A 144,179-nucleotide genomic window follows, 5' to 3' on the forward strand; every position below is an offset into this window, starting at 1 on the left:
GGCAGTAGAATGGCCTTACTGAAGAGCTCAGTGACTTTAAACGTGGCACCGTCATAGGATGCCACCTTTCCAACAAGTCAGTTCATCAAATTTCTGCCCTGCTAGAGCTGCCCCGGTCAACTGTAAGTGCTGTTATTGTGAAGTGGAGCAACAACGGCTCAGCCACACAAGCTCACAGAACGGGACCGCCGAGTGCTGAAGCCCGTAAAAATGGTCTGTTTTTGGTTGCAATACTCACCACCGAGTTCCAAACTGCCTCTGGAAGCAACAAGCCTAAGATCACCATACGCAATGCCAAGCGTCGGCTGGAGTGTTGTAAATTTCACCACCATTGGACTCTGGAGCAGTGGAAACACGTTCTCTGGAGTGATGGATCACGCTTCACCATCTGGCAGTCCAATGGACATATCTGGGTTTGGCTTATGCCAGGAGAACGCTACCTACCCGAATGCATAGTTCCAACTGTAAAGTTTGATGGAGCAGGAATAATGGTCTGGGGCTGTTTTTCATGGTTCAAACTAGGCCCCTTGGTTCCAGTGAAGGGAAATCTTAACACTACAACATACAATTACATTCTAGACGATTCTGTGCTTCCAACTTTGTGGCAACAGTTTGGGGAAGGCCCTTTCCTGTTTCAGCATGACAATGCCCCCGTGCACAAAGCGAGGTGCATACAGAAAGGGTTTGTCGAGATCGGTGTGGAAGAACTTGACTGGTTTGCGCAGAGCCCTGACCTCAACCCCATCAAACACCTTTGGGATGAATTGGAACGCCGGCCTCAAGCCAGGCCTAATCGCCCAACATCAGTGCCCAACCTCATCAATGCTGTTGTGGCAGAACGGAAGCATGTCCCCAAAGCAATGTTCCAACATCTAGTGGAAAGCCTTCCCAGAAGAGTGGAGGCTGTTGTAGTAGCAAAGGGGTGACCAACTCCATATTAATGCCCATGATTCTGGAATGAGACGTTCAACAAGCAGGTGTCCACATACTTTTGGTCATGGAGTGTGTCACTTGGTGCCTCTTTGGTCAGCATGTTTGCTTGCCTGCCAACCAAACGTCAGCAAGAACATCATGCAGAAACGACCTTCCCATCCTCTCTTCTCCTCCTTACACCATGCACCTCTGATAGGCTTTTGTGTTTCTGTAATGGACAGGTGTCTGTTTACACTCTTAGAAAAAAGGGTTCCACAACGGTTCTTCAGCTGTCCCCATAGGAGAACCGTTTTTGGTTCCAGGTTTGGTTCGGGTTCCATGTAGAACCCTCTGTGGAAAGGGTTCTATATTGAACCCAAAAGGGTTCTACCTAAAACCAAAAGGGTTCTACCTGGAACCAAAAAGGGTTCTCCCATGGGGACAGCCGGAAGAACCCTTTTAGGTTCTAGATAGTACATTTTGTCGTAAGAGTGTATCTGTGTAGTAATTATCTTTCTCATGTGATATTTAATTTCACCGAGGAGGTTAACAGATAGAAAAACGAGTGAAGTGTTCACGTGGGTCGTAGACAGTGGCGTGTGTGTGTGCGCGCGTGTGTGTATATGTGGACGGTCGATTGATTGGAAGGGCGCTGCTGAGGTGTGTATTGATGTCATGCTAAAGTCCATGTGGCAGTTAGTGATTCACTGTGTGTGTGGTGTGTGTGTGTGTGTGTGACACTGTCACTGCGCCCCCCCCTCCCCCTCCTCCCCCAGTGAGTTTATGGCACCATGCCTATGCATGCCAGTTGATGGAAAAGTACCAGTTAGAGACAGGGAGTGTGTTAGGTCTGGTGGGGCCAGACAGTGTTTTCTCTGTCCCAGGCAGGCGGCCTCCCTCCCTCCCTCCCCCAGCCCAGACACATCTCCCATCGACAGATTATCGGAAATGTCTGGCCCTGCTTCACTGCTTCAGCTAGAATCCTCATTCCCCCTGGGGCCAACTAACACTAACTGTCCATGCATGGGACAGAGAACACACACACAGATGGAGACAGAGATACACTCTTACACACAGAAATACACACAAAAAAAATATGAAAATGTATGCACTCACTACTGTAAGTCACTCTCGATATGAGTGTCTGCTAAATGACTAAAACGTAAATGTAAAATGTACACACATATTACACACGGACGGAGAAACGCGCACACATGGACACACACACGCATACGAATGCATACACACATGGACACACACCCAGGCTTTAACCACTCAATAATCTCTGCACCTTTCCGGAATCCCTTTCCAACGACCTGAGCCCTCCTCTTCTCTCGCTCGTTTCGCCCCATTCTTTTCCCAAGCTCAGAAAAATGTGATTGTTTTCCCGAGTGAGCCAGTGTTTTCCCGAGGAATCCAGGGAAGCGGGTGAGGGGGAATTACCGAAGGGATTAGGGGGATAGGGGGTTGGCAGAGGGGGGCGCGCCACAGGGACGGATGCCAGTCGCCTCTCTCTGTGCCACATACAAACTGTTGCCAAACTGGACGGGCAAACTGGGCTGGCGTCCTGGCGGTGACCAGAAATCACATTAGTGCCGTCTGTGTGGTTAGGGGTTGTGTTGTCTGTGTTTTTCCTGACCAAGACCCCGTCCACTCTGGTCAAAACATTGGGATGTGGTAGTAAGTTAAGAGGTTATGGTTGTGTAGACTGCCTGACCAAGACCCTTTGAGGTTGACGTGTTTTGAAGCTACTTACTCTGTCTGACCAATGCCCATTGATGTTAAAGTTGACCTATTGATGTGAATTACAGAACAAGTGTTGTGAAGCATAAAGTATACAGGCATCTAAACAGTGTATGGGTGTAATAGGAATTGCCAGGACTGTAAATGGGGAAATGTAAGATCACTAAAGTTGCATATATTTGCATATATGCATATATTTATATAGTATTATACAGGGCGCATTTGGAAAAGAGACCTAGGTCTCAATAACATAAAGGTCAAAAAAGGTTAAAAAAAACAATATTAATAATATTTAGTTTAGCGTGATTAAACAATGTTTAGCATATTCATATAAATCATGTGTATTACATTGGGGTGACAGGTAGCCTAGTGGTTAGAGCGTTGGGCCTGTAACCGAAAGGTTGCTAGATCAAATCCCCAAGCTGACAAGGTAAAAATATGTTGTTCTGCCCCTGAACAAGGCAGTTGACCCACTATGCTTAGGCTGTCATTGTAAATAAGAATTTGTTCTTAACTGACTTGCCTACTTAAGTAAAGGTTAAATGGAAAATATACAGTTTATTAGGTACACCCATCTAGTACTGGGTCAGCCTCCAGAACAGCCTGAATTCTTCAGGGAATGGAATTGTTGCTCAATTGGTATCAAGGGACCTAACGTGTTCCAGGAAACCATTACACCGCCTGTACCATTGACACTAGACAGGATGGAGCCATAGACTCATGCTGCTTTTGCCAAATCCTGACTCTGCCATCAGCATGACACAACCCGTTGTGGTCGTCTGCTGCAATAGCCCATCCGTGACAATGACAGTCGAGTTGTGGGTTCCAAGATGCCATTCTGCACACCACTGTTGTACTGTGCCGTTATTTGCCTGTTTGTGGCCCCGCTGTTACTGTAGCTTGCACCATTCTTGCCTGTCTCCTTCGACTTCTCTCATCAACAAGCTGTTTTCGCCCAAATGACTGCCGCTGACTGGATGTTTTTTGTTTGTCGCACCATTCTCGGTAAACCCTAGAAAGACACTGTTGTGCGTGAAAAGCCCAGGAGGCCGTCCATTTCTGAGATTCTGGAACCGGCGCGCCTGGCAACGACGATCATACCACTGTCACTTAAGGTCACTTGTTTTGCCCATTCTGACGTTCAATCGAACGATAACTGAATGCGTCTATGCCTGTCTGCCTGCTTCATATAGAAAGCCACGGCCACACGACTCTGCTACGGTCTGTAGGAGCGAACCATTTTCGTGAACGAGGTGTTGTACCTAATAAACTGGCCATCGAGTGTATAAATATGCTAAACATTGTGTTATTCACACTAAACTACATTCCCCCATTAAATTGGGTATTTGTCATCTTTCTTTTTGAAGGAATCTTTGCGTACCTAGCAGCTTTGGAGAAATGCTGGATGTGAGTTCTGCAGCATATTTCCCTTCTGTCGAACCTGCTGTTCAGTATTTCTCCTTAAAGGCCCAATGCAGCTATTTTATAGCAATATCAAATTATTTTTGGGTAACAATTAAGTACCTTACTATAATAGTTTTCCATTAAAATTGTCAAAAAGAAACACAAATCGCTTTTTAGCGATTTTATTGGCCTATTAACTAATTTATCACCTGATGATGTCATCAGGCAAGCCGAAACTCCACCCATGCAAAACCTGCGGATTAGAAGGTCATGTGTAGATTGTATTTTCAACCAGCAACAATCAGGATATAACACAGATAAAAATGTGTCACACTTTTACAGTGTAAATTTCATAAGCTGTTGTACAATATGATACAAAACAGAATTTTGACTGCACTGGCCCTTTAAGATTGGATGTTATTTATCTATTTATCTCTAGAGTATATACTGTAGCTTTACTTTACTGGAGTTAAATCAGATCACATTCTCAATTACAGCAACGGATGTGCTTCCTGTCCATTTGCTTTATAGGCCTGCTCCTGGTCCCTAATCAGATTTTTGCACTCTCTCGCCCTTTCTCTTTCTCCCTCTTCCTGATCTCTATTGATCTCTCTCCCTCACTCCCTCCTCTCATTCTCTTTATATCAATCTATCTCCCTCCAATCCCTTCTCTCTCACTCCTTCACTATTTCTACCCGATCTCTTCATTTATCTATTCCTCTCTCTCTTATTTGACCTTTTCCACCCTTCTCTCTCACTCTCCTACTCACCTCCATCTTCTTCTCTTCCTCTCTACTTTCTCCAATATTCTTTCCTCTCCTCTATTCCCCCCTTTCTCACTCCCTTCTTCTGGCCTTCCTCCCTCTCCATCCCATCTCTCCCCCTCCATCCCTTCTTCCTGTCGCCAGCTGTAAAGATGAAGATTGAGAACAGCCTGCCCCGCCCCCAGCTCCCCGAGAACCCTCCCCAGACGGGCCTCCAGTTCACCGTGGCGACAGAGGAGGACTTTGAAGAGATCATGGCGATGAGCCAGGACATCTATGGAGGGCTGGACTACCTGCCGACCCGCTACACCGCCTGGCTGTCCGAGTCCAACCGCACCGTCATACTGGCCCGCAAGCAGGGCAAAGTGGTGAGAAAAGGTTATAAAGTGTGTCATAAGCATGTTGTAGCATGTTTATAAAGATGTTATTAAGGTGTTGTAAGAGTGTTAGGAATGCTACCAGGCCTGGCAACAGGAGACCAACTGTACCGTTGTACTGGAGTGCAAACAGGGCAAAGTGGTGAGAAAAGGCTATAAACGGTATTATAAGCTGTCATAAGGGTAATATAAACATGTCATAGCTTGTTTATAAGGGGGTTATTCAGCTGTAAAAAGGTCTGTATTAGGAACTACCAGTACCTGCCCACGTGCTACACCGCCTGGCTGTTCGAGACCAACCACACTGTCATACTGATGCTTGCAAACAAACAGGGCAAAGTGGTGTGAGGAGTTACAAGAGTCTTCAAGGGTGATACCATAGAAATAGAATCCCTGGAGGTTAGGAGTGGCCTACTTTGGAACCATTGAGAGTTACAGTTGAAGTCAGAAGTTTACATACACTTAGGTTGGAGTCATTAAAACTTGTTTTTCAACCACTCCACAAATGTCTTGTTAACAAACTATAGTTTTGGCAAGTCGGTTAGGACATCTACTTTGTGCATGACACAAGTAATTTTTCCAACAATTGTTTACAGACAGATTATTTCACTTATAATTCACTGTATCACAATTCCAGTGGGTCAGAAGTTTACATACACTAAGTTGACTGTGCCTTTAAACAGCTTGGAAAATTCCAGAAAACGATGTCATTGCTTTACAAGCTTCTGATAGGCTAATTGACATCATTTGAGTCAATTGGAGGTGTACCTGTGGATGTATTTCAAGGCCTACCTTCAAACTCAGTGCCTCTTTTCTTGACATCATGGGAAAATCAAAAGAAATCAGCCAAGACCTCAGAAAAAAAATTGTTGACCTCCACAAGTCTGGTTCATCCTTGGGAGCAATTTCCAAACGCCTGAAGGTACCACGTTCATCTGTACAAACAATAGTACGCAAGTATAAACACTATGGGACCACGCAGCAGTCATACCGCTCAGGAAGGAGACGCGTTCTGTCTCCTAGAGATAAACGTACTTTGGTGCGAAAAGTGCAAATCAGGAGGACCTTGTGAAGGACCTTGTGAAGATGCTGGAGGAAACAGGTACTAAAGTATTTATATCCACAGTAAAACGAGTCAGTAAAACATAATCTGAAAGGCCGCTCAGCAAGGAAGAAGCCACTGCTCCAAAACTGCCATAAAAAAGCCAGACTACGGTTTGCAACTGCACATGGGGACAAAGATCGTACTTTTTGGAGAAATTTCCTCTGGTCTGATGAAACAAAAATAGGACTGTTTGGCCATAATGACCATTGTTATGTTTGGAGGAAAAAAGGGGAGGCTTGTAAGCCGAAGAGCACCATCCCAACCGTGAAGCACGGGGGTGTCAGCATCATGTTGTGGGGGTGCTTTGCTGCAGGAGGGACTGGTGCACTTCACAAAATAGATGGCATCATGTGGGAAGGAAAATTATTTGGTTCACAAAGGAAATGTGGGCAGAACAAAGCCCTGACCTCAATCCTATAGAAAATTTGTGGGCAGAACTGAAAAAGCGTGTGTGAGCAAGGAGGCCTGCAAACCTGACTCAGTTACACCAGCTCTGTCAGGAGGAATGGGCCAAAATTCACCCAACTTATTGTGGGAAGCTTGTGGAAGGCTACCCAAAATGTTTGACCCAAGTTAAACAATTTAAAGGCAATGCTACCAAATACTAATTGAGTGTATGTAAACTTCTGACCCAATGGGAATGTGATGAAAGAAATAAAAGCTGAAATAAATCATTCTCTCTACTATTATTCTGACATTTCACATTCTTAAAATAAAGTGGTTATCCTAACTTACCTAAAACAGGGTATTTTTACTAGGGTTAAATGTCAGGAATTGTGAAACTGAGTTTAAATGTATTTGGCTAAGGTGTATGTAAACCTCAGACTTCAACTGTATATTACCTAGAAATAACAAGAGAATTACAGATAATGTTCACACAAAGTGTATCTCTTCAGCTGTTCATAATCTCCCTCCGTCTTTCTCTCCCCCTCTCCTTTCTTCCCCATCCCCTTCTCCTTTATCTCTCCGTTCCTCCCCTCTCCCCCCCACCAGATTGCCCTGGAGTCAGTGTGTGTGATAGATGACGGTGACACCATGCTGGTGGAGGGGTTACGTGTGGCCCCCCAGGAGAGGGGGAAGGGCGTGGCAGGGGTGCTTCTGCGGTTCTGCTCTCAGCTGGTCAAGTCCAAGTGGCCTGAGGTGAAGGTGACCAGGCTGACCCGCGACGACCAGCTGGGGCCCAAGGATTTTCAGAAGTACCGCCTCATCACCAAACAGGTAGGTATTGGTTAATTGGTTAATTTGTTGCTTGCCTGATTGGTTAATTGATTGATTCGTATTGTAAGCCTTCCAAATTTCCAACATTTTCGTCCTATTTCTGACTAGAAACCATTATAACTCTAGTCCACTTGTGTCAGGAAATCATGTTCTACCAAAATGACAGATTTCCCCTTTCACAACAGTCTATTAACCAACCATACAACCTTCTCTTTACCCTACGTCCTTTCACCACCGCCTCTCTCCGAAAGGGCATCCTGCTAGTTCGCTTCAATGCCGAAGACCTCAAGCTCCGGCTCTCCGAACTGGGGCTGCATGTGACCCTCCCTCCCTCCTCTGAGGGTACCCCCCAGGGTTCTGACACCCCCCTGGTTCCCCCGGTCCTTCTGGACCTCAACGAGGCCCACCAGATGTTCCTCAACTCTGGCCTGATGTCCGACGTACTCCCTAACGCTACCATCGTCCAGGACTGGCAGCCGTTCAAGCCCCTACCCAGCAACATGGCCATTCTTCTGAAGAAGGTAAAATGTTATATCATAATGAGGACCTCTATGGAAACAAGTTGGTTGACTTTATCGTGTTTAGGGTTGCAAAATTCCTGTAACTTTCCCAAAATTCCCAGGTTTCCCAGAAATCTCGGTTGGAAGACTCTCGGAATAAGGAGAAAATAAGCATCTGTAAAACTTGGGAAAGTTACCCTAATTTTGAAACCCAAAAGTTTTTAAAATCCTTGATTATTTTCAATGTATTGCTCTACTCCCATGGCTGAAGCAACTCTATACGTATTTCACATTTCTCAAATAAAATGAATTCATTCATTCATTCAAGGACATCGACTGGATGGTGGACGACCGTGACGTCCCCGCCGTGGCCAGCCTCTGCACCCACCCCTTCCGGGTGCCTGGAGGTCCTTACCGAGTTGGTGACGACACGTACTACCTCAACATCGACGTGTTCGGTAAGGACATAGGCCTGGTGCTCCAGCAGTTCCTGAGTCACCTCCGGCGCCACACAGCCACCCTGAAGGGGTACGTCATGTGTCAGATGTTTCTGGATCCTCCCATGTGGAAACCCATGGTCGAATTCTGTTGCCAGACACTGAAGGTGGAGCTGGTTAAGGAATATACAGAGCAGTGCGTGGTCGAGTCGGATGTCATGTAGCTGGCAGAAGAGGAAGGAGGAAGAGGAAGAGGAGAAACAATATGAAGGAAAAAACAGGAAAAGTTGACAAATTCAGAAAATGTTTCAGAGACCCAACGAATGAACAAACCACATTCTCTTTAGAAAATGAAATGGAAAAGTTCCCTAAGAAACTTCGGAACGATTAGCAACAAACTCCCTAAGCAAGTCTATAGTGAAACAACTTAGAAGCAGCATTAGATTTGCAATATGTTTGATATTAATACTACCGCTAACAAAAAATATTTTAGGAAAAAAGGCAGTTATTCGAAATACCTTTGACAAATTAGTTTCAATTAATTTCTCCGTCTTTTACCATTCAGTCATCGCAGAAATCGAACTCTTAACAACAGGAGTAACTTTATGCTAACGTTACTCCTTTAAAAAAAATCGAAAATGCAAGCTAGTTTAGGGTATGTCATACCGTTTAATCCTTTTTTTTGTTGTAAATATAAAGTATAAATATGTACACATTCTGAATTGCAAATAAGTCTGCACAACTCTTGAGGCACTTTATTAAATCATATGAGCTGTTGTGCTAACGTGCAAGTGATGAAGTGAGGAATAGAGGAGTTGGTTTACTTTTAGAGATAACTGATTTTAACTGATTCAGAACGCATCACTCCCATCCATAGTAATGGTAGAAATCCTTTTTGGACTTATTCTATCTAACACCAAACCAATGCCCAAATACTGTTGAACAAACAATAGCCCTTCAGTGAATCTTACCTAGCATTTGCACGCTTATAATTCACACTAAATGGCTGAAACGCAACAACTAGAAACACACTTAGCTCATAACACTAAAACCTGGCCAGTTAACTTTTAAAACTATTTAGTTGTCTTCGTTGTTTTTTTTAACAGTCACTCAGTTGTTTTGTTTTTAAGCACTTGACCATATTGCTAATTTATTGCTACTTTTCCACATGTACTTGAATGCATCAGTAGTATGTAAAGAGGTAATATATTAACAAGCAGAAGCTTTCTGGAGGCTTTCCTATAACAATGTGCAATCTAAGCTCACTCTATAGTAGATTGCTAACAGTGTGAAGAAGGTAGATGTACTACACAGTATTCCGCAAAGACTCAAACAATTGAACTAATATAGTTGAGATTGACTTAACATTAACAACATTGTTCAGTAGCTAGAGAAATATTTCAACGGTAAACGTCGCCATCACAAATATTATCTGACAACCTTTGTAAAGGTTGAATTCTAGTCCCTCGTGGTGGTTGAAAACATCAACATAGATACTACAGTCACTCTAAGACACTTCATATCCACTCTACGAAGCTCCATAGCCACCCTAAGAAGCTTCATAAGCTTTGGCACGTGGTAAGAGCTCAGCAAATCTCAAAGGCCTCATAACCACTCTACAAAGCTTCATAGCCACTCTACTAAGCTTTATAAGCTTTTGGCTCTTTGCTCTTGGACGTTCCCTTTAAGAAGTGATGCTTTTGACATGACGTAGCACTGAACGAGCCTACATTGCAACCCCCAAATTGAGACTGAAGCCATCTAAAACCACTACAGAAGAGATACTGGCCATTCTATGGACTCTCCAACCTGCCCTCGTTGTAAAAGGGACCTTGTTGTAAGGGATGAATTGGACGGCGGAAGAGAATATCTTTTTTTTATTTTTTTGGTACACTGACCCTTGTCTGGACACCCCATCTGTCATCCTCCTGTCTTTCCGAGACGAAAGGTCACACATGCACTCACACATGATGAATGAAGGATTGGACTGGATTGATATCGGACGATAGATGGACAAGATGCCTGGAGAAAGTGGAATGAAGAATGAAGCAAATGTCATACCGGAGTCCATATTCGTCAAAGCAAAACAGAAACAACAAAACAATACTTTGTAAAGGCTGATGATGATTTTCTCAGTTCTTTGAGAAGCACTTCCTATTTTTTTCACCCATTGAAGAAGCAAAGCTGGACTGACCCCCCTTTTTTGCTGCAGCTAGTCGTGAGGAAGAGGAAGATAAAGATTTTAGCAACATGAATCCAGTGGTGAAGAGAAGAAGAGAAGTAGTACACAAGCAATCCTACATAGATGTATTTTTAACAAGATTGTCATTCACATTCTAACCCATTTACATCTACCAATTCATACACTCCACTCCCACCCGGCTCTAAAGTCTTACCCCTACCCCACATACGAAACCCCACATGAAACCCCCCAGACAAATCATTTCTGAGAAATTCTCCATGATATGGGAAGGTAGAGCTTTTCCTCACAATCAAGAACAACCCCTCTCGCATTCTCTCGTTCCTCATGAATAGATTCAAGACCAATTAAAAGCCACTGAGTTTAAAACATCATTATGTAGATTATCGTCAACTCTTGGCTGGTCAAAGGTAAGGGGCCCTGGTTGTACTGTCATATCCATGCTGGCCATCTGGTGTATGTAAATGGTCTTGGAGAGCCTGCTTTCCTGCTGCTAGTGTGTGAACAGAGGACCAGATGACGAGGGTTTTACTATTCATGAAACTTAAGTAAAACGTTATTAACCTAATATGAACATTACTTGGCTTCTCGTTCATGAAACCTATTCCGAAAATTGCCTAGTTAATTGTGGCATCGTAGGCTACACAAGTGAGTAATACATTTCCGTTGGTGTTGGACATTCATGAATAGAGATCCGTGTATTTACAGGAAAGTCAGTGAGATGGGAGCAGAGGAGCTAATTTGTCTCTCTGATAAGACAGAATAGTATATCCCTGTTTGACATTTTGAAAATGATCCTCTTTTCTCTCCAGTCCAGTCCACACCCCATATCTGAGTTTGTCTGTCTGTCAGTCTGTCTGCACAACTGGCAAATGGAAAGCAGTTCTACTGTTCCTTCCTGGTCTCCGTAATAACGGAGCTCTCAGTTCTTAAAAGCATCCGAGTGTCAGTGAGCAGTGTGATATAGCTATCTTATAATAACACAGTGTCATGGTGGTTTGACGGTGGTGGACGTTGCATGGTCTCAGATAGACAGTGTTGTATTGTGTACCCAATATACCCTGCAAAGTCCACAGACCCACTGATCCAATGGCTTTCCAAGACCATATGGCTAAATTGGATACCACAGCACGGCCCAAGGATACGACAGGGAGGATGTATTTGGTTGGAGGGTGAACACGCTAGGTAAACTTACCATATCTGATATGATACACATGCACACACACACGCACGCACACACACACACATACACGCATCAAGTCCACACAAAAGGACATTTCACCTTCCCAAAAACTACCCCTCAGCCCCATCACACCCATGCAATCTATTGCCCAAATGCCCACTTACCCCCACAACAACATGTCCTAATCTATGTTGTATCTACTACCACAGGGACAAGGTTGTTGTCATACGAACTGCCTCAGTGCCCAACATACCCACCCAGGAAAGACTGTCTATACCCATGTTCTCCATCTTCACTTAGACTATACAAACGGTTGTCTGGTGAATTGGAGGTTTGTCTGTGTTGTCTAGTATATTTATATATATTTGACCTACAGATATGTGCACAGTATTTCAGAGGGATGTGGGATTCAGTAGGTATATTCTGTCTTGGTACTTATTTGATTATTTGTAAAGGTATGTTGGGTTGTGTGTTTGAGGGAAAGCTCGAAGGGCAACGTTTGGTAGAGATCCAAAGAGATTGGATTGGTTCTAGACTGCTTCAAAATGAATTTGTCTACCATCAGATAATTCCGATTGATCAAAAGACTCTATAGCAGATAGTCCAAACACTCCGATTTATCCTTGCACTCAGAGATGTTCTCTAGAGAAGTACAAGTCATCCACTGTTCTGAAACATTCTAAACAAACTCTCTGCCCTCCCTTGTCCCCAAGAGCACACAAACACAGCAAAGAGAATGAATGGTTTTTAACCAACAGCTTTGGAAATAGATATGGTCTATCTTTTAGGGTTTCCTAAAGCACTGTGTATGTGACAGACATGCACTTTACATGTGAAAGCTACTGTATGGATATGTACTAAACCAAGAGGAGGGTACTTCATACTCTAACCATCCCTGATAGCGCTGGTTTGATTTGGTTTTTTTTTATACAATGAGGTTACTGTTACTGTGCTACCACCGAGTCGGATCTCGGGCTAATGATGGTAAAGTAAGCATTTTGTTCAGCCGATTCATTCGCCCTCTGCCGCAGTGATTCTGTTGGGGAGGGCAGCAGGGCAGCGAATGAAACGGGGGTCTGTTCAAAATGATTGATGGAGTGTTGGGAATGGAATGGAAAGATGAACGGAACACTCGATAGTGTTCTAATGTGTTCTGTCTCGCTGCCATCGTCGTCAACGGCGATGTTAATCAGCCATGGTTACAATCGCCACGGTTACGCGACTCAGAGCAAAGATAAGATCTCCGTTGTGAATTAATTCTTTCTCGTTATGAATCTGATTGGATGCTTAATTGGTTGATTAAACATAATAATCATACATACTCATTATTGATCACATTTGATGTACAAACAGTGCTTTGATTTACAATTCTGGTGACTGTCGATGGCTGGTTATCATCTTGCTATGGGTTTGTGTTCTCCAATTGTACAAATTGTTAATCTTGTCTGAGATTCTTTCATTTTTTACAATTATTTTATCTTATACTAATTATTTCCTCTTATCTACCCTGTATTTTTCCACCATCCCATTTTTTTCATTTTAATTCCTCACCCATGTTCACATTGTTCTTAAAACCGCTCAACATTTAATCTCTTTAAATCTAGATTTGGTCTTTTTGAACGCAGAGACGGTTATTATTGAAAGCCTGAGCTGTCATGAATTAGATATAGCAGAGACATGTTACAGTTGTTAGCATTTTGTCTGACAGGGAGCATGAAAGGTGCCATGGGATGTGTTTCAAACACAGGGAAGATTGTATTGTCTCAAACTTGTAGTGGTAACATTGCTTGGTCCCAGATCTGTATGCGTTTCAACCATCTCCTCTGTCTTTGATAGTCAGAGAAAGTTGATTAAAACACATACTGATCTGGGACCAGTCTAGTGGCTAGTGGTAGCTATGCTCGGTGGTGGAGAAGGAGAGAGTAAAACGAACCCCTCATCCTTCATTTAGGAAATGGCTTTTCACTTCTTTTTTTGGGGGGGCCTGGTCGCAAAGACAGACGAGGGAGGGAGAGATGGAGGGAGGTCATAGAGGATATGGGGTTGAGGGAAGGAGAGGTCAGGGAGAGCAGGAGAGTAGGAGGGGAAGGAGGGATGGTGTGGGGGTTGTGGAAGAGGAGATTAGAGTAGAGTAACAGGAGTCGCTCTCTCTCTCTATTATTGCATTACCACTTTGGTAATTAAAGGTCATAAGAGGTTGGAAAAACCAGGGGAGGATGGTTACAGTAGGAACTGTAGACTACTGTACCCCAGGCACCCTGAAAACATTCTGTGAAGCTTTGTAGCCACACTAAGACGCTTTATAACCACTCTATGAAGTTCCATACTGTAGAGTCTCAGCTTTTACCCTCAGGCAAAAACGTGGGGGGAGACAGAGATAGCAACAGAGAGGAAGAGGAAGAGGTGAATGACAACCGAGGACGAGGCCGGTCAAACTATTTATACATACTACCATTGATATGTATCCACACTATGTGTCCTTGTAGACACTACAACAGGGCTCTCCAACCCGGTTCCTGAAGAGCTATCCTCATGTAGGTTTTCGCTCCAACCCCAGTTGTAACTAACCTGATTCGGCTTATCAACCAGTGATTAGAATCAGGTGCGCTATTTTAGGGTTGGAGTGAAAACCCACAGGACGGTAGCTCTCCAGGAACAGGTCTACAGCCTGTGTCTCATTGGCTGTGTTGTGAGTGATAGATTGTCTTTTCTGGTCACCAGTTATTTTGACTGGGTTACATTTTTCACACAACCAGTGTTGTCTTTACATCTGCTCTCCAGGGTAACTAGAGAACCAGGAAGTCAAGTGAGCGCTCTATGCTGTTCTGTATGCAGAGGCTCTGTCCGGAAGGACACTCTATTCCCTACATAGTGCACTAATTTTGACCAGAGCCCTTATCAAAATGGGCCGCCCCCTTTTGATGGCCCTCGGATCAATTCAGTTGGGATCTCAACTTACTGTTGCAAGTTAGAATAGTAGAATACACAAGGTTCTCTGCTCTGCTGGCCAGTATTTATCTCCGCTCATACACAAGTAATAAAGGGCTAGTGTACTAATTTGATGGAGAAAATGTATTTTAATATTTTAATATATAAAAATAAAAATGTGATTTATCATGGGGTGTTGAAGTACCCTTAGCACCCCTACTTCCCGCGGCTATGCAAACATTTCTCTCCATCCTATAGCAAAATGTGTAGAATTGCAGGAAATGAGTTATAAAATTGGTAAATCTCTCTGCCCCATAGGAAAATGTGGAGAATTGTAGAAAACTTGCTTTAAAACTGCTACATTTTCTCTACACCCCATGGCAAAATGTGTAAAATTGCACAGAAGTACCACTAAAGATTCTAAAATGTTCTCTCAGCTGGCAAGAGGGGGGCTGTTAAAATAATTTGCTGCCAATGTGATGGGGGGTATGCACATATGGGTACGCAGACCCGCGAGTAACTGTGGTCCCTCATGATGAGTTCAGATTTTTTGTGTCCCCACCTCCACCCAAGTTGCCCATCCCTGATATAGGGAATAGGGCTCTGGTCTACAGTAGTGCACTATATAGGGAATAGGGTGCCGGTTCAGACACACGGTCAGGGTTTCCTTTCAAAACTAAAATACATTTAATCCCCTATGGGGAGGTGAGAACCAGCAAGGTTTGTATTTATATATATATATATAGACTAACTCCATATGAGATGGAGTTGAAGGCCCATCGCCTGCTGATGGCAGGATAAATGATACTGTAAGGGGCCCTAAACACACACATACAAACATATACACACACACACACACACACACACACACACACACACACACACACACACACACACACACACACACACACACACACACACACACACACACACACACACACACACACACACACACACAAACACACACACTTTACATGCGTCGACGTGAACACAGGCAGGAGTGTCTATTCCTCTCCTAAACTGCTTACTGCTTACCCAGCGACACTGAAGAGGCTACGCGACAGTTAGCTAGAGTTTCAACCAGACTTTCTCCCCGTGTGTGTGCGTGCGTGCATGCCTGCGTGTGTGCGTAATCTGTCGATGTGTCACAGTGTCTGGTTGCACGGGGAGAGAGACAGAGACCCTTTTCAGTCAAATAGGGCAATGGTCTCCTTACCAAACCACCTGATCCGCTACTGTCTCAGCGGGTTGTGAATGGAAAGACTCCTCCTCCGTCCTAATTGGCACCCTATTTCCTCTGCAGTACACTACTTTTGACCAGGGCCCATAGGGATCTGATCAAAAGTAGTGCACTATGTAGGGAATATGGTTCCATTTGGGATAATACCTCTGTAAAGAGAGAACAGGAGAAGGGGAAGAAGAGGAGAAGGGGGGAGAGGTTAGGAAAGAGAGATGTGTAGGGTTCTTCGGGACGCTTATCTCGAGTTATCTGGAGTTTGGAAGGGGAGAAGAGGGAACGGGGGGAGAGGTTAGGAAGAGAGAGAGTTTTTCAGATGCTTGTCGTGGGTTTTGGAGAGAGGCAGACGGATACCTACTATCTACTTTTATGGCTGTTGGAAGCTGCTGCTGGTGGATGTGGTTTTGGCTCAATGCGTGAAGCTCTGGATGTTGGAATGGACTCTGTGTAGAGGTTATAATGACAGGATAATGGTCATTAATGGGTAAATTATAGCTAGGCTTGGAATGGATTCAGACAGTGCTGCCATTGATATCGAGTAGCCAAGAGTAGCGTAGTTGTACACAGACATGCACATGTAATACACACATGTAACATATGTAATACACACACAAGCACATGTAACACACACATGTAACATGTCAAATTGATCATAATCCCATTTTTCTATATTTTCGAAATGAATGAAAGCACCTACCCATAATGCATGTTTGATCATCGCCCTGTCCTGGGAAAGTGGTTATACATTGTTTTGTTTTCCTTTGTTTTTTGTTTTTTCATCCCTCCTTCTTTACGTTTATTTCTCTTTCTCTGAACCCTAAAAGAGTCTTAAATCTCCTTATTCAACTAAAAGTTCATTTAAGACAAATCTTAATCTAAGTCAAAGACAGAAATGCAGGGCAAGTTTGTGTCAAAATGTTGTCCAAACCTGTGAAAAGTAATTAAGAAGAGAAGCGCAAATGAAAGCTTAATGTCTGCAAATTATAAATTAAACTAAAACGGTCATTAAAACAAAACACTTTCAACTGAAACCACAAGCAGAACTAAGAGGTTTCAAGTCTTTTCCTCTTCATTTCCTTTCCGAGGGGGAGATAAAAGAAAATGATATAATGTGACTACTTGACCATACTGCCCCATGCCAATGTCTCTTCGAACTGTGAACAATTACTGTATTGTGCTTTTGTGCATTTATATGTTATGACTGTTGATGAAAAATACTGTAAGGAACATGGGAGTGGAAGAAACTCTAGGAATAGAAACATGGCGGCCATTACCATTGATTTGAATGGGGATGGCCATTCTAGGTATTCTATCTCTATGGGTGAAACGCAACTGGACCCTCTACCCTATCTATCTGTGACCATGCATATAGCCTCTGTGTTGTGATAACTAATCGTGCTAACCGTGCTATGTGCATGCTATCCAACCCAAAGTAGCACTGACTGTCCTGCATATGATATACAGTATGTACTCTTGTTGCATACTTTCATGTGTACATTGTAAATAGCCTAAACATCTATCTGAAAGGAAGTCTGAATATGGACTTTTAGAAGAAGACAAGACACATCATATTGTAATTTTGTATGTTTGAACAGTTTAAAAGAGGTTTTAGATGCTATATGCACTTTAAGATAAAAACAAACACTAAAACAGTTTCCGGTTGCGTATCCATACCCAAGTTCTGGAAAAATGTTAAGTGGGATTGATTTTTCTGTAACACCAGACCGGGGTGGGGGGGATTTATGTGTGACACCAGACGTGGTCATTCAGTGGGGTTTCATTCAATTCACTTCAAAGGTCTCAGAGCTTCCTGATCAAATGGTCCACCACCACATTCATTCCTCAGGTAATCTTGAGTGAATACTCTTACTTACTCCCTTTCCTTCTTTCTTTCTTATTTACATCCAAAGTTGTAAAGCAAAGAAACAGCATACTATGATATTATTCTCCCTATTAAGTGGAATAATCTACCCGAATACTGGGGTGTTCTGGGTCCAAATTTCAGGTAAAGTCAAACCAAAGTCTTCTCAGATGGTCTCCAAGGCAACACAACACAGCCCCCATCTGTCAAACTATACTATTGTTATAACGTCACAATCAGAATTGATTATCTATCATATTAAGGTCGAAACACAGCCTCTCTGTATGACCTACTGTAAAAATCGAAAGAAAAAAAATCACTGTAAATGTACATGTACAGAAATTGAATGATGGCAATTACTGCTGTGCCTGAAAGTGACTTAACAATCTCCTTTATTAGAAATAATAAGAGATATTTGGAGATTTCAAGATTAGATATATCTGGAGACGCCTTTAAAGTTATCAAATAGACAGCTTTGGTCAAGCCATGGCCATTACTGTTCATGATTGTTTTTATTTTTCAACATCAAAATATAAAAAGCGGCAAAATATTCACACGTACCTTGCCAAACTTTCCCTATAGGGGTCCAACTAAATGACCAATGTCTGAATGAACATACAAATACATATGTTATATAGTCTTGGGTTAGATGAAAGTGCCAAGACCTTGACCCCTGCTCGGAACCACCAAGGTCATAAGGTCAAAGGTCATAGAGCAAAGGTTAAGGTGCTGGAGTTTTCATTTAGCCCTTTTTTCCTTGATATGGCTGCAGCTGTCGAGTTTCACCTAGAGTCTCACGATTATATACGGACGCACAGTATAGTGTGGAATATATTGTGCGTTGAAGCCTATATGCCACTGACTCAACAGTTATAACAGGTTATAACCTGCAATCAGGTTATACTGATCAATTCATGCTAGTATTACAGGATCCTGAGTGATAAAAGTCAGGATATACTGTATATTTATTAGTCTAATAACTTTACAGTTTTAAGTCATTTTAGTGAGACTTCTTATTGGATTTACAGCTGTGTGTCTGCCGAGGGGTACATACAATAATCAAGACAAGTTGGTTATTTAAAAAAAATGTATTCCTTTCTTTTCTCTTTTTTTTCTCGTATTAATAGTTTTTTTATACCCAACTTTCCCTGCTTATTCTCAAGCGGTGATTTGGAGAGAAAAACGGATTGAAAAAAACGATTTCGTTTTTTAATTTATTATTATTATTATTGATTATTATTATTATTATTATTCCGTTTTCAGAAGAGAAAACCATTTGTGAGACTGACAGATGCAAAACTATTTTAAATACAATAATTTTTTAAAAAACCTTTACAATCTACGAGAGGTCTATTGAACGTGTTGTTTTTCTCCACCTCGAATGCAAACTGTGTGAATGTTGGGGAGTGACGATGGGTTTGGCACAGAAACGTGGCTAGGTTTACACTGAGCAAAATGACTAAGTTCAAACATACAACATAATACTTGAGAAACCTCTTAGGACAATACTTAAGATACTACTTAAGATGTGTATTTTGACTTTGTCTATGGCAGTATTTTTCTGTATTGACCAAGTGATTGATTCTTTTAACACGTTATTTTTTACTAAGGAGGGAAGCTAGTATTATTTGGGGGGAGAGTATATGCTTAGATATGGGACACAGAGGTAGAAGTTAAAGTTGAATGACTTTACACACACACACTCACAAAATGATTTTTCGGTGTAAACCTAGCCATATACTTACATGTAATACATTTTTTTTTTCTTCACGCTGTATAATCTTCAAGTGATGGCTACAAAAGGGGAAGTAGTATTGACTGGTAACATTTCTTTCCTTTTTTAATTTTGCTTGCGTTTATATAATATTGTTGTAGTAGTAGTAATCTGTAAAGAAAATTGTGCATTTCAACATACCTCCCTTTCTCTCCATTGTTAGGATAGGTAGTTTAACCAAGGACGTTTTAACATCTACAAACATATAAACCTTATTACATGTATTATGCAACAGTAGATATTGTGACATTGTTAAAGACAGAACAGCAGCAAAACACAGAAACTTTGTGTAACTGTAGAAACATTGTGAAGCCATTCTAACATTGTGATGATAATAGCAAACTGAAGTTCAGGCTGCTTATGTGTGTAGTAGTATTTGAGTAATATTTGAGTAGTATTTAAGTAGTATTTGAGTAGTATATCTGTAGTGGTATTTTTTTTCTTATAGGATAAACGAACAATGCAAGACTAACAGGGAAGAGATGCAAAATGTTAGAAAATGAAACACGGCACTACAGACTCTGACGTTTTCAGAAGTTCTTTGTTGATTGTTTCTTTATGTTTTTTTTTTGTTCCTTCGTTTTTTTTTTCTCTCAACTTTCTCTGTTTTGATATTTGCCTTTGTTAGGTGTTGTTAGGTAAAAAGAAAAGAAACACACAAAAAAAGAGAAAACAAGTGCATGCCAGAATGTTAGGCTCTTTCTATATATTAAAAGAGCTCACTTTTTGTGTTAGACTTACAGAAATTTACAAGGACAAAAAAAGGAAAGAAAACCAAAAAAATAAAGGTGGGGCGGTGAGATGTGTGTGTTTTACAGGGGCACAAACAACAAGCAAACAAAACGCCACGACAATGTGAGAGTGTAACACAAGTGTTATTATGCACCACAATGTACAAACACACAAACATTTAAAAAAATTAAACGGATAGCATACCCATTGAACATAAGTCACAAAAACAGGCACATGTGTAGGCTTCGGGCTACGTTGACCATTTTCTTTCTTTAATTCTTTCTTCCTTTCTTTCACACACACTCTTAAACATACAAACACACAGTAGAATGTAGTGTAGGTAAAAAATGATCAACGTTAAGTTGACATTTTGGTAAAAACATTTGTAAGCATTGTCTGAAATGGTGATGCCGACCAAGGCTTGATGGGTGGAAGATTTAAAAACAACAGTATTATCTGTTTATAGCATTAACTCAACTACCAACATAACTATGACATTCTCAATGGCACCACAGTATCAGAACTATCCTTTTCTCAAATGTACTGTATTTATATTTCAGTGGTATAGGCAATGGTACTTAAGTAGTTGATGTGTGGCAGGGCACAGAGAGAGAGAGAGAGAGTCAGCATGGAAAACCAATCTGATTTAAATTGTCCATAAAGATGGCATCCATTAGAAGGAGTTTTGGGTCACACACACACACACACACACACACACACACACACACACACACACACACACACACACACACACACACACACACACACACACACACACACACACACACACACACACACACACACACACACACACACACACACACACACTTTTGGGTTATGGCCTTGGCCCCAACACTGGGTTTGATGGAGCCATTACTAAACAACACAACACTATAGCCAAGCAGTGGCATATACACCTCAGGGACACATTCTGTTGGAACTCAAATGTTTAATGCAAATGCAAAATAAGACTTGGTCAGTACACAACAACACAATGGCATATAGGACAAGCTGGAACTTATCTCAAAGGTTATAACACGTTATAAAAGGTTATATAGAGGTTACATGATTTTCCATGTCATTATGTTTTTCAATACACAAGAATACAATGACACACTTACCATAGAGGTCGAAAGGAACTTGTGTCAATTGTTACCATAGAGGTCAAAAGGATGGCTATATAGAGGTTATAAAAGGTTACCAGATTTTCCATGTCATTTATGGTTTGAAATGACACACTAGCTCACTAAATATCAGGGGTTTATAAGAGTCAAGGTTGTTGTTTCTCGGTGGGTTGTAAAGTATTTGTCGGAAAATAATTGACAGTAGCCTACTTTGGGTATTTACATTGATGGGTGGAGGGTTTGAATACGACAGTAAATCAGTGTGGGAGTACGTGGCTGTGTGTGTGTGTGTATGTTGTGCTCTCTGCGACCAAGAAAATAAACAAATAACCCCTCCACCTTCCCCCACTCAAAAAACAAAGCACAGAGATAATCTAGTTTTGTGGGTAGAAAGAGGACTGCATTTGGTCCTCTTTTTTTTCTTTTCAGGTGTGTGGGTGTGTGTGTGTGCACGCGTGCATGCGGGAGCTCTTACCAATGCGTCTGTGACATGACTCATGGCTTTCTTTCTCGCTCTCCCTCCCCATATCCATTCCTCTCTGTCTGTTTGTATTTAAAACACACCAACCCATCAAAAGGTATCTGCTGTATAACACTTGTAAACAACACAGCACCCGTTTTTAAAAAACGGGAGCACTTTAACAACTTTAACTGCAAATGGTAATAGAAATGTATAAAAGATTCCAATGGTGTCTATGGTCTCTCATCTGCTCTGACATGGTTGTGGGTTCATTTAGGGGGGGCAACAAATGGCTGTAAATGACAACCTGCAATAGCCAGGTCACACTCCCTGGAGAGGGAGATGGAGAACGGGTGAAAGAAAGGGAGGAATACCGACAGAGAAATTAGGGGGAAAAAGCTAGAAACAGAAAGAGAGGGGGCCAAAATTGCTTTTAAGAAACAACATCAGACAGTAGAGTTTAGGGCTAGCCACCAGATTAGTGTTTAGGGCTAGATTCAATTCGGATCTCGGAAGAGCCGCGCTATGGCGCGAGACTGCATTTACTTGAAACGCTGCGTGTGCCGTATGTTGGCTCAATCGGAAATGACCTCATTTCAATCGCGCTGGAACGCAGATTTTCCTCGATCCGGGTTGAATCTAGCCCTGTGGTTTATTTTGGGCAACAAATAGGAACAGAGAACAGGAAACAGAAAGAGAGAGGCCTAAGGCTTTTATTACGGTTGGGGATAAACACCACTAGTGTTTATTTCTGGTAGCAACAAATGGTGTCAGTGTTTGACAGGTGGGGTTAGACGGGGATGATCCACCAGTGCCAGCTGACCCCACCTGCTCCATGACCCCACATGGTGGCCCCCTCACTGGGAAAGACAGACAGACAGCACCCTCCCACAACCCTGAACCTAAACCCAACCACCTCGACCATGGTGCGGCTAACACTCACACTGGGGACAGACAGATGGACAAATGGATCCATTTGGTATGTGTATGGAAGGGGGGGGGTATATTTGTTGGTTTGAGTGTGTTGTTTTCTGCCCGCAATTAGCAACGGCCATTCAGTGTTCTTTTTGAGGTTTTAATTGGGCCGGACCACACAGGAGACACTGATAGGCACAAACAAACACACACACACACACACAGATAGATAGACTCAGAGATGCACTCAGACTGGGAAGAGAATCAAGGACATTCTGGGACATTTGGGGCCCTAAAGAGGGGGAATGGGGTTGACCAGGGGTGGTTAAGACAGGGAAGAGTTGTAATCTTTTCCAATTGATTTAGTGGAGCTTTATTTTAGAATGCTTTAAAAAATATTCCTTTTGAGTCTTCAAGCTACCTTGCTCTTTTATTCGTTTTGGTTTTTCATTGTTTTTATTGATTTAGCATAGACATGTCTTTCTTCAAGATACACAACACCACGGTCTACCTACTGTACAGTGTTCTAACCCCTGGCCATAGCAACACCACACAGACGGTTACAGAGTTACTCTTACTGAGTTACACTCAATGAATATCTTAGGTGACGATCTCATCACTTTACAAGGTGGCAGGTCCAGTAACATGTACTGTTAACACACACACACGCACACACACACACACACACACACACAGAGTCTTGTATAACTAACCTTCTGGGGACACACAATTCAGTCCCATTCAAAATCCTATTTTCCCTAACCCCTAATCCTAACCTTAACCTCAAAACCTAACCCTAACCCTAGCTCCTTACCCTAAACCTAATTCTAACACTAATTCTAACCTTAACCCTAAACTCCGCAGAAATAGCATTTGACCCCAGTTGGTCAAATGTTTGTTTATTTACTTTTCTTGTGGGGACTTACAAGTATAGTTAAACACACACACACACACACACACACACACACACACACACACACACACACACACACACACACACACACACACACACACACGTACAGTTAACAACAACAGTTTTCACTTTGAGCTGCATTTTGTGTATCAGATATCCTATAGGCTACAAATAACGTTCATTTATGTACTGTAGGTATACAGTAGTCACATGCACTGTGGGTGGACACAATACAGACAGACACAAGTATGACCATGAATGCGCTGCAATGGGATGAGGGTTGTTCTATGCTGCTGTGTATATCCATTATTAGGATATTGTCTCATATGATTGACTACTTTCCATGCACTATACTGTAGCGCATATAGGGTTTATGAATAGTAGTAGGATATAGTGTTTATGCACACACACACACACACACTCTTATCATTACGATTTCGATTTTGCAGATCAATTTAGGATATAGTATGAATACCTCATAACCAGAGTCAATAACTCATTGAAATGGTCTACCAGCAATATTACATTTCATTTATATCTAATTCATGTATCATACACGTTGTATTTTTCCATCCATGGCCATATTGAAGCCCTGCTCTGCACAGACAGTAGCACATGATGTGTATGCAAAGACATACACACACACACACACAGCCATACACACTGAGTGAGTAATGTGTCACATGAATTTACAGCCCCCTAGCTGCTGCAAACCCCGGATGACATCGAACGCACAATAAATCCCTCCATGGCACTGACACCCCAAGGTTGAATGCCACTGTGTGTGTGTGTGTATATAATGCCAGTGGACCAGACAATAACCCAGTGGAATTTTCCTCTCCTCCCCCCCTCCCTCCCCCTCTACCCCCCCCCCCCCCCCCCCCCTCAATTGCACTGTGGGGGAGGGTTGGAATTCTGATTGGACAGAGTTGGGGCAAATGTGGGCGGGGAGTTGTGTGTGTGCGCGTGCATGTAGTGTGTGGTGTATGTGTGTGCACGAGGCACGCTGGCACAGTTATCCCAGCTGGCAGTGTCTCTCTGAGCCCCTGGGCGTCCATGCCAAGCTCATGGCTCAGCATCAGAGAAGAGGAGCGGAAAAGGAGGAGAGGGGAGGGGAGGAAAAGAGGAGAGGGGGAGAAGGAGGAGGGGATGGGGGATACTGTAGGACTACAGGCTGATGTAACAAACGGCCCTGCAGCGCATCGAGCCTCCCCTCTCCTCATCCCCCCTGATACACACACACACACACACACATATATCTCTTTAATCATTATGAGCAGACTGTAGGCGAAACAGATAGAACATATAGGGAGGGACACGGGATTACACCATCAACCTACATAGTCTTAACTAAGGGGTGGCATATCTATATAGAATATCTATGATCTAGGGTTGGGAATCAATTTGAGTAAGTATTAGATATTAGTGGCTAATTACTTCATAAGACCTGCAGGTATACAATATATATATCCCAATCTGTGTCTGTCACCATTGCAGTGCTATGCAAGCATGTGGGTGTTGGGGGGGAGTAGCCTAGCCACACCCACACACACAGCCATAGAGAATTAATTGTCCTTTGTAATCTTAGCGATAACAACAAAGCTAAATAAACACATATATAAGTTCCTGCAACAAGATAGTTTATAATACACAGGGTCATGCTGTGCCAACTGAGGTCACAGTGTAGTGTGTGTGTGTGTGGGCATGTGTGCCTGCATGACTATGTGCGTGTATGCATGCATTACTAAGTGCCTGTGTGTGTGTGTGTATGTATATGTGTGAGTGTATCACTGCTTCACTACTTCAATGTGAGAACCATGTGTGTTTGTACAGCACTGCAGAGGACTGTCCCCACAGTCATGAAGCTGAATGTGTGTGTGTGTGTGCGTGTGTCATGACGCTGAAACTGAAGTCTCTTCAAGCATAATATTCCCTCCCCGACCGGAGGATAGAACCAGGATGGACAGATGGGGGAGGGGGGAGGGGGGAGGGGAATAGAGGGCAGGGACAGAGATGGAGATACGAGAGGGACGGAAGGAAGGAGGAAGGGATGTGGACAGAGAGAAGAGGAAGTGGGAGAGAGGGATGGAGAGAGAATGAGAGGTAGTGGAGAGAGGGATGGAGAGAGAATGAGAGGTAGTGGAGAGGGGGAACCAGACAGATGGAGAGGGAGGATTAAATAGAACCTGGAACATTTTGGGTGATCATCAACACTAAGTAACAATAATAGAAGCGAGATGAATATATGTACTCTAAGGGCAGTCACCTAGAACAGATCAAAGTGTTTAGAAGGGAAATCATTATGTAATAATGAGAATAAGATTTAGGGCTTTATCCTTGTCTTGCGTGCGTGCTTATGTGTGTATGTGATTGATTTGATTTTATTAGGATCCCCATTGGCCGACGCCAATGGCGTCAGCTAGTCTTACTGGGGTCCGACACATAACAAAAAAGACATTACAGAAAAAAGAGTTTAAAATTGACATACATGTAAAAACATGAACATGTAGTGTGTGTTTGCATCTATCAGATACAGATCCATGTCAGTACAGACACACAAAAAGTAGGTCACGTGGGGGAGAGGCGTTTATTTTTGAAACCAGGTTTGCTGTTCACTTGCGCTATATGAGATAGAAAGGAGTTCCATGCAATCATGGCTCTGTATAATACTGAACGTTTCCTTGAATTTGTTTTGGACCTGGGGACTGTGAAAAGACCCCTGGTGGCATGTCTGTTGGGGTAAGTGTGTGTCAGTGCTGTGTTTATGTTGACTATGCAAACAACAAGAAGTGATGCAGTCAGTCTTTCCCCAACTCTTAGCCAAGAGAGACTGGCATGCATATTATTGAACAAATAAAATACAATTCTAAATCATTTTAAGATGTTAAGCAAAATGCTTATGTTCCTGGCTCCAACAGTCCATTAATACCCAACAATACAAAACAATACAGGAAAATCCAAAAAAGAAAAAGAAAGGAATTAAGAAATATAGAAATATTAGAACGAGCAATGTCAGAGTCCAGAATATAAAAAGTGCATTCAGAAAGTATTCAGACCGCTTCCCTTTTCCCACATTTTGTTACGTTACAGCCTTATTCTAAAATGGATTACATTGTTTTTTCCCCTCATCGATCTACACACAATACTCCATAATGACAAAGCAAAAACAGGTTTTTAAAAAGCAGAAATACCTTATTTACATAAGTATTCAGAACCTTTGCTATGAGACTCGAAATTGAGCTCAGGTGCATCCTGTTTCCATTGATCATCCTTGAGATGTTTCTACAACTTGATTGGACTTGACCACTTGACCTGTGGTAAATTCAATTAATTGGACATGATTTGGAAAGGCACACACCTGTCTATTGTCATGACGTTGTCCTGTTGGGGGTGGTTTATGACCCCCATAAATACCTTTCCCCCTTTTCTCTCCACTCTACAGAATGGACTCTTGGAAAGCCCTTTGTTAACATAGAGAGAGTATGGTAACATAAAATGGTTGGGGAAAATAACAATATTTCTATAATCCAACCAGTTGGTACTTAAAGAATATGATGTCAGATCAGTTGGTGTCTAGGACATTATATCTGATGATAGGACAACATAAATTGTATATTGGAAAGTCTACACATTCTAGTTATCAGATTCACATGGAATTGTTGTGCAATTTAAATGTTTAAATATGAAACTATTTGTGAAAAGATTAAATGTAATTTGAACTTCTATATGAGAGAATTGTTTTCATAGAGTAAACTATGCTCACTCAGTGACCACGCCCAAGTGAACAGACATTGGTTGAGAACTATGAAACCCGCCCTTCTCTCCCCCACTACAAAAGCCTGTTGACAGGAGTCAAACCTTAGTTCCCGATGACGTGAGGACTGGTGTCCATGCGTTTAAAAGGGCTAATTTCAACATGGAGGTGACAATCACCACGCTGGAATGGTGAATTTCGACTAGACTAGCCAGAATACAGCATGAGCTGAGTATGGCAACTTGGTATGAACTTTGAACTCTTATTCACTAAAGAAGTAATATATCCTAGACGTCGAGTTATAAGCAGCAACTGTAAACGTACGTTGCCTAGGAAAGGACAGACAATCTCCTGAGAAGACAGGGTACTACAACATATCCGCCATACAACACTACGACCAGACAGATTCTACAAAGTACAAGGCCGATCTCTGCTGGGCAAACCAGTCTTCCATCTTCGACCCATCTATCGAAGCGCAGCTCAGGGTAAATATATATCTTGCATTTTCCTTTTCCGAATGGGCGGTTATTATAATGCATAAGATTCTGTATTTACATTAGCATAGCTTTTCAAGGTCCGATAGAGGCCCAATCTCCTTTGTACCTCAGTCTTCCCACTCTACCATTCAAACCCAACACCCTTTCTTTGTGTAACCAGCCGTCATATCGGTTTCGTCCTCTAGGGACTTTTTCTTTTATGACATGATTAGTAATCGATGTACTATCCATCCTGTGTATATGTAATTCTGTGTGATTAATTAGGTATTCAGTAAATAACATTTTTAGAAAATGTTGTATTGCTGATTCAACTTGTTAGCCAGGGTTCGTGAAGATAACCAAGACTTTTACGACTTTCAGATGAGACTGAATAAGGTGACAATTAATAATTGACTGCTATTGATATAACAGATCTTCAGATCTTTAAGAGTTTATTCGGAAGACAGCAGCTCCATGAACACTCTTCTGTGGTGCCCCAGGTTATTAACAAGTTAATTGGTGCATGGTTTAATTAAATCACGTAATCAATCAAACGTTAGGTAATCGGTTTGATTAAATAGCTTGTCACATAATTTAATCAGTCGGAGACACGACACTATATAAGGTCCCACAGTTGACAGTGCATGTCAGAGCAAAAACCAAGCTATGAGGTCGACGGAAATGTCCGTAAAGCTCTGAGACAGGATTGTGTTGAGGCACAGATCTGGGGGAAGAGTACCAAAACATTTCTGCAGCATTGAAGGTCCCAAAGGACACAGTGGCCTCCATCATTCTTAAATGGAAGACATTTGGAACAACCAAGACTCTCGCTGGAGCTGGTCGCCAGGCCAAACAGCAATCGGTGGAGAAGGGCCTTGGTTAGGGAGTTGACCAAGAACCTAATGGTCACTCTGACTGAGCTCCAGAGTTCCTCTGTGGAGATAGGACGACCATCTCTGCAGCACTCCACCAAGCAGGCCTTTATTGTAGAGTGGCCAGATGGAAGCCACTCCTCAGTAAAAGGCACATGACAGCCAAATTGGAGTTTGCCAAAAGGCACGTAAAGGACTCTCAGACCATGAGAAACAAGATTCTCTGGTCTGATGAAACCAAGATTGAACTCTTTGGCCTGAATTCCAAGCATTACATCTGGAGGAAACCTGGCACCATCCCTACGGTGAAGCATGGTGGTGGCAGCATCATGCTGTGGGGATGTTTGTCAGCAACAGGGACTACTCAGGATTGACAGAAAGATCCACAGTTACACCTCTAATTGACTCAAATTATGTAAATTAGCCTATCAGATGCTTCTAAAGCCATGACATAATTTTCTGGAATTTTCCAAGCTGTTTAAAGGCACAGTCAACTTAGTGTATGTAAACTTCTGATCCACTGGAATTGTGATACAGTGAATTATAAGTGAAATAATCTGCCTATAAACAATTGTTTGAAAAAGTACTTGTGTCATGCACAAACTAGATGCCAAAACTATAGTTTGTTAACAAGACATTTGTGGAGTGGTTTAAAAACAAGTTTTAATGACACCATCCTAAGTGTATGTAAACTTCCGACTTCAACTGTACATGGACACACAGACTTTATTTAATGCCAGTGGCAAGTCATTGGTAAAAACAGAAAAGATTAGAGGACCAAGAGAGCTGCCCTGCATACACCACACTTTACATGTTTAACATTAAAGAAGCTTCCAGCTATTAGATAGATACTTTTGTATTATTAGTGTATTTGCACACCCCTTCAAATGAGTGGATTTGGCTATTTCAGCGTGAACATCGTCTGTCCTAAGTTGCAGCACTCATTGCTGACAGGTATATAAAATCAAGCACACAGCCATGCAATCTCCATAGACAAACATTGGCAGTAGAATGGCCTTGCTGAAGAGTTCAATGACTTTCAACATGGCACCGTCATAGGTGCCAGGTCAGTTCATCAAATTTCTGCCTTGCTAGAGCTGCCCCGGTCAACTGTAAGTCATGTTATTGTGACGTGTAAACATCTAGGAGCAACAACGGCTCAGCCGTGAAGTGGTAGGTCACACAAGCTCACAGAACAGGACATCCGAGTACTGAAGCGCATAGTGCGTGAACATCGTCTGTCCTAAGTTGCAGCACTCACTACCGAGTTCCAAACTGCCTCTGGAAGCAACGTCAGTACAATAATTGTTCACCGGGAGCTTCATGAAATGGGTTTCCATGGCTGAGCAGCCACACACAAGCCTAAGATCACCATGCGCAATGCCAAGCATCGGCAGGAGTAGTGTAAAGCTCGCCGCCATTGGACTCTGGAGCAGTGGAAACGCGTTCTCTGGTGTGATGAATCACGCTTCACCATCTGGCAGTCCGGCAGATGAATCTGGGTTAGGTGGATGCCAGGAGAACGGTACCTGCCCCAATGCATAGTGCCAACTGTAAAGTTTGGTGGAGGAGGAATAATGGTCTGGGGCTGATTTTCGTGGTTCGGACTAGGCCCCTTAGTTCCAGTGAAGGGAAATTTCAATGCTACAGCATACAATGACAACTTTGTGGCAACAGTTTGGGGAAGGCACTTTCCTGTTTCAGCATGACAATGCCCCTGTGCACAAAGCGAGGTCCATACAGAAATGGTTTGCCGAGATCAGTGTGGAAGAACTTGACTGGCCTGCACAGAGCCCTGACAACCCCATTGAACACCTTTGGGATGAATTGAAACGCCGACTGCAAGCTAGGTCTAATCGCCCAACATCAGTGCCTGACCTCACTAATGCTCTTGTGGCTGAATGAAAGCAAGTCACCGCAGCAATGTTCCAACAGTGGAAGGCCTTCCCAGAAGATTGGAGGTTGTTATAGCAGCAAAAGGTGTACCAACTCTATATTAATGCCCATAATTTTGGAATGAGATGTTCGATGAGCAGGTGTCCACATACTTTTGGTCATGTAGTGTAGTTCTGAATCCACAATATGGCAAAGGTTAAAAAGCCATAACACACACGTTTTTTTCAACAACAGATTATGGTCAACAATATCAAAGACCACACTGAAATCTAACAGTACAGCTCCCACAATCTTCTTATTATCATTTTCTTTCAACCAGTCATCAGTCATTTGTGTCAGTGCGGTACATGCTGAGTGTCTTTTTCTATAAGCACGCTGAAAGTCGTCTGTTGTTAATTTGTTTACAGAGAAATATCATGTGTGTGTGTGTGGACGAACTGGAGGGTGGCCTGAAGAGAGGCATAAAAGGGGGTTAGGGGCACAACGAGGAGTGCGTGTGGGTGAGAGGGTTAATGGGGGTAGGGCGACGAGAGAAGGTTGTGTACGATTAGCGTGAGTGCTTATTGATAAATTATGACTAGTAAGTGTGCATACAGTTCTGCTTTTAATAATCCTTCTTTATGTGTTTCGTGTTTCCAAAATCTCTTATAGAGTTTGGGAATACTCAGAGCAACAATAAGAGGATACAAAAGAGAAAGTGAAAAAGCATTGGGTTTGGCTGTGTATTAGTGACCTATTTATGGGCACGCATTCCTAAGGGATTTTCAGATACAGATCTATCAGTAGGTTGTCTAGTTGTGCAGAGACAGTTTCCCAGAAACCTGAGTCTGTATTTACTAAGTGTCTGATATAAGATCAGGTCCCCCCTCTAATTCACTATGATTTATGAGGCAAAACTGATTCGAGGACAGCAATCCTACACTCTTAGAAAAAAGGATTCCAAAAGGGTTCTTTGGCTGTCCCCATAGGAGAACCCTTTTCAGTTTCAGGTAGAACCCTTTTTGGTTCCATGTAGAACCCTCAATGGAAAGGATTCTACATGGAACGCAAAATAGTTCTGCCTGGAACCAAAAAGGGTTCTTTAAAGTGCTCTTTGGACAGCCGAAGAACCTTTTAGCTTGTAGATAGAACTTTGACGGCGCTCGAGAACAGGTTCCAGCACCTTTCTGACTGCAGACAGCACAGCACTCAGCTAAAAATTCCACCCCATTGTTACGTAACCTTGACATGCCAGCCCTGCGATCTGATTGGCCACTGCTTCCCGGCCCTGCGATCTGATTAGCTGCTGTGATCCTGGAGGACAACGGTGGGCAGCAACACACAGAAGCTCCCCTCTGTCTGTAATGGACTGATGAATCGCACGTACGCACACACACGCACGCTCATGAGCACACACACACACACACACACACACACACACACACACACACACACACACACACACACACACACACACACACACACACACACACACACACACACACTCACACAATGCTCAGATCAATCTACAGAACATAGGAAAACAAAGAGTCATCTAGGAGATGAAGGCCAAAGCCACTGGGGCTACGTCCCAAATGGCACCCTATGCTCTATATACTGCACTACTTTTGACCAGGACCTACATGACCTACATGGCTTCCAGTTTGTAGGAAGGCTACATCTATATCTAGCATATATATCTGCAGTGTGCTGTGCAGAGCTAATAATACTCCTCCATGTGAGTTTAAACTAATTTCACCGCTGTGGCGAAAAGCAGGGTTTAAATACTATTCTAAATAATTTCAAATGAATTTATCTGTGTTTGACTAAACTTGCCTGGCTTAATGGAACCAATAAAATATCCCAAAACTACAAACCCCTCCCATCTGTCACTCCAGGCAGGATAGAGCAAAAGCTAAACATATTTGAAAGATTACAAATACTATCTGGTCTCAGGTCTGGTGTGATGAAACCATAAAGAGTAATAGAGGCCTCTAGTAGCCAAAAGGCTGTTTGAGCATGGGCAGAGCAATTGAGTGCTTCCACCATTTTAATGTAGTCAACTGGGTGAGACTTCCAACTTCATTGGCTGATCCCTCCTGGTGACCCTGTTGGAGTCATGTCCATGACTAATTCAATAGGGAGATTGTCTCAATGGCGCTGCCAATGCTGTCACAGACGTTACAACGGCACAGATACAAAGATGAGTCCTCTATCTATCTCTATGGAGGAAACATTCTGCATGCTGCTGCTGCTGCTGGTGGTGCAGCTCGGTATGCTCTCTGGTGGTGAGAGCTGTGATGATCGTGTTTGACATTTCCATGTGATTAGTATTTAATAGAAGAGCCCGGTGGGAGAACACAAACAGGCACACACACCATGTTGACATCATGGTGTGTTAACATTAAGTGGAATATGAAATCTTATTCAAATCTGTTCATATACATCCCCAGGAAGAATGTTACTTTATTAATTTATTATTATTACATTTTCTGACAAGCAAGCACTTAGATATGGTTATTTTCAAGTTTTCACAAATTCATAGAATGTAAGGCATAGCAATATGGAGCGGGAAAGTGGCTGTGTGTTTTGGTCAACTAGTAGACACTGCAGTAAATAAAACCTAATAAAAACATCAGTCTTGTTCAGGACCGGAGTCTACGCAGACCGGTGCGCCATAGAAAATGAGAGCTACACAAAGCCTATATGCAAATAAGCTATTTGCCACACTGGCCTGCCACCATTCACTCTGCACCGGACTGTGTGTTTACAGGCAGCAGCAACAGCGCGACTTTAGATCATTAGAACGCATTCACCAAAATCCACCTGAATGGATTTCTGCAAATATGTTAATACCACGGGAGTCATCTTACATTTGGGAACTTCAGAGTCCTATTGATCAAACAACCATGAAAAGGTCAATATCCTATGCACATCAACAACAAGGGCAACAACTAATGCTAGCAAGAGTGAGATGAGCTAAAATCTAACAAGGGAACATTAGATAAACCCTCTGATACTTTTCCAGCTAGTTGGATATTGAAATTGCACTGATAAACAATGGGGAATGGTAGCCTGCGTGTCCTTCTGCAGCTTGCCTGCCAATGCATGCTTTTCCCAACCCACGTTTTGACAACTGAAGGGGAACTAGCTAGCTAGCAAAGTGATTCCCATTTCTTGCTAGCTATCTCTAGCTGTAGCCACCGAAAAATGATGAGGGTAAAAAGTCCGTCCTCCACTCCTCCAATGACATGACATCCTCCCAGAAGCTAGCTAATGTTAGGCTCTGTGTTTTTAGCTTGCTAAATAAATTGGTAGCTACAAGGGTGTCAAACTAAATCAGGGCATGGACCATATTGAAAAAACACAATGAATTCGCGGGCCAGACATAGCCGGTAGGGATATCCTTGTCTCATCGTGCACTAGCGACTGACTCCTGTGGCGGGCTGGGCCCAGTGCACGCTGACCAGGTCGCTAGGCGTACGGTGTTTCCTCCGACACATTGGTGCGGCTGGCTTCCGGGTTGGATGCGCGCTGTGTTAAGAAGCAGTGCGGCTTGGTTGGGTTGTGTTTCGGCAGACGCATGGCTCTCGACCGTCGTCTCTCCCGAGCCCGTACGGGAGTTGCAGACAATTGGATACCACGAAATTTGGGAGAAAAAGGGGGGTCATTTTTCAAATAATAATAATACATTTGGATTAACTAACACAACTAACACAATTTCTAAATGACCCCATACATACATGGGGTCACTAAGAAATGTCCTTGTTTTTGAAAGAAAATAAAAAATTGTGTTCATTAAAATAATATCAAATTGATCAGAAATACAGACATTGTTAATGTTGTAATGTCATAAATGACTATTGTAGCTGGAAACGGCAGATTTTTTATGGAGTATCTACATAGGCGTACAGATGCCCATTATCAGCAACCATCACTCCTTTGTTCCAATGGCACGTTGTGTTAGTTAATCCAAGTTTATAATTGTATTTATTAATTTTTTTACCCCCCTTTTTCTCCCCAATTTCGTGGTATCCAATTGTTAGTAGTTACTGGGGTCACTTAAACAGACAAATAAATACAGATTTTTTTTTTTTTTTTAATAAATACAGACACAAGAAAAGAAAAGAATAATTGAAAAAAAAATGTTTTTGACAGAAGTCACTTGAGCCCAGTCTGACACAAAGAGAAGATTCATATGGTAGACAAGCCTACACACAATCGATATACACACACCATTTACCAGAAAGAAGATACATATTTTTACTATTTAATTATAGGAAGCCCTTTTTCTTTTATTCCATGCTTTATGTAAATATTCCGCAAACGTAAATACACAATGGACAAAAAAACATTTAAACGTCTCCTCATCACTAAGCCACATAATGCCAGGGTATATCTGGTGTGCTTTCGGGAATAAGAGCAGGCGTATATCGCGGTAGAAAGGGCAATAGAGGATAAAATGAGTTTTGTTCTCTATTTCTTCGAGGTCACAATCTAAAAATTATTAGCTGACATGTTTTATTGAGTGACTGTCAGTGACTGACATAACAAGAGAAAAACTGCTGAGGCACATCCCAATTTCGAACTTGCACCTGGTGTATTCTAATATTCTTACTCTCAATAGAAAGTTGAGACCCCGACTGAGTTCCCCCCCAAAATGATGTTGTTTATGCTTGGAACTGCATGTATCATAACTGAAATGACCATGAACAGCAGGAAAGATCCCAGATTGGGCCTTATAACTGCTGTCCAAACCACATCAAGAGATCCAAAGCTGCATCCTAATATTAGTGATAGGATATGTTATTGGTTTCTGTTTTTTTTAGGGTACTGTCTTTTCAGCCACACAAACCTCATGGTTCTATAATGTCTGTGTTTCAGGCTTCATTGAGTCAGTGTGTGTGTGTGTGTGTGTGTGTGTGTGTGTGTGTGTGTGTGTGTGTGAGTGTGCACGTGTGTGTGTAGTTAAAATGAAAGCAGAATGGGAAAACCGAAGTAAACCATGAACATGTCAGAAGCTGTATCGTGACTCTGTTCACTTCCTCTTCCTCTTCCTTTCGAGTGAGTGAGTGAGAGTGAGTGAGAGAGAGCGAGAGAGATACAGAGATACATACAGTGAAATCATTTGAAAGGTGCTAAGGCCGGAAGTGTTCGGAAAGAGGAAGTTGAGAGTTGTGAATCAGAGACCAAAAATTGGTGTGAAGACAGAGATACACTCAGAGAAACACGGAATGAGCAAATTAGAAAAAGTATGGTGGATTGGAAAAAAGGACAGCGGTAAAAAAAAATAAACGGATGAAACTGAACTGGAAAACACAACAAAAAGACAGCAAGTGAAGAGGAAAGGAGAAGGCTGAACATTGTGACAGATGACAGAGTCAGATATGAGAAAACGCTGTGTCTGCACTCTTTTGGTCCTCATGCTGATACAGACAGGTTGGTTAGACTAACTCATCTAGAATAAGATTCAAGTTTTAGTTTAGCAAAAACTGAATTAATATAACAATTGAGCATGTAAAAAAAATTGACATATTTCCGTTGTGGTCTTCAAAAACCCAAGGTTTCATTACATTGCATTGTTATGGTTATGCAATACTAAAACCTATTTTAACAGTTGAATGTAGGGTAATACACATCCAGCTGATTTAAAAAGTGCAAGTTTTCGACAAAAAGAAAAGTATGTTACAGGTTTTGACCTTTGTGTGTGTGCGTTTGTGCGTGTGTGTGCCTACATGTCTGAATGCAGTGGTGGAAAAAGTACTCAATTGTCATACTTGAGTAGAAGTAAAGATACCTTAATAGAAAATGACTCAAGTAAAAATGAAAGTCACCCAACAAAATACTACTTGAGTAAAAGTCTAAAAGTATCTAGTTTTAAATGTAGTTAAGTACAGAGGTGGAGAAAGTACTCAATTGTCATAAATTAGTAAAAGTACAAAGTAAAAGTAAATGTTATACATCAAATTCCTTATATTACGCTAACCAGATGGCACACTTCTCTTTAAATGTTTTATTTTATTTACAGACACACCAACACTCAGACATAATTTACAAACGCAGCATTTGTGTTTATTGAGTCCGCCAGATCAGAGGCATTATGGATAACAACACGTTAAACTGATAGGTGCGTCAATTGGGCCATATTGCTGTCCTGCCTGAGCATTTGAAATGTAACAAGTACTTTTGGGTGCCAAGGAAAATGTATGGGAGTAAAAAGTACATACACTGAGTGTACAAAACATTATGGATACATACTCTTTACATGACATACTGTAGACTGGCCAGGCAAATCCAGGTGAAAGCTATGATCCCTTATTTATGTCACTTGTTAAATCCACTTCAATCAGTGTAGATGAAGGGGAAGAGACAGGTTAAAGAAGGATTTTTAAGCCTTGAGACAATTGAGACATGAATTGTGTATGTCTGCCATTCAGAGGGTGAATGGGCAAGACAAAAGATTGAAGTGCCTTTGAACAGGATATTGTAGTAGGTGCCAGGCACACCGGTTTGTGTCAACAACTGCAACACTGCAGGTCAACAGTTTCCCTTGTGTATCAAGAACGGTCCACCACCCAAAGGACATCCAGCCAACTTGACACAACCATGGAAAGCATTGGAATTAACATGGGCCAGCATCCCTGTGGAACGCTTTCAATATTAGGAAGGTGTTCTTAATGTTTTGTAAACTCAGTGTATTTTCGGGAAAGTAGTGGAGTAAAGGTAAAAGTTGTCAAAAATATAAATAGTAAAGTACAGATACCCCAAAAAACTACTTAAGCAGTACTTAAGTATTTTTACCTAAGTACTTTACACCCCTGTCTGAATACGTGTTCTAGTGTCTTTAGTGTATGATCCACAAAAACATGGTGTCAGCATTATTTCACTGGAAGTGGCTGTCGTTTTTACTAGCACCTACACAACTTTGCCGCAAAAACGTCTACTTTGTTACTTCCCACAGGCATGACAGACAGTGGGATTTCTGTATCTCACAAATGGGATGGAGATCACCTATCTATCACCTGTCGTCTCATGGGGGACAAAGACACTGTTTCTCAGATCAACTGGGAGATGACCAGCAGTTCGAACCACACCACCACCAGATTGAAACTGGGCATCTTCCATCCCGTGTTCGGTACTTAATATAATAATACATATTAATACATAATACATAATAATACATATTACTTGCTTTAACTTTGACTATTGATTATTGGTCCCAGTTTACAAAAGAACTGAAGGAAGGCAGAATTTACATAACATAAAATGCCATAAGAATAACACACTTAGATATATAATCTAATATATATTAATAATATAATATATGCCATTAAGGTACCTACGTGTTCCCGAAGTACAACGATACTGTGGAGATCCAGGGTAACGCCTCCAGCGGCAATTACACGCTCAGGCTGAGAGGTAGCACTGTGTTGGAGGAGAGTCAGTTCTGCTGTAAATTCATGACCTTTCCCTCTGGAGCGCTGGAGCAGTGTACAAATACCAGGATTAATGAAAGCACAGGTACTCGCTCTCTCTCTCTCTCTACCTTTATCTTGTTTGTCTGTTTCTCTCCTATCCCAAACATCCTGTTATTTCCCCTCTTTCACTTCCTCTCCCCTCTCTGGTTCCTGTTCTTTATTGATCACAACTATCCATAAAAAACATTAAAATAATGTTATTTCACAACATTCACCAAAACACAAGTTCAACCTTGCCATTACAACCCACTTGGGTTAGGTAGTGTTTGTATGCACAATTTTGTGTGAATTTATGTGAGCATGTTTAAATGTGTGTCTATCTATGGTCTACTCACAGAGGAGGCCCAGGAGTCAGAAGGCCCACAGGGTTTACTAGAGGAGAGACAAGTGGAGCAGTGGGCTCTGCTAGTAGTGGGATCTACCATCTGTCTCCTCAGTATCGCCATCTCTCTCTACTACTGCTTGAAGTATTGCTGCAGACACTGCTGCCGCAGGTACCTACTCGTCAACCAAACCCATTCTTCTCTCTCTCTCTCTCTCTCTCTCTCTCTCAAAAGTTTGGAAACACCTACTCATTCCAGGCATGCCTTGTTAAAAGGTCATTTGTGGAATTTCTTTCCTTAATGCGTTTGAGTCTATAATTTGTGTTGTGACAAGGTAGGGGTAGTATACAGAAGATAGCCCTATTTGGTAAAAGACCAAGTCCATATTATGGCAGGAACAGCTCAAATAAGCAAGGAGAAACAACAGTCCATCATTACTTTAAGACATGAATGTCAGTCAATACTGAAAATTTCAAGAACTTGAAAGTTTCATTAAGTGCAGTTGCAAAAATCATCAAGCGCTATGATGAAACTGGCTGTCATGAGGACCTCCACAGGAAAATGAAGACCCAGAGTTTCCTCTGCACACCTCTAGGCTGTGTAAGGGCTATTTGACCAAGAAGGAGAGTGATGTAGCGCTGCATCAGATGACCTGGCCTCCACAATCATCCGACCTCAACCCAATTGAGATGGTTTGGGATGAGTTGGACTGCAGTGTGAAGGAAAAGCAGCCAAAAAGTGCTCAGCAGATGTGGGAACTCCTTCAAGGCTTTTGGAAAAGTATTCCACGTGAAGCTGGTTGAGAGAATGCCAAGAGAGTTGTCATCAAGGCAAAGGGTGGCTACTTTTAAGAATATAAAATATAAATATATTTTGATTTGCTTAACACTTTTTTGGTTACTTTATGATTGCATATGTGCTATTTCATCGTTTTGATGCCTTCACTATTATTCTACAATGTAGCAAATAGTACAAATACAGAAAAACCCTTGTATGAGTAGGTGTGACCAAACTTTTGATTGGTATATAAATATATACACTGAGTATACAAAACATTAGGTGAAAAACATGCTATTTTCATGACACAGAGTGACCAGGTGAATCCAGGTGAAAGCTATGATCCCTTATTGCTTGAAGTGCCTTTGAATGGGGTATGGTAGTAAGTGCCAGGCGCACAGGTTTGAGTGCGTCAAGAACTGCAACCCTGCTGGGTGTTTCACACTCAACAGTTTCCTGTGTGTATCAAGAATGGTCCACCACCCAAAGGACATCCTGCCAACTTGACACAACTGTGCGAAGCATTGGAGTCAGCATGGGCCAGCATTCCTGTGGAACGCTTTCGACACCTTGTAGCCTTAACGAATTGAGGTTGTTCTGAGGCCAAAAGGGGGGGGGGGGGGGCAACTCAATATTAGTTTTGTACACTCAGTGTATATACTGTATATATATATATATATACTGTATATATATGTATATCAATATCATTCATCTCTGTATCTCTCTCCTCTTTGTGTTTCTTTATCATTATAACTCTCTCGCATTCCTTCTCTCTCTTTTCCTTGCAAAAAATGTCTATCTCACTCCCTCTTTCTATATTATTTGCTTTATCTTCCTCTCTGTCTTCTTTTTCGCTTTTATTTCTCTCACAATCACATGGAAAGACGGGCCTCTCTCTCTCTATCAGTAAAGTTTCCAGTAGCACTGACTATAACACCAAAAGTCCTCAGCTCTCAGCTATCTGCTGTTATATATTTTTCCAGGAGGCGAGTGTTCGAGGTGGAGACTTATCTGACAGATCAGCATACAGACTCGGAGGTAAAGTTATTCTGTCAGCTATTCTTCCAGCTCAACATCCCCTACATACCTTTTTGACACAATGGAAAAGAAATGAAGTATTGCAAGGCAATTCTAACCTAAAGCCCACTGAAAACGTCATTGATGTCACTGAAAGTAGGCTACCTTGGACCATTGCCAAAATACATTGGCCTAACTTCATCTAATGTAGGCTCCCTAATCACAAGCCTTTCTAGAGTCATAGAGATAAAGCATTTCCTCTCTCTATGGCTAGAGTGACCTCTGTAACTATAGCAACCTACGTTACCATGAAAACCCACAGGGCACCGTCACCACGGTTATCGCCATGGTTTCCTGTTGTTCACTGTGAATGATGTACATGTGGTTAGACGACTAGGTCATCGCTCCGCCGTTTCTCTCTCTCACACACACATACAAATACACACTGGTAAATGCGGTTTGATGTCTCGGCCATCGCTCATAAGTTTCTCACACTTTTTATTTTTTATTTTATTTTCATTTCATCTTTATTTAACCAGGCAAGCCAGTTGAGAACAAGTTCTCATTTACAACTGCGACCTGGCCAAGATAAAGCAAAACAGTGCGACACAAACAACAACACAGAGTTACACATGGAATAAACAAACGTGCAGTCAATAACACAATAGAAAAGTCTATATACAGTATGTGCAAATTAAGTAAGATTAGGGAGGTAAGGCAATAAATAGGCCGTAGTGGCGAAATAATTACAATTTAGCAAATAAACACTGGAGTGATAGATGTGCAGAAGATGAATGTGCAAGTAGAGATACTTGGGTGCAAAGGAGAAGAAAAAAAAATATATAAATGAAATAAATAACAATATGGGGAAGATGAGGTAGTTAGATGGGCTATTTACAGATGGGCTATGTACAGGTGCAATGATCTGTAAGCTGCTCTGATAACTGATGCTTAAAGTTAGTGAGGGAAATATGAGTCTCCCGCTTCAGAATAGTGTTTACACATGATAGAATAGAATAAAAGGACAACTGAAACATTAGTTACCAATTATTTTCAAAACAACATGCATATCACCTAGTCTCTCTTGCCCTACCCCCTCTCTCTCTATACCATCCAGGGGGTCACAGAGGAGCCACCCCATCAACCCACCCTTCCCTCACCCCCTCACCACCAGCTCCAGGGTTTTGACCCCTCTAAGCTGTACACTAAGATCAAGCAGGACCTGCTGTATGGACGGCTGTGGAAGGCCTACCAGGGGACGGCTAAGGCCTGGGGCCCCACAACACAGCAGGGACCACAGCAGCAAGGGCCACAACAAGCGTCAGAACTAGGGCCACAAAAGGTATATCTTTCTTTCAGAAGTTTTTTTAAATGAATATGTCTATGCATAAGGAAACCTTGCCTTACAAAACAGTCAATTGAAAACAAAGAAATTGAAAAAGATTATACGACGTGAATACAAAGCAAAAATAATGTTTGTTGAAGCCTGTGCGTCATGCCAAATAACACAGAAATCACACACCTACTGTAGAGTATTTGATAAAGTCATCATCGTCATCAGGTCTATTTTCTTCTGGGGGATCATCGTGCGTCACAGAGAGAGGAACCAGAAGAACCGGAACTAGAACCTAATCTAGAACAAGAACAAGACCCTCAACCAACCCTTGAAGGAACCATGGAACCACAGACTGAGCCTGAACCTATCCATCCATTAGCCCTGGAACCTGGAACACAGATGGAGGTTCAAGAATCAGAATGTCATTTAGAACTAGAACCCAATTTCCCATCAACCCTCCCTGCACAGAGGGAGGAACTGGAACCAGACATGGGAACAGAGAAGGAGGAAACTGAAGAAACCAGAGACTAACCCTTCAGCGAGGAGGTTCATGAAGGGAGGGTGTGTTGTGTTGTTTTGTGTGTCTGTGCGTCTGTGTGTGTGTGCGGACCATGCGTGTGTACGTGTGGGTTGGGAGGAATAATGTACTGTTGACATTGGGTGAATAACCCTGACCTCCTAAGGTTAGCTGTCATTCAATACGATTAATACTTATTGCCCCATTTAGAGTGAAAATTAAACTCACAGGTAATCGGCATGTTTTTTTGTTTACTGTGAACAATGTACATGTGGTTAGACGTCTCGGCCATCACTCAGATGTTTCTCACACACACAGACAGACAGACAGACAGACAGACAGACAGACAGACAGACAGACAGAGACCGACCGACCGACCGACCGACCGACTGACTGTACATACTGCACACCACACACACACACTGGTAAACGGGGTTTGACGTCTCGGCACTCGCTCAGCTGTTTCTCACATTTGAGCTCGCAACAGTGTGGCATACAGTAACTGGTATACTGTTAACAGACAGAAGAAGCAGGGGAATGTCTTTCAAGCAGAGCTTTTTTATAACATTTCCTGTATGGTCAAATTTAGTGCGATGTGAATAGAACATTTAGCTTTTAAATATAATAATGGGTTGCATGAACTTCAGATTCTAAAAAGAGCTGTTATAGCCAACCGATCTGTTATTGTAAGGAGCAAGACAGCGAGTGATTCTTATTTTGTGTATCTGGTTTTGTGATTGCAATTTCTGTATATAATGTAGGTCTATAATGTTTATACTTTTGTTTCAATTAAAAATCGGAACTAGCAAAAGTGTTTGAGTCCTTCACTTGACATCTTCACTTCACTTGACATTACTCCATGTGTAACTCTGTGTTGTCTGTTCACACTGCTATGCTTTATCTTGGCCAGGTCGCAGTTGCAAATGAGAACTTGTTCTCAACTAGCCTACCTGGTTAAATAAAGGTGAAATAAATAAAAAAAATTAAAAAAAATCTAGAATATGCCTGCTTTTTTTGGGGGGCCACTGGGGGACGACACAAGACCATTTATTCACTAACCTCGTTCCCAGGAAATGTAGCACAACGCATACATCAACGGTTCAAAGTTGGCCTTAGTGGGAGTGACCATAGAATTCTATGGGAGTGACCTAACTGGGTAAAGTTTGGATAGTTCTAACCACAGGGGGTTAGTGGTACCTTAATTGGGGAGAACAGACTTGTGGTAATGGCTGGAGCGGAATCAGTGGAATGGTATCAAATACATCAAACATTGTTTCCAGCTGTTTGATACCATTCCATTCGCACTGTTCCGGACATTATTATGAGTTTTTCTCCCCTCAGCAGACTCATGTAGTTCTAACAGACTAATGCACGTAAAATAATGTGCTATGAGGTAAAGAATATGAATTATGGATACTAGATACAGTAGTTCTTCCACAAACCATTAGATAATAAGTCAAAACAAATAGGCTAGCCTAAATTGGGAATAGCAGTAGGCTACAATGGCATATGTGGCGCTTGTTACAATGACCTATATTGCAGTACAGGTTTCTGACATTTCCAGTCCAAGTCCAGGTGAAAAGTCAACTTTAATAACTGTTACGCAGAAGGCCCCAATTGGGACTAAAGTTCAATCCCTTCCTGGTATTTATTAGGCAGCCTGGTCTCACAGACAAGACGTAACATACTAAATGAAAAGCGGGGACACTCAAATAACTAGGGGCCGATGAGATGTTACATTTGGTATGGTTACATAAGACAGATGGTTACTTAAGGCAAGTAGCGCGAATGTCAAGCAACCCAAAGGTTGGGTGTTCAACTCTCATCACGGACAACTTTAGCATTTTAGCTAATTAGCAACTTTGCAATTACTTACTACTTTTTAGCTACTTTGCAATGAATTTGCATGTTAGCTAACCCTTCCCCTAACCCTAACCTTAACTCTTTAACCTAACTCATAACCTTAACCTTAACCCCTAATGACTAGTTTAGCTAACCCCGTAACCCTAAGCATAAATCCCTTTAACCCAGAGTTCCAAAACTGGTGGCCCGCCAAAGGCTGTAAAAACACGAGCAAAGACGTAAAAACACCAGCAAATCAGCTCCAAGTGATTTCAAATTAGAAAAGATTCCCAGGCATAGAGAGATATACAGTAATAGTAAAAAGTTTGGACACACCTACTCATTCAATGTTTTTTCTTTATTTTTACTATTTTCTACATTGTAGAATAATAGTGAAGACATCACAAATATCAAATAATACATAGAATCATGTATCAACCAAAAAAGTGTTAAACAAATCAAATATTTTATATTTTATATTCTTCAAAGTAGCCACTTCTTGCCATAATATGGACTTGGTCTTTTACCAAAGAGGGCTATCTTCTGTATACCACCCCTACCTTGTCACAGCACAACTGATTGGCTTAAACGCATTAAGAAGGAAAGAAATTCCACAAATGAACATTTAACAAGGCACACCAGTTAATTGAAATGCATTCCAGGTGATTACCTCATGAAGCTGGTTGAGAGAATGCCAAGAGTGTGCAAAGCTGTCATCAAGGCAAAGGGTGGCTACCTTGACGAATATAAAATATATTTTGATTTGTTTAACACTTTTTTGGTTACTACATAATTCCATATGTGTTATTTGATATTTGTGATGTCTTCACTATTATTCTACAATGTAGAAAATAGTAAAAATAGAGAAAAACCCTGGAATGAGTCAGTGTCCAAACTTTTGACTTGTACTGTATGTGATTGTATACAAATGTAAGAAAGGATTGACATTATGTTTTAGTCAAATATTATATCTGTTTGGGCTCATTGTGGTCAATTTGCAGTTTCTTTAATACTTGAAATAATGGTCCGGCCCCCTGACCATCCGCTCAAGAAAACAAATCAGCCGGCGGCTGTATCTAGTTAACCTAACTCCTAACCTTAACATTAACCCTAACCTCAGCCCTAACCTTAACCTTAACCCCTAACCATAACTTCTAACTCTAGCCACTAGCCTAGCATACAGTTGAAGTCTGAAGTTTACATACACTTAAAACTCGTTTTTCAACCACTCACACTTCTTGTTAACAAACTATAGTTTTGGAAAGTGGTTAGGACATCTACTTTGTGCATGACACAAGTCATTTTTCCAACAGTTGTTTACAGACAGATTATTTCACTGTATCTCAATTCCAGTGGGTCAGAAGTTTACATACACTAAGTTGACTGTGCCTTTAAACGGCTTGGAAAATTCCAGAAAATGATGTCAAGGCTTTAGTGTCACGTTCGTTGTATTCATAATAAGCGGACCAAGGCGCAGCGTGAGTAGAGTTCCACATATTTATTAAAGTGAACCATCAAAACAGCAAAGAATAAACGAACGTGCCATACGTAGCGCACATAGTACTAAACCAAAACAATATCCCACAAACGCAGGTGGGAAAAGGACCACACTAAATATGATCCCCAATTAGAGGCAATGATCATCAGCTGCCTCCAATTGGGAACCATACTCACACCAACATAGAAATTCATGACTAGAACACCCCCTTGTCACGTTCTGACCTATTGCACCATAGAGAACCCAGAGGGCTCTCTAGGGTCAGGGCGTGACAGTACCCCCCCCCCCCCCAAAGGTGCGGACTCCGACCGCAACACCTGAAACTAGATGGGGAGGGTTAGGGTGGGCAACTAGCGTCGGTGGCTGCTCCGGTGCGGGACGTAGCGCTCCGGTGCAGGACGTAGCACTCGCTCAGACCGTGGATCCGGCCATCCAATTGGGAACCATACTCACACCAACATAGAAATTCATGACTAGAACACCCCCTAGTCACGCTCTGACCTATTGCACCATAGAGAACCCCGAGGGCTCTCTATGGTCAGGGCGTGACATTTAGAAGCTTCTGATAGGCTAATTGACATCATTTGAGTCAATTGGAGGTGTACCTGTGGATGTATTTCAAGGCCTACCTTCAAACTCAGTGCCTCTTTGCTTGACATCATGGGAAAATCAAAAGAAATCAGCCAAGACCTCAGAAAAAAAATTGTAGACCTCCACAAGTCTGGTTCATTATTGGGAGCATTTTCCAAACGCCTGAAGGTACCACGTTCATCTGTACAAACAATAGTACGCAAGTGTAAACACCATGGGACCCCGCAGCCGTCCTACCGCTCAGGAAGGAGACGCGTTCTGTCTCCTAGAGATGAACGTACTTTGGTGCGAAAAGTGCAAATCAATCCCAGAACAACAGCAAAGGACCTTGTGAAGATGCTGGAGGAAACAGGTACAAAAGTATCTTCATCCACAGTAAAACGAGTCCTATATCGACATAATCTGAATGGCCGCTCAGAGAAAGGAAGAAGGAAGAAGCCACTACTACAAAACCGCCATAAAAAAGCCAGATTACGGTTTGCAACTGTACACGGGGACAAATATTGTACTTTTTGGAGAAATGTCCTCTGGTCTGATGAAACAAAAATAGAACTGTTTGGCCATAATGACCGTTGTTATGTTTGGAGGAAAAAGGAAGATGCTTGCAAGCTGAAGAACACCATCCCAACCGTGAAGCACGGGGGTGTCAGCATCATGTTGGGGGGTGCTTTGCTGCAGGAGGGACTGGTGCACTTCACATAATAGATGGCATCATGAGGGAGGAAAATGATGTGGATATATTGAAGCAACATCTCAAGACATCAGTCAGGAAGTTGAAGCTTGGTTGCAAATGAGTCTTCCAAATGGGCAATGACCCCAAGCATACTTCCAAAGTTGTGGCAAAATGGCTTAAGGACAACAAAGTCAAGGTATTGGAGTGGCCATCACAAAGCCCTGACCTCAATCCTACGGAAAATTTGTCAGCGGAACTGAAAAAATGTGTGCGAGCAAGGAGGCCTACAAACCTGACTCAGTTATACCAGCTCTGTTAGGAGGAATGGGCCAAAATTCACCCAACTTATTGTGGGAAGCTTGTGAAAGGCTACCCAAAACGTTTGACCCAAGTTAAAAAATGTAAAGGCAATGCTACCAAATACTAATTGAGTGTATGTAAACGTCTGACCCACTGGGAATGTGATGAAAGAAATGAAAGCTGAAATAAATCATTCTCTCTACTATTATTCTGACATTTCACATTCTTAAAATAAAGTTGTGATCCTAACTTTCCTAAAACAGGGAATTTTTACTAGGATTAAATGTCAGGAATTGTGAAAAACTGAGTTTAAATGTATTTGGCTAAGGTGTATGTAAACTTCCGACTTCAACTGTATCATACGAAATGGTTGATGGACTTCCACAAATGAAGGCATACCATAACAAATGTAAAATACCGTAGTCATTGAGTTTCCATGATTGCTTATATTATGTTACACCTACCCCTGAGTCCAGGTTGCAGCAGGGGAAAGGGAAAGGCTTCAAACTCGCAATTACTGTTCTCCTAGCAGCAGGATATTGTGCTGGCAGCAGGGGAGTGCAGTTAAAAAATAAATAAGAGTCCTCCTGCAAAGACATGATAAACTTTGGAAGAAAAAATAAATATATATATATCGGACTATGGTGCAGTACAACTGTTTTACAAAGCATTGCAACCACCTTTAAAAAAATACATTGTTAATTTGATGTATTTGATTTTTATACCAGCATTTCTTTTGAACGTTTACACAAATGCTGGTATGTTGAAAACTATTGTGTAGGCTGTATTTGAAGAAATACACTTTTAATAAAATACAAATGAATGTTATTGGAATTACTCAATAGAGTTTCCAAAACAGAATGCTGGCGACTCCTTACTCCACCCATTCCATTCACTGCAATACAATACGCTATACATGGCAGGGGTATTCAACTCCTACCCTATGAGGTCTGGAGTCTGCTGGTTTTCTGTTCTACCTGATAATTAATTGCTTCAAGGTCCAGAGTCCAAGGTCCAAATATGGCTTCAAGGTCCAGAGTTGAGTTTGAGGGGTATATGGGATATTTATTGGGTTGTATTGAAATACATGTACAACCTGTCTCATTTAAACTGGGGTGGGAAATACTCAGTCAGATCTCCACTAACCAAATATTGTTCGTTTTTGAGGGGGACTGTGTCACACGGCCTGCTGCTGGCTTTTTGCTCTGCCCTCTCTATTGCCCCCACTGGAATAGAGCCACACAGTGGAGGTGTCATAATACCCATAAAACCTAGCAGTCAAACAGGGAAATGGTTCCAATAATTTTTTCACCATTCATTTTTCCCTTAGGGGATTTTAGAAACACATAAAATAAGGGCTGTATTTCATGAAGGCTTACCCTGGCGGGACATTTTGAAAACCATGGAAATCGGACAAAGTGACTTTTATCAATAACTATTCTACCTGTCTCAGCTAAAGTGGGGTTGAAAATACTCAGTAGGGTCTTTACTAACCAAATATGGTTAGTTTTGGATGGGGACCGTGTCGTACATATCCAGCAACACAGCTTTAAATGAACTGGTACTATCCATGGTCCTGAAATCAATACCCATTCAACAACAAAAAAAATAATCACAAAAGCTAAATGTTTTTTTTATCAAAATGAAAATCGAATTTATTTACAAGTGAAATATAATGAATATTAACCAGGCTATTAGGACTCAGTATAATTTTTTGTACTTTTTACCCCGTGATATCCAGTTGATAGTTACAGTCTTGTCCCATCGCTGCAACTCCCCTACGGACTCGGGGGAGGCGAAGGACGAGAGCCATGGGTGCTCCGAAACACGACCCTGCCAAGCCGCACTGCTTCGTGACACACTACTTGCTTAACCTGGAAGCCAGCCGCACCAATGTGTCAGAGGCAACACCGTCCAGCTGGCGACCGAAGTCAGCTTGCAGGCGCCCGGGCCGCCACAATGAGTCGCTAGAGCACGATGGGACAAGGAAATCCTGTCTGGGCCAATTGTACGCCGCCTCATGGGTCTTCCGGTCATGGCCGGCTGTGACACACCCTGGGATCGTACCCGGGACTGTAGTGATGCCTCAAGCACTGCGATGCAGTGCCTTAGACCGCTGCGTCACTCAGGAGGCCATAAGACAGGACTTCTAATAAGGCCAAGTAACAATAATTTGTATTTTCTCGCAAATTACAATTTGGAGAGATGGGCTATGATCCATGAATCAGTCCAACACCCTAATCAAAGAGGCAAATCTTTGGATTAACTGCGACCAAGGTGGGTTTAAGAAAATTGTTGGAAGGCTCTACATAATTGGAGTGTTAGAAACCTGTAGCAACATGATTTTACTAGGATACTGCATCAAAAATATTTTATTTGCCAGGCCAAGCGATTAAATTGATGCATATTTTGGCTCATGTTAAGGCTGGCCTTGGGCTGATCTAAATGTGTAAAGGTGCAGCCATCAACATCACCTTTAGGTTAATGTAGGTCGTTAAAGGGTATGCCAGTCCATCAATGCTGACATTGTGTTTTTGATGCAGTCGGCTTCTCGAACAGTCAACTGCTAAGAATCTGTATTTGGCACCTCCATCTGGGCAAGGACAAGAGTGCTTGAAATTCTAGTATGGAAAGATTTTTTATTTCACACTGGAAGCAAACAGGGTAAGCAAAAAAAAGTGTTACGGTGTATTGTCTTTCCAACTGATATTCAACACAACATCAGTACATTAATGTATTGTTTTGGAATTAATATAACATGCAGGACTAAATACATATGTCCACAGTGCATTCGGAAAGTTTTCAGACCCCTTCACTTTTTCAACATTTGTTACGTTACAGCCTTATTCTAAAACTGTCTGGGGCACTCAAGGACATTCAGAGACTTGTCCCGAAGCCACTCCTGCGTTGTCTTAGCTGTGTGCTTACTGTAGGGTTGTTGTCCTGTAGGAAGGTGAACCTGAGCGCTCTGTAGAAGGTTTTCATCAAGGATCTCTCTGTACTTTGCTCCGTTCATCTTGCCCTTGATCCTGACTAGTCTCCCAGTCCCTGCTGCTGAAAAACATCCTGCCACCACCATGCTTCACCGTAGGGATGGTGTCAGGTTTCCTCCAGATGTGAAGCTTGGCGTTCAGGCTAAAGAATTTCATCTTGGATTCATCAGACCAGAGAATCTTGTTTCTCATGGTCTGAGTGTCCTTTAGGTGTCTTTTGGCAAACTCCAAGCGGGCTGTCATGTGCCTTTTACTGAGGAGTGGCTTCCGTCTGGCCACTCTACCATAAAGGCCTGATTGGTGGAGTGCTGTAGAGATGGGTGTCCACCTGCAAGGTTTTCCATCTCCACAGAGTGAGCTCTGCAGCTCTGTCAGAGTGACCATCGGGTTCTTGGTGAAGGCCTGACCAAGACCCTTCATCCCACGATGGCTCAGTTTGGCCTGGCGGACAGCTATAGGAAGAGTTTTGGTGGTTCCTAACATCTTCCATTTAACAATGATGGAGGCCACTGTGTTCTTGGGGACATTCAATCCTGACGAAATGTTTTGGTACCCTTCCCCAGATCTGCGCCTCAACACAATCATGTCTCTGAGCTCTACGGACAATTCCGTTGACCTCATGGCTTGGTTTTTGCTCTGACATGCACTGCCAACTGTGGGACCTTATATAGACAGGTGTGTGCCTTTCCAAATCATGTCCAATCAATTGAATTTAACCACATTTGGAGACAAATCAAGTTGTAGAAACATCTCAAGGATGATCAATGGAAACAGGATGCACTCAAGCTCAATTTCGAGTCTCATAGCAAAGGGTCTGAACACTTATCTAAATAAGGTAATTCTGTTTTTTAATACATTTGCAAACATTTCAAAAAAACTGTTTTTACTTTGTCATTATGGGGTATTGTGTTTAGATTGATGAGGGATTTGTTTAATTTAATCAATTTTAGAATAAGGCTGTAACCTAACAAAATGTGGGAAAAGTCAAGGGGTCTGAATACTTTCCGAATGCACTAGGAGGACGCATGCTCTCGTTCTTCGCCTCCCCCGAGTCCATAGGGGAGTTGCAGTGATGGGACAAGACTGTAACTATCAATTGGATATTGCAGGGTAAAAAGTAAAATGACACCGTGTCCTAATAGCCTGGTTAATATCCATTACACTTAACATTTTGATAAAAAAACATTTAGCTTTTGTGATTCTTTTTTGTTGTTGAGTGGGTATTGATTTCAGGACAATGGATAGTACCAAGTCATTTAAAGCTGTGTTGCTGGATATGTACGACACGGTCCCCATCCAAAACTAACCATATCGAGTTAGTAGAGACCCTACTAAGTATTTTTCACCTCACTTTAGCTGAGACAGGTAGAAAAGTTCTCTCTACAAGCCAATATGTATCCCATGTACAGTCTATAACAGTGTTTTGTATTGGAGGCTATATAGCGGATAGAGTGAAAAGCCAGCAGCAGACCGTGTGACATTATCCCCCTCAAAAACTAACCATATTTGGTTAGTAGAGACTCTACTGAATATTTTCCACCCCACATTAGCTGAGACATAAATTACTAATAGCCTTTTATTGTTGGGACAACAAAAGTGACCATTGCTGAAAATTAAACATCTTTTGAATGATTTAACCATATTGCAATGTTTTGAAATGAGGGCTTTTATTTTGAAGGTTTCTCATTACCATATAAATATGACGTTATTTTTTGTGCTGCTGGCAGATTACTAGTAAACTCAAGGATTTCCAGGCGGCAAAGCAAGTCACGGGGTATGAAACGTTGTTCATTCTCTGTATATAGATTCTTTACACATAAAGTTCATTTTTTTGATATCATATTATTTTTCGGGTAAAGTTGCAATGAGAAAACGTCTGCTATTGTGATAATGTCCAGTGTTTGCAAGTCTAGCCCTATGTTTAACAACTTCTTAATGGAAAAGTAATTGTAACATTGCAACAACAAAGTTGTATGTTTTGTTGGGGTGCATTGAAAACGGATCCCTATATAGCCTAAAATGATTGGTTTTCGATATTGGCTGACATAGCCTGCGTGTATTGTTCTGTGTTGAATGTCTAACTACACCTGCTGCCTGTCTGTCTGATTACAAGCCTACAGTAAATTACAAGCCTACAGTAAATTCAGGGTGGTGATGTTGCAAAGTAACAGCTAGGACACTAAATGGCTTTAGAATAGGGTGACCAGACGTCCCCATTCACCGGGGACAGTCCCCGTTTTTGGTGGCCTGTCCCCGGCTGGAGCTGTCCCCGGAAATGTCCCCGTTTTTAACTGTGCGTTAAAAACAGACCGCAAAGTGAAATATTTTACTTGGCAAGAAAGACCGGGCAGCAGAGCCTACCGGCTGACGTCTCAATCGCGTTGTGCTTGTTTTGTCCAGTAGAGGGGGTGCTCGCTATAGCAGCTTCATTCACTCTTCTTCTACTACCTACTTGCTCATAGTTTTAGTGGAAAACTCGGCCAGAAGCTAGCAAGTGTCAAGTGAATCCACAACATCACCACAAACGTCTTTTCAAGCCAGGTAAGTTACACTCGTTTGAGATCGTTTGAGATACTAGCTAGTGATGTTAAGTCACAATTTATTATATAGATAGATGATCTGCTCTATAAGGTTTTAAATAGGTTATGCTAGCTAACGTTAGCTATGTAGACTAAGTTAGCTAGCTAAGTTACTGTTATGGTAGCTAGGTTAAAAAACGTTCACATGTAAACATGCAGTGGACGGGCTATTTTGAAAATATGATTATATTAAATGAATGCACAATTAATTCTGAGAATATTTTTGTAGATTACAATTTTAATGGTTTGGCATTATAATAAGTAGTGTGAAAATATATTTAGAAATGTTCATGGATAACATTAGTAGTGGAGAGGAAGGAGAGTGAAGGAGACAGAGGAGGAAAGGTAAAGATATGGTTACAGAGCCTGCCAATTTATTATTCCAAACAATGTTTTTGAGATAAAATACAAAAATGAGGCAAGCAATGGGAATCAATTAACCAAAGTATTTTATCTAATAGTATGCTGTTTATTAATACAGATTGGAGAGAAAGGAGAAGGAAAAATTAAGGGAGTAAAAAGAGTGAAGCAAGGAGAGTGTAGAAGAGTGAGGTGGAAAGGTGAAGAGAAGGAAAGGAAGACGAGTGAAGAAAAGAGGAGGAGAAAGATTGGAGGAGAAGAACAAGTTAAGAGAGTAAGAAGAGTGACACAAGGAGAGTGAAGAAAGGAGAGTGAAGAAGAACAGACAGAGGAGATACAATGACTCTTTCCAAGAAACGGAAATGCACTTATGAAAAACATGAGAGAATTTCCATTTATACGCTCAGGTCAAGACGATAGAATTGTTCACTGCACCCTTTGTAATTCCTCTCTTTCAATTGGCAGCCGGAGAAGAACGGCAGTGGTAGAACATCAGCAGACGAAAAAGCATAACGCCTCTGATTGCCCGTGTTGGTATGCCCTATGCCCTCTGTCACCACATTCTTCAAGAAGGTAGAGCCTTCCCAAGAAGAATATGGTTTAGCTGTGCAGGAGGGTGTCTTTCCATACCACACTGTGACACAATCATAGTTACAGATCTATGGACTGCACAGCACAACTGACACGGAAGCTTTGTGAGCCAAAGTTCACATGTGCTAGGACAAAATGTGACGCCATATTGAGTAACGTGTTAGCACCATGGGCAACCACTTTGGTAGCACAGGACCTAGACCAGGTTGAATTTGTGTCCCTGTCCATTGATGCGTCCAATCATGGACATGTAAAGCTGCTGCCAATAGTAGTCATATGTAAGATATATGATGGCAGCACATCTGTGGAAACAAAACTGCTTGATTTTGTTGAATTGAATGGAGAAACAGCAGAGGAGATTGCAGCTGAGGTCCTGGTGTTCATCTAAAAATGTAACCTGGAAAACATTCTCTGCCGACAACAAATACCAACTTTGGAGGACTGAATAGGTTGGGGAGGGTCAATGTCCATACCAAAGTTATAAATGCTCTGCAGCGGGAGGTGATTGGCTTAGGTTGTCCTGCCCACATCATTCATAACATGGCCAGAACAGCGTTGGATATGATGTTGAGTACCTGTCCACATCATTCATAACACGGCCAGAACAGCGTTGGATATGATGTTGAGTACCTGCCCACATCATTCATAACACGGCCAGAACAGCGTTGGATATGATGTTGAGTACCTGCCCACATCATTCATAACACGGCCAGAACAGCGTTGGATATGATGTTGAGTACCTGCCCACATCATTCATAACACGGCCAGAACAGCGTTGGATATGATGTTGAGTACCTGCCCACATCATTCATAACACGGCCAGAACAGCGTTGGATATGATGTTGAGTACCTGCCCACATCATTCATAACACGGCCAGAACAGCGTTGGATATGATGTTGAGTACCTGCCCACATCATTCATAACACGGCCAGAACAGCGTTGGATATGATGTTGAGTACCTGCCCACATCATTCATAACACGGCCAGAACAGCGTTGGATATGATGTTGAGTACCTGCCCACATCATTCATAACACGGCCAGAACAGCGTTGGATATGATGTTGAGTACCTGCCCACATCATTCATAACACGGCCAGAACAGCGTTGGATATGATGTTGAGTACCTGCCCACATCATTCATAACACGGCCAGAACAGCGTTGGATATGATGTTGAGTACCTGCCCACATCATTCATAACACGGCCAGAACAGCGTTGGATATGATGTTGAGTACCTGCCCACATCATTCATAACACGACCAGAACAGCGTTGGATATGATGTTGAGTACCTGCTCACATCATTCATAACACGGCCAGAACAGCGTTGGATATGATGTTGAGTACCTGCCCACATCATTCATAACACGGCCAGAACAGCGTTGGATATGATGTTGAGTACCTGCCCACATCATTCATAACACGGCCAGAACAGCGTTGGATATGATGTTGAGTACCTGCCCACATCATTCATAACACGGCCAGAACAGCGTTGGATATGATGTTGAGTACCTGCCCACATCATTCATAACACGGCCAGAACAGCGTTGGATATGATGTTGAGTACCTGCCCACATCATTCATAACACGGCCAGAACAGCATTGGATATGATGTTGAGTACCTGCCCACATCATTCATAACACGGCCAGAACAGCGTTGGATATGATGTTGAGTACCTGCCCACATCATTCATAACACGGCCAGAACAGCGTTGGATATGATGTTGAGTACCTGCCCACATCATTCATAACACGGCCAGAACAGCGTTGGATATGATGTTGAGTACCTGCCCACATCATTCATAACACGGCCAGAACAGCGTTGGATATGATGTTGAGTACCTGCCCACATCATTCATAACACGGCCAGAACAGCTTTGGATATGATGTTGAGTACCTTCCCACATCATTCATAACACGACCAGAACAGCGTTGGATATGATGTTGAGTACCTGCCCACATCATTCATAACACGACCAGAACAGCGTTGGATATGATGTTGAGTACCTGCCCACATCATTCATAACACGGCCAGAACAGCGTTGGATATGATGTTGAGTACCTGCCCACATCATTCATAACACGGCCAGAACAGCTTTGGATATGATGTTGAGTACCTGCCCACATCATTCATAACACGACCAGAACAGCGTTGGATATGATGTTGAGTACCTGCCCACATCATTCATAACACGACCAGAACAGCGTTGGATATGATGTTGAGTACCTGCCCACATCATTCATAACACGGCCAGAACAGCGTTGGATATGATGTTGAGTACCTGCCCACATCATTCATAACACGGCCAGAACAGCGTTGGATATGATGTTGAGTACCTGCCCACATCATTCATAACACGGCCAGAACAGCGTTGGATATGATGTTGAGTACCTGCCCACATCATTCATAACACGGCCAGAACAGCGTTGGATATGATGTTGAGTACCTGCTCAAAAAGATATTTGGATATGTTCATATTTTCACCGTCAGAGTAGAAAGACTGAAGGGCTTTTGAGTTTGTTGGCCAGGAGTACCATAACATTTTAGGACACAGCAATGTTTGTTGGATGTCCATGATCCCTGCTCTAGAAAGAGTGCTGAAAATGTATGTGCCATTGAAATCCTTTTTTATTTCTGAAGACAAATGCCCTGTTGTCCTGTGAACAATGTTCAAAGATCCACTGACTGAACTTTGGCTGGCCTTTGTCCATGGAAACTTGACCGTATTCAGTGACACAATCAAGATGCTTGGAGGCCAGGACCACGGTGCTGTGGAGTCTGCTGCAATTCGGAGAAACGTTGAGGCAAAATTCAACTCAAGACGTGATGACAACTTCATTCCAGTTTTGGTCAGAGGACTTCTGAGAGAGCTAGAGGGAAATGGAGCCATGTCTAAAGAGAGCTTTCTCAAAACATCACAATCATTCTTCACTACGGCTGTGAACTACTTGCAAGCATGGGGAAAGCACACAGATAATCTAAAATATTTACATTGTCTCCTTTTAAAAAGGCAACCTCTGCGTGAAGAGATCCAGAAGGCAGCAGGCAGGCACACATCAGGAAAAATGCCCCAATGTGACCATCAATGAGGATGCATTGTGTGACGAGGTTACTGGCCTGCAAGAGTTCCTAAAGGGGGATCGCTTGAAGAATGGAAAACATCTGAGACACCGTCGGAGATGGAGCACGGTGGTTACCCACTTCAAAGAGAATGACATCCCACACACTAACCTGGCTAGATTAGCGTCTGTTGTCATGTGCTTACCTGGAAGTAATGCACCAGTCGAGAGAGTGTTCTCCCAAATGAATGATCTATGGACAGCAGCAAGAAATAGGTTCACTGTTCCTACCATCAAGGCCATGCTTATTGTGAAGATAAACTTCAACCTCCCCTGCCAGGAGTTCATGGAGAAGCTAGCCAAAGACATAGCAATCCTGAAGAAGATACCTTCTTCTGAGAAATATACAGATTAGGTTGGTATAAGTATATTATGTAGTTACCAATCTCATCAGCATCTTATTTCTTTACTATGTTAAGTATTTCACATATACTATTGTCTGTTTTTTCAATTTTGCTCATGTTCTCTTTTGCTCTTATTCTACCAGGACCACTGAATGGCTGTTCAGATCGTACAGTTCTGTCTTGTCTGTAGCGTTTCTGTAATATAGTTATTTTCTCTGTATCACAGTGTGCCTGTTAGAATAAATACATGAAACCGGAATTGTCCCCCTTTTTTATTTCATAGATAATATAACATTGGCTATTTTAATTATATATTGACCACCGAACTGGAAATGTCCCCGGTTTTCATTTCAGAAATCTGGTCACCTTACTTTAGAACCGACGTGGGACACTGACCGGTGTTGGGGAAGCTACTCTGAAAATACTGTTTACCAAGTTAGCAATTACTTCACACTGGAAGAAGTTAAGCTACACTAAATCTACCTTTAAGAAAAATACTGTTGACTTAATTTAAGTTACTTTGAAAAAGTAGTTCACTACATAGTGTAATTTAGCCTATTAACACAAAAACACAAAAAACACTATTAAACACAAAAACGATGTTTCAAGTGAGAAATAGGCCAGTCTGAAGCTGAAAAAGAAAGGAAATGATTGCCTAATTCACCAATACTTTGTTTTATTACATTTTTTATTAACTACTGAAAACACTTCCTAGATTTGAATTTAGTTCAACTACCACCAACCCCCTGGGCACAGGTTTACATGTGGTTGAGTTGTCAATGTGAATTCAACATGAAATCAACAACAAAAAAATCACCATGTCACTGGATTTAGACTAAAAGTTGGGTGAAAAAAGACGAAATGCCCTTATGTTAACATTTTGCAAATCTAATATGTTTCCCACGTTGATTCAACGTCATCACATACTTTTTGGAGGTTGAAATGGCGTGGAAACAATGTTGATTTAACCAGTTTTTGCCTAGTGGGAAGCTACTGCAAAATGTAGTTAAATTACCAGTTGAACTATATGTAGCTCACTACTCCTCAACACTTTCACTGACACGTACGCATAAAGACACAGAAATCGACAAGCATACAGATGCCGGAAATACGTTTATTTAACTAGATGATAACAAGCAGCAATACTTAACATTCTCAATCCATTTTTTTTACTTTTAAATTAATTATATATAGCAATGGTCACCAACATTTTCTTAGTCAAGATCACTTTCTTTTTTTTATTTCTTTTTTTTTTAATCATTTTTTGTTCTTTAAATTTTATCCCCTTTTCTCCCCAATTTTTCGTGGTATCCAATCGCTAGTAATTACTATCTTGTCTCATCGCTACAACTCCCGTACGGGCTCGGGAGAGACGAAGTTCGAAAGCCACGCGTCCTCCGAAGCACAACCCAACCAAGCCGCACTGCTTCTTAACACAGCGCGCCTCCAACCCGGAAGCCAGCCGCACCAATGTGTCGGAGGAAACACCGTGCACCTGGCCCCCTTGGTTAGCGTGCACTGCGCCCGGCCCGCCACAGGAGTCGCTGGAGCGCGATGAGACAAGGATATCCCTACCGGCCAAACCCTCCCTAGGCCAATTGTGTCGCCCCACAGACCTCCCGGTCGCGGCCGGCTGCGACAGAGCCTGGGATGCAGTGCCCTAGACCACTGCGCCACCCGGGAGGCCCTCAAGATCACTTTCTGAGTCAAAATGCAAGCCGAGATCTATTGCTCTGATTTTTTTTAAATGACTTAAAAAAACGTAAGCCTATGCAACATTACCCTAAAAACAGTACTGTAGCAATGAGGTTTGTGCAGAAGGCTATAGGCCCAATACATTATCACCGCATTTTGGCTTTGCTTGAATTGCCCTGCCAATGCATTGTTGTTCAGACCATTTTTCTTTGCATTATTCAAATTGGATTAAATATATATTTTTAATCTCACTCATCCTACACACAATACCCATAATGACAAAGTGAAAACATGTTTTTAGACATTTTTGCAAATGTATTGAAAATGAAAACAGAAACATCTAATTTACATAAGTGTTCACACCCCTGAGTCAATACATGTTAGAATCACTGTTGGCAGGAATTACAGCTGTGAGTCTTTCTGTGTAAGTTTCTAAGACCTTTGCACACCTGGATTGTACAGTATTTGCCCATTTATTCTTTTCAAAATTCTTCAAGCTCTGTCAAATTGAATGTTGATCATTGCTCGACAACTATTTTCAAGTCTTGTCATAGATTTTCAAGAAGATTTAAGTAAAAACTGTAACTCGGCCACTCAAGAACATTCACTGTCTTCTTGGTAAGCAACTCCAGTGTAGATTTGGCCTTGTGTTTTAGGTTATTGTCCTGCTGAAATGTGAATTCATCTCCCAGTGTCTGGTGGAAAGCAGACTGAACTGAGTTTTCCTCAAGGATTTTGCCTGTGCTTAGCTCTATTCCATTTAATTTTTATCCTGAAAAACTTCCCATCTCTTAACGATAACAAGCATACCCATAACATGATGCAGCCACCACTATGCTTGAAAATATGGAGAGTGGTACTTAGTATTGTGTTGTATTGGATTTGCACCAAACATAATGGTTTCTATTCAGGACCATAAGTTAATTGCTTGGCCACATTTTTTTTGCATTATGACTTTAGTGCCTTGTTGCAAACAGGATGCATTTTTAGGAATATTTGTATTCTGTACAAGCTTCCTTCTTTTCACTCTGTCAATTAGGTTGTTATATATTGTGGAGTAATTACAATGTTGTTGATCCATCCTCAGTTTTCTCCTAGTACAGCAAATAAACTCTAAGTGTTTTAAAGGCACCATTGGCCTCATTGTGAAATCCCTGAGCGGTTTCCTTCCTCTCCGGCAACTGAGTTAGGAAGGACACCTGTATCATTGTAATGACTGGGTGTTTTGATAAACCATCTAACCTGTAATTAATAACTTCACCATGGTCAAAGGGATATTCAATGTTTTCAATTGTTTTACCAATATACCCAATAGGTAGGTGCCCTTTGCGAGGCATTGGAAAACTTCCTTGGTCTTTGTGGTTGAATCTGTTTAAAATTCACTCCTCGACTGAAGGACCTTACAGATAATTGCATGTGTGGGGTACAGAGATGAGGTAGTCATTCAAAAACCATGTTAAACACTATTATTGCACACAGAGTGAGTCCATGTGTCCATGTCCATGAATCCGCTGTGTGACTCGTTAAGCAAATCTTTACTCTTGAATTTATTTAGGCTTTCCATAACAAAGGGGTTGAATACGTATTAACTTAAGACATTTCAGCTTTTCATTTTTAATTAATTTGTAAAAAACATAATTTTGACACAGACATTATGTGGTATTATGTGTAGGCCAGTGACAAACACATCTACATTTCGTCCATTTTAAATTGAGGCTGTAACACAACAAAATGTGGGAAAAGTAAAGGGGTTTGAATACTTTGTTGATTGCTAGGCATACCAATACGATTATTTCTTGGTACATTTGAAACGAGGTCTAGTTGTGGCCGTAACTGGACTAGATTATGAATGACTCTTGGTGGAATGCATTGCTTGACTGCCGTGAGGATGATAATTAGCCTGACGACACACAAAATGATTCCGCTGCTCTGTTATTCGCTACATACTTCTCATTGTGGAGAAGAAACGAATGTCCGGTTGCGTTGGCCAGAGCAAGAAGTATGGGTAGCCAGGCAAGATGATAAGCACAGTCGTTCGTGAACTGCAACCCCAAAACGAATCGTGTTCGAGTTTGTTAAGCGGAGGCTGTGTAATGTAAGTTTTGGTTCTACAAAGCTGTATCCATAACATTCAATAATCAATTAACTGCAGTCATTTTTGCACCATGCGATCAATTATCATTTCTAAACATGTATTTTTCTTCTCTATGCTCTTGATCTATTTTCCTGCGCGCATATGACAGACCGTTGGTGGTCGGAGCACGTCTCTGGAGCCAGAGGAGCGTGCATTAATCCTGCTGAAGGACTCATTGCGGCCAGCACTAGCAGGTCAAAATAACAACTAAAATGAACATATTCACGAGCAGGTCAAAAAGCGTTGATCAAAAATAATGAATTGTTTGCGAACTGCACACCTCTACCGTCTTCCAGGTGAGGGCAAAACTCAGGTGGCACTGTATTATTTCTGCCTCGTGCACAAATTGTTGTTACTCCTATGAACAGAGTGACATATTCCTCGATATTAAAAAAGACCCCTGCCACTAATAATAACAACGCAAGCCTATCGATACACTTTCCTACTCATTCATTACAGCTGCAGTGCTGGTTGTAGCGCAAGTGGAAGTAGGATGAGGTTGCATTTTATTGCTCATAAAAGTGTTGAATAAAAAGTGTTGACAGTGCTGAGTAGGAACTTTAAACAGGAACTCACTCATAAAAACAGCAGCTCTTTGCTGCATTCATTGACAGTCTCTCTCTAGTCATGGTTTTAAACGTTTTGAAATCTCACAATATCAACTTTGCTGTACCTTTCTTTTACACCTGCTACGTTACTGCAGACACTGTAATCTGAGCCATGCGATTGGCCAGCAGTAGGCTTGTAGTACACTTGAGTTGCTCTCTGGACCCTTCGGGGGAAAAAATGGGAACACTTCACCTATCCAGTGCGCAGGGCAGCTGAATCGGCTGCACCTACCGCAACACCCTCTAAAAACAAAAACAACAATAAACAGCAAAAATAAATTAAAACAAATGTAAGTCTTCATGTTTTTTTTTTTTTTTTACATAAATGTTTGCCGATTGACTAGGAATGCCTTGGAGATCAACCAGTCGATCGCGATTGACCAGTTGCTGATCACTGATACAGTGGGGAGAACAAGTATTTGATACACTGCCGATTTTGCAGGTTTTCCTACTTACAAAGCATGTAGAGGTCTGTAATTTTTATCATAGGTACACTTCAACTGTGAGAGACAGAATCTAAAACAAAAATCCAGAAAATCACATTGTATGATTTTTAAGTAATTAATTTGCATTTTATTGCATGACATAAGTATTTGATCACCTACCAACCAGTAAGAATTCCGGCTCTCACAGACCTGTTAGTTTTTCTTTAAGAAGCCCTCCTGTTCTCCACTCATTACCTGTATTAACTGCACCTGTTTGAACTCGTTACCTGTATAAAAGACACCTGTCCACACGCTCAATCAAACAGACTCCAACCTCTCCACAATGGCCAAGACCAGAGAGCTGTGTAAGGACATCAGGGATAAAATTGTAGACCTGCACAAGGCTGGGATGGGCTACAGGACAATAGGCAAGCAGCTTGGTGAGAAGGCAACAACTGTTGGCGCAATTATTAGAAAATGGAAGAAGTTCAGATGACGGTCAATCACCCTCGGTCTGGGGCTCCATGCAAGATATCACCTCGTGGGGCATCAATGATCATGAGGAAGGTGAGGGATCAGCCCAGAACTACACGGCAGGACCTGGGCAATGACCTGAAGAGAGCTGGGACCACAGTCTCAAAGAAAACCATTAGTAACACACTACGCCGTCATGGATTAAAATCCTGCAGCGCACGCAAGGTCCCCCTGCTCAAGCCAGCGCATGTCCAGGCCCGTCTGAAGTTTGCCAATGACCATCTGGATGATCCAGAGGAGGAATGGGAGAAGGTCATGTGGTCTGATGAGACAAAAATATAACTTTTTGGTCTAAACTCCACTCGCTGTGTTTGGAGGAAGAAGAAGGATGAGTACAACCCCAAGAACCCATCCCAAACGTGAAGCATGGAGGTGGAAACATCATTCTTTGGGGCTGCTTTTCTGCAAAGGGGACAGGACGACTGCACCGTATTGAGGGGAGGATGGATGGGGCCATGTATCGCGAGATCTTGGCCAACAACCTCCTTCCCTCAGTAAGAGCATTGAAGATGGGTCGTGGCTGGGTCTTCCAGCATGACAACGACCCGAAACACACAGCCAGGGCAACTAAGGAGTGGCTCCGTAAGAAGCATCTCAAGTTCCTGGAGTGGTCTAGCCAGTCTCCAGACCTGAATCCAATAGAAAATCTTTGGAGGGAGCTGAAATTCCGTATTGCCCAGCGACAGCCCCGAAACCTGAAGGATCTGGAGAAGGTCTGTATGGAGGAGTGGGCCAAAATCCCTGCTGCAGTGTGTGCAAACCTGGTCAAGAACTACAGGAAACGTATGATCTCTGTAATTGCAAACAAAGGTTTCTGTACCAAATATTAGGTTCTGCTTTTCTGATGTATCAAATACTTATGTCATGCAATAAAATGCAAAGGAATTAGTTAAAAATCATACAATGTGATTTTCTAGATTTTTGTTTTAGATTCCGTCTCTCACAGTTGAAGTGTACCTATGATAAAAATTACAGACCTCTACATGCTTTGTAAGTAGGAAAACCTGCAAAATCGGCAGTGTATCAAATACTTGTTCTCCCCACTGTATATAGCCAATAATTCTTTACTCCATTGTTTGTAAACCACAACTTTTACAGGACAGAAACCATGGCAGGTAGCTGTGTTGGGGAGAGCGACGGCCTGACATTCTGGGTGGCTGAACAAAAGGACTACGATGACGTCATGTCCATTTCTGTTAACATCTACGGAGGGAATGACTACCTTCCTCATCGCTATGCCGGTTGGATGACGGAGCCTGACAGAGTGGTTATACTGGGACGCAGAGACGGCAAATTGGTCAGTGTGTAGTGCTCTCGCTCTCTCTCTCTCTCTCTCTACTTCCATCCCTATTTCTTCCTTCTGTATCTCTCCCTCCATCCCTCCCTCTCTACCATCCATCCTTCCCTCCCTCTGCCTCCTCCATCCATCCCTAAATCCATCGTCATCCCTCCCCTCTCCCCCAGGTGGCGCTGGAGTCTGGTCTAATCGTTGACGAGGGGTGTACGGTGGTGGTGGAGGGGTTGAGGGTGTGCCCCAACGAGAGGGGTCGTGGCGTGGCTAGGGTTATCCAGAGGTTTGCTGATCTTTTTATATGATTTATTCGTTTGCAGATTTTATTTTTTTACACACAACAACAAAAAAGAACAGCAACAAACATAGTAAACACCAAATAACGTCACATACACAGCTCAAGTCCATCGTAAATTAAAGACAAATGTACGAAATGTATACATATACAGATTTGCTGACCAGTACATCCAGCAGCTGTACCCCAGCGTCAGGACCAAGAGACAAACCAAGGCTGACGACCCTTCAGCTGGGCCCACACAGGCATTATCCAAGTTCACAGAGCTAGGGAGACGGGTGAGTTATAATTCATACTATACTAATATATACTATACTACTGTATACTTTACTATATATAATTTACTTTACTGTACTATACAAACACTCAACTTTTTTTTTATCTGAGTGGTGTAGAAAACTGTTTGAAGGGTTTTGTTTACCGTAACCCTCAACCACAACCCTAACCCAAACCCTCAACCACAACCCAACACAGGGACCCAACCCAATACACACCAAGACCTCTCTGGGGTGGTGACTATGGAGAAAGGGGTAAAGGTGGAGAAAGTTGTGATGATCGGACAAAACAAAGGGAAAACCAATCCAGACAGTTTCCCTTCTGAACCCTCCCCAATACTAACCTCTCCACCTACCTCCTACCCACCCCACACAGTCTGTTTCCCAGAGCCCATTGTGAGACTCTCCCGCTTACCTTCACCAAGACAATCCACCACAACATCCCCAGCCTGAGATAAACCTGACACGGAACCCAAACCGGATGTGCGTGTGCGCCATCGTGCATACATTTATTTTGTCCCCCCCACACCAAACGTGATCACGACACGCAGGTTAAAATATCAAAACAAACTCTGAACCAATGACATTAATTTAGGAAATGGAATTATGGAAATGGGAATGTAGCTAGTTAGCTTGCACTTGCTAGCTCATTTGTCCTATTTAGCTAGCTTGCTGTTGCTAGCTAATTTGTCCTGGGATATAAACATTGAGTTGTTATTTTACCTGAAATGCACAAGGTCCTCTACTCAGACAATTAATCCACACACAAAACGGTCAACCGAATTGTTTCTAGTCATCTCTCCTCCTTCCAGGCTTTTTCATCATTGAACTTATATGGTGATTGGCATCTAAACCTTCATAGTATTACCACGACGACCGGCAACACAGTTCGTCTTTCAATCACCCACGTGGGTATAACCAATGAGGAGATGGCACGTGGGTACCTGCTTCTATAAACCAATGAGGAGATGGGAGAGGCAGAACTTGCAGCGCGATCTGCGTCAGAAATAGAACTGATTTCTATTTTAGCGCTTGGCAACGCAGACGCTCGCGAGCAGTGTGGGTGCAATAATTGAATAACATAGATTTCTACATTTTATTTTGCAACGCTCGTGTGCGCGACGCGAGCGGTGTGGTCAGGGTATAAGACGTACTCATAAGTGTTCATAGCATGCTTTTCTTGAACAGAAGTCCGTTTCACAATCTCTAACATGATACGGCGTAGCCTGTATGTACCCAACACTCCTTGTGTAAAAGTGCGTACATTCATGTTACGGCAAAATGTCTGTTATACTTATTTTATTTTTTACATAGGAGGATCAGAAGAGAGATATTGGGGTATCTCCCCAGCCTCAACCCTAACCCTATCTTCATGTCCACATCCTGGTTCAACCCTAACTCCAGCCTCAACCCTAACCCTATCTTCATGTACACATCCGGGTTCAACCCTAACTCCAGCCTCAACCCTAACCCTATCTTCATGTCCACATCCTGGTTCAACCCTAACCCTAATGTTAGCAATTTATGTTATTCTTGAATAACACAAACTCCAAAGCAAATCAGGGGGAGACAAATAGCTTTATTCAGAGTGGACAAATCAAGATGTTATGCTGGGAGGTAGATGTTCAGTGTCCACTGTCCTCAGCTTTTCCTCTGCGTTGTGTATTTACCTTCAAAATATTCTTATATGCCCCCTTAGACCATTTAAAAGTAAATCTAGTTAAAATGTATTTTTAGAAAACATGAAAAAATAGACAGAATAAAAAACATTAGCAGTAAGCATAAAATCATTTACGTTAACCTGTCTAGCCCCGGCGTTCCGCTAGCGGAACTCCTCCCACATTCCACTGAAAAGGCAGAGCGCGAAATTCAAAAAATATTTTTTAGAAATATTTAACTTTCACACATTAACAAGTCCAATACAGCTAATGAAAGATACACATCTTGTGAATCCAGCCAACATGTCCGATTTTTTAAAATGTTTTACAGGGAAAACACCACGTATATTTATGTTAGCTCACCTCCAAATAGAAAAAAGCACAGACATTTTTCACAGCACAGGTAGCATGCACAAAACCAACCAAACTAACCTAGAACCAACCAAACTAACCAAGAAACAACTTCATCAGATGACAGTCTTATAACATGTTATTCAATAAATCTATGTTTTGTTCGAAAAATGTGCATATTTGAGGTATAAATCAGTTTTACATTGCAGCTACCATCACAGCTACCGTCAAAAATAGCACTGAAGCAGCCAGAGTAATTATAGAGACCAACGTGAATTACCTAAATACTCATCATAAAACTTTTCTGAAAAATCGATGGTGTACAGCAAATTAAAGACAAACATCTTGTGAATCCAGCCAATATTTCCGATTTTTTTAAGTGTTTTACAGCGAAAACACAATATAGCATTATATTAGCTTACTACAATAGCCTACCACACTACCGCATTCATTCATCAAGGCACGTTAGCGATAGCAATAGGCACGTTAGCGTTAGCGAATAAACCAGCAAAAGATATTACATTTCACTAACCTTCATAAACCTTCCTCAGATGACAGTCCTATAACATCAGGTTATACATACACTTATGTTTTGTTCGAAAATGTGCATATTTAGAGCTGAAATCCGTGGTTATACAATGTGCTAACGTAGCATATTTTTCCCAGAATGTGCGGATATTTCTATTAGACTCTCACCTATTCTGACCAAATAGCTATTCATAAACATTACAAAAAAATACATGTTGTATAGGAAACGATAGATCCATTAGTTCTTAATGCAATCGCAGTGTTAGAATTCTAAAAATATCTTCATTACGACATAAGACTTAGTTATGGTAAGGGAATAACCAAAACCTGAGCGCAAAGCTACTAGTACACAGTTCGACAGATATATGAAATAGCATCACAAAATGGTTCCTACTTTTGCTGATCTTCCATCAGAATGTTGTACAAGAGGTCCTTTGTCCAGAACCGTCTTTGTTTGGTATTAGAACGTTCTTTTTCCCTCTTGAATTAGCAAGCACACTGGCCAAGTGGTGCTAAGCTCTCCTTCGTGAACAAACGCAAACAACGCAACACGCCTAACGTCCCGAATAAATTTCAATAATCTAATAAAAGTATATTGAAAAAACATACTTTACGATGATATTGTGACATGTATCAAATAAAATCAAAGCCGGAGATAGTATTCGCCCATAACGACAGCTTTCCAGTAGGCAATAACAGGTCCCTCCACGCGCCTTGCAGAAAACAGAAAATGGAGGACACGTCGTTCCAAGAGGGTTTATTCCACCTCAGACCGAGATAATTAACTCATTTATTCTCTCACTTCCTCTTGACATCTAGGGGAAGGTGTATGACGTGCACGTATAGTCATACGTATCATGCCCATTTATAGGCAGGCCCTTGAACACAGCATCGATTTCAGACTTTCCACTTCCTGGTCAGAAAGTGTGCTGCCAAATGAGTTCTGTTTTACCCACAGACAAAATTCAAACGGTTTTAGAAACTAGAGAGTGTTTTCTATCCAATAGTAATAATAATATGCATATTGTACGAGCAAGAATTGAGTACGAGGCCGTTTAAATTGGGTACGATTTTCCCCCAAAATGAAAACAGCGCCCTCTGTCCTCTTAAACACCTTGCATTTCTATAAAACACAAAGGGCATATTGTACTTGCCGCTGCAATAAGAAGTAGATTTCACACAAAGTTGTAGTAGGCCGGTATTAACAGTTGTGATACCACAGCTGAGAGGTGCATGGTTCACTACAGCACCGAGGATAGTTACCACAGGCACATGGACCACAATCATGAGGCTTGGTGTGATGATTATGATCCCCACCACATTCCTGTGAACACCACTGACACCCATCTCCAAAAGGACACGGTCGATGACTCTTATGATATCCCCTATCACGTAACCGTCGGATCTTAGCAGACAAACGTCGGGCAATAGCACACTTGATAACCTGGATGAGGATAAGAAAAATTACCATAACTCCCACTACTGGAAGTATCATGCCCACTAGAACTTCCCCATGTGCCGAATGTGGAAGACAACCACATGACTAAACCTAGATCATCTGGAATTGTAATCATGATATTTAGCGCCCTCAGTCCTGATCTTTTGGATTAGGTCAGTTATTTCCTCAGAATTATCAGGAATGTAAGTACAGCATTCAGCACCAATCACAGCACGTGTAACCCCTTGTGCGGACAGCAGATAGTCCAGGGCCAAACGATTTTGCATCGCCCCAGTCCGAATGGCAACCATCTCAGCTGTAATTAACTCAAGACTCACTACTGTACTATTAGCTAGGATTTCCAAAGAGTTATCCGTATTAATAACTTCCCGTGCTATTTTAGAAAATACCATAAGATGGAAAACACAAGTAAAATCATTTCAAACATCGTTCACTTGTCTGCAAGACAATAATATTCAATCGTCCTGTTGTCAAGGTAATCATTCACCAAGTCCTTTAAAAGTGACCAGTTCTTCCACACTGGTATCAGTCCCACATAGATAACTATTAGACATGATGTTCTGACAGTCTGCCGGCAGTGAGGAATTCTTCTTCCGTTGCACTTGACCGGTGATCTTGTATCGTTTCAGGTACAGTCCTTGAATCGAAGGATATTGCTTCAGACTGTAGATTCTCATAACCTGTAACGAAGGAAACAAAAAAGTGAAAGTAACATGTCCCGGTTTCAAGAGAAATTGATATTTCACATAGATTTCCCAAAGTAAGCATGTCCCAATTTTCAGGAAAAATGTTGGACATTTCACCTAGATATCCCTAATATGACGACTGTGGTGTACAACATAGAAGCTTATCGGGTTCTGATCATCTTACAATGCTTCTTCACCCGAGATTGGCCCCCGATTGCTAATCAATCAGTTCTTTATTCTCCAGGCTCCGCTTTGTTATCAAAATGGACAACCTTGCAATGAATATGGACAACCTTGCAATGAATGACATGTATCCATCTTGATTTTCCTTGAACTTTTACTGCTGACCTTGTTACGAGCTAAACTTAAGGACCTTCCCATTTTGGCCCTAATGTCTCTGTCACATATTTTTTTTTACCATCACCCACTGTCCTGGCACTACGTCATGTCCCCCCTCGGGAGTTATTCCCCATTAGAGAGTTGTTTATTTTTTTAACATTTTATTTCACCTTTATTTAACCAGGTAGGCTAGTTGAGAACAAGTTCTCATTTACAATTGCGACCTGGCCAAGATAAAGCAAAGCAGTTCGACACATACAACAACACAGAGTTACACATGGAATAAACAAACATACAGTCAATACTACAGTAGAAAAAGTCTATATACAGTGTGTGCAAATGAGGTAGGTTAAGGGAGGTAAGGCAGTAAATAGGCCGTGGTGGTGAAGTAATTACAATATAGCAATTAAACACTGGAATGGTAGATGTGCAGAAGATGAATGTGCAAGTAGAGGTACTGGGGTGCAAAGGAGCAAGATAAATAAATAAATGCAGTATGGGGATGAGGTAGTTGGATAGGCTATATTACAGATGGGCTATGTACAGGTGCAGTGATCTGTGAATTGTATGCAATAGTTAAGCATTGTGTCACTCATAAAGTGAACATCTGCTTTTCTCAAATCTAACGTGCCTTGTATTATCACATTGTCCATTGTAGTAACTACCCATGCCCAGCCTGCCTCACACCCCCCTCCACAATGCTTGAACCGTCTGTGTATAAGATAAACTCAGGGTTTTATAACGAATGACTCTATGATCCCATCAACTCACAACAGTCGTGTTCAAGTAATGTGATATCTGGAGGAAGCATCAGAGTAGCTGGATTACATGGTGTCTTATCAACTATACCCATGTCCCATAGATCTTTACTCACTACTTTAGTCCATAGCTTCCTTGCTAATGGGATATTGTTTTGTGCAAGGTGGGGCAACACCTGTCAAGCACACTGATTCGATATCCAAAGTTTCACACTCATTTGTCTTCGTAGTCCAAATAGCATGGTTCTGAACTGTAGATTCCTGCATCAATCTTCATTGGACCAATTGGAATTGATAATGGTTTGGTCTGTTTCATATCTGTCTCAGTCCCCCCCCACCCCCACACTCCTGTTAATCTCATCTTCTTGCCCGTGTACTGAGGACATATATGTTTTGCATAAGCTATGGGAAATACAGTGGCTTCAGCACCCTTATCTACTAAAAAAATCTACTGCAAAGTTGTTAACCATCATGTTCACATATATTCCAGGGAGTCTATTAGTTTACCCCTAACAGCATCTAGCAAACTCTGCTGCTGAGCTGGAGAGAGCTTCTTAAATTTCTGCACAAGTATTGTGTCATTGGGGCTGTTGTCTTGATTCCATTTTCCCTTAGACGGACCCTTCTTCTCCTGTCCACTTCTCATAACTAGATTTTTTCTTTTCCGACATTCTCGTTGCCAGCGACCAGAAATCCTGCAACAATGACATACACCAGCTATCTCTTTTACTGAACGAATAATGTTGTTGGTTTCACTCGGAACCTGCACAACTCTGATAACCACATCTCGTGGATGCTTAAAAGTTTTTGACCATTCATCCAACTGTTTTGGAGATGCTGATTCATGTGTGATTACTGTCTCTAGAAGTTTGTCTTTACTTCCTTTTACAGCCTGTGTTCTGGTTGGCCTAAGACATCGTTTGTCACTGCTGTAGGAATCTGTTGACACAAAGACAGGCAGTGCTGACCAGTTGCTTGAAGCCTGATCTGCCTTGCCCAATTCAGTGGGAGAATAGATACAGGGGACAGAGGTCACGTCTGACTTTTTCCACCCGTGTCTCCTGCTCTACTTTGAAATGGCTAGACAGTGAATTTAAAATCCCTTTCATGCTCACATCCGAAAGATCTGTTACACCCTTTTCTAGAGTGGTTTTCTCAATTAACAATGACATTACATTAACTTAAAAAGTTGAATAATATATATATATATATATATATATATTTTTTTTTTAAAAATGTATTTATTTAACACAAACTCCAAAGCAAATCAGGGGGAGAAAAATTGGTTTATTCAGAGGACAAATCAAGATGTTGTGCTGGGAGGTAGATGTTCAGATGTTCAGTCTCCCCTGTCCTCAGCTTTTCCCCACCGAACAAAGGAACAGGATGCCATTTATAACCCCCCCACCCTAGCCCGGGTTTGACCAATCAGAAGTCCTTGCAGGACAACTGAGCCAATGACCAAATATCAAGTATCCTGCCCCCGACTCAGTGTACAGAATGTAGCACACGTAGCTCTGAGTTCAAGACTGACATCCCACAGATCCTAAACAGATGTTGAACTGAAAACCAACTCCTATTGATCGTTAATCCTAGTCCTCTGCGTTATGTATTTATCTTCAAAAATATTCTTATACTAACATTAACCACAACCCTAACTCTAGTGTCCACCTTCTGGCTCAACCCTAACCCCAGTGACATTAATTCATCGATGAAATGCACCTTTGAGATATCAAAACAAGTTAATAATCTTTTAGCAACCTTCTGCTGAGTTCACCCAGTCAAAAAGTGTGTACATTACACAGTGTGTACATTGCCTTACATAATCTCAAAGTGGATTCACAGTACTTCTCTGAATTGTATTTGAATACCTGCTGCTCCACCTTCTGTGCAGATCTCTAAATTCTGACTCAGCTTATCAATGGCAATATTATTCTAGTGATAAAAGTGGTTGAAATAGTCAGCACTTCTGTACATTGTATTTCTATGAATTTTATTTTTGGAATTTTTACTTCTGTGTCAAAGCCATTTGAAAGGCAAATGTCCAGACAGTCTGTCTGCATTTCCTATTTCTTCCTAGAAACCAGCCCAAATGTCAGTATCTTATAACTGGAAACACAGAGGGGTTAAAAGTCTGTCTCAGCGTGTGGCTGTGTGGTGCTCTATACAACTGCCTTTCAAAGAACACCTGACTAAAGGAAGAAACAGCATGTGTCTCTGTCCTAAATGGCACCCTATCCCCTATATAGTGCACTACTTTTGACCAAGGCCCATAGGTCTCCAGTGCACTACAGCGCACATAGGGTGCCATTTGGGATGCAAGCCTGTGTCATGGGTACTGGTGTGGTGAATACAATACGAAACAGTGCTGTGTACTAATGGAAACACTTAGACTGGTTTATTGCGGTAGTAGTCCAATTGAGGACCACATGGAGACCGGTTATATCTAATTTAACTGAGTCAAAGTGTGCGTCCCAAATGGAACCTGTTCCATATATTGCTCTACTTTTGACCTCAGCCAATAAAGTTGAATGGATGATTTATTCATTGAGTTTCTGAGGGAGCTTGTTAGGGATAGGCTGTGCTTGTATTGCTAAGAGACTTGCGCGCACACACAGATACACACACACACACACAAACTATTGCTGCACCTTTCACAAGGGGGAAAACACCACAATGGACTCGTAATTCAGGTGTCAAACCACCCCTCTTTTTCTTCTTTTTACATCTACCTCCGCTTCATCCCTCTCGTCTATATGTTTGCTCTGCACTGTTTTCACACACTCTTTTTCTTTCTCTCTCTTAATTTCTCTCTCCCACTCCCTCTCTCTCCACCCCATCCCCTCTCAATCTCCCTCTGTCTTTCTCTCTCTCTCTCTCTCTCTCTCTCTAGGCTGCTCTCTCATTCATCGGGGAGGCCGACAGTTTCGAGGGATTCGTCTCACACCTGAGGAACAAACTACATTCCACCACAGGAAGTGAGCCAGGTGGGTGCGTCCCTCAAATGGTTCTGATAGAGGATGAGCAACACCTGAAGAACATCCTCCTTGATCCTGAACTCCCCTCCAGGGTTCAACTTCCTGGTGGTGCCATTATCCAAGACTGGCAGCCCTTACAACCAATCAAAGGCAACCTTGAGATCTTAGCAAGGCGAAACCTCACCTGGTTGGCCGACAAGCCGGAAAGACCTTCCTTCCTCAGCTTTTACACTCCGCCTTATCGAATCCCGTACAAGGGAGGATCGCTGAGATTCAATATCGATATGTTTGGAACTGATCTAGTTTCAGCAAAGAGGGCACTTGCCGGCCATTTTGAGAAAGTGAGGGAGAGGAGGGAGGTGAAGGGGAGGGTGATGGTTCATGTGTATCTGAATAAGTCGCTATGGGAGGGGGTGAGGGAGTTCTGTGAGGGATACACAGGGGTGAGGAGGTGTAGAGAGTACTGGGAACAACTGTTTCTGGAGAGAGGGATGTGAGGAGATGTGGAAAGGATGAGAGAGAGATGAACAGAGGATAGCAAAAGAGAAGACAGTGAGAGAGTGTGCAAATGAGACTTAGAGAAGGGTTTTTCCCACATTATCTTGCTTTGATTATTTGAATCAGCTGTGTAGTGCTAGGGAAAAACCTAAACATACCCCCCTGGGGGGGGGGTTAGCCATGTAATCAATATACATAATATATCATACAGTATGTAAGACTTTTTATATTGATTTGATTGATTGATTGGAACAAAGCCAGCACTTTAGAAGTTAATATGATTTTTTTAAAACGATTGGGATGATGCAAGAATTTATAATGGGACATTACAGGAATAACTGTTTTCTTATTAAATCATTGTACATTTTTGTAAAGACAAGTCTACCAAATCACTGTGATTCATCATGACTATGAAATGCAAATCAGTATCAATAAGAATAAATGAATAGAATGTTGCTGATCATTCTCTCTCTCTCTCGTATCCATTTATAACTGAAGCAGGTGGAGCTAAAAAGGGGGGAAATGACAGCTAATTGTGTGTCAGCTGCAATGGAAGGGCCATGGAAAACATGAATGAAAGCACTTCTATGAATCCCTGTTGCTGTCTAATCGATACAGTATGTCTGTTATTCAGTACTGTAGGTAAAAGGTGATTCAGATAATTGAACTCAATGAACTGAATGAAGACTGACGCTGTCGTGCTACTGTACAGTAGCTCTCACAAAACATGGTTACTGACTCACTACATCTCACAGAGAAAAGAGCTGGATATTGTTGCTCCAGTTAACTCAATGATCTTTCTCTGTAAGACAATGAATACATGGTTACTGACTCTTATCTTATAATACAATTGTATCCAGTGGCTTTAGTTTATGATACCTTATCAGCCAGTCAATATGTGTGAAATCATAATTGACGTCATACCAGACCAGACAAGTATTTCGCTACACCACAAGCATTTCGCTACACTCACAATAACAACTGCTAACCATGTGTATGTGATCAATAACATTTGATTTTATATGTACTGTACAGTACCTGTATATCTTAATAGCAGTTGATATCTGACAGTTATCAATGAAACAGGATGGTGTATAGTAAAATATATATTGTAGTTAAAAGGAAGGTCCTTGGTTGGAGGACAGAGCTTTCAGCTTTTAGGTGTTTGTCTGTTCAATCAGAAACACACTCCACTCCGTCCTTCTCAACCAGGGTAAAACGTGTGTGTGTTGAGTGCTTGTTCCTGAATACTAAAACACTTTACATCCGTATTTACCTAATTAGAATGACTAATTGGATCCCAAAGAGAATTAAAGAACATTACTATCCAACACAGCTCTGTGAGTAACATAGCTTTCATACATTTAGTTACATTGTTGTTCAATTAGGCGCCACCTAGGTACTGTAGCTCTCAACGGGCTGTGTGGTGTTTTCAAGTGGTTTTATTTGGAACAAAATAAAGTACTGGCAGGGGTAACATAAACAGTAGCCAAGGATAAAACAGAATAAAGTATATAAGGAAAGGAGGAACAACAATATTAGACTTACAAATTCAATTATACCTGGTGTATTGTAAAAGCCTTGCTAAGGCAATATAGGAAATGAGAAAGCTTTATAATTTCTAATACATTATCTACAGAATAAGCTTGGTGTGTCAGATCCTCTAACTGCACGTCTTTACTTATGACTATCGCTATTAAGCTCTCACAGACAATCCTGATACGGTTCTACACAGGCAGCCCAATTCTGATCTTTTTTTCATTCGTTGGTCTTTTGACCATCAGATCAGCTCTGAAAGAGATCTGATTTGAAAAGATCTGATGTGATTGGTCAAAAGACTAATTAGTGGAAAAAAAGATCAGAATTGGGCTGCCTGTGTAAACACAGCAATAGATTCCGTCCTCACATCCTCGATCACTGTCTGTTTAGGGAATACGTTTGCCCGGTCCAAGGGCAAACTGCAAAGGATTGTCCGGTCTGCTGAGAGAGTTATCAGCTGCCACCTGCCCTCCGTTAAGGTCCTGCACGACTCTAGGGAAAGGTCACTGTGCAGGAAAGATCATTGCTGTTCCATTCTACCCTGGTCTCCCCCTCTTCCAAAGACTCCCCTCTGGAAAAATTGTTCAGGTCAATCACGACCAAACCCCCAGCTCTTTTGTTGTTGTTGACGTTGAGGGAGTGGTTGTTTACCTGGCACCACGCCGTCAGAGTGCCTACCTCCTTGTCGGCCTTTTCATCATTGTTGGCAATCAGGCCTACTACTGTTGTGTCGTCAGCAAACCTGATGATGGAGTTGGTACTGTGTGAGGCCACGCAGTCATGGGTATACAGAGAGTACAAGAGGGGACTGAGGACGCACCATTGTGGGGCCCCCGTGTTGAGAATCGGTGTCGAGGAGGTAACGTTGCCTACATTTACCTCCTGGGGGCAGCCCATCAGGAAGTCCAAGACCTAAGTTCAGTCCCAGGGCCGTGAGCTTTGCAGTGAGCTTCAAGGACACTGGGGTATTGAAGGCTGAGCTGTAGTCGATGAACAGCATCCTCACATGTGCATTCCTTTTGTCCAGGTGGGTGAGGGCAGTGTGCAGTGCAATGGCGATTGCATGGTCCGTGGATCTGTCAGCGCGGTGGACGAATTGGAGAGGGTCGAGTGTGTCGAGGTGGAAGGAGTTGATATGTTTTATTTATTTTTTATTTATTGAATATTCGAAACATACAATATACTTGCGGTGAAGCCGCTCAAGAACTACATCATACCATTCATCCAACAGATTCCAATTCAGAGTGACACACAGAAGCATCCAGGGTCAATGCCCTGCTCAATGGCACGTTGACCGATCTACCACCAGGCCAAAAAACGTGAACCCGAACCCTCCAAGATCCCCCCACAGTTCCCCAATAGCTGTCCCTCAACCATTCGAGACCCCTCCCACAGCCCCCACCCAAGAAGAAGAAAAATAAAAAATACAATTAATTCCATTCCCCAACCCCAAGAACCCCCCAATGCACCAACAACCAAGAGAAAACAAGGAAAAGACAGAAGAAAACAGCAAACAACAACGCAAGAAAATAATAAAACAAAAGAATACATTTAAAACAAAGGACATCAAGGACAACTAAAATCACAACAGCAATGCCAACTGTATATGTTTGTGTGCATGTCTGGCACTATTACATGTATGTGTGTGTCCTTGTATGCATTTATTTGAATGAGAGTGTGTGTATATGTGTACAAACACCTGCATGGCATCAGCCTCAGGCAAACCGGCATTAGTTGTAAAAACACTGCCACTCAGTGTCATTGAAATGTACTTTTTTATTTAAAAATGTTTTTTAAATCTTTGACCATCATTCTATCTCCCACACAGCAACTCCACTCCCACTTGTCTCCAATTCCGCATACCAAGGTGATATGGTCTTTGACTAGCCTCTCGAAGCACTTCATGATGACGGAGGTGAGTGCTACGGAACGGTTGTCAGTTCAGGTTCTTTCCACTTCTTGGGGACAGGGACGACAGTGGTCACCTTGAAGCAGGTGGGGATAGCGGCCTGAGCTAGAGATGCCGTCTGGCTCGGCAGCCTTGCGAGGGTTGACACGTTTGAATGACTTACGTAAGTACATAGCCCTCGTTTTCCTCGGGGGCTCTCGGCAGCTCAGAGTCGTTGTTGTCCTCGAAGTGTGAGGAGAAAGTGTTAAGCTCGTCCGGTAGGGCGGCATAGTTGTCTACGACGTGACTGGCTTTCTTTTTGTTATCCGTGATCGTTAGGAGACCCTGCCACATACGCCTCGTGTCGGAACCGCTGAATTGCGCAACTTTTTCCCCCTGTACTTGTGTTTTCGCCATCTTTATCGATCTGCGTACGTTGTAATTGCACCGTTTAACCATACTATTGTCCCCGGGTCACCTTGCCGTGTTTATAAGTAGCATCTCTCTCATTCAGTTTCCCTACAAGGCTGCCATCAAACCATGGTTTTTGATTGGTCGGACCAACGGTGTACAGACCTGACCCCCGGAACTTCCCTCTTGAGTCCTTGTTTGTAGACAGGGATCAGCAAATTGTCATCATGGTCATTTACTGAAATGAGGATGGGAGACGGCCTTATACCCGTGTCTAAAAGGCGTGTAGCAGTGGTCAAGCGTAGAATTTCCACGAGTAGGAAACCTGCATTGTTTAATAATAGGGGCTCGGAGCGAGGGGTCATCTTATGTATGATATACAATTCTTGTACATTCAAATGTCTTTGGCGAATTTAGGTGATTCTGATTATTTTCTCTTCCCTCCCCCCCATCAGTTTTTATGAATGGACTGCAGTCCCCGCCTCTAGTGGGCAGTAGAGTCAGTCAGTAAAGCTGTCAGGGTGGTGTGTGTGTGTGTGTGTGTGTGTGTGTGTGTGTGTGTGTGTGTGTGTGTGTGTGTGTGTGTGTGTGTGTGTGTGTGTGTGTGTGCGTGTGTGTCCTCTAGTGGGCAGCAGAGAGTCAGACAGTAATTTGTCAGGGCGGTATTGGTGTGGTGGTGTTGCAGTGTAGTGAGTCATAGAAATAATAGCTGGTGGGGAGAGATAATGTAAGTTGCCAGAATGGATGGATAGAGGTAGGGTGGAAGGGACGGAGGGGGCGTAAGAGTCGAGGGGGGAGGTAGGCGAGGGGGGAGTAATGAAAGGGAAAGGGTTTTCAACGGTAAAGTGAGACAGAAAGGAAGAGGGGGTGGGGGGGAGTGAGGCGGAGGTGAGGAAGGGAGGGAGGGAGGTATAGTGGAGTAATGAAAGAGAAAGGGAATAGTTTTAGATGGAGAGTGAAAGTAAGTGAGCAGAAGCAGGTTCTTCAGATTCATTCACCTCGCGTTTCAGAGGGTTGATGGTGCAGTGTGTGCATGTAAAGGGGTAGCAGGAGGTGGGCTGATTTGTTTTCACTGTCTTTCTCTGTCTCTCTCTCGCTGTCTCTCTCTCTCCCCCCTCTCTCCTTCTCTCTCTCTTGTTTCTTTCTCAACTCTTCATCTCTTCCTTTCTTTCGCTGTCTTCCCCTCTCTCTCGCTATCTCTCTCTCTTTTATTCTCAATTCTTCAACTCTTTCTCTCCCTCTCCATCTCCCTTTCTTTCTCTTCATCAACTCTCTGTCCTCTCTCCAATCTTCCTTTCTTTTCACCTTATTCTCTCTGCTATAATTTTACACTGGTTTCCCACTTGACCCGGCAGTTTGAGAATGACGGAGAGAGAAAGCGAGAGAGGGGGGGGGGATGGGGAGAGAAGGCGAGAGAGAGAGAGAGAGAGTTAGAGAACGGGGGAGAGAAAGGGGGAGAGAGAGAGACAGGTCCTCAGCTAATCATGATACTTAGGATGGCGATGAACGTAATGACACACTTCCGTTGCTGCTCACACACTAACACACACACACACATACACCACACACACTGCTCTCTGTGGCAAATTATCATCAATTTGGACGGCGAGGAAGCTCAAACACGCCTACTTACACTCTCATATTATCTTCTCCTTATCTTTGGATAGTTCTAACCACAGGGGGTTAGTGGTACCTTAATTGGGGAGAACAGACTTGTGGTAATGGCTGGAGCGGAATCAGTGGAATGGTATCAAATACATCAAACATTGTTTCCAGGTGTTTGATACCATTCCATTCGCACTGTTACGGACATTATTATGAGTTTTTCTCCCCTCAGCAGACTCATGTAGTTCTAACAGACTAATGCACGTAAAATAATGTGCTATGAGGTAAAGAATATGAATTATGGATACTAGATACAGTAGTTCTTCCACAAAACATTAGATAATAAGTCAAAACAAATAGGCTAGCCCAAATTGGGAATAGCAGTAGGCTACAATGACATATGTGGCGCTTGTTACAATGACCTATATTGCAGTACAGGTTTCTGACATTTCCAGTCCAAATCCAGGTGAAAAGTCAACTTTAATAACTATTACTCAGAAGGCCCCAATTGGGACTAAAGTTCAATCCCTTCCTGGTATTTATTAGGCAGCCTGGTCTCACAGAAGACGTAACATACTAAATGAAAAGCTGGGACACTCAAATTACTAGGGGCCGATGAGATGTTACATTTGGTATGGTTACATAAGACAGATGGTTACTTAAGGCAAGTAACGCGAATGTCAAGCAACCCAAAGGTTGGGTGTTCAACTCTCATCACGGACAACTTTAGCATTTTAGCTAATTAGCAACTTTGCAATTACTTACTACTTTTTAGCTACTTTGCAATGAATTAGCATGTTAGCTAACCCTAACCTTAACCCTTTAACCTAACTCATAACCTTAACATTAACCCCTAATGCCTAGTTTAGCTAACCCCCTAACCCTAACCATAAATCCCTTTAACCCAGAGTTCCAAAACTGGTGGCACGCCAAAGGCTGTAAAAACACGAGCAAATCAGCTCCAAGTGATTTCAAATTAGAAAGGATTCCCAGGCATAGAGAGATATACAGTAATAGTCAAAAGTTTGGACACACCTACTCATTCAAAGTGTTAAACAAATCAAATATTTTATATTTTATATTCTTCAAAGTAGCAACTTCTTGCCATAATATGGACTTGGTCTTTTACCAAAGAGGGCTATCTTCTGTATACCACCCCTACCTTGTCACAGCACAACTGATTGGCTTAAACGCATTAAGAAGGAAAGAAATTCCACAAATGAACATTTAACAAGGCACACCAGTTAATTGAAATGCATTCCAGGTGATTACCTCATGAAGCTGGTTGAGAGAATGCCAAGCGTGTGCAAAGCTGTCATCAAGGCAAAGGGTGGCTACCTTGAAGAATAAAAAATATATTTTGATTTGTTTAACACCTTTTTGGTTACTACATAATTCCATATGTGTTATTTGATATTTGTGATGTCTTCACTATTATTCTACAATGTAGAAAATAGTAAAAATAGAGAAAAACCCTGGAATGAGTCGGTGTCCAAACTTTTGAAGAAAGTAAGAAAGGATTGACATGATGTTTTAGTCAAATATTATATCTGTTTGGGCTCATTGCGGTCAATTTGCAGTTTCTTTAATACTTGAAATAATTTTCCGGCCCCCTGACCATTCGCTCAAGAAAACAAATCAGCCGGCGGCTGTGTCTAGTTAACCTAACTCCTAACCTTAACATTAACATTAACATTAACCCTAACCTCAGCCCTAACCTTAACCTTAACCCCTAACCCTAACCATAACTTCTAACTCTAACCACTAGCCTAGCATACAGTTGAAGTCTGAAGTTTACATACACTTAAAACTCGTTTTTCAACCACTCACACTTCTTGTTAACAAACTATAGTTTTGGAAAGTCGGTTAGGACATCTACTTTGAGTATGACACAAGTCATTTTTCCAACAGTTGTTTACAGACAGATTATTTCACTGTATCTCAATTCCAGTGGGTCAGAAGTTTACATACACTAAGTTGACTGTGCCTTTAAACGGCACAGTCAACTTGTGAAAATTATGTCAAGTGAAAATTATGTCAAGGCTTTAGTGTCACGTTCGTTGTATTCATAATAAGCGGACCAAGGCGCAGCGTGAGTAGAGTTCCACATATATACGTAGCGCACATAGCACTAAACCGAAACAATATCCCACAAACGCAGGTGGGAAAAGGACCACACTAAATATGATCCCCAATTAGAGGCAATGATCATCAGCTGCCTCCAATTGGGAACCATACTCACACCAACATAGAAATTCATGACTAGAACACCCCCTAGTCACGCTCTGACCTATTGCACCATAGAGAACCCCGAGGGCTCTCTATGGTCAGGGCGTGACATTTAGAAGCTTCTGATAGGCTAATTGACATCATTTGAGTCAATTGGAGGTGTACCTGTGGATGTATTTCAAGGCCTACCTTCAAACTCAGTGCCTCTTTGCTTGACATCATGGGAAAATCCAATGAAATCAGCAAAGACCTCAGAAAAACAATTGTAGACCTCCACAAGTCTGGTTCATCCTTGGGAGCAATTTCCAAACGTCTGAAGGTACCACGTTCATCTGTACAAACAATAGTACGCAAGTATAAACACCATGGGACCACGCAGCCATCATACCGCTCACGAAGGACACGCGTTCTGTTTCTTAGAGATGAACGTATTTTGGTGCGAGAAGTGCAAATCAATCCCAGAACAACAGCAAAGGACCTTGTGAAGATGCTGGAGGAAACAGATACAAAAGTATCTATATCCACAGTAAAACGAGTCCTATATCGACATAACCTGAAAGGCCGCTCAGCAAGGAAGAAGGAAGAAGCCACTACTACAAAACCGCCATAAAAAAGCCAGATTACGGTTTGCTACTGTACACAGGGACAAATATCGTACTTTTTTGAGAAATGTCCTCTGGTCTGATGAAACAAAAATAGAACTGTTTGGCCATAATGACCGTTGTTATGTTTGGAGGAAAAAGGGGGATGCTTGCAAGCTGAAGAACACCATCCCAACCGTGAAGCACGGGGGTGTCAGCATCATGTTGGGGGGTGCTTTGCTGCAGGAGGGACTGGTGCACTTCACATAATAGATGGCATCATGAGGGAGGAAAATGATGTGGATATATTGAAGCAACATCTCAAGACATCAGTCAGGAAGTTGAAGCTTGGTTGCAAATGAGTCTTCCAAATGGGCAATGACCCCAAGCATACTTCCAAAGTTGTGGCAAAATGGCTTAAGGACAACAAAGTCAAGGTATTGGAGTGGCCATCACAAAGCCCGGACCTCAATCCTACGGAAAATTTGTGGGCAGAACTGAAAAAATGTGTGCGAGCAAGGAGGCCTACAAACCTGACTCAGTTACACCAGCTCTGTTAGGAGGAATGGGCCAAAATTCACCCAACTTATTGTGGGAAGCTTGTGGAAGGCTACCCAAAACGTTTGACCCAAGTTAAACAATTTAAAGGCAATGCTACCAAATACTAATTGAGTGTATGTAAACTTCTGACCCACTGGGAATGTGATGAAAGAAATGAAAGCTGAAATAAATAATTATCTCTACTATTATTCTGACATTTCACATTCTTAAAATAAAGTTGTGATCCTAACTGACCTAAGACAGGGATTTTTTACTAGGATTAAATGTCAGGAATTGTGAAAAACTGAGTTTAAATGTATTTGGCTAAGGTGTATGTAAACTTCCGACTTCAACTGTATCATACGAAATGAATGATGGACTTCCACAAATTAAGACATACCATAACAAATGTAAAATACCGTAGTCATTGAGTTTCCATGATTGCTTATATTATGTTACATCTACCCCTGAGTCCAGGTTGCAGCAGGGGAAAGGGAAAGGCTTCAAACTCGCAATTACTGTTCTCCTAGCAGCAGGATATTGTGCTGGCAGCAGGGGAGTGCAGTTAAAAAATAAAATAAGAGTCCTCCTGCAAAGACATGATAAACTTTGGGGGAAAAAATACATATATATATCGGACTATGGTGCATTACAACTGTTTTACAAAGCATTGCAACCACCTTTAAAAAAATACATTGTTAATTTGATGTATTTGATTTTTATACCAGCATTTCTTTTGAACGTTTACACAAATGCTGGTATGTTGAAAACTATTGTGTAGGCTGTATTTGAAGAAATACACTTTTAATAAAATACAAATGAATGTTATTGGAATTACTCAATAGAGTTTCCAAAACAGAATGCTGGCGACTCCTTACTCCACCCATTCCATTCACTGCAATACAATACACTATACATGGCAGGGGTATTCAACTACTACCCTATGAGGTCTGGAGTCTGCTGGTTTTCTGTTCTACCTGATAATTAATTGCACACGGGTCTAAATCAGTCCCTGATTATTGGGGAACAATGATTGGATTAACTGCGACCAAGGTGGGTTTAAGAAAATCGTTGGAAGGCTCTACATAATTGGAGTGTTAGAAACCTGTAGCAACATGATTTTACTAGGATACTACATCAAAAATATTTTATTTGCCAGGCCAAGCGATTAAATTGATGCATATTTTGGCTCATGTTAAGGCTGGCCTTGGGCTGATCTAAATGTGTAAAGGTGCAGCCATCAACATCACCTTTAGGTTAATGTAGGTCGTTAAAGGGTATGCCAGTCCATCAATGCTGACATTGTGTTTTTGATGCAGTCGGCTTCTCGAACAGTCAACTGCTAAGAATCTGTATTTGGCACCTCCATCTGGGCAAGGACAAGAGTGCTTGAAATTCTAGTATGGAAAGATTTTTTATTTCACACTGGAAGCAAACAGGGTAAGCAAAAAAAAGTGTTACGGTGTATTGTCTTTCCAACTGATATTCAACACAACATCAGTACATTAATGTATTGTTTTGGAATTAATATAAAATACAGGACTAAATGCATATGTCCACAGTGCATTCGGAAAGTTTTCAGACCCCTTCACTTTTTCCACATTTGTTACGTTACAGCCTTATTCTAAAACTGTCTGGGGCACTCAAGGACATTCAGAGACTTGTCCCGAAGCCACTCCTGCGTTGTCTTAGCTGTGTGCTTACTGTAGGGTTGTTGTCCTGTAGGAAGGTGAACCTGAGCGCTCTGTAGAAGGTTTTCATCAAGGATCTCTCTGTACTTTGCTCTGTTCATCTTGCCCTTGATCCTGACTAGTCTCCCAGTCCCTGCTGCTGAAAAACATCCTGCCACCACCATGCTTCACCGTAGGGATGGTGTCAGGTTTCCTCCAGATGTGAAGCTTGGCGTTCAGGCTAAAGAGTTTCATCTTGGATTCATCAGACCAGAGAATCTTGTTTCTCATGGTCTGAGAGTCCTTTAGGTGTCTTTTGGCAAACTCCAAGCGGGCTGTCATGTGCCTTTTACTGAGGAGTGGCTTCCGTCTGGCCACTCTACCATAAAGGCCTGATTGGTGGAGTGCTGTAGAGATGGGTGTCCACCTGCAAGGTTTTCCATCTCCACAGAGTGAGCTCTTCAGCTCTGTCAGAGTGACCATCTGGTTCTTGGTGAAGGCCTGACCAAGACCCTTCATCCCACGATGGCTCAGTTTGGCCTGGCGGACAGCTATAGGAAGAGTCTTGGTGGTTCCTAACATCTTCCATTTAACAATGATGGAGGCCACTGTGTTCTTGGGGACATTCAATCCTGCCGAAATGTTTTGGTACCCTTCCCCAGATCTGCGCCTCAACACAATCACGTCTCTGAGCTCTACGGACAACTCCGTTGACCTCATGGCTTGGTTTTTGCTCTGACATGCACTGCCAACTGTGGGACCTTATATAGACAGGTGTGTGCCTTTCCAAATCATGTCCAATCAATTGAATTTAACCACAGTTGGAGACAAATCAAGTTGTAGAAACATCTCAAGGATGATCAATGGAAACAGGATGCACTCAAGCTCAATTTCGAGTCTCATAGCAAAGGGTCTGAACACTTATCTAAATAAGGTAATTCTGTTTTTTAATACATTTGCAAACATTTCAAAAAAACTGTTTTTACTTTGTCATTATGGGGTATTGTGTTTAGATTGATGAGGGATTTGTTTAATTTAATACATTTTAGAATAAGGCTGTAACCTAACAAAATGTGGGAAAAGTCAAGGGGTCTGAATACTTTCCGAATGCACTAGGAGGACGCATGGCTCTCGTTCTTCGCCTCCCCCGAGTCCATAGGGGAGTTGCAGCGATGGGACAAGACTGTAACTATCAATTGGATATCGCAGGGTAAAAAGTAAAATTACACTGTGTCCTAATAGCCTGGTTAATATTCATTACATTTAACTTGTAAATAAATTTGATTTTCATTTTAATAAAAAAACATTTAGCTTTTGTGATTCTTTTTTGTTGTTGAGTGGGTATTGATTTCAGGACAATGGATAGTACCAAAGTAATTTAAAGCTGTGTTGCTGGATATGTACGACACAGTCCCCATCCAAAACTAACCATATCGAGTTAGTAGTATTAAGTATTTACTAAGTATTTTTCACCTCACTTTAGCTGAGACAGGTAGAAAAGTTCTCTCTACAAGCCAATATGTATCCCATGTACAGTCTATAACAGTGTTTTGTATTGGAGGCTATATAGCGGATAGAGTGAAAAGCCAGCAGCAGACCGTGTGACATTATCCCCCTCAAAAACTAACCATATTTGGTTAGTAGAGACTCTACTGAATATTTTCCACCCCACATTAGCTGAGACATAAATTACTAATAGCCTTTTATTGTTGGGACAACAAAAGTGGCCATTGCTGAAAATTAAACATCTTTTGAATGATTTAACCATATTGCAATGTTTTGAAATGCGGGCTTTTATTTTGAAGGTTTCTTATTACCATATAAATATGACGTTATTTTTTGTGCTGCTGGCAGATTACTAGTAAACTCAAGGATTTCCAGGCGACAAAGCAAGTCACGGGGTATGAAACGTTGTTCATTCTCTGTATATAGATTCTTTACACATAAAGTGAATCTTTTTTTAATCATATTATTTTTCAGATAAAGTTGCAATGAGAAAACGTCTGCTATTGTGATAATGCCCAGTGTTTGCAAGTCTAGCCCTATGTTTAACAACTTCTTAATGGAAAAGTAATTGTACCATTGCAACAACAAAGTTATATGTTTTGTTGGGGTGCATTGAAAACGGATCCCTATATAGCCTAAAATTGATTGGTTTTTGATATTGGCTGACATAGCCTGCGTGTATTGTTCTGTGTTGAATGTCTAACTACACCTGCTGTCTGTCTGTCTGATTACAAACCTACTGTAAATTACAAGCCTACAGTAAATTCAGGGTGGTGATGTTGCAATGTAACAGCTAGGACACTGAATGGCTTTAGAATAGGTTGACCAGACGTCCCCATTTTCCGGGGACAGTCCCCGTTTTTGGTGGCCTGTCCCCGGCTGGAGCTGTCCCCGGAAATGTCCCCGTTTTTAACTGTGCGTTAAAAACAGACCGCAAAGTGAAATACTTTACTTGGCAAGAAAGACCGGGCAGCAGAGCCTACCGGCTGACGTCTCAATCGCGTTGTGCTTGTTTTGTCCAGTAGAGGGGGCTGCTCGCTATAGCAGCTTCAATCACTCTTCTTCTACTACCTACTTGCTTGCGATAGTTTTAGAGAGAACTGCTGTGGGAAACTCGGCCAGAAGCTAGCAAATGTCAAGTGAATCCACAACATCAACACATCACCACAAACGTCTTTTCAAGCCAGGTAAGTTACACTCGTTTGAGATCGTTTGAGATACTAGCTAGTGATGTTAAGTCACAATTTATTATATAGATAGATGATCTGCTCTATAAGGTTTTAAATAGGTTATGCTAGCTAACGTTAGCTATGTAGACTAAGTTAGCTAGCTAAGTTACTGTTATGGTAGCTAGCTTAAAAAACGTTCACATGTAAACATGCAGTGGATGGGCTATTTTGAAAATATGATTATATTAAATGAATGCACAATTAATTCTGAGAATATTTTTGTAGATTACAATTTTAATGGTTTGGCATTATAATAAGTAGTGTGAAAATATATTTAGAAATGTTCATGGATAACATTAGTAGTGGAGAGGAAGGAGAGTGAAGGAGACAGAGGAGGAAAGGTAAAGATATGGTTACAGAGCCTGCCAATTTATACCACACTATGTGACACAATCATAGTTACAGATCTATGGACTGCACAGCACAACTGACACGAAAGCTTTATGAGCCAACGTTTACATGTGCTAGGACAAAATGTGACGCCATATTGAGTAACGTGTTAGCACCATGGGCAACTACTTTGGTAACACAGGACCTAGACCAGGTTGAATTTGTGTCCCTGTCTATTGATGCGTCCAATCATGGACATGTAAGCTGCTGCCAATAGTAGTCATATGTAAGATATGTGATGGCAGCACATCTGTGGAAACAAAACTGCTTGATTTTGTTGAATTTAATGGAGAAACAGCAGAGGAAATTGCAGCTGAGGTCCTGGTGGTCATCTAAAAATGTAACCTGGAAAACATTCTCTGCCGACAACAAATACCAACTTTGGAGGACTGAATAGGTTGGGGAGGGCCAATGTCCATACCATAGTTAACAATGCTCTGCAGCGGGAGGTGATTGGCTTAGGTTGTCCTGCCCACATCATTCATAACACGGCCAGAATAGCTTTGGATATGATGTTGAGTACCTGCCCACATCATTCATAACACGGCCAGAACAGCGTTGGATATGATGTTGAGTACCTGCCCACATCATTCATAACACGGCCAGAACAGCGTTGGATATGATGTTGAGTACCTGCCCACATCATTCATAACACGGCCAGAACAGCGTTGGATATGATGTTGAGTACCTGCCCACATCATTCATAACACGGCCAGAACAGCGTTGGATATGATGTTGAGTACCTGCCCACATCATTCATAACACGGCCAGAACAGCGTTGGATATGATGTTGAGTACCTGCCCACATCATTCATAACACGGCCAGAACAGCGTTGGATATGATGTTGAGTACCTGCCCACATCATTCATAACACGGCCAGAACAGCGTTGGATATGACGTTGAGTACCTGCCCACATCATTCATAACACGGCCAGAACAGCGTTGGATATGATGTTGAGTACCTGCCCACATCATTCATAACACGGCCAGAACAGCGTTGGATATGATGTTGAGTACCTGCCCACATCATTCATAACACGGCCAGAACAGCGTTGGATATGATGTTGAGTAGCTGTCCACATCATTCATAACACGGCCAGAACAGCGTTGGATATGATGTTGAGTACCTGCCCACATCATTCATAACACGGCCAGAACAGCGTTGGATATGATGTTGAGTACCTGCCCACATCATTCATAACACGGCCAGAACAGCGTTGGATATGATGTTGAGTACCTGCCCACATCATTCATAACACGGCCAGAACAGCGTTGGATATGATGTTGAGTACCTGCCCACATCATTCATAACACGGCCAGAACAGCGTTGGATATGATGTTGAGTACCTGCCCACATCATTCATAACACGGCCAGAACAGCGTTGGATATGATGTTGAGTACCTGCCCACATCATTCATAACACGGCCAGAACAGCGTTGGATATGATGTTGAGTACCTGCCCACATCATTCATAACACGGCTAGAACAGCGTTGGATATGATGTTGAGTACCTGCCCACATCATTCATAACACGGCCAGAACAGCGTTGGATATGATGTTGAGTACCTGCCCACATCATTCATAACACGGCCAGAACAGCGTTGGATATGATGTTGAGTACCTGCCCACATCATTCATAACACGGCCAGAACAGCGTTGGATATGATGTTGAGTACCTGCCCACATCATTCATAACACGGCCAGAACAGCGTTGGATATGATGTTGAGTACCTGCCCACATCATTCATAACACGGCCAGAACAGCGTTGGATATGATGTTGAGTACCTGCCCACATCATTCATAACACGGCCAGAACAGCGTTGGATATGATGTTGAGTACCTGCCCACATCATTCATAACACGGCTAGAACAGCGTTGGATATGATGTTGAGTACCTGCCCACATCATTCATAACACGGCCAGAACAGCGTTGGATATGATGTTGAGTACCTGCTCACATCATTCATAACACGGCCAGAACAGCGTTGGATATGATGTTGAGTACCTGCTCAAAAAGATATTTGGATATGTTCATATTTTCACCGTCAGAGTAGAAAGACTGAAGGGCTTTTGTGAGTTTGTTGGCCAGGAGTACCATAACATTTTAGGACACAGCAATGTTCGTTGGATGTCCATGATCCCTGCTCTAGAAAGAGTGCTGAAAATGTGCCATTGAAATCCTTTTTTATTTCTGAAGACAAATGCCCTGTTGTCCTGCGAACAATGTTCGAAGATCCACTGACTGAACTTTGGCTGGCCTTTGTCCATGGAAACTTGACCGTATTCAGTGACACGATCAAGATGCTTGGAGGCCAGGACCACGGTGCTGTGGAGTCTGCTGCAATTCGGAGAAACGTTGAGGCAAAATTCAACTCAAGACGTGATGACAACTTCATTCCAGTTTTGGTCAGAGGACTTCTGAGAGAGCTAGAGTAATTTGTAATTTAGAGTAAAGTAATCCTTCTAATCCCCCCCCCCTTAAAAGAGTTAGATGCACTATTGTAAAGTGGTTGTTCCACTGGATATCATAAGGTGAATGCACCAATTTGTAAGTCGCTCTGGATAAGAGCGTCTGCTAAATGACTTAAATGTAAATGTAGAGGAAAATGGAGCCATGTCTAAAGAGAGCTTTCTCAAAACATCACAATCATTCTTCACTACGGCTGTTCACTACGGCTGTGAACTACTTGCAAGCATGGGGAAAGCACACAGATAATCTAAAAGATTTACATTGTCTCTTTTTAAAAAGGCAACCTCTGCGTGAAGAGATCCAGAAAGCAGCAGGCAGGCACACTACAGGACAAATCGTGTAATTTAGCCTATTAACTATTAAACACAAAAACAATGTTTCAAGTGAGGATTACATTTTTTATTAACTACTGAAAACACTTCCTAGATTTTAATTTAGTTCAACTACCACCAACCCCCTGGGCACAGGTTTACATGTGGTTGAGTTGTCAATGTGAATTCAACATGAAATCAACAACAAAAAAATCTGCATGTCACTGGATTTAGGCTAAAAGTTGGGTGAAAAAGACAAAATGCCCTTATGTTAACTTTTTACAAATCGAATATGTTTCCCACGTTGATTCAACGTCATCACATACTTTTTGGAGGTTGAAATGGCGTGGAAACAATGTTGATTTAACCAGTTTTTGCCCAGTGGGAAGCTACTGCAAAATGTAGTTAAATTACCAATTGAACTATATGTAGCTCACTACTCCTCAACACTTTCACTGACACGTACGCATAAAGACACAGAAATCGACAAGCATACAGATGCCGGAAATACGTTTATTTAACTAGATGATAACAAGCGGCAATACTTAACATTCTCAATCCATTTTTTTTACTTTTAAATGAATTATATATAGCAATGGTCACCAACATTTTCTGAGTCAAGATCACTTTCTGAGTCAAAATGCAAGCCGAGATCTATTGCTCTGATATTTTTTAAATGACTTAAAAAAACGTAAGCCTATGCAACATTACCCTAAAAACAGTACTGTAGCAATGAGGTTTGTGCAGAAGGCTATAGGCCCAATACATTATCACCGCATTTTGGCTTTGCTTGAATTGCCCTGCCAATGCATTGTTGTTCAGACCATTTTTCTTTGCATTATTCAAATTGAATTCAATATTTTTTTAAAATCTCACTCATCCTACACACAATACCCATAATGACAAAGTGAAAACATGTTTTTAGACATTTTTGCAAATGTATTGAAAATGAAAACAGAAACATCTCATTTCACACCCCTGAGTCAATACATGTTAGAATCACTGTTGGCAGGAATTACAGCCGTGAGTCTTTCTGTGTACGTTTCTAAGACCTTTGCACACCTGGATTGTACAATATTTGCCCATTATTCTTTTCAAAATTCTTCAAGCTCTGTCAAATTGAATGTTGATCATTGCTCGACAACTATTTTCAAGTCTTGTCATAGATTTTCAAGAAGATTTAAGTAAAAACTGTAACTCGGCCACTCAGGAACATTCACTGTCTTCTTGGTAAGCAACTCCAGTGTAGATTTGGCCTTGTGTTTTAGGTTATTGTCCTGCTGAAATGTGAATTCATCTCCCAGTGTCTGGTGGAAAGCAGACTGAACTGAGTTTTCCTCAAGGATTTTGCCTGTGCTTAGCTCTATTCCATTTAATTTTTGTCCTGAAAAACTCCCCATCTCTTGACGATAACAAGCATACCCATAACATGATGCAGCCACCACTATGCTTGAAAATATGGAGAGTGGTACTTAGTATTGTGTTGTATTGGATTTGCACCAAACATAATGCTTTCTATTCAGGACCATAAGTTAATTCCTTGGCCACATTTTTTTAGCATTATTACTTTAGTGTCTTGTTGCAAACAGGATGCATTTTTAGGAATATTTGTATTCTGTACAAGCTTCCTTCTTTTCACTCTGTCAATTAGGTTGTTATATATTGTGGAGTAATTACAATGTTGTTGATCCATCCTCAGTTTTCTCCTAGTACAGCAAATAAACTCTTAAGTGTTTTAAAGGCACCATTGGCCTCATTGTGAAATCCCTGAGCGGTTTCCTTCCTCTCCGGCAACTGAGTTAGGAAGGACACCTGTATCATTGTAATAACTGGGTGTTTTGATAAACCATCTAACCTATAATTAATAACTTCACCATGGTCAAAGGGATATTCAATGTTTTCAATTGTTTTACCAATATACCCAATAGGTGCCCTTCTTTGCGAGGCATTGGAAAACCTTCTTGGTCTTTGTGGTTGAATCTGTGTTTAAAATTCACTCCTCGACTGAGGGACCTTACAGATAATTGCATGCGTGGGGTACAGAGATGAGGTAGTCATTCAAAAATCATGTTAAACACTATTATTGCACACAGAGTGAGTCCATGTGTCCATGTCCATGAATCCGCTGTGTGACTCGTTAAGCAAACTTTTACTTTCCATAACAAAGGGGTTGAATACGTATTAACTCAAGACATTTCAGCTTTTCATTTTTAATTAATTTGAAAAAAATATTAAGTGAAAAACATAATTTTGACACTGACATTATGGGGTATTATGTGTAGGCCAGTGACAAAAACATCTACATTTCGTCCATTTTAAATTAAGGCTGTAACACAACAAAATGTGGAAAAAGTAAAGGGGTGTGAATACTTTGTTGATTGCTAGGCATAACAATACGATTATTTCTTGATACATTTGAAACGAGGTCTAGTTGTGGCCATAACTGGACTAGATTATCAATGACTCTTGGCTGCCGTGAGGATGATAATTAGCCTGACGACACACAAAATGATTCCGCTGCTCTGTTATTGGCTACATACTTCTCATTGTGGAGAAGAAACGAATGTCCGTGGGCGTTGGCCAGAGCAAGGAGTATGGGTAGCCAGGTGTCGTGTCTTTGACTATGCCAGATTAATTGCTATGACATGCTATTCTATAAAATAATTTCTCCGTAATTAATATTACCTGATTGAACTAATCATGTAAATGTTAATTAACTAGAGAGGGACACCACGAAATAATATTTATAGAGCTGTTATCTTTCGAATAAACTCTTAAAGATTTAGTAAGATTTTACATCCATAACAGTCACATTAATCGTCATTTTATTCAGTCTCATCTGAAAGTTGTAAATTCTTGATTATCTGCAAGAATCCTGGCTAACAAGTTGAATCAGCAATACAAAATTGGGTTTAATTATTTATTTACTAAATACCTAACTAATCACACAGAATCACACATATACAATTAAATCATAACTTGATCACAAATTACGTCATACAGGAAAACGTCCCTAGCGGGCGGAATAGATATGACAGCTTGTTACACAAAGAAAAGGGGCGGGGTTTTAGTGAAAGAGCGGGAGACTGGAACATAGGTGAGCTGTGCTATCGTAAATACAGTATCTTATGCATTCTAAATTACCGCCCATTTGAAAAGGAAAATGCAATAAATATTTACTCTGAGCTGCGCTTCAGTAGGTTGGTGGTAGATGGAAGACCGTATTGCCAACCTGAGTCCTCTGTCCTTTGGAGAATGTCTCTGGTAGTCACTGGATACGTTGGAGTAACGTTGTGTGTAGTAGACGGGATACTCGGACTGTCCTTCCTAACCTGCGATTGTAGCAGCTGTTGCTAACTCGACGGCTAGGAGATATCACTTCTGTAGTGAATACGAGTTCAAAGTTCATACCATTCACAATCAAAGTCCATGCTGCTGTTGGCTTAGTTCTGTAGTTATTATCTGAACCATTCTGACACCGGATTGTCATCCTGGTGTGCCCGGAACAGAAAGTTATATTCTTGTCAATGGCTTTTATAGTGGAGGGAGAGGGGTGTGTCTGAAAAGTTTATAACCCATGCCTCTTCACAGGGGCATGCCACTGTGAGCAGAGGAAAACTTATGAAAGCACAAATCTCTCATTTGGAAGCTAAAATTAAATTTAATCTCTTCACAAATAATTTCATATTCAAACATTTGAATTAAACAACAATTCCATGTGAATCCGATACCTCTGACGTTTATACTTTCCACAGTAGAGTTTATGTCATTCTATCATTGATGAGAATGTGTCAGAGGGCAACCGAACTGACATAATATACCTTAAGTACCACCGCATATGTTCAGTTGGTCGGATTACCAGAATATAGTTCATTTTCCCCCCACTTCTGATGTTCCCAGAATCTCTATGTTAACCAAGGGGTTTTCTTATGTCACATCAGTTATAGTAGGGAGAGAGAAAAAGGGGGAAAGAGGTATTTATGACTGTCATAAACCTACCCCCCAACCCAACGTCATGACAGTCCCCCCATGTTGGGTTCAATCTTGCGATTAACCTGCATGTTGCAAACCAACATACAAATGACCGTGGGTTGTACTGGTTGTGGACCATCGTTGTGGTCCCCATCTGGTGGTTGACCCGGGTAGGGTTTCTGCGAATGAAGAAGTCTGCTCCATGGCTGGACAGCAGATGTCCAGTTGGTGATCGCTGTGGCAGTCCCCCCTCTGGTGTGGTCGACCCTGGTAGGGTGTCTGCAAATGAAGAAGTCTGCTCCATGGCTGGACAGCAGATGTCCAGTTGGTGATCGCTGTTGCAGTCCCCCCTCTGGTGTGGTCGACCCGGGTAGGGTGTCTGAAAATGAAGAAGTCTGCTCCATGGCTGGGCAGCGGAGGTCCGGATTGGGATCGCCGTTCCGGACCCGTCGTCTGGTCGTCCAGACTGGAAGATCTGGGCAGTAACTTAGGCAGATGTTAACAACGCACACACACTCATGTAATATATCATTACATTTCCTCCCAAATGAGCGGCGTTGTGGCACTAACTGATGGTTGTATGGGGAAGTTGTTTATGGCTCTATCACTTTCTACATGCCGAAGAAAATGAAACAAAATGAATGAAAGCATAAACAAAACAAAATATAGTTATGCCACCTTAACCATCTAATTGGACTGTATTCTATCTACGTCCATGGTCTTGGCAAAATGACCCTATCATGGCATTGTCTAATGTCATATCTAGGGCTCTTCTAATTTGCGGGGTGTTAGTACCCTAACCATCCTAAGTTGATAACTATATGATATGTCTACAGCTGTAAGGCACTAGTTTTGGACAGTCTACAGGGATGACCTATGGACTTCTGAGAAGAAAACTGGTGAGTGCTGTAGCTGTAGAGTTAAAGGCCTCAAAATAAATGTTTAACTTTACTAAGGCTGGTATTTTGCTCGGACCCTTAAGTTATCCTAGCATAAATCCTAATTGGATGTTCCGTTGTACATGTGCGTTTATGCGTACGCAAGCACACATGTCAAGGGAAGGAAACCAAGTATCCTGGCAGATTACAACTTGTTCAGAATGAGTCTGACGTAGTCAGGTAATTTTCAGGTCAATGCCTGGAGGTCAGTCAGAATTGGTGTCGAAGGAGTCTGTAGTGGTTTTACTACCAGTCACTGTCTTCCACTATTGTAGTGGAGGTAGGTATGAAGAAGTATACTTCATAGCTATGTTATCCACGGAGGAGCTAACCTCATGACGGAAGTATTAGACCAGTCGTACGTGGTGTGATCGTGGTTCCTGCCTTCTAATAACTTTTCTCCTGAATGGAGGGTTCTATTTATTAGTGGCGTGTGTAACCATTGGAAGAGTGCAATGGAGATTCCCTTCCCCGCGCTGCACTCTGAGTGACTCCTATGTTGCTATTATCAATAGCAATTTAACTTGTGAGGTTACTAATCCTCCTACTGAGTGTTGCTGGGCTGACTGTGGTATTGGTACTGGTACTCAAGGGGTCCAGTCGTCCTACCGATTTATTCTGAAATGTTATCCTACAGGAATATATGATTAGAGCATTTTACTAGTTGTCTTGTAGTGACTACTACACATGGCAAGGAATGATTATTGTTGCCATTTGTTTTGGAGGTGGACAAGTCCACTGGACTTCCTTTACGACCAGTGTGGTACACCTCAGTAATATCTTAGATGTGTTCTAAGATAATCCCCGTCTAGGGGCCTGTCTGCTCCTCACTGTTCTCAAATGGGAGTTTACAACTAGATTTGATTTATGCTCTGGCGGCCTCGTACGGTGTTGTCTGTAGTCTCGACCCCCCCACCGGCCTCGATAAGGCTCATCATGGGTCTGGGCTACTATTCCCCCCCTTTGTGTCTCGGGACCCCCCCCACCAGCATGTGGTGTTGGTATCCGAGGCGCAAACGAAAGGTTCGGACCCTATGTACGAGTTGTCAGTGGCCGCGTTATTATGAGAATGGCTGCAACCTTTCAACCAAATCTCCTGGTGTTTGTGCTTCAACACCCTCAGTGGCTGTCGAGGTCTGTCAGTCACCACCGCGACCGCGTGTGGCAACCTCTTCAGTACCTGCGAACTGAGACGAGGATATCGGTCTGTGATATCGCAAAGTGTTTCACCAGTGGGAATCATCGGGTCAGTTGCTGGACTGACGCCATTAGTGTCATTGTAAGGGTTGACAGTCCCCAACAAAGCGGAAGGTGTATCATCGGAAGCAGAGTATACTCTGCGCATCGATGTTTTTCTTGCTGAGACGGCCGCAGTGCTTGCGGAAATGTCTGAAGGGCAAGAGGAGTTCATCTCAACTACCGTATTGCACGACTGCACGGAGGAGGGAAGTTGCTTATTAACAGAGACAGCTGGATCGAAATCCTGAAAAGAATGGTCAATCAGGTTGGCTGATGGAATGTGTCGAGGTATCGTAATATCTCCTTGGATCGGATTCTGCCCCAAGAGGTTTTTAAACGTCTTTTTCCCAAGGGGTGCTTTTGACAGATATCCCTCGTGACTGACTGCGTTGCAGCTAGCGTTAGGGACAGACAGTGTGGTCGGTGGAGAAGGCACGGTAGCCTGTGACCATATCTGGTTGGTTTTCCAATCCATCAATGGGAGTAACCGATCCATCAAGTCTGCTCCAAGTAGCAGGGGTACAGTTTCGAGGCTAGTAACATACACAGGGTGGACGAGCGATATGTCCTTGAAGTGTAGTTTCAGCATGACTCTCAATGTGAGAGGCGAGGTAGTCTGAGTGACCCCTCGAAGTGTAGTGTCGCATCGTTCCACTTTTAACCAACGTTTAGTTGGCTTCAAAGCCCTTTTTAGATCATCAAACAATGTTTGAGAGATGAGTGATATTGTCGCACCCGAATCAATTAGCGCATGACAAGTTAAGCAGTCCTCCAGGACTGTTTCCAGGTATGGTCGTTTCGATTCGTGTTTAGTGGACATATTCCCCACAAAGTGGAGTGGTCTTTCGCAACAACGTGATGTGTCAATTCTGTTCAAGGTGGAAGCAGATTGACTTTTACGATTTTGAGTGGGCTTGGCTTTAACGAAGCGTTTTACCTTTTTCTTCGCAACCTTTGTATCAGAGTTTATAGACAAAGCCCGTGGGCTTGTTTCTTGGTCAATCGGGCCCTGGATAGGGTCTCGAGTGAAAGCAGGAGGGATTTGAATTTTAACGTCCTTGCTATGGGTGTTAATTCCTGCGGACCTGGAGTCCGGTAATTCCCTGTCTAGTCCTTGTGACTTATCTTTTACCCTTTTCTCAAATGTTTCTCGCTTTAGTTCTTCACGTAGTGGAACTTCTGGAGAACATTGGTCTACGTTTTGATCATCTTTCAACCCTTTGTTACCCTTGTGCTCTGACACTTTGTGTGGGTTGGGTGCAGGAACGTAGTGAACAGGTCGATTGTAGCGGTAGTCGTTTTGATGGCGACGTGCTTTACAGTTATTTCGACCGCGGAGGTTATTGGAATCATGGTTTCGTGGTAGAAACTGTTGTTGTGCGTCGTCTCTTAACGCTCCAATACCTGATAATGCCCCCTCTGACTGGAGTGAGTGCTCCTGGTCAAACTTCAAAACCGAGTGGTCAGGGCTCTTGGCGTTGCGAGCTTTTGATGCCTCAAAAGCTGTGCTTGCAAGCTCTCTGAGTTGTAAGATAGGCAAGCCAATGTGGGCTGCAGTGCCCAAGTAGGCAATGAAGGTGGGATACATGTTCGACAGGAACATTTGTTTAAATGGTAACAGGTCTTCCATGCCTGTTTCAGTGAGTAGGCCAAAGTAAGCTGAACGAAGCCTATGATAGTAAGCTTGTGGGTGTTCATTCCGAGCTTGTTTGACCGTGTTAGCCAGTGAGCTATCGTGTTTGCGAGTTGCAGAACCACTGAATTCTAATTTCAAAGCTGTGGCAAGTTTAGCGTAGTCATTTAGCACGTGTTGCTGTTGTAGGTGAATGAACCTTGTCCCGTGTCTATTCGACGTTCGCTTCAACAGGTAAACCCTGTCAGAACCCGTAGCGTTCGGGTAGCCATCCAACGCGTCCTCTGTCAGCTAGGAACGTCTCAGTATCGTTTGGCTGACCTGGAACGGGGTCAAAGGTGGGGAAATACTTGACGAGTTTGTCAAGGTATTCCGCGTCAAGCGGGCGGAGAGGGTGGGCTTTATCCTGTGGGGAAAGTGGGGCCAAGAGGAGAAGCCAAGCTTTGGCTTTGTTGGCCAAGAGGCGCCATATTACTCAGTGCCGAATGGCCAAGCGGAGAAGACTGGGGGACACCTGACGGAGGCAATGTCTGAAACCTATCGTCTTCACTCCTTTGAGTACCGGGCTCCGGTTGCTTGGATGGATAGTCACGCTGTAGAGCGTGACCCTTCTGGTCTTCCTCCAGATGGTACCTAAGGGTGGTATTCTGCTGCATTGCAGAGTCCACTTGAGCGCTTAGAGTACTGATTTTGGACACGTGAGTGTCGCACTTGCTCTTTTCAGTCTCAAACTTATCTGTCATGGCTTGCAGATAGATGTCTTGAGTACGGAGCGAGAGATTCAGTGATGAGATTTCTTCCGCTTGCTTAGAAATCAAGATTTCCATCTTCATCACCCGAGTTCTCTCATCATTCATTTGGTCAGCGACTTCAATGAGTTCTGCTGATTTGTCATCCAACTTCGTCATTGTGTTCATCAACTGATCGTCTTTGGTCTGCAGAATTTTGAGTAGCGCCGTGTTACTCTGAGTAACGTTCAACAAAACTGCCTGCATGTTATCAAATTGCGCGCTCCTATTTGTAGATAACTCAACAGATTTATCTCGTTTGGAGTGGACCACCTCGTATTAGTTTTGGCTAAATCGAGTTGTTCCTGGAGACAACGATTTTGTTGAAGAGTTTGTGCTCGTTCATCGTCATAAGTATTTGCAATTACTTTCAATTGTTCAGATTTCAAACGCAGTTCCTCGACTAGCAGAATGTTTTCATTTCCTGCTTTTGTCAATAGTTGCTCAGTTCTCTCCACCTGTACCCTCATGCTAGCCATGACTGGCACGTGCTTCAGCTGTGCACGGTGGTATTGAACCGATGCCACATTTTTATGGCGATACATCAGTGCAAAAGTGGGGAGAACCGTCACAAAGCCTGTGTTTGATGGTTGATTTTGGAGAGCGTTCGCAATTTCGGCTGTTTTTTCACTAATGGCATAATTATGGTTGGTATCGCTGCTGAGGTCAGAGATCAATCCTTTTATGGGTGGAGGTTCACTACTTAGCGGAGCAGTGGTGACCACCTCCTTTGATAGCTTGCACATTATTAGAAAAAGTTAGAGGAAAAATGTTCCCTAAATTTATTCAAAGTTTGGGTTTGGAAGTAATTGGAAGCTGCAAAGACAAGTTTAATCTATTTATAGATGTTGACGAACTACCAGTACTGTCCCAGTAATGTGGAAGTTGGACGTGAATTAATTTACAAAAGCAAATTGAATTAATTAATCAGTGCCAATGATTAATCCTACCTGTGTAGGCTATCTGGGTATTAAACTTTAATTAACATGAGATGTGGCTTCATCTAGGTTAATATGAGAAGTTTAAAAGTGTCTCATTTGATTGGAAGAACATAAAATTATGTTCAACAATTTAACTTATTAAATTGAATGAGACGATAATCCATAAAATCTCTGTTGATTGGATATCATAAGTGTAAACAGTAGACCAAATGTTGGGCACATTCAACACTGTGGCACTTCTCCCTAAGGCCGAAACCACATGGGATTCCCGCTGGGGCGGGGCTTCTGTCAGTACTGGATTACTGAATGGGTTTTGAAAAACCCAAATTTTACTGATTGATCAATTTAATGATAAATCAAACCTGTATAGGCAATTTGTGAATTAAACTTTAATTAACCTGAGAAGTTGCTTCATCTAGATTCGTTTGGAAAAAGTTTGCAATGTCTTATTTAGAGAACTCAACAATTTGGATATTATTTAAAATATCTATTTCAGAATGTAAATGGCCAGATTTACACTTATTAGTTCAATTGGATAAGACATTGATATTCGTCTGGATATCATAAGTAATGACTTGAGTGTGACCTGAATAATTCTTCATGAACGAATATACTGGGCACACTTCAGCGGTCACTGACTTCACACGCTGAAATAAAACGGAACTACCCGGTGCGGGACTTCCGTTCCGCGAGGCGGAGGAATTTCAGCGTGGCACCAGAAAAACAATAAATTGCTATTTTCCCTTGTTAGCTTTAGCACCTCGTGCCAGCTAACCCTCCTTTGTGCCTGAAAATGTAGCACGTAGGATTCCCTTGGCAGGGAAAAGGTTTTACTTATAACGTATTATGTTCAAACCCTTTTCGGCGTTTTTTGACGATGTTTTAACCGGAACACGCGGTAAACACGAAATGCACCGTGGTCTCCTCGCGTTGAATCGCGCGAGAGAGATAGAGAGAGTGAGAGAGAGAGAGAGAGATAATTATCGCTGGTCGCGCTATATCTCCCGAATTTCAATCGGCTGGCTCTTTGTTCTCGCTCGAGAAATTAATAATGACCTCGCCTACCCGCGTATGAGACGCGCCAGGCAGAAATAGCCCTGCGTTTGGCCAAACTCACTATTTCTCAGATTTCTATAATTAACTTTCTCAGCCTCATACAAGAAATGTATTCGCTTACATTATCCACTGACTACGTCAGAGAACAGCGCGGGGCGGGGGAATCTTCAGCGCACACACACCCAACAATGCTTGTCTATCACTCCAAAAATGTGTATAATAAACGTGGTATATTATGTAATCTGCTTTTCAATTTTATACAGGCTGAATCAAAATGAAAACCTCATTCTATCTTAGACTCCACGCAGGGGGCACCAATATGTCGTGTCTTTGACTATGCCAGATTAATTGCTATGACATGCTATTCTATAAAATAATTTCTCCGTAATTAATATTACCTGATTGAACTAATCATGTAAATGTTAATTAACTAGAGAGGGACACCACGAAATAATATTTATAGAGCTGTTATCTTTCGAATAAACTCTTAACCTCTACTTAGTACTGATCCCGGATCCGGGTTTGAAAATAGACAACATACGGTGATCGCCACAAATAGTCATATTAAACATTCCTGAAAATACAAGTGTCTCACATGCTTCAAAAGCCTCGAATCTTGCTAATCTAACTGCGTTGTCAGATTTAAAAAATGATTTACTGCGAAAGAATAGGATGCGATTATCTGAGCTCAGCGCTCCATAAATAAATACTTTTCAACCAGCACAAGCGTAACATTATCACAGATTGTGTTGAAAGAAATGGTTTACCTGTTGAAAATCTTTCTCTGTTTGCAATCCCAAGGCTCATTGTTACACACTGAATGGTCTTTTGTTCGGTTAAATCCATTTTTTATAGCCTAACACGAAACATTTTGTGAACGCTTATGTCGTTGAATTTCATGTCATTAAATTTTCTGCGAAACATCCGACCTAAATACACTGACTAAACCTGACGTTATCCAGTCATGTTTGGTTTCATTGAAATCAACTGTTTGTTTGTAACACAACCAAACTTGATGGGTCATTTTGCGGGACGTATTGATCCGAAAAAAACGATTGGAAGACATCGACCTCCGACCTCATTTGCGTACCAATCGGATGACCACTGTCTCTTTGATTGACTGTATTTTAACCCAATGACCACTCATCGTCTTGAAATCTAGCTGGTTAGATAGCCAATGAACAGAGGTAAATGGCACTATCAAATGGTAATTTGTTTGGAGACGAACTCACACGGAGAACGTGTGCGCAACAGCAGTCTTTTCAAAACGCATTTCAACGAGGAAGGTCTGAAAGTTATTACGCACAGCGGTATTTCGGCAACGTGCATCTTCAACTTTATTTTCATCGTACATCATGGCGAATAAGTCTGGGAAAGCTAAGTCCAAGACTAGATATAGCAATGTAGAGGCAATTTTAGAGGAAATTGATGGTGATACAGATACAGAAATGTTATCTGAGGAAGAATCGGTTGGAGCGTATTCATTTGATTCTGAAACGGAGGCATATTTCTTAGAAGGAGAGGATATCGTTTTGGATTGGTAAGTTCTTGTCATGCTAATGCCGTTGTTTGTAATATAAAATGTTATTTGTGATTGTTTTTAGTTTTAGTTGCAATATATGCACATTTTATGAAATGTGTAACGTACACGTGGTCTATTCATTGTGAGTGAGGGTACGTTTGTGTAGCATGTGTACTGTACTTTGACAATATATTATGGTAGCATGGCCACAGATATGATTTGAAACCAGTGATTGTTTAGTTCCATGTTCTCTCTCTCTAAATAAATAAATAAAAATGTATTTCTGTAGAATGTAACAGCCAACACATACAGCTAGCATGTGTACTCTACTCCAACACATACAGCCAGCATGTGTACTGTACTTTGACAATATATTATGGTAGCATGGCCACAGATATGATTTGAAACCAGTGATTGTTTAGTTCCATGTTCTCTCTCTCTCTCTCTAAATAAAAATGTATATGTTTATTATACCTGTTGATACAGGGCTCATATGTGAAACTATTCTAACTGAACATTTTGATTCACAGTGGCACTGATTCCGACTGGGAGCCCCCAGCACCGCCCCCAGCGCCAACTTGTTCATCCAGCCGGACCCCTGCTGTCTCTGGGCCATCTACCGGTGTGAAGGCGCCGACAAAGAAGAGGAAGAGGGGAAGTGTGCCACCTGCTAGAGAAGGGACAGAAGGGCGTTGGCACACTGTCCTGGAAGATGATGTGGAGCCACCCCAGCCAACTTTCCGACCGAAAAGGGAGCCTGGACCTCAGGTGAACTCGAGCACAACATACAGCCCACTTGAGCTTTTCCAGTTGTTTTTCACCCATTCTGTTGTAGGTTCACTCGTGTCTAACACGAATAAGTTTGGGAAGAAGAAGAAGCAGGCAGGCAAAAAGGTAGCATGGAAGCCTGTATCCATGTCAGACTTTTACTGCTACCTTTCAATGGTCATCTACATGGGGCTGGTGAAGCTGAAGAGCCTGACTGACTACTGGAAGACGTCATCACTCTACCAACTGCCTTTCCCCATGACTGTTATGTCCTGCAAAAGGTTTCTGGTTGTTTCACAGGCGCTTCACATCAGTGACCCAAAGGTTGATGAAGAGAATGACAAGAAGAAAGGCACAGCAACGTTTGATAGACTGTGCAAAATCAAACCTCTCTACTCCAGCATTGTTGAGGCCTGCAAGACCTACTTTCAGCCAGTCCAGAACCTGTCTATCGATGAGAGGATGGTAGCCTCAAAGGCCAGAATTGGCCTCAAACAATACATGCGTAACAAGCCAACCAAGTGGGGTTACAAGCTGTTTGTTTTGGCTGATTCTGTGTGTGCCTACACATGCAATTTCTTTGTCTATGAGGGGAAGAACACTTGTGCGACTGGTAAGGGACTTAGCTATGACTCTGTGATGGAGTTATTGGATTTCCAACTGCTGGGGAAGGGCTACAAACTATTTGTGGATAACTTCTACACAAGCCCTACCCTGTTCACAGACCTGAGGAAGCGGGAAGTGTGGGCTTGTGGCACCATTCGCACCAACCGGGTGGGCTTTCCGAAGACCAAGGTGAACGACATGCCTAAGCGGGCTGAGCGGGGGGCCATGCGATGGATACGCGAAGATGGCCTGCTTTTTGTAAAGTGGATGGATACCCGGGAAGTTGTGATGTGTTCAACTATACACAAGTCCTTCAATGGGGATCATGTTGCCCGGCGTATCAAGGATGGTACTGGGAATTGGACCACCAAAAATGTCCCCATTCCAACTGCAGTGAAGGACTACAACAAGAGCATGGGAGGTGTGGACCTATCAGATGCGCTGATAGGCTATTATAATGTTCTCCATAAGACGATGAAATGGTACAAGACCTTCTTCTATCATTTCGTCGACATTGCTGTGGTGAATGCATTCATCCTACACAAGGAAATGGCTAAGAGCTGTGGAAAGCCCTTCCTCACACAGAAAGCCTTCAGAGAGCAGCTCATCAAGGAGCTTGCTGCCTACAGCACCACTGCACCAAGCCCTGTCCCTTCTGCTCCTGCCACAAGTGTTCATCTGCCCAGATATATTTGTGCAGACATGGATGTGCCTAAGGGCCAAAAGGGCACAGCATGGAGGCGTTGCTGTGTTGTTTGCAAGATGAAGTCGCCCATCACATGCACCACATGCTCGGTGACCCTCTGCTTTACATCAGAAAGAGACTGCTATAGCATCTGGCATCAACAGCAGAATATTGTGTAGAGCTTTGGCAAAGTGGGTGGGGTTATGTTATATCTGGAGTACTGTTCCTGTCTTATCCTGTGTGAATTTAAGTATGCTCTCTCTTTCTCTCCTCCTTTCTCTGAGAACCTGAGCCCCAGGACCATGCGTCATGACCCCCTGGCATGATGACTCCTTGCTGTCCCCAGTCCACCCGACCTTGCTGCTGTTCCAGTTTCAACTGTTCTGCCTGCAGCTATGGAACCCTACCTAAACTGTTCATTTTTACTCTTGAGGTGCTGTCCTGTTGCACCCTCTACAACCACTGTGATATCTACCCGGCACAGCCAGAAGAGGACTGGCCACCCCTCATAGCCTGGTTCCTCTCTAGGTTTCTTCCTAGGTTTTGCCTTTCTAGTTTTTCCTAGCCACCGTGCTTCTACACCTGCATTGCTTGCTGTTTGGGGTTTTAGGCCGGGTTTCTGTATAGCACATTGAGACATTAGCTGATGTAGGAAGGGCTATGTAAATACATTTGATTTGATAGAGGACTGAGGGTCTTCCAAATATTGAAAGTGTAAATAGTCACCCATGTTATTTTGTAAATGTATATTTTATTTATTTTTTGGGGGGGAAAATTATAAGAAAAATTCCAATATTTTTTTATAAAAAAAAATTAAAAATGTTTTTTTTCCCATTTTTTTTCCTCAATTTTTTTGTGGGGCGTGTTAGAATACCATTTTGGTATTTTGTATATAGTTATTTGTTTCAGAATGTATACCTTCACCAATTTGGCCACTTGGGTACATTTGGGCTACTTGTGTGGGACACCTGGGTGACCTCATGATAAATGTCATGTAGCACACTCATTTTGGAAGTTATCATTCTGAAACTTTGCACAAGTACTGTTGCCTTATGTTTTTCACTGAAATTGTTCCCATGTTCATATCTAGATGTTTGTTTTATCTTGTTCATTTTAATTATGATGATACAACAATTAAAATGAAAGAACTTATGGTTTTTTTCATTGTATTATCAAAACCAGATCTATTGTGTTATATTCTCCTACATTCAATTCACATTTACACAAACTTCAGAGTGTTTTCTTTCAAATGGTACCAAGAATATGCATATCCTTGCTCCTGGGCCTGAGCTAGAGACAGTTAGATTTGGGTATGTCTTCAGGCGGAAATTGAAAAGGGGGGGGGGGGGGGTTTATTCCCAAGAGGTTAAAGATTTAGTAAGATTTTACATCCATAACAGTCACATTAATCGTCATTTTATTCAGTCTCATCTGAAAGTTGTAAATCCTTGATTATCTGCAAGAATCCTGGCTAACAAGTTGAATCAGCAATACAAAATTGGGTTTAATTATTTATTTACTAAATACCTAACTAATCACACATATACAATTAAATCATAACTTGATCACAAATTACGTCATACAGGAAAACGTCCCTAGCGGGCGGAATAGATATGACAGCTTGTTACACAAAGAAAAGGGGCGGGGTTTTAGTGAAAGAGAGGGAGACTGGAACATAGGTGAGCTGTGCTATCGTAAATACAGTATCTTATGCATTCTAAATTACCGCCCATTTGAAAAGGAAAATGCAATAAATATTTACTCTGAGCTGCGCTTCAGTAGGTTGGTGGTAGATGGAAGACCGTATTGCCAACCTGAGTCCTCTGTCCTTTGGAGAATGTCTCTGGTAGTCACTGGATACGTTGGAGTAACGTTGTGTGTAGTAGACGGGATACTCGGACTGTCCTTCCTAACCTGCGATTGTAGCAGCTGTTGCTAACTCGACGGCTAGGAGATATCACTTCTGTAGTGAATACGAGTTCAAAGTTCATACCATTCACAATCAAAGTCCATGCTGCTGTTGGCTTAGTTCTGTAGTTATTATCTGAACCATTCTGACACCGGATTGTCATCCTGGTGTGCCCGGAACAGAAAGTTATATTCTTGTCAATGGCTTTTATAGTGGAGGGAGAGGGGTGTGTCTGAAAAGTTTATAACCCATGCCTCTTCACAGGGGCATGCCACTGTGAGCAGAGGAAAACTTATGAAAGCACAAATCTCTAATTTGGAAGCTAAAATTAAATTTAATCTCTTCACAAATAATTTCATATTCAAACATTTGAATTAAACAACAATTCCATGTGAATCCGATACCTCTGACGTTTAGACTTTCCACAGTAGAGTTTATGTCATTCTATCATTGATGAGAATGTGTCAGAGGGCAACCGAACTGACATAATATACCTTAAGTACCACCGCATATGTTCAGTTGGTCGGATTACCAGAATATAGTTCATTTTCCCCCCACTTCTGATGTTCCCAGAATCTCTATGTTAACCAAGGGGTTTTCTTATGTCACATCAGTTATAGTAGGGAGAGAGAAAAAGGGGGAAAGAGGTATTTATGACTGTCATAAACCTACCCCCCAACCCAACGTCATGACAGGCAAGATGATAAGCACAGTCGTTCGCGAACTGCAACCCCAAAACGAATCGTTCTCGAGTTCGAGTTTGTTAGCAGAGGCTGTGTAATGTAAGTTTTGGTTCTACAAAGCTGTATCCATAACATTCAATAATCAATTAGCTGCAGTCATTTTTGCACCATGCGATCAATTATCATTTCTAAACATGTATTTTTCTTTTCTATGCTCTTGATCTATTTTCCTGCGCGCATATGACAGACCGTTGGTGGTCGGAGCACGTCTCTGGAGCCAGAGGAGCGTGCATTAATCCTGCTGAAGGACTCATTGCGGCCAGCACTAGCAGGTCAAAATAACGACTAAAATGAACATAGCCACGAGCAGGTCAAAAAGCGTTGATCAAAAATAATGAATTGTTTGAGAACTGCACACCTCTACCGTCTTCCAGGTGAGGGCAAAACTCAGGTGGCACCGCATTATTTCTGCCTCATGCACAAATTGTTGTTACTCCTATGAACAGAGAGTGACATATTCCTCGATATTGAAAAAGACCCCTGCCACTAATAATAACAACGCAAGCCTATCGATACACTTTCCTACTCATTCATTACAGCTGCAGTGCTGGTTGTAGCGCAAGTGGAAGTAGGATGAGGTTGCATTTTATTGCTCATAAAAGTGTTGAATAAAAAGTGTTGACAGTGCTGAGTAGGAACTTAAACATGAACTCACTCGTAAAAACAGCAGCTCTTTGCTGTATTAATTGACAGTCTCTCTCTAGTCATGGTTTTAAACGTTTTAATCTCACAATATCAACTTTGCTGAACCTTTCTTTTACACCTGCTACGTTACTGCAGACACTGTAATCTGAGCCATGCGATTGGCCAGCAGTAGGCTTGTAGTGCACTTGAGTTGATCTCTGGACCCTCCGGGGGAAAGAATGGGGACACTTCACCTATCCAGTGCGCAGGGCAGCTGAATTCGCTGCACCTACCGCCAACACCCTCTAAAAACAAGAACAGCAAATATAAATAAAAACAAATGTAAGGCTTCATGTTTGTTTTTTTACAGAAATGTTTGCCAATTGACTAGGAATGCCTTGGAGATCAACCAGTTGATCGCGATTGACCGGTTGCTGACCACTGATATATAGCCAATAATTATTTACTCCATTGTTTGTAAACCACAACTTTTACAGGACAGAAACCATGGCAGGTAGCTGTGTTGGGGAGAGCGACGGCCTGACATTCTGGGTGGCTGAACAAAAGGACTACGATGACGTCATGTCCATTTCTGTTAACATCTACGGAGGGAATGACTACCTGCCTCATCGATATGCCGGTTGGATGACGGAGCCTGACAGAGTAGTTATCCTGGGACGCAGAGACGGCAAATTGGTCAGTGTGTAGTGCTCTCACTCTCTCTCGCTACTTCCATCCATCCCTATTTATTCCTTCTGTATCTCTCCCTCCCTCCATCCCTCCCTCTCTACCATCCATCCTTCCATCCCTAAATCCATCGTCATCCCTCCCCTCTCCCCCAGGTGGCGCTGGAGTCTGGTCTAATCGTTGACGAGGGGTGTACGGTGGTGGTGGAGGGGTTGAGGGTGTGCCCCAGCGAGAGGGGTCGTGGCGTGGCTAGGGTTATCCAGAGGTTTGCTGATCTTTTTATATGATTTATTCGTTTGCAGATTTTTTTTTTTACACACAACAACAAAAAAGAACAGCAACAAACATAGTAAACACCAAATAACGTCACATACACAGCTCAAGTCCATCTTAAATTAAAGACAAATGTACGAAATGTATACATATACAGATTTGCTGACCAGTACATCCAGCAGCTGTACCCCAGCGTCAGGACCAAGAGACAAACCAAGGCTGACGACCCTTCAGCTGGGCCCACACAGGCATTATCCAAGTTCACAGAGCTAGGGAGACGGGTGAGTTATAATTCACACTATACTAATATATACTATACTACTGTATACTTTACTATATATATTTTTCTGTGTATAGTTTACTGTACTATACAAACCCTCAACTTTTTGTATCTGAGTGGTGTAGAAAACAGTTTGAAGGGTTTTGTTTACCGTAACCCTCAACCACAACCCTAACCCAAACCCTCAACCACAACCCAACACAGGGACCCAACCCAATACACACCAAGACCTCTCTGGGGTGGTGACTATGGAGAAAGGGGTAAAGGTGGAGAAAGTTGTGATGATCGGACAAAACAAAGGGAAAACCAATCCTGACAGTTTCCCTTCTGAACCCTCCTTAATACTAACCTCTCCACCTACCTCCTACCCACCCCACACAGTCTGTTTCCCAGAGCCCATTGTGAGACTCTCCCGCTTACTTTCACCAAGACAATCCACCACAACATCCCCAGCCTGAGATAAACCTGACACGGAACCCAAACCGGATGCGCGTGTGCGCCATCGTGCATACATTTATTTTGTCCCCCCCACACCAAACGTGATCACGACACGCAGGTTAAAATATCAAAACAAACTTTGAACCAATGACATTAATTTAGGAAATGGAATTATGGAATTGGGAATGTAGCTAGTTAGCTTGCACTTGCTAGCTCATTTGTCCTATTTAGCCAGCTTGCTGTTGCTAGCTAATTTGTCCTGGGATATAAACATTGAGTTGTTATTTTACCTGAAATGCACAAGGTCCTCTACACAGACAATTAATCCACACACAAAACGGTCAACCGAATTGTTTCTAGTCATCTCTCCTCCTTCCAGGCTTTTTCATCATTGAACTTATATGGTGATTGGCATCTAAACCTTCATAGTATTACCACGACGACCGGCAACACAGTTCGTCTTTCAATCACTCACGTGGGTATAACCAATGAGGAGATGGCACGTGGGTACCTGCTTCTATAAACCAATGAGGAGATGGGAGAGGCAGAACTTGCAGCGCGATCTGCGTCAGAAATAGAACTGATTTCTATTTTAGCGCTTGGCAACGCAGACGCGCAGTGTGGGTGCAATAATTGAATAACATAGATTTCTACATTTATTTTGCAACGCTCGTGTGCGCGACGCGAGCGGTGTGGTCAGGGTATAAGACTTACTCATAAGTGTTCATAGCATGCTTTTCTTGAACAGAAGTCCGTTTCACAATCTCTAATATGATACGGCGTAGCCTGTATGTACCCAACACTCCTTGTGTAAAAGTGCGTACATTCATGTTACGGCAAAATGTCCGTTATTTTATTTTTTACATAGGAGGATCAGAAGAGATATTACATTATGTTTCAAGTTATAACAACATGTCATGAGTCCTTCAGTTTAATACAGTGTTTATAAAACGTGTTTACATGTAATTTGCGCTATTGGCGCCATTTTCTCTTTGTGACAAAGAGTAGAAATAAAAAGTCCCTCCCTTGCAATCTCTTAGTACTCATATCCTGATTGGTCGTTTATCCAGTAACATATACAGATCATAAGATGTTCTGCTGACTTGCCAAAGGCATCTGTCTTCTATCTCCTGACCTCCTCAGGGCCACTCAGAGTCGTAAGGTGAGGAAGGGAGATACGTTTTTTGGTCTTGTGATAGGTTGAAAGGGGGCGCTGTCAATAACAGAACTGTTATTAACAGAACTCGTGGGCTCTCGTTACAAACTATGCAACACAAGGGTTACATAGTTTAATAACACAACAAAAAATACTTGAATTCAGCCACAGAACAGATTGCTTGATTTTCCCCATAACCCAGTGGTCACCAACCTTTTCTGAGTCAAGATCAAATCGCAGATTTCCCACTCCGGGGGGGAAAAAACATGAAAATGTAACATTAACCAAATAAAAACAGTTCTGTAGGAATGAGGTTTGTGAAGTAGGCCTAATACAGTATCACAGCATATTGGCTATATTATATTTCAAAACTCGAGTTTTGATAACAAAATAGATCAGTTTGTGTAACACTTGCAAGGCACAGCTGGGCAAAAATTTGAATAATTTGTTAATTTGCTTTTTAATTTGACTGGACTGATAATAACTGCATCTGATGGTCATGTTGCTTTCAAGATAACTGGGAACTTGGTTAGAGTTTACGAGTTGTATAACCGTTCAAAACGATTTATCCCGGTCTAATCCAGTTCCCAGTTGTCTTGAATGCACTGAAGTCGGAAGTCAAAGATTACCGACTTCTGAGTTCCCAGTTTTTTTGAACACGGCATTAGTATCAGCGGAGGGAGGGAGAGAGCAGCAGAGGGGTCCACCTCTCACGGTCTCTACTCTCTCCTTCCTTTCCTCTGGTGAGACTGACCAGAGAGAGAGGACACAGTCTTCCACCTGATGGTGAAACTCGAGTCGCACACGACGGGCTGCTAATAATAATGAAAAGGCAGGGCTATCGATACATTTGGCTACTCATTCATTGCAGCTGCAACGCAAGTGGACGTAGAAAGAAGCGCGTTTTATGTTTTGTAGTAGTGTTGAATAAAAACTTACCCCATGTTCCCCCACCCTCTCCAGACCAGACTGATTTACCGCCCCATGTTCCCCCACCCTCTCCAGACCAGACTGATTTACCGCCCCATGTTCCCCCACCCTCTCCAGACCAGACTGATTTACCGCCCCATGTTCCCCCACCCCTCCAGACCAGACTGATTTACCGCCCCATGTTCCCCCACCCTCTCCAGACCAGACTGATTCACCGCCCCATGTTCCCCCACCCTCTCCAGACCAGACTGATTTACCGCCCCATGTTCCCCCACCCTCTCCAGACCAGACTGATTTACCGCCCCATGTTCCCCCTCCCTCTCCAGACCAGACTGATTTACCGCCCCATGTTCCCCCACCCTCTCCAGACCAGACTGATTCACCGCCCCATGTTCCCCCACCCTCTCCAGACCAGACTGATTTACCGCCCCATGTTCGCCCACCCTCTCCAGACCAGACTGATTTACCGCCCCATGTTCCCCCACCCTCTCCAGACCAGACTGATTTACCGCCCCATGTTCGCCCACCCTCTCCAGACCAGACTGATTCACCGCCCCATGTTCCCCCACCCTCTCCAGACCAGACTGATTTACCGCCCCATGTTCCCCCACCCTCTCCAGACCAGACTGATTTACCGCCCCATGTTCCCCCACCCTCTCCAGACCAGACTGATTTACCGCCCCATGTTCCCCCACCCTCTCCAGACCAGACTGATTTACCGCCCCATGTTCCCCCACCCCTCCAGACCAGACTGATTTACCGCCCCATGTTCCCCCACCCTCTCCAGACCAGACTGATTCACCGCCCCATGTTCCCCCACCCTCTCCAGACCAGACTGATTTACCGCCCCATGTTCCCCCACCCTCTCCAGACCAGACTGATTTACCGCCCCATGTTCCCCCTCCCTCTCCAGACCAGACTGATTTACCGCCCCATGTTCCCCCACCCTCTCCAGACCAGACTGATTCACCGCCCCATGTTCCCCCACCCTCTCCAGACCAGACTGATTTACCGCCCCATGTTCGCCCACCCTCTCCAGACCAGACTGATTTACCGCCCCATGTTCCCCCACCCTCTCCAGACCAGACTGATTTACCGCCCCATGTTCGCCCACCCTCTCCAGACCAGACTGATTCACCGCCCCATGTTCCCCCACCCTCTCCAGACCAGACTGATTTACCGCCCCATGTTCCCCCACCCTCTCCAGACCAGACTGATTCACCGCCCCATGTTCCCCCACCCTCTCCAGACCAGACTGATTTACCGCCCCATGTTCCCCCACCCTCTCCAGACCAGACTGATTCACCGCCCCATGTTCCCCCTCCCTCTCCAGACCAGACTGATTTACCGCCCCATGTTCCCCCTCCCTCTCCAGACCAGACTGATTTACCGCCCCATGTTCCCCCACCCTCTCCAGACCAGACTGATTTACCGCCCCATGTTCCCCCACCCTCTCCAGACCAGACTGATTTACCGCCCCATGTTCCCCCTCCCTCTCCAGACCAGACTGATTTACCGGCCCATGTTCCCCCTCCCTCTCCAGACCAGACTGATTTACCGCCCCATGTTCCCCCACCCTCTCCAGACCAGACTGATTTACCGCCCCATGTTCCCCCTCCCTCTCCAGACCAGACTGATTCACCGCCCCATGTTCCCCCACCCTCTCCAGACCAGACTGATTTACCGCCCCATGTTCCCCCACCCTCTCCAGACCAGACTGATTCACCGCCCCATGTTCCCCCTCCCTCTCCAGACCAGACTGATTCACCGCCCCATGTTCCCCCTCCCTCTCCAGACCAGACTGATTCACCGCCCCATGTTCCCCCCACCCTCTCCAGACCAGACTGATTCACCGCCCCATGTTCCCCCACCCTCTCCAGACCAGACTGATTTACCGCCCCATGTTCCCCCACCCTCTCCAGACTGAATTTCCATATACATATGCAGACCGAGGAGGAAGTTGCAATAGGCCCGTGCAACCCACGTTTTTATATCAGCACAAACAGAAACCCTCTTAAACCTTATCCTATAGCTTCATGTCCACATCCCGATTCAAACCTTACCCTAACCCTAACCTCAACCACAACCCAAACTCTATCTTCATGTTCACATCCTGGTTCAATTTCTAAATTCTGACTCAGCTTATCAATGACAATATTATTCTAGTAATAAAAGTGGTTGAAATAGTCAGCACTTCTGTACATTGTATTTCTACGAATTTTATTTTTGGAATTTTTACTTCTGTGTCAAAGCCATTTGAAAGGCAAATGTCCAGACAGACTGTCTGCATTTCCTATTTCTTCCTAGAAACCAGCCCAAATGTCAGTATCTTATAACTGGAAACACAGAGGGGTTAAAAGTCTGTCTCAGCGTGTGGCTGTGTGGTGCTCTATACAACTGCCTTTCAAAGAACACCTGACTACAGGAAGAAACAGCATGTGTGTCTGCCCTAAATGGCACCCTATCCCCTATATAGTGCACTACTTTTGACCAAGGCCCATATGGCTCCAGTGCACTACAGCGCGAATAGGGTGCCATTTGGGATGTAAGCCTGTGTCATGGGTACTGGTGTGGTGAATACAATACGAAACAGTGCTGTGTACTAATGGAAACACTTAGACTGGTTTATTGCGGCAGTAGTCCAATTGAGGACCACATGGAGACCGGTTATATCTAATTTAACTGAGTCAAAGGGTGCGTCCCAAATGGAACCTGTTCCATATAGTGCTCTACTTTTGACCTCAGCGAATAAAGTTGAATGGATGATTTATTCATTGAGTTTCTGAGGGAGCTTGTTAGGGATAGGCTGTGCTTGTATTGCTAAGAGACTTGCGCGCGTGCGCGCGCACACACACACAAACTACCTTTCACAAGGGGGAAAACACCACAATGGACTCGTAATTCAGGTGTCAAACCACCCCTCTTTTTCTTCTTTTTACATCTACCTCCGCTTCATCCCCCTCGTCTATATATTTGCTCTGTACTGTTTTCACCCACTCTTTTTCTTTCTCTCTCTTAATTTCTCTCTCCCACTCCCTCATTCTCTCTCTCCACCCATCCCCTCTTAATCTCCCTCTGTCTTTCTCTCTCTCTCTCTAGGCTGCTCTCTCATTCATCGTGGAGGCCGACAGTTTCGAGGGATTCGTCTCACACCTGAGGAACAAACTACATTCCACCACAGGAAGTGAGCCAGGTGGGTCCGTCCCTCAAATGGTTCTGATAGAGGATGAGCAACACCTGAAGTACATCCTCCTTGATCCTGAACTCCCCTCCAGGGTTCAACTTCCTGGTGGTGCCATTATCCAAGACTGGCAGCCCTTACAACCAATCGAAGGAAACCTTGAGATCTTAGCAAGGCGAAACCTCACCTGGTTGGCCGACAAGCCGGAAAGACCTTCCTTCCTCAGCTTTTACACTGCGCCTTATCCAATCCCGTACAAGGGAGGATCGCTGAGATTCAATATCGATATGTTTGGAACTGATCTAGTTTCAGCAAAGAGGGCACTTGCCGGCCATTTAGAGAAAGTGAGGGAGAGGAGGGAGGTGAAGGGGAGGATGATGGTTCATGTGTATCTGAATAAGTCACTATGGGAGGGGGTGAGGGAGTTCTGTGAGGGATACACAGGGGTGAGGAGGTGGAGAGAGTACCGGGAACAACTGTTTCTGGAGAGAGGGATGTGAGGAGATGTGGAAAGGATGAGAGAGGGAGGGAGAGAGAGAGATGAACAGAGGATAGCAAAAGAGAAGACAGTGAAAGAGTGTGCAAATGAGACTTAGAGAAGGGTTTTCCACATTATCTTGCTTTGATTATTTGAATCAGCTGTGTAGTGCTAGGGAAAAACCTAAACATACCCCCCTGGGGGGGGGGTTAGCCATGTAATCAATATACATAATATATCATACAGTATGTAATACTTTTTATATTGATTTGATTGATTGATTGGAACAAAGCCAGCACTTTAGAAGTTAATATGATTTTTTAAAAACGATTGTGATGATGCAAGAATTTATAATGGGACATTACAGGAATAACTGTTTTCTTATTAAATCATTGTACATTTTTGTAAAGGCAAGTCTACCAAATCACTGTGATTCATCATGACTATGAAATGCAAATCAGTATCAATAAGAATAAATGAATAGAATGTCGCTGATCATTCTCTCTCTGCTCTCGTATCCATTTATAACTGGAGCAGGTGGAGCTAAAAAGGGGGGAAATGACAGCTAATTGTGTGCGTGTGTCAGCTGCAATGAAAGGGCCATGGAAAACATGAATGAAAGCCTGTTGCTGTCTAATCGATACAGTATGTCTGTTATTCAGTACTGTAGGTAAAAGGTGATTCAGATAATTGAACTCAATGAACTGAATGAAGACTGACGCTGTCGTGCTACTGTACAGTAGCTCTCACAAAACATGGTTACTGACTCACTACATCTCACAGAGAAAAGAGCTGGATATTGTTGCTCCAGTAAACTCAATGATCTTTCTCTGTAAGACAATGAATACATGGTTACTGACTCTTATCTTATAATACAATTGCATCCAGTGGCTTTAGTTTATGATACCTTATCAGCCAGTAACTGTAGCATATCAATATGTGTGAAATCATAATTGACGTCATACCAGACCAGACAAGTATTTCGCTACACCACAAGCATTTCGCTACACTCACAATAACAACTGCTAACCATGTGTATGTGATCAATAACATTTGATTTTATATGTACTGTACAGTACCTGTATATCTTAATAGCAGTTGATATCTGACAGTTATCAATGAAACAGGATGGTGTATAGTAAAATATATATTGTAGTTAAAAGGAAGGCCCTTGGTTGGAGGACAGAGCTTTCAGCTTTTAGGTGTTTGTCTGTTCAATCAGAAACACACTCCATTCCGTCCTTCTCAACCAGGGTAAAACGTGTGTGTGTGTTGAGTGCTTGTTCCTGAATACTAAAACACTTTACATACGTATTTACCTAATTAGAATGACTAATTGGATCCCAAAGAGAATTAAAGAACATTACTATCCAACACAGCTCTGTGAGTAACATAGCTTTCATACATTTAGTTACATTGTTGTTCAATTAGGCGCCACCTAGGTACTGTAGCTCTCAACGGGCTGTGTGGTGTTTTCAAGTGGTTTTATTTGGAACAAAATAAAGTACTGGCAGGGGTAACATAAACAGTAGCCAAGGATAAAACACAATAAAGTACATAAGGAAAGGAGGAACAACAATATTAGACTTACCTATTCAATTATACCTGGTGTATTGTAAAAGCCTTGCTAAGGCAATATAGGAAATGAGAAAGCTTTATAATTTCTAATACATTATCTACAGAATAAGTTTGGTGTGTCAGATCCTCTACCTGCACGTCTTTACTTATGACTATCGCTATTAAGCTCTCACAGACAATACTGATACGGTTCTACACAGGCAGCCCAATTCTGATCTTTTTTTCATTCTTTGGTCTTTTGACCATCAGATCAGCTCTGAAAGAGATCTGATTTGAAAAGATCTGATGTGATTGGTCAAAAGACTAATTAGTGGGAAAAAAGATCAGAATTGGGCTGCCTGTGTAAACACAGCAATAGATTCCGGCCTCACATCCTCGATCACTGTCTGGTTAGGGAATACGTCTGCCCGGGTCCAAGGGCAAACTGCAAAGGATTGTCCGGTCTGCTGAGAGAGTTATCAGCTGCCACCTGCCCTCCGTTAAGGTCCTGCACGACTCTAGGGAAAGGTCACTGTGCAGGAAAGATCATTGCTGTTCCATTCTACCCTGGTCTCCCCCTCTTCCAAAGACTCCCCTCTGGAAAAATTGTTCAGGTCAATCACGACCAAACCCCCAGCTCTTTTGTTGTTGTTGACGTTGAGGGAGTGGTTGTTTACCTGGCACCACGCCGTCAGAGTGCCTACCTCCTTGTCGGCCTTTTCATCATTGTTGGCAATCAGGCCTACTACTGTTGTGTCGTCAGCAAACTTGATGATGGAGTTGGTACTGCGTGAGGCCACGCAGTCATGGGTATACAGAGAGTACAAGAGGGGACTGAGGACGCACCATTGTGGGGCCCCCGTATTGAGAATCGGTGTCGAGGAGGTAACGTTGCCTACATTTACCTCCTGGGGGCAGCCCATCAGGAAGTCCAAGACCTAAGTTCAGGGCCGTGAGCTTTGCAGTGAGCTTCAAGGACACTGGGGTATTGAAGGCTGAGCTGTAGTCGATGAACAGCATCCTCACATGTGCATTCCTTTTGTCCAGGTGGGTGAGGGCAGTGTGCAGTGCAATGGCGATTGCATGGTCCGTGGATCTGTCAGCGTGGTGGACGAATTGGAGAGGGTCGAGTGTGTCGAGGTGGAAGGAGTTGATACAGTCTTTTTTATTTTATTTATTGAATATTCGAAACATACAATATACTTGCGGTGAAGCCGCTCAACAACTACATCATACCATTCATCCAACAGATTCCAATTCAGAGCGACACACAGAAGCATCCAGGGTCAATGCCCTGCTCAATGGCACGTTGACCGATCTACCATCAGGCCAAAAAACATGAACCCGAACCCTCGAAGATCCCCCCACAGTTCCCCAATAGCTGTCCCTCAACCATTCGAGACCCCTCCCACAGCCCCCACCCAAGAGAAAGAAAAAAAAATACAATTAATTCCATTCCCCACCCCCAAGAACCCCCCAATGCACCAACAACCAAGAGACAAAAAGGAAAAGGGAGAAGAAAACAGCAAACAACAACGCAAGAAAATAATAAAACAAAATAATACATTTAAAACAAAGGACATCAAGGACAACTAAAATCACAACAGCAATGCCAACTGTATATGTTTGTGTGCATGTCTGGCACTATTACATGTATGTGTGTGTCCTTGTATGCATTTATTTGAATGAGAGTGTGTGTATATGTGTACAAACACCTGCATGGCATCAGCCTCAAGCAAACCGGCATTAGTTGTAAAAATACTGCCCCTCAGTGTCATTGAAATGTACTTTTTTATTTAAAAATGTTTTTTAAATCTTTGACCATCATTCTATCTCCCACAATTCCGCATACCAAGGTGATATGGTCTTTGACTAGCCTCTCGAAGCACTTCATGATGACGGAGGTGAGTGCTACGGGACGGTTGTCAGTTCACGTACTTTCCACTTCTTGGGGACAGGGACGACAGTGGTCACCTTGAAGCAGGTGGGGATAGCGGCCTGAGCTAGAGATGCCGTCTGGCTCGGCAGCCTTGCGAGGGTTGACACGTTTGAATGACTTACACAAGTACATAGCCCTCGTTTTCCTCGGGGGCTCTCGGCAGCTCAGAGTCGTTGTTGTCCTCGAAGTGTGAGGAGAAAGTGTTAAGCTCGTCCGGTAGGGCGGCATAGATGTCTAAGACGTGGCTGGCTTTCTTTTTGCAATCCGTGATCGTTAGGAGACCCTGCCACATACGCCTCGTGTCTGAACCGCTGAATTGCGCTACTTTTTCCCCCTGTACTTGTGTTTTCGCCATCTTTATCGATCTGCGTACATCGTAATTGTACCGTTTAACCATACTATTGTCCCCGGGTCACCTTGCCGTGTTTATAAGTAGCATCTGTCTCATTCAGTTTCCCTACAAGGCTGCCATCAATCCATGGTTTTTGATTAGGGTTTTGAAAGACACTATCAGTATCACATCCTCTATTCCGATTGGTCGGGCCAACGGTGTACAGACCTGACCCCCGGAACTTCCCTCTTGAGTCTTTGTTTGTAGACAGGGATCAGCAAATTGTCATCATGGTCATTTACTGAAAGGAGGATGGGAGACGGCCTTATACCCGCGTCTAAAAGGCGTGTAGCAGTGGTCAAGCGTAGAATTTCCACGAGTAGGAAACCTGCATTGTTTAATAATAGGGGTTTGGAGCGAGGGGTCATCTTATGTATGATATACACAATTCTTGTACATTCAAATGTCTTTGGCGAATTTAGGTGATTCTGATTATTTCCCCACCCCCCATCTGTTTTTATGAATGGACTGCAGTCCCCGCCTCTAGTGGGCAGTAGAGTCAGTCAGTAAAGCTGTCAGGGTGGTATTGGTGTGTGTGTGTGTGTGTGTGTGTGTGTGTGTGTGTGTGTGTGTGTGTGTGTGTGTGTGTGTGTGTGTGTGTGTGTGTGTGTGTGTGTGTGTGTGTGTGTGTGTGTGTGCGTGTGTGCGTGCGTGCGTGCGTGCGTGCGTGCGTGCGTGCGTGCGTGCGTGCGCGTGTGCGTGTGTCCTCTAGTGAGCAGTAGAGTCAGTCAGTAAAGCTGTCAGGGTGGTATTGGTGTGTGTGTGTGTGTGTGTGTGTGTGTGTGCGTGCGTGCGTGCGTGTGTGTCCTCTAGTGGGCAGCAGAGAGTCAGACAGTAATTTGTCAGGGCGGTATTGGTGTGGTGGTGTTGCAGTGTAGTGAGTCATAGAAATAATAGCTGGTGGGGAGAGATAATGTAAGTTGCCAGAATGGATGGATAGAGGTAGGGTGGAAGGGACGGAGGGGGCGTAAGAGTCGAGGGGGGGAGGTAGGCGAGGGGGGAGTAATGAAAGGGAAAGGGTTTTCAACGGTAAAGTGAGACAGAAAGGAAGAGGGGGTGGGGGGGAGTGAGGTGGAGGTGAGGAAGGTAGGGAGGGAGGTATGGTGGAGTAATGAAAGAGAAAGGGAATAGTTTTAGATGGAGAGTGAAAGTAAGTGAGCAGAAGCAGGTTCTTCAGATTCATTCACCTCGCCTTTCAGAGGGTTGATGGTGCAGTGTGTGCATGTAAAGGGGTAGCAGGAGGTGGGCTGATTTGTTCTCTCTCTCTCTCTCTCTCTCTCTCTCTCTCTCTCTCTCTCTCTCTCTCTCTCTCTCTCTCTCTCTCTCTCTCTCTCTCTCTCTCTCTCTCTCTCTCTCTCTCTCTCTCACTCTCTCCCCCATCTCTCCTTCTCTCTCTCTTGTTTCTTTCTCAACTCTCCATCTCTTCCTTTCTTTCGCTGTCTTCCTCTCTCTCTCTCTCTCTCTCTCTCTCTCTCTCTCTCTCTCTCTCTCTCTCTCTCTCTCTCTCTCTCTCTCTCTCTCTCTCTCTCTCTCTCTCTCTCTCTCTCTCTCTCTCTCTCTCTCTCTCTCTCTCTCTCTCTCTCTCTCTCTCTCTCTCTCTCTCTCTCCCCATCCCCATCCCTCCTTCTCTCTCTTGTTTCTTTCTCAACTCTTCATCTCTTCCTTTCTTTCGCTGTCTTCCCCTCTCTCTCTCTCTTTTATTCTCAATTCTTCAACTCTTTCGCTCCCTCTCCATCTCCCTTTCTTTCTCTTCATCAACTCTCTGTTGTCTCTGCAATCTTCCTTTCTTTTCACCTTAATCTCTCTGCTATAATTTTACACTGGTTTCCCACTTGACCCAGCAGTTTGAGAATGACGCATCCCATAGATGGAGAGAGAAAGCGAGAGAGAGGGGGGGGGGGAAGGCGAGCGAGAGAGAGAGAGTTGGAGAGCGGGCAGAGAAAGAGGGGGAGAGAGAGACAGGTCCTCAGCTAATCATGATACTTAGGATGGCGATGAACGTAATGACACACTTCCGTTGCTGCTCACACACCAACACACACACACACTGCTCTCTGTGGCAAATTATCATCAATTTGGACGGCGAGGGAGCTCAAACACGCCTACTTACACTCTCATATTATCTTCTCCTTATCTATCTTCTACCACACACACACACACACACACACACACACACACACATTATCTTCTAGCTCCCATCCTCTCTCTGTGTCAACTCGCCCCAAAAACAGTTTAAAGTTTCTGGTACACTAAAGTGGCTCTATGATGACTCGGAGTCTGTGTCCCAAATTCCATAGTGCACTACTTTTGATCATAAGGGTCCATAAGGCTCTGGTCAAAAGTAGTGCACGATGAAGGAAAAAGGGTGCCATTTGGGATGTAGACGAAATGTATCACTTGTGTGCGTCATAGGAGATGAAAGGTGGAGGGCGATGAGAGGAGAAAAAATAAGGGAAAAAAGGAGAGACGGGTTACAGGAGAGATTTAATGAGAGTAGGTGTGGAGGGTGAGCAAGGTGAAATGTGCGTCACAGGAAAGGAGAGATGGATGGAGAAGAAGAAGATGGAGAGAACGTAGAGAGACGGGTGGGGAGATTTTGGGTGAGGAGGGGTGATGCAGGGAAGAGTGGTCAAGTTGTGGAGAGGAGAAAGTGATAGAGAGAAGCGAGGGAGAAAGAGAGAGGGAATGGTGAAAATGAAGAGGAGAAATATGAGATTGAGGTGATAGAGTACAGCAGGAGAGGACAGCAGGAGACGACAAACAGGTCAACACTTCAATTCAGAATCTACAGAACCAAGGTTACAGGACGGGAAAGAGTTTACCTTCAAATGTAACTCAGTTCACTTCACGTCTTTATTTGGAAGGAAACAGCTGTGAGGTGGGCACCTCTTCCCTGTGTTGACCAGGCCCTCTTTCCAACGCACAGTCAGTCAGAAGCCTAAAGTACCTGTTTTTGTTTTGTTGAGAGGTTAGACAGATGTTCAAACTATGATTGTGTAGATTTCCTATTAAATGTATTCTTTGCATTGATTCTGTATCTCTATTTTCTTCTTCTTTCGCTGCTCTCTGTATGCATTCTCCATTCCTTATTTTCCCTTGGGCTTTTAAAGCCCTAAAACGGGCTATTGTAGCTAGAGGTCGACCGATTAATGGCCGATTTAATTAGGGCCAATTTCAAGTTTTCATAACAATCGGTAATCAACATGGCCGATTACATTGCATTCTAGCATTAAACTTATCTTATAAAAAACAATCAATCTTCACATAATCACTAGTTAACTACACATGGTTGATGATATTACTAGGTTAACTAGGTTGTCCTGCGTTGCATATAATCAATGCGGTGCCTGTTAATTTATCATCGAATCACAGCCTACTTCGCCAAACGGGGGATGATTTAACAAAAGCGCATTCGCGATAAAAGCACAATCGTTACACGAATGTACCTAACCATGAACATCAATGCCTTTCTTAAGATCAATACACAGAACCTGCATATTTAGTTAAAAGAAATTAATGTTAGCAAGGCAATATTAACTAGGGAAATTGTCACTTCTCTTGCGTTCATTGCACGCAGAGTCAGGGTATATGCAACAGTTTGGGCCGCCTGGCTCGTTGCGAACTAATTTGCCAGCATTTTACAGAATTCTGACATAATATTGAAGGTTGTGCAATGTAACAGCAATATTTAGACTTAGGGTTGCCGCCGTTCAGTATTTCACTGAAAGAATAAACGTTTTGTTTTCGAAATGATAGGTTCCGGATTTGACCATATTAATGACCAACGGCTCGTATTTCTGTGTTTATTATGTTATAATTAAGTCTATGATTTGATAGAGCAGTCTGACTGAGCTGTGGTAAAGCGTCAGCAGGCTCGTAAGCATTAATTCAAAGTTTACTGCGTTTGCCAGCAGCTCTTCGCAATGCTTGCTTCACAGCGCTGTTTATGACTTCAAGCCTGAGATTAGGCTGGCAATACTAAAGTGCCTATTAGAACAATAGTCAAAGGTATATGAAATACAAATGGTAAAGAGAGAAATAGTCGACGTGTCATAATTCCTATATTAACTACAACCTAAAACGTCTTAACTAGAAATATTGAAGAACTGGGAATATTGAACCACCAGCTTTCATATGTTCTCATGTTCTGAGCAAGGTACTTAAACGTTTGATTTTTTACATGGCACATATTGCACTTCTACTTTCTTCTCCAACACAGTGTTTTTGAGCATGTTTCATTATTTATTTGAGACAAAATAGATTTTATTTATGTTTTATAGTAAGTTAAAATAAAAGTGTTCATTGTTCATTCAGTATTGTTGTAATTGTCATTATTACAAATATAAGTACAGTTGAAGTCGGACGTTTACATACACTTAGGTTGGGGTCATTAAAACTCGTTTTTCAACCAATCCACAAATGTCTTGTTAACAAACTATAGTTTTGGCAAGTCGGTTAGGACATCTACTTTGTGCATGACACAAGTCATTTTTCCAACAATTATTTACAGACAGATTATTTCACTTATAATTCACTTTATCACAATTCCAGTGGGTCAGAAGTTTACATACACTAAGTTGACTGTGCCTTTAACAGCTAGGAAAATTCCAGAAGATTATGTCATGGCTTTAGAAGCTTCTGATAGGCAAATTGGCATCATTTGAGTCAATTGGAGGTGTACCTGTGGATGTATTTCAAGGCTTACCTTCAAACTCAGTGCCTCTTTGCTTGACATCATGGGAAAATCAAAAGAAATCGACCTCAGAAAAGACCTCAGAAAAACAATTGTAGACCTCCACAAGTCTGGTTCATCCTTGGGAGCAATTTCCAAACGTCTGAAGGTACCACGTTCATCTGTACAAACAATAGTACGCAAGTATAAACACCATGGGACCACGCAGCCATCATACCGCTCACGAAGGACACGCGTTCTGTTTCTTAGAGATGAACGTATTTTGGTGCGAGAAGTGCAAATCAATCCCAGAACAACAGCAAAGGACCTTGTGAAGATGCTGGAGGAAACAGATACAAAAGTATCTATATCCACAGTAAAACGAGTCCTATATCGACATAACCTGAAAGGCCGCTCAGCAAGGAAGAAGCCACTGCTCCAAAACCGCCATAAAAAAAGCCAGACTACGGTTTGCAACTGCACATGGGGACAAAGATTGTACTTTTTGGAGAAATGTCCTCTGGTCTGATGAAACAAAAATAGAACTGTTTGGCCATAATGACCATCGTTATGTTTGGAGGAAAAAGGGGTAGGCTTGCAAGCCAAAGAACACCATCCCAACCGTGAAGCACGGGGGTAGCAGCATCATGTTGTGGGGGTGCTTTGCTGCAGGACGGACTGGTGCACTTCACAAAATAGATGGCATCATGAGGGAGAGGGAAAATATGTGGATATATTGAAGCAACGTCTCAAGACATCAGTCAGGAAGTTAAAGCTTGGTCGCAAATGGGTCTTCCAAATGGACAATGACCCCAAAGAGTACTTCCAAAGTTGTGGCAAAATGGCTTAAGGACAACAAAGTCAAGGTATTGGAGTGACCATCACAAAGCCCTGACCTCAATCCTATAGAAAATGTGTGAGCAGAACCAAAAATGCATGTGCGAGCAAGGAGGCCTACAAACCTGATTCAGTTACACCAGCTCTGTCAGGAGGAATGGGCCAAAATTCACCCAACTTATCGTGGGAAGCTTGTGGAAGGCTACCTGAACCATTTGACCCAAGCTAAACAATTTAAAGGCAATGCTACCAAATACTAATTGAGTGTATGTAAACCTCTGACCCACTGGGAAGGTGTTGAAAGAAATGAAAGCTGAAATAAATCATTCTCTCTACTATTATTCTGACATTTCACATTCTTAAAATATAGTGGTGATCCTAACTGACCTAAGACAGGGGATTTTTACTGGGATTAAATGTCAGGAATTGTGAAAAACTGAGTTTAAATGTATTTGGCTAAGGTGTATGTAAACTTCCGACTTCAACTGTATATGGATGCAAGCAAGGACTGACCATCCATTATATCAAAAGTTTGTTTTAACCATGTTTTGAGGCTAGATAGTGTTTGTTCACATTTGCTTTGTTTATAAACATTGGAGTAAAAAATCTTATATTTTGGGTTCTGATGGGGTAAGACAGTTGAACAAAACTCATGAGGCATTTCTAACTTATATTCTTCAAGAATCAGGGTACAGGGTACATCAGGGTACATCATTAATTTATCGTTAAGTCCGGTAATAGACGCAGCAACTGCAGATTGCCACTTTCAATTGAATTGAATTGTTTCAGAAGAATTCTGAGATGGAACACAGACTGTTTTTCCATTGGAAGAGTGCAGACTGATTGAACCAGACTGATTGAGTAGACATGGACAACAGCTGTGCACCCCTGGTCTGGCTCTGTTGCTGCTGTCACATCCACCATCATATTTTCCTTTTCTATTCCTCTTGAAAGTAAATCAACTCTGCATCTTCCTCTCCTTATCTCTCGCCCAGCTGGTGTGCATGCGTGCGCTTGCTTGCAGACAGGCTGGAAGTGGGAAAAGAGTTGCTTTCGTGAACACGCTCTTCCACTCAGTGGTTTTCAGTCTTATTCAATGGGTTCTAGAGTAAGGAGACAGGTGCAGGAAACATATCCTACTTCAGTGCAAATCGTTATTTTATATAGGCTGCTTAGTTTCCCACACGTAACAAAGGCAGGGTAGTGACTCATAGCCGGGAGAGGATTTATATTTATCTACAGTATGTGTATCAAATGGTGATTTCCTCTATTCAAGTGTTTACTTAAAATAACCAGTCAGCACGGAAATACCAGTACAGTGCATTCGGAAAGTATTCAGACCCCTTGACCTTTTCCACATTTTGTTACGTTACAGCCTTATTCTAAAATGGATTAAATCATTTTTTCCCCTCAATAATCAAAAACCCCTAAACCCCTAAACGTTGTTTCAACAAATCAAAATACATATCTATGTACTCCTCAGATACCCTAAAATGTAATCAAACTATAATATTTCTTACGGAAAGAAGTATGTTCAATAGGAAACCGATGTTAGCAGGTGCGTCCTGTCTTCTTAACCATTATAGCATATTATGTTAATATACTGGGGATACCCCTCAGCAGAGTGTAAAGGTCTGCTTGAAGCTAGCCAGGGGCAGGGAATCCCAGTCTTTAGTGAGACATGGTGTTAGTAATGGAGATGGAGAGCTAGTCTCTGGGGAACAGGGATATCCTACAGGCACCCGCCCACATACAGTGCACAGACACTAAAACACACACAGTGTCAAAGTTTATGATCACTATGTTTGATGTGCAGTTTCAAGATGACATGGGGTTGTCCTGAACAGAATGAGTCTATGTTTATTGAATTGTGAAGGCAATTTGCCGCAGACCACACATCTGAATGCACTCTATGCACACCCAAATTACAATCTGCTTCTTCGAATTGCCTAATGAAAGCCTAACACTGTAAAATCATATTATATTATTTAGCTAGTCATTTTGGCAATAGAACAAGCTTTCAAATGATGCCCACCTGTCCCAGATTGCGATTTATAATGGACCGTTTTTTGGATTGCGTAAACAACAACAGTAATTGTGTAAAGGCGGGGATGCAGGGCTGTGTTCCAACTACAAGTGTGTTTGCTCTAGTTCTTCAACGTCACAGCTCAGAGAGCTCAAAAGAGCCCCTTATAGTTGCAGACTCTTCTTTGAGTCATAAAAGTGCATTAAAATGACTTAGGAGAGATGTGTGGCCACACGGAAACACCAGTTAGACCTCTCACACAAACCCTTCTCCTTTTTTTGTTTTATGTTGCATCTACCTCACATTTTCCAAGAAGATTATTATGATGTTACTGGATATATCCAGGGTATTTTCAAATTTCGTTATCAACAAATGTGGCAAAAAAGTATAGTAAATGTAAAATGCACAGAAAAACAACAGTGTAATGTTTGGATTCAGAATTGTGTCAGTTGAACTGTTGTGTCATCACCTTTATTCTTTTAATTGCTACCATGGTTATGCATATTGAAGTGCAGGACTTGTCGGACGGTGTATTCTTAGGGTTTTCTTAGCAGTTCATGTGTTCTCTCCCAGGTACACAGATGACAGAGAGGTAGGATTCCAGTTGAGGTGGTTTGATAACGCTGATTCACTTAGAGCAGGAATGGTACAGCACAGCACAATGTATGGGCTAAGCAGTGGCGATTTTAGCATGTAAATCTTGGTGGGGCAATCCCCCCCCCCCCCCCCCCCAAAAAAAAATGTTAGATGCAAAACATAGCTGACTTGCTTTAACAAATGTGGTTTCTACTGACAACTGAGATGTACAAACTACGGCATATGGAGACGACGAGCAGATAAGACGCTATCTGTAATTTTGATTAAGACATTAATGAGCGAGCTTGGACGGACGTAGTCAATACAACTATTTGTTCAGCACCTTTGAAATGTACAGCGACAGAATTCAGAAAATGGGCCGTTCTTACAGTATTCTCCCTGTACACCAAGTCAGAACCGTACGATAATGAAAGGGGGCATATAAGCAGACAACGAAAGCTCTTACAATATCCGATGATTACATTTCTCTAAAATAGGCCATAGGCTACATGTGCACCACCAAGTCAGAACGGTAGAAAAAATTATGAGGGGAAAAGGGACCATATTATTTGGGTGAGGCACATGGGCTACTAACGGCTTACTACACAACATACACTTAGTATTACTTTCTTAGCTTCAGTATACAAATCTCCCTGGCATATAATATCATTTATGCAGCAGCATACAAACATTTTTTGGATTCACCTTGTTGTGCTGTGCTCACTTGAACAGGAAAGTGAGCAGTCCTTCATGGGAAAATTTTGTCATCAAACTGTCATCAAATTCTGGGATTCTCTGGATTTATGGTGCTTTCAAGAAAACTGGGAACTCTGAAAAAAACAAGGTTGATTCATGACGGAGCATGACGGAGCTCTAGAAAGAGGCCAGAGTTCCTGACTTGCAATTCCAAGTTGGATGACCATTCAAAACTTATTTTCACAGTTGTCTTGAACTCACTGAAGTCTGAGATTTCCCAGTTCTGAGTTTCCAGTTGTTTTGAGCGCAGAAGAAGTCATGCTGGATTGACAGCATGGCCAATGTTGAATGTTTATCCCTTTAAGCTTGGAAAAGAGACCCTTAAACCCAGACTTGGACCACACACCCACTCCACTGAATAGCAGGCTAGTGGTGGCTTTGCAATGCTTGCAGTTAGCCACTGATTCCTTCCAAACCACTCATTGTTGAATTTACGATTTCCAACTTGATGTGTAATGTTTATGGCCGATGAGCACTGACAGGTTTTATCTATAATTTCTCTGCATTATTTCTCTTTATATGACAAAGATTGAAAAGGATTTGCCAGTAGATTGTCGACTTGATTCACGATGATGACTGCTAGCTTGTTAGCTAAGATTTTGAAAGTATGATGTTGACATGTCAGTCCAATCAAAGCTACCGTAGATATAACGTGATTTGATGGAATTTTATTTGTGGCCTTTGACCTTGAGCCTTCTAGAATGGGTACTTCTAATGTAGCTCTATGGCAGCACCCAAGCATGCTCTACTCCCCATCACCGGTGGGCGGAGTTACAGCTCTCCTATGATGAACTAATATTTATTTTCCATAGCCTTTCGGCTAAGGGGCTACGTCTTCTCTGTCCGGGGTAGCTGAAAGAACGACTAACCGGACGACAGGACGGGTGTAGGTTCTGTCCTTGATCTTGACCTCGGCAAGCCTCACATGACCATCTGCGTTTGGGTGACTTTAATGACCCGTCCGATGGGCCAGAGGGCTTCTGGAAGCTGGGGGTCCACCAACATAACCAACATGTCTTCTCTGAGGTCGGCAGAGATGGCATGCCACTTCTGGCGGACTTGCAAGCTGGGTAGGTCATGCCTGATGTAGTTGGCCCAGAAGTGATCCGTCAGGATCTGGCAGCGTCTTCATCGATGTCTGCTGAGGAGCACCGGATTAGAGGTCTTCACGGATCCAGCTGTGCCTGAATACCCGAGACCCGATCCAGGACCCGAGCGAGTCCGGATCCAGAATTCTGAATAATGTCACAGGTCTGGGTTGGATGCATATGATTGTCCTGGGTCTCAGGTATGTGTAATTGTAACTGACTTTAACTGTCTGGAAGGGCCTGTACAGATTTGAACGTGACGGCTGCAGTAGAGAGAGACATTTTATTTTTCATGCTGCTGCTCTTACTTTTCATTAGAGTGGAGCATGGTGCGTGTAGCTTGTTGTTGGCCAATCATAAGTGATCAAAGCAGCAATAGGCTACAGTCTATTTGTGTGTTCATACAGATAGATGGAGGGAGCGTGGAAGGGAAGGAGGAAAGGAGGAAAGGAGGTGAAGTGATGGAAGCGGAGGAGAGAGAGAATGCAGAGAACGATATCAAATGAAAGGGGGATGAAAGCAGACACAATACAAAGAAGGGAGGGAGAAATAAAAGGAGTGATTGAATGAGAGAGAAAAGGAGGGAGAGCTAGCAGAGAGAAATAGAAAGAGAGATTGAGCGAGAGAGAGAGAGTGAGAGACAGATGGATAGCGGAGAGAGAGAGAGAGACATAGTGGAGAGGGAGGGAGAATGAGGTGAGAGATTATCACCCATCTCTTCTCTACGTGCTGCCACAGTTTGACCTGGAAGGCCCCGAAGCAGTCCATGTCTGTGGAGGGAAAGGCTGGCTTGGAATGGCGCAGGCATGGAGCTGGCAGGTCAGCCATCTTGGGGACATTAGGTCTGGATTTCCATCGACGACATTCTGTGCAGGTGTGTTGGAAGCGAGGGATAGCTTCCCGCCCACGGAGGATCCAAAATGTGCGGCGGATCTCTGCGAACACCCTCTCGGGACCAGGAATGCACAGACGGCTGTCGAAATATTGGATCAGGAGTCTAGTGAATGGATGAACAGGATCGAGGACGTTGGGATGAACTGTAGTATGTTCTAGATCTTCGGCTCGACGTAGTCTACCACCAACTTGGATGAGCTCTCAGGACTAATCAAGCTTAGGAGACAAGGTAAGTAGGCGACTGCTGGACGGGTCAGGCTTACCAGCTTTCAGGAGAAGCAGCTCATCTGGGAAACTCTCTCGCTGGGCTGTCTTGAAGATGACGGTCCCAGCTTCCTGGTAGTCTTTGGCAGAAGGGTCGCCACCCTGACCTGAAGCCCTGTGTAACGCTTGCATAGTGAATTCTAGAAGCTCCTTCCAAGTGTACACTGGCTCACATCTTGGTCTTGGGGACCAGCAACTGCATTGCCACCGCAGAAGGTAAGCTTCTGGAGTTCGGACGCGTCATCCTCATCCTGTTTGGCTTAGCTGGCCACTCGTCTGGACTTTGAAGGAGGAACGGTAGTCCCTGGCTTCACCTGTTGGGTGTGCAAGGTCTTGCAGAGTTTTGCCTCTCTTGATGTAATCTGTGGGATTCCTTGCCATGTCCACATAGCGCCATGCATGGAAGTCTGTAGGCTCTTGAATCTCGGGTACCCTGGTGTCTACGACAACTTTGAAGCGGCAAGATTCCTACTGCAGCCACATCAGCACGGTTGTGGAATGTGTCCACAGGTTGGTCTGGTGGATTTTCAAGGTAAGCTCTAGTAGCTAGGCAAGTTCGGCTCCAGTGATGGCTGCACAGACCCACAGTCTTGGTATGGAAGGTAGTTGCTTAGGAACAACTCTGGACCTGGCTTGAGGAAGGACAGGTAAGTCTTGCCACGACTATCTTCTGTTCTCAGGTACGCTACAGACACAGAACACATGGACCTCTCTGGTGACACTCGAATAGTCGACATCTGCAGGTATGTAGCAACTAGACAGGGTGATGCTTGACAGGATCTGTAGCTCTCTCTAAAAAAATCCAAGTCCCAGAGGCGCTGCCCCAACCCTTTGGCTCTAGTGGTGTATGGCAGAATGAACCCAAGGGGGTCGTACTGGGTAGCGAGAACCTTGTACACATTCCGCATGGTCGGCACTCCGTAGTCCACGGCTCGATGCTTATACCCCAAGGTGTCCGACTGGCAGTGCCAGCTGAGAGTAGACTCAGGTGAATCCTCTTTCTCTTGGGTGAGCAAAAGCTCAAGGCTGTCTGATCTGGCCTCCTTTGGCAGTTGACTTTATTCTTGTTACTTCTTCTCAGTTGGAGATTGCCCGGCTTGCTCTGCTCCACATCACTGGTGGGCGAACCTACACTTCTCCTGTGATGAACTAATATTTATTCTCCATAGTCTATCGTACACACATGCTTTCCATATTTCTTCTATAAGAAACATTTCAGTTTAGCCCTATCCATATAGGCCAACTCCCACGAGTTGCAGGGGTTAAGGGATAAGGTTTGGGATAGGATTTTTTTTTAAAGTGGTATTAAACACGCAACCCTTTGAGCTGGAGCTCGCAGTTTAGCAAAACGCAAGTAAAACCCTAGCAAAACCTAAGCCGACTTGATGGTAGTAGTGCTCACCGCTGCCCCTAGTGGACAATTTTGAAGTAATCTCCTGACATCCTGCTTCTTGAATGACCTGGCTGCATACACACTCACGCACACACATACATACACAGGCATGTTAGTACTAGTAATGGTGATCTGTAGAGCCTATTCTCAGGGGGAAGAGGGATATACTGCCCTGAAGGAATAGCTTAGCTAATCCATCTGGAAAAGGTAGCTGTGTGTTCAAACTGGGAGATGGAGGGAGGGAGGGAGGGAAGTGTTGGTAGGGGAGGAGAGAGAGAATGCAGAGAAGGATATAAAATGAAAGAGGGATGAAAGCAGACACAATAGAAATAAGGGAAGGAGAAACAAAAGGAGTGATTGAATGAGAGAGAAAAGGAGGGAGAGCTAGCAGAGAGAGAGTGAAAAAGAGATTGAGAGAGTGAGATGCAGAGAGGGATAGCGGAGAGAGGGACACAGTGGAGAGAGAGAAAGAGAGAGTGAGAGAGGGACGGGTGTAGCTGGCTGGTTGCTGGGGGCAATATGACTCACAGCTCTGCAGCTCTGTGTCGTGCGTCACCAGCGCTGGGCTGGAGGAGAAGATAACACACGGGGACACAGATGTGCGCGTGTACACACACACTCACACACACACTCATCAGATCAAATGGATACAGGGACACAGGTGGTCATCCACATAAATACTGGTTATTTACACAACTGCACAATAGACAGACATGCACACAAGCACAAATGTTAATGTAGAAATTACACACATATTTTGATGGGCAATCAATGTTATATATTCTGGAACAAAACACTGACAGGAAGCAAGAAAATCAATCATTTTTTCATTCTGAGTATTGACGCACACACACACACACAAACACAGTAGGCTACTGATAAATGTGTCAGAAGTGATAAGAGCTCTCTGTCTGACCCATCTGATTCTTTCTCCATCTCCTTCCCTCTCCCACTCTCTCTCTCTCTTTCCCTAGCTCCTTTCCCTCTCCTCTTCCTCTCCCACTTTCTCTCTTCCTCCCCTCTTTCTTTCTCTCCCCTCTCTCTCTCTCTCTCTCTCTCTCTCTCTCTCTCTCTCGCGCTCCTCACTTTCTCGCTCTCTCTATATATCTCCCTCTCCGTCTCCACTCTCTCTTTCTTTCTTTCTCCTCTCTCTCTCTTTCTCTCTTTCCCTCTCTCTCTCTCGCCACAATTGGCTGAACTCACATGGACGTCCACAGCAGCTTGTCATTTTGAGAGAGAGGGAGCATTTGTGTGTGTGTTTGCGCATCTGTGTGTGTTTGCATGTGCGTGTTTGTGTGTGTTTAGCTCACAGGCTACAGCAGGAGTTGGCTAAAGCTACCCTCCCCCCCCCTCCCTCCCACTTCCCCCTCTTGTGGATCAGTCTAGACTCTAATTTAATGTGTCTCTAATGCCGGCCACAGATCCTTCCCAGAATTCTCTGGGCCTAATGGGGCTATCCGCTCTCTTCTCTACTACGTCCATTTACAGTAATTATGTGTGTGTGTGTGTGTGTGTGTGTGTTTGCGTGTTTGTGTGTGTGTCATGCTCTGTAGTGAGTTTGGCCACTCAGAACCGTATTACACTGCTTATACTTACATGATTAATTGTGCTTGGTTTGCCTGTATTAGACTATGCAATTTTGAAACAGGAAGTTTGGTTGGTTCGGTGGCTCCATGGTTGGGAAATGTGTGTTTGTGCCATCATCAATGCGGTATCACAGTCAATAAACACAGATCAGAAGAACAGCGGAAGTTGGTGTGACTCAGGTTCGCCACATTAAAAAAGACAGACAAAGCCTTTTAGTTTTTGATGGAAAATCTCTCATTTAACAACCTCCCAGCCCAGGTGCTACTTACCGTAGCTCTCTCATCTTCTCTCCAAACCCACTAAAGCCAAAATATGAATCATACACTCAACACCTCCCTTGGTAATAAGCAAAAACCTAAAGCAAGCAAAAAGTACTGTATCTGAGGGTCAGTGTTGGGAAATAATAAACATTTTCCCGGTAACAAGTAAAATAACCGAGTTACTGTTCCAATTTGAGTAAAACCTTTCCCCGCCCCAGATTCGAATTGTTTTCGTTCCTCTCATCAAGTTCCTGTTTACGCACGCACACACTGAAACTAACCACTTTAGTGAGGGAGATGAAAACGGCAGAAGTGTCATCCTGAATGAATTCAGATCACAGTTAACAGTAGTTAGAGTCAGTGATTGATGGTAAATGAAGGTCATTTGGGGGTTGACTGATTAAAGACTGCAGATGCTTTCCCTTTTCTTGGTATCACTTAACATTGTCACACCCGGATCTGTTTCTCACCTGTCCTTATGCTTGTCTCCACCCCCCTCAAGGTGTCGCCCATCTTCCCCATTATCCCCAGTGTATTTATACCTGTGTTCTCTGTTTGTCTGTTGCCAGTTCGTCTTGTCCTTTCAGGTCTTACCAGAGTGTTTTCCCGTCTCCCTGCTTTCTCAATTCTGTTTCCTAGTTTCCCCGGTTCTGACCATTCTGCCTATCCTGACCCGGAGCCTGCCTGCCATTCTGTACCTGCCTCACTCTGACCCGTTTACGAACCTCTGCCTGTCCTGACCCTGCCTGCTGTTCGGTACCTTATTGACTCTGCCCTGGATTACGGACCTCTGCCTGCCTTTGACCTGTCTTTTGCCTGCCCCCTGTTTGGGTCAATAAACATATGTGACTCTAGCCGTCTGCATCTGTGTCTTATCCTGAGTTCTGATGGTACGAACTGGCCATGACTGACCCAGCAGACTCAGACCAGCTCCACAATGCTGTCTCCCTGCAAGGAGCCACCATTGGAAGACACGAGGAGTTACTGCAATGCCTTATGGAGGGACTCCATACCCTGGCAGAACGCCATGACCAGGCTTGGATACATTGCTGGAGCAATTCTGCAGATTCCCCACTGGGCAGCGGGTCACATCTGTAATCTCCCAGCCTACCCCAGTGTCCCGAGAACCCCGCTTACCTCCTCCAGAGCGTTACGCTGGAGATTCTGGAACCTGCCGGGATTTTCTCTCCCAGTGCTCCCTCATTTTCGAGCTGCAGCCTTCTTCATTCCCCTCGGACCGCTCAGGGATAGCGTACATCATAACGCTGATGTCTGGGAGGGCACTCGCCTGGGCCACGGCGGTGTGGGAGCAACAGTTTTCTGTCTGCCTCAGTCTGGAGAAGTTGGTGAAGGAAGTTCGGAAGTTGTTTGATTCTCCGTTGTCCGGGAGAGAGGCTGCTCATAAGCTGCTCCAGCTACGTCAAGACCCCTATAGTGTGGCAGACTATGCGGTGGATTTTTGCACATTGGCGGCTGAGAGTGCCTGGAACCCGGAAGCATTGTTCGACATGTTCCATCACAGATTATCGGAGGTGATCAAAGATGAGCTCGCAGCTCTGGGGCTGTCTATGGACCTTGACTCCCTCATAGCCTTGACCATCCAGATCGATGGGCGGCTTCAAGAACGTATGAGGGAGAGGGAATCTGTGCCCTGTCTCTCTCATTTGCCCTCGATTCCTACCTCGCCTCCGAAGAATCCCGGGAACCCCCGGAAGTCTACATGTCCAAGTGAATCCGACGTCACCCGAGTTCTCTCGGGATTCTTGAGGGCTGCCGACTTGCCTCCTTCGGAGTCCATGCACCTGGACAGGGCTATGTTATGGACCTCTGCCTGCCTTTGACCTGTCTTTTGCCTGCCCCCTGTTTGGGTCAATTAACCATCTATGACTCTAGCTGTCTGCATCTGGGTCTTATCCTGAGTTCTGATGAACATGGTAGAGCCCTGCTCTGTGCATCCTTAACAATGAATCTACAGCAGCTTCAGATCACAATTAATAGTTAGAGTAAATTATTGATGGTAAATGAAGGTCATTTGGTGGTTGACTGATTAAAGACTGCAGATTCTTTCTCTTTTCTTGCCTTATTCTGGATTTCACCTGAGACCTGAGAGAAAGAAAAAAGACTTGTTTTTACCTTTTGAGAGAGAGAAAGAGAGTAAGAAATAGGGATGGAGAGAGTTGGAGGGAGATATGGGACAGAGAGAAAAATGAAAGGACATGTCTGCTCGTACTGTAGATATCTCACTTGGTATTTGGCCAGTCACATTCTGCATGATTCAAAGGTAGATGAATCGGTGGATGAAAGAGCATGTTTGTGTGTGTCTCTGCGCGCGTGTGTGACATCACAGAGCAGCTGTTGTACGGTCTGTGTGCTGGAGGACCAGCAGAGGCAACAAGACGCAATGAAGTGTGACAAGACATTAAGGTGTGTGTGCGTGCACGCCTTTGTGCATGCGCGTGTGTGTGTGTGTGTACTATCAAGGTCTGTTTTTCTAGCATTTTTAAATTACCCAAGGGTACAGTGGTAGCCACAATGATATCAATTTATAACTCAGAAAATCTGCTTTCCTGTATTCTACCCTTTTGTCCTTCTTTCTACCCTGCCTTCTGTTTTTCTTTCCTCCCTGTTGACCTTTCTGATATCAAATAATCTTTCTGACATTTAGATACGTTTCCTCGCTGCCGATGTATTGCGTTCTACATTATATTCCATGAGCAGTCTACCCAACATTGATGTCCCGATACACAATTGCTATGCAGAGAATATTGCTTTGTTTACAACTTTGCTTGTTCCTATTGGTGTTATACTATCAACACTATAACTAATGCTAATCCCGTTAAATGAATATTAGAAATACACTTTTGAAATGATATTGTTCCTGATTTACTAACCTCAAATCTTCATGAATCATTCATATCAAAGTTAACAAAATGCAAACAAGAAAACCAATACACCTTCAACAGGTAACTAATAATGTATGTGTACGTGTTTATGTTTATGTTCCACTTCTCTGTGATTGTGTTGAGGGGCCACTTGCCCATTTTTGGCCCAGTACCATCATGATGACTCACCTTGTCTTGCCCATATAATGCTTCATAGCATTTCCTCCTCTCCCTCTTTCCCTCTCTCTCTACCCTCTCCCCTCTCTTTCTCCCTCTCTCTTTCTCCCTCACTCTTTTTCTCTCTCTTTTTCTCTCTCACTCTATCTCTCTCTTTATCTCCATCTCTCTGTCTGTCTTACCCTCTCATTCGCATTCGCTTTCTCTCCCTCTCCCCCCCCATCCATTTCAGATTGAAATTGGCTTAGCTGGAGCTATTGCAGTTGTTAGTGCATATCGTCAGCAAGACGTGGTCAAAGACATGTGGAAGGAAACAGTCTGTCCCGTCTGAAGACACACACTCACTCACTCCCAGTGTCAGTAGCAGAGAGTGTTTCATAGTTTTTCTCCCAGCATCGTATTTTCTCTTTCGTTCAACATCACTCGTAGTCGTGCAAATCTTCCTCTGTCTCCGTCTGGACTGTTTCGCGGTCCAGTGAGCAAATCGGCGGACTGAAGTCATGCAACTTCACTGTGGGAAAAGAGCAAGAGAGAGGAAAGTGAGAGGGAGAGAGAGAGAGAGAGAAAAAAAGAGGGGGCGAAGGAAAGAGAGAGTGATATAGAAAAATACAGGGAAGAGCGTGTGGACGAGAGATGAGAAATCTGGACACACTTTCTTTGTCATGTCGTTTCTGGGAGTGGGAGGTAACGGCCCATTCCCAGAGGGTACGTCTGGATGTCATGCTCAATGTTTTTATGCTGTACAATGTGTTTGTTTGATAAAAAAAATAAGAAAAATTGAATAAAAACTTAAATACACAAAAAGGAAAGAGAAGAGAGAAAGGTTTAATGTGGGGATCTCTACAGCCAGGTGAGGGAGTGGCCCTTTATAGCACTCAGTGAATGTGAGAAATAAAACGAGAGAAACATATATCTCTTGTGCTACATACACACGCCTACACACGCGCACACTCTCTCACTCTCCTTCTCTTTCCCTCTCGCTCTCTCTCTCTCTCGCTTTCTCTCTGGAAAGGAAGCTGTTTAATAAACTGGGCTTCTCAGAGGACTGCTTACTGGTTGGTGAGCTACAATTAGAGTTTGACCGATTATGAATTTTCAACGCCGATACCGATAATTGGAGGACCCAAAAAAAAGCTGATTCCGATTAAATCGGCCGATTTTTACTGTATCCGTCTATGCATTTCAGAGTGGTTACATTTCTACAGCCCCATCCCTCAGTTTTTTACCGAAACCAGGCAGGGATACCCTTTGTTATTGTATCAACTGCTAAGTGCCCCTTTAATTTAATTTGATTCTATTCCAGACCGAACCCATCGCTGAACATTACCATCCCTGAACATTACGCTCGACAGACGATGCGGACCTCTTTCTCCAACTCCAGATTGCGCCCCTCCTTCCACCTCTCTATCCCTCCATCCCATCTCTTCCACCTTTTCTCTAACTCCTGATTGCACCCCATCCCCTCTCCATCCCTCCGTCCGCCCCTCCCAACCCTGCCGCCCACACAGTGTGCAATGGGGGGTGAAGGTGCGTGGGAGAGACAGACTGGGACCAGAAGCTCCATCGGATCAAACAAAGCAGTAAATCACCTGCCTGCCGCAATAATAATGCCACTGCTCAAACATTAGCTGGATAGGTGAATTCAACCGGACACACAGCTGCGCATGAGTGTGCACACACAGACAGACACACCACACACACATGGAGACACAGAGGGACGCAGGCGCTCACATAGACACAGTGTACACAAATGTATGCAACGTGAGCAGCGAAAAGGAGAAGTACTCAAGGTCATTTTGATTTTGTTCACATTTAATAATCCATTTTCTATCTAAATATGTGTCTGGGAAGTCAATAGTGTGTTTGAGAGTGTTTTCTCGCTCTCTCGCTCTCTCACTCTCTCACACACACACACACACACACACACACACACACACACACACACACACACACACACACACACACACACACACACACACACACACACACACACACACACACACACACACAATGCATTTATCTCTTTTCTGAATTACACTTCACCTTTCATTCATCACTGCCACCACACTGGTTTCTCTCTCGCTCTCCCTGCCCTCTTTCTATCTCTCTTTCCCTCCCTCCGTCACACCCTGATGAGCCCTTTTCTAATACAATCTCTCTCCTTCCTCTCCCACATATCTGCAGTCACCTTTCCCTTTCCTTCCCATCCCTCCAATTGTGTGCGTGCGTATGTACGTGTGTGTTTACATTCACAAACCATACATCAGCCCTCCGGTCAAGTGGAAAACGTGAAGCAAGATTTTTCTCAATGAAACTGAACATCGGTGATGCATGATAGAGGCAAGAGAGGGAGGAGAGAGAGAGAGAATGAAAGAGAGAGAAAGACAGGACATAGATAAATATATAGTATAGAGAAAAAAGACAAGCAGATAGAAAAAAGAGAGAGAGGAAGAAAAAGAATGAGAGAGGGAAGAACGAGAAAGATAGTGTGCAATGAGAGAGGAAGAAAGAGGGACAAGAGAAAAATGTATTACATGAGAGAGAAAAAGAGACAGAGAGAGAAATTGAGATCTCGCACAACTGCAGTGTTCTGACCATTTTCCTCCTACTTAACCTGTGTTCCCATTCCTCTCCTTTTAACTGTACCAACACACACACACACACACAACCACACACACTGGTTGGTTCTAATTCCTCTCATTTTAACTTTACCAACAGGAAGCAGCAAGGGGAACAACCTTATAAGGTCATACAGTCACTATGCGTCATCCGCATCGGTCATCTCCATGGTTACTGGCCATCCATCAGCCGTGACCATTCCATTTAGGATCTGGATGTAAACAGACAGAGGTCAACACCACTTTTACCCCCTCATCCGTTCACCTCTTCACCATTCACCTCTTTCTTCTTTCTCCATCACTCCCTCTGCTATTGCAACCACCTCACTTGATCTCTCTTTGTCTTAAATAAGCAGTTAAGAGAAAAGGAAGAAAAGGTAAAGAAAGAAAATAAATTCTCCAAGAGAATCCAACGAGGATTTAGCTTTCCCAAAGAGAATCTAGGAAGCATTCCAAGTTCCAAAATAGAATCTTACAAAGATTCGGGAATTCCAAAAGAGAATCAGATGAGTTCCGAGTTCCAAAATAGAGTCATTGCCTGAAGGACAAACCAGATAGTGCTGTCCAGATGGCAGCGAGAGGGAGAGATCAAGAGAGAGAGGGAGGGAGTGTAAGTTAATATGTATGTAGAGAGCTGCGTTAGCTCTAATAAAGAGAAAGACCCTTCAGGGTGTATTGGTGGCACTCTGCCCAGCACTGTTAGAGAAGCCTTATGTAAGACAGGATAGGACGCGCACACACACACACACACACACACACACACACACACACACACACACACACACACACACACACACACACACACACACACACACACACACACACACACACACACACACACACACACACACACACACACACACACACACACACACACACACGTTTCATTTTCTAACAACCTATTACTCTGGATGACACGTCAATAGATATCCTGTGTAAAGAGCTCTGGTGTGTTTCAACTAATCACAAATATAATGGTTGGATGTAAACTCAGCAAGAAAAGGAACGTCCCTTTTTCAGGACCCTGTCTTTCAAAGATAATTCGTAAAAATCTAAATAACTTCACAGATCTTCATTGTAAAGGGTTTAAACACAGTTTCCCATGCTTGTTCAATGAACCATGAACAATTAATGAACATGCACCTGTGGAACGGTCGTTAAGACACTAACAGTTTACAGACGGTAGGCAATTAAGGTCACAGTTATGAAAACTTAGGACACTAAAGAGGCCTTTCTACTGACTCTGAAAAACACCAAAAGAAATATGCCCAGTGTCCCTGCTCATCTGCGTGAACGTGCCTTAGGCATGCTGCAAGGAGGCATGAGGACTGCAGATGTGGCCAGGGCAATAAATTGCAATGTCCGTACTGTGAGACGCCTAAGACAGCGCTACAGGGAGATAGGACGGACAGCTGATTGTCCTCGCAGTGGCAGACCACGTGTAACAACACCTGCACAGGATCGGTACATCTGAACATCATGCCTGCGGGACAGGTACAGGATGGCAACAACAACTGCCCGAGTTACACCAGGAATGCACAATCCCTCCATCAGTGCTCAGACTGTCCGTAATAGCTTGTAGGCCTGTTGTAAGGCAGGTCCTCACCAGACATCACCGGTCCCTACGTCGCCTATGGGCACAAACCCACCGTCGCTGGACCAGACAGGACTGGCAGAAAGTGCTCTTCACTGACGAGTCGCGGTTTTGTCTCACCAGGGGTGATGGTCAGATTCGCGTTTATTGTCGAAGGAATGAGCGTTACACCGAGGCATGTACTCTGGAGCGGGATCGATTTGGAGGTGGAGGGTCCGTCATGGTCTGGGGCGGTGTGTCACAGCATCATTGGACTGAGCTTGTTGTCATTTCAGGCAATCTCAACGCTGCGCGTTACAGGGAAGACATCCTCCTCCCTCATGTGGTACCCTTCCTGTAGGCTCATCCTGACATGACCCTCCAGCATGACAATGCCACCAGCCATACTGCTCGTTCTGTGCGTGATTTCCTGCAAGACAGGAATGTCAGTGTTCTGCCAGGGCCAAGCGAAGAGCATGGATCTCAATCCCATTGAGCACGTCTGGGACCTGTTGGATCAGAGGGTGAGGGCCATTCCCCCCAGAAATGTCCAGGAACTCTTGGTGGAACAGTGGGGTAACATCTCACAGCAAGAACGGGCAAATCTGGTGCAGTCCATGAGGAGGAGATGCACTGCAGTAGTTAATGCAGCTGGTAGCCACACCAGATACTGACTGTTACTTTTGATTTTGACCCCCCCCCCCTTTGTTCAGGGACACATTATTCAATTTCTGTTAGTCACATGTCTGTGGAACTTGTTCAGTTCATGTCTCAGTTGTTGAATCTTGTCATGTTCATACAAATATTTACACAGTTTGCTGAAAATAAACGCAGTTGACAGTGAGAGGACGTTTCTTTCTTTGCTGAGTTTATGTATTTCAGATGCCTTTTAATGCTTTACAATATTAGCATTTGATTGTATAAGAGGCCAAGGTAGAGTTAACAAATACTAAGTGCACATTGCACTCTTTCAGTATTTTGATGGCATGGTCATATTCACTCAATTACCCTCTCTTCCCACTCTCTCATACACACGCAGACAAACAGACACACACACACACACACACACACACACACACACACACACACACACACACACACACACACACACACACACACACACACACACACACACACACACACACACACACACACACACACACACACACACACACACACACACACACACACACACACACACACACACACACACACACACACACCCACCCCCCCCCCCCCCCCCACCCTCCAAAACACACATAGAAACACACTCTTCCTGTTGTAACCTTTCCGTGGATCAGCGGCTTGGCTCTGCGTTGATAAGGATGGATGCGTCCCAAAATGGTACCCTATTCCCTATATAGCACACTACTTTTGACAAGGGCCCATAGTGTTCTAGTCAAAAGTAGTGCACTATGTAGGTACCAGTGTGTCATTTGGGACACACCCAGTATGACTCATGCCGGTACATTAAACACTCTGAGAGGCTTCCAAATGGCTCTGCTCCCCTGGGGGCTGCCTAAACACACACACGCACATGCACACGCACACACACATGCACACACCCATGCACACACACAAAAACATGTGCTCTCAGTCTCATGTCCATGTTTAAAAAAAAAAAAGACATTTCGAACTCCAAATGTGTTTGGTTACTTCTCTGTATCATTCCAAGGTTAAGTTTAGGCGGTAACTCTAAATTCTTCAGGCATTAACTCTGAATGGTTACATTAAGGGTTAAGGTTTGGGATAGGCTTAAAACAAAAATACACGATACAAAAGTATGTGGATTCGGCTATTTCAGCCACACCCATTGCTGACGGGTGTATAAAATCGAGCATACATCCATGCAATCTCCTTAGACAAACATTGGCAGTAGAATGGCCTTACTGAAGAGCTCAGTGACTTTCAACTTAGCACCGTTATAGGATGCCACCTTACCAACAAGTCAGTTCGTCCTGCTAGCGCTGTCCCGGTCAACTGTAAGTGCTGTTATTGTGAAGTGTAAACGTCTACGAGCAATGAGCCGCGACACAGAACGGGGCCGCCAAGTGTTGAAGCATGTAGCGTGTAAAATCGTCTGTCCTTGGTTGCAACGCTCACTACCGATGTCAGGACCCGGTGAGAGAAACAGTCACTAATAGTCGGCAGAACCCAGAAGATGAGGCAGACTCAGCAGTACTAGAGATGGTGGTTTAATAAAAGGACAAGATCTTCAGGCAAAGAATATAAATCCACCACGTCCAAAAATAAAGCCAAGAGGCACAAAATGGAAATCCTCCAAAATACAAAGAAACTCCACAAAGTGGTAAAAACAGCAGGGAAAAACAAACCTCAAAAGACTACTCAAAAATACACAAGCACTAAACCAGAGAACCTCTGGAAAATCCAATAAGAGAAAAATATGTTCACAACAAGGCTGGGGCTGGGTGCTAACATACAAACACTGAGCAAAGAACTGAGGAACACACAGGGTTTAAATACTAACAAGGGAACGACACACAGGTGCAAACAATAATTAGAGCAAGGAAAAAACAAAAGGTACAAAAAAGGTGCAATGGGGACATCTAGTGACCAAAACCTGAACAGTCCTGGCCAAAACCTGACAGAATCCCCCTCCTAGGAACGGCTCCTGACGTTCCTACCAGCCTTCTCAGGGTGGAGGGCCCTGAACTGACGAATGAGGTCAGGGTCCAGTATGTCCTTGGCAGGAACCCAGGAGCGCTCCTCGGGACCGTAGCCTTCCCAGTCCACCAGATACTGCCAGGACCGCTGCACCCGGCGGGAATCCAGTATCCGGTGGACGGTATAAGCCGACTGGCCTCCGATGACACGGGGCGGAGGGGGAGGTCTGCCTGCCGGGATAAGGGGAGAAAAAACAACAGGTTTTAATAAAGAAATGTGAAATGTTGGATTGATCTTAAGGGATCTGGGTAAGTGCAGGCGAAAAGTAACGGGATTGACTCTCCTGGCAATCTTAAAGGGACCGATGAATCTCTGGGACAGCTTACGAGACTCCACCCGTAGCGGTAAGTTCTTTGTTGAGAGCCATACTCTCTGGCCGGGGTACAGGGTAGGACCGGGACGGCGACGTCTGTTGGCTTGTCGCTGGTACTGCTGTGAGGAACGCAGAAGATTAAGACGGGCCTTCTTCCACGTAAGCCGACAGCGTCTGATGAACCTCGAGGCTGAAGGCACTCTGACTTCTGCCTCCTGGTCCGGGAACAATAAAGGAGCATAGCCAAACTGACACTCGTGCGGGGATATACCAGTGGAGGAGGAGCACAAGGTGTTGTGCGCGTACTCGGCCCAAACAATGAAGGATGACCATGTGGACGGGTTGTTGGAAACCATACATCTGAGGGTGGTTTCCAACTCCTGATTCATCCTCTCGGTTTGGCCGTTGGACTCCGGATGGTACCCTGAAGATAAACTGGCCATGGCCCCTATGAGTTGGCAGAAGGCCTTCCAAAACCTTGAGGCGAACTGGGGACCTCTGTCGGAAACCATATCTTGCGGAATGCCAAAGACTCGGAACACATGGTTAATCACCAACTCAGCTGTTTCCTTGGCAGAAGGTAATTTGGTCAAGGGAACAAACCTGGCCGCCTTAGAAAACCTGTCGATGATGACTAGGATAGTAGTATTACCATGGGACGGAGGAAGGCCAGTAATAAAGTCCAACGAGATATGGGACCAGGGTCGGTGGGGAATAGATAAAGGGTGAAGGAGTCCTTGAGGGCGGAGGTGAGAAGATTTGCCCTGGCAGCACACGGGACAGGCCTTGACGAAAGTGGCAACGTCTTCTCTTATGGTGGGCCACCAGAACTTACGCTGAATGAACTCCAAGGTGCGAC

General features: G+C 43.0%; 4 protein-coding genes across 9 annotated transcripts in view; all 4 read left to right on the forward strand.

The window, feature by feature from the left end:
• Positions 1-10,335, forward strand: part of nat16 (N-acetyltransferase 16) — an 18,994-nt gene extending 8,659 nt beyond the window's left edge. The window contains exons 2-5 of the mRNA XM_071333352.1: positions 4,968-5,191; positions 7,299-7,523; positions 7,775-8,044; positions 8,352-10,335. Of these exons, the coding sequence (XP_071189453.1) occupies positions 4,976-5,191; positions 7,299-7,523; positions 7,775-8,044; positions 8,352-8,684 (1,044 nt within the window). The 5' untranslated portion in view covers positions 4,968-4,975 and the 3' untranslated portion in view covers positions 8,685-10,335. The remainder of the gene's footprint in view (positions 1-4,967; positions 5,192-7,298; positions 7,524-7,774; positions 8,045-8,351) is intronic.
• A 25,570-nt stretch (positions 10,336-35,905) lies between these two features.
• Positions 35,906-43,205, forward strand: LOC139534307 (uncharacterized). Of its 2 annotated transcripts, none has more exons than XM_071333355.1 (7): positions 35,906-36,203; positions 37,726-37,899; positions 38,100-38,285; positions 38,580-38,736; positions 40,326-40,380; positions 41,477-41,701; positions 41,957-43,205. In XM_071333355.1, the coding sequence occupies exons 1-7, from the start codon at positions 36,137-36,139 to the stop codon at positions 42,224-42,226; spliced, it is 1,134 nt and encodes a 377-aa protein (XP_071189456.1). In that variant the 5' UTR covers positions 35,906-36,136; the 3' UTR covers positions 42,227-43,205. The 2 variants fall into 2 exon arrangements, with proteins under 2 accessions (XP_071189456.1, XP_071189455.1); XM_071333354.1 differs by having other exon boundaries at positions 35,908-36,203; positions 41,921-43,205.
• Positions 43,206-51,836: 8,631 nt separating this feature from the next.
• Positions 51,837-74,068, forward strand: LOC139534876 (histidine N-acetyltransferase-like). 3 transcript variants are annotated; one of them, XM_071334391.1, is made up of 5 exons: positions 51,837-51,883; positions 63,596-63,794; positions 63,962-64,071; positions 64,238-64,361; positions 73,031-74,068. In XM_071334391.1, exons 2-5 carry the CDS (start codon positions 63,606-63,608, stop codon positions 73,610-73,612), a joined length of 1,005 nt encoding a protein of 334 aa, XP_071190492.1. In that variant the 5' UTR covers positions 51,837-51,883; positions 63,596-63,605; the 3' UTR covers positions 73,613-74,068. The 3 variants fall into 3 exon arrangements, with proteins under 3 accessions (XP_071190492.1, XP_071190491.1, XP_071190493.1); XM_071334390.1 differs by lacking the exon at positions 51,837-51,883 and adding an exon at positions 52,463-52,650; XM_071334392.1 differs by lacking the exon at positions 51,837-51,883 and adding an exon at positions 55,062-57,112.
• Positions 74,069-85,943: 11,875 nt separating this feature from the next.
• LOC139534308 (probable N-acetyltransferase 16) lies at positions 85,944-115,327 on the forward strand. 3 transcript variants are annotated; one of them, XM_071333356.1, is made up of 6 exons: positions 86,655-86,769; positions 102,605-102,842; positions 107,907-108,105; positions 108,252-108,361; positions 108,527-108,650; positions 114,273-115,327. In XM_071333356.1, exons 2-6 carry the CDS (start codon positions 102,787-102,789, stop codon positions 114,852-114,854), a joined length of 1,071 nt encoding a protein of 356 aa, XP_071189457.1. In that variant the 5' UTR covers positions 86,655-86,769; positions 102,605-102,786; the 3' UTR covers positions 114,855-115,327. The 3 variants fall into 3 exon arrangements, with proteins under 3 accessions (XP_071189459.1, XP_071189458.1, XP_071189457.1); XM_071333358.1 differs by lacking the exons at positions 86,655-86,769; positions 102,605-102,842 and adding an exon at positions 85,944-85,977; XM_071333357.1 differs by lacking the exon at positions 102,605-102,842 and having other exon boundaries at positions 86,639-86,769.
• Positions 115,328-144,179: the final 28,852 nt, after the last annotated feature.

This window comes from Salvelinus alpinus, chromosome 11 (genome assembly GCF_045679555.1).
Source record: "Salvelinus alpinus chromosome 11, SLU_Salpinus.1, whole genome shotgun sequence".
Lineage (NCBI taxonomy): Eukaryota > Metazoa > Chordata > Actinopteri > Salmoniformes > Salmonidae > Salvelinus > Salvelinus alpinus.

Excerpts from the sequence above, each read along its gene's own strand:
- LOC139534307 (XM_071333354.1), top strand. The coding sequence starts at position 36,137 with ATGACAGAGTCAGATATGAGAAAACGCTGTGTCTGCACTCTTTTGGTC. Across the intron at positions 38,286-38,579 it reads CAGGATTAATGAAAGCACAG|AGGAGGCCCAGGAGTCAGAA; the intron begins GTACTCGCTCTC and ends GTCTACTCACAG. Across the intron at positions 40,381-41,476 it reads ATCAGCATACAGACTCGGAG|GGGGTCACAGAGGAGCCACC; the intron begins GTAAAGTTATTC and ends TATACCATCCAG.
- LOC139534876 (XM_071334391.1), top strand. The coding sequence starts at position 63,606 with ATGGCAGGTAGCTGTGTTGGGGAGAGCGACGGCCTGACATTCTGGGTG. Across the intron at positions 63,795-63,961 it reads GACGCAGAGACGGCAAATTG|GTGGCGCTGGAGTCTGGTCT; the intron begins GTCAGTGTGTAG and ends CCTCTCCCCCAG. Across the intron at positions 64,362-73,030 it reads TCACAGAGCTAGGGAGACGG|GCTGCTCTCTCATTCATCGG; the intron begins GTGAGTTATAAT and ends CTCTCTCTCTAG.
- LOC139534308 (XM_071333356.1), top strand. The coding sequence starts at position 102,787 with ATGATGTGGAGCCACCCCAGCCAACTTTCCGACCGAAAAGGGAGCCTG. Across the intron at positions 102,843-107,906 it reads AAAGGGAGCCTGGACCTCAG|GACAGAAACCATGGCAGGTA; the intron begins GTGAACTCGAGC and ends CAACTTTTACAG. Across the intron at positions 108,362-108,526 it reads GTGGCTAGGGTTATCCAGAG|ATTTGCTGACCAGTACATCC; the intron begins GTTTGCTGATCT and ends ATACATATACAG.